The following is a 121345-nucleotide window of genomic DNA, read 5'->3' as shown; positions in this document are numbered from 1 at the left end:
GCTGTAATTTCTATATGGTTAAACAAAAATGTATAGAAAATTACCTTTATTATAATCTGACTCTGCACTTTAATCACATGTGATTTTTTTCTATTACAGATCTCAAATTGTGGAGTACAGAGGCAAATAAATAAATGACGGGTCTCTGACCCAAACATTATGGAGGGCACTATACCTCCTCTGGCAGATCGATCCATATAACCACCCACCCTCTGAGTGGAAAAAGTTGCCCCTCGCATTTCTTTTAAATCTTGGCCTGCTGAACTTAAACTTATGTCCTCTAGTTTTTGATTCCCCTACCCTGGGTAAAAGTCTCTGCAATCACCCTTTCCATTCCCCTCGTGGTTTTATGCACCTATAAAATCACCCCTCTAAAATCAGCCTCCTGCGCTCCAAGGAATAAATCCTAGCTTGCCAGACATAGTTATTGTTAACCTCAGAATTATCTGAAACATCTCTGAAAGCAGCAAATTTACTATTTGTTGGCAAGACTATTGCATTTTGAATAGTGGTTTGCAGAAACAGGTCAACATTTTATGGAGAGCTGGCTTCAGCCTACTGGCCAATTTTCTGAAGTAAATGGCTTCAAGCCTTCGTGTGGCACTGAAACATACAGGTTAGTAAAGTTTTAGAAATATTAGAATAATTTACATCTCACCATTCAATGTTTGGAATAATGGCACAATGAGCTGCCCTGAGTATAACATATTTTTCAAAAACAAAAGCATTTAATGTTCCAATGTGTAATGTTAAAAGCACAAAACAAAACTGAATTCCATTTCTGAGAAGTGGCATGAATAGGTTTTAAAAGACCAATGAAATATGGGAAATACAATAGAAGTGAACTTGAGCATGAAGCGCAGGCACGGGGTGGGACTTGATAATAATTAATAATAATAATTTTATTTATAGAGCACTTTAAAAACAATCATAGTTGCAACAAAGTGCTGTACATCACTAATCATTGACAAAAAAGTGAATACACACCAATAATAACAATTAAAAGATGGAGTAAGTAAAGATATTCAAAATAAAGAAATATTAAAAACACTAAAAACAGGAGCAAAGTCTCATGCATGGTCAAAAGCCAGGGAGTATAAATGTGTTTTAACACTGGCTTTGAAGATGGACAGTGAGGGGGCCTGTCTGACGTGCAACGGCAGAGCGTTCCAGAGTGCCGGAGCAGCAACAGAGAAGGCTCTATCCCCTCTGAGCTTCCGCTTAGACCTCGGTACCTCCAGTAGCAGCTGATCAGCTGACCTGAGGGACCGGGCAGGAGCGTATGGGTGGAGCAGCTCAGAGAGGTAAGGCGGGGCGAGCCCATTCAGAGATTTAAAAACAAATAACAGAATTTTAAAATGAACTCGAGAGTGCACCGGGAGCCAGTGGAGGGAGGCCAGAATTGGTGTTATGTGCTCCCTCTTTCGATTTCCAGTTAAAAGGCGAGCAGCAGCATTCTGAACCAACTGGAGACGAGCCAGTGAAGATCGTGCAACTCCAAAATAGAGTGCGTTACAGTAATCCAGCCTAGATGTAATAAAGGCATGGATTACTGTCTCAAAATGCTGCCGCTCGAGAATGGGCTTCACCTTTGCCAGCTTCCTTAAGTGATAGCAGAGTTTTAAGTTAACCATGCCTCTTCCAATAATCTCTTGGTCAGGAAATAATTTTAATGGGCCAAACTGGGGGCAATCCGGGCATTGACAAAGATTTCAACAGCAGGTAGGTTGAGTTCAGAGTGGAAATGCATTTTACAGAAATCTTTGTGATGGAGAGTATGTGGGCACAGGCGCAATATGAACTGAAATGTGATACAAATAACTTTTAACTTATCTTCCCTGGAGATTACAGAATTCTGATGAAGTCTGTTTTTCATTTGATATTTCCTGAATACAAATTGCCCATTGCTGTATTACTGTTCTTTAAACAGCTTGTGTTGTGGACTTGCCCATTCGTTCTTCCAGGCTCAGCTACTAAAGCCAGCTTCTCAGAAGTTTGGGTGGTATTATTGTTTTGTATACCTGAACCACTTTTATGGTTGCTTTATTTCATTAACCTTTTGTTTTCAGAACTGGAGAACCTTGAGTGTATCATTTTTCTCTGTTTTTCTAAGTTGTTCTTGTCTTTTTGTTTTGCACATAACCTCCTGTTCCACAAGTATTTTAGCCAATTCTTTGTACTCAGCTGCCTCCTCAAATCAATTGCTCCTGACCACCCACCGTAAAATATCTTTGCAAATTGCTGATTTATGCACCGGTTTGATACAAGGAATAGTTGGTTCTCTAATTTTGGTTCCTAGCACTGACCATTTTACAGAAAAGAAATTCTAAAATCAATCTATTTTTAGCAAAAATGATGAGTAAGTGGGGTGTAATGAGTAAGTGGCCAGACGATCTAGGGTGACGGAGGAACTGAAGGAAATTCACAGTAGGCAGGAAATGGTGTTGGGTAGACTGATGGGACTGAAGGCTGATAAATCCCATGGGCCTGATGGTCTGCATCCTAGGGTATTTAAGGAAGTGGCTCTAGAAATCGTGGACGCATTGGTGATCATGATCATATTCCAAGTTCTATATATTCAGGATCAGTCCCTGTGGATTGGAGGGTAGCTAATGTTTCCCCACTTTTTAAGAAAGGCAGTAGAGAGAAAAAGGGATTATAAACCAGTTAGCCTGACATCGGTGGTGGGGAAGATGCTGGAGTCAATTATAAAAGATGAAATAGCGGCACATTTGGAAAGCGGTAACAGGTCCGAGTCAGCATGGATTTACGATGGGGAAATCATGCTTGACTAATCCTGAATTCTTTGAGGATGTAACTAGGAAAATGGACAAGGGAGAGCCAGTGGATGTAGTGTACCTGGACTTTCAGAAAGCATTTGATAAGGTCCCACATAGGAGATTAGTGGGCAAATTTAGAGCACATGGTATTAGGGGTAGGGTAATGATATGGATAGAAAATTGGTTGGCAGACAGGAAACAAAGAGTAGGGATTAACGGGTACCTTTCAGAATGGCAGGCAGTGACTAGTGGGGTACCTTGGGGCTCTGTGCTGGGACCGCAGCTATTTACAATGTACATTAATGATTTAGATGAGGGATACAAAGTAACATTTGCAATTTTGCAGATGACACAGAGTTGAGTGGTAGTATGAACTGCAAAGTTGGGTGGCAGTATGAACTGAGGAGGATGCTATAAGGATGCAGGGTGACTTGGACAGGTTGTGAGTGGGCGGATGCATGGCAGATGCAGTTTAATGTGGATAAATGTGAGGTTATCCACTTTGGTGGCAAAAGCAGGAAGGCAGATTATTATCTGGATAGTGTCAAGTTGGGAAAAGGGGAAGTACAAAGAGATCTGTGGGTCCTTGTTCATCACTCACTGATGTCATCGGGTGGCAATAGTATGGTAATTCAAATCTCACTGCACCAATTGATGCATGTGATAATAAATGTAACTTGAAAGTAAGCATGCAGGTACAACAGGCAGTGAAGAAAGCTATTGGCATGTTGGCCTTCATAACAAGAGGAGGAGTATAAGAGCAAAGAGGTCCTTCTGCAGTTGTACAGGGCCCTAGTGAGACCATACCTGGAGTATCATGTGCAGTTTTGGTCTCCAAATTTGAGGAAGGACATTCTTGCTATTGAGGGAGTGCAGCATAGGTTCACGAGGTTAATTCCCGGGATGGCAGGACTGTCATATGTTGATAGAATGGAGTGGCTGGGCTTGTATACTCTGGAATTTAGAAGGATGAAAGGGAATTTTATTGAAACATAAGATTATTAAGGGGTTGGACATGCTAGAGGCAGGAAACATGTTCCCGATGTAGTGGAGTCCAGAACCAGGGGTCACAGTTTAAGGATAAGGGGTAGGCCATTTAGAATGGAGATGAGGAAAAACATTTTCACCCAAAGAATTGTGAATCTGTGGAATTCTCTGCCTCAGATGGCAGTGGAGGCCAATTCTCTGGATGCTTTCAAGAGAGATAGATAGAGCTTTTAAAGATAGCGGAGTCGGGGGATATGCTGAGAAGGCAGGAACGGGGTACTGAATGTGGATGATCAGCCATGATCACAGTGAATAGTGGTGCTGGCTCGTAGGGCCGAATGGCCTACTCCTGCACCTATTTTGTGTTTCTTCAAGATTGTTGATTACTGATCATCACAAATCGTGACACCTGTTCCATGTAATACACCAGTGTGTCAACTTGGTAATGGATGCTGTATTGCATTTAGTATGACAGCATATCTTTCACAAAATGCATGTTGACCATGTGTATGGGATTTCTGTAAAACCATCCTTATCGACAGTGAAGACACGAAGGACTGCAAATGCTGGTTTACCAAAAATACAGTGCTGGAGCAACTCGGGTCAGGCAGCATCGAAGGCAGGTGATGTTTCAGGTTGGGGCCCTTCAGATAGCTCCTGCTCCTAACTTGCGTACTGACGTTCAATATTGTGCAATGTGACTTGTTGTCCGTACTCCTGCATGATTCACTGATTCTGGCCCCACACCTGGACACTGAAATGCATTTTAGTCCCAATATTAATCTGCTAGCAAGCGTCGTGTGCAAAGTGATGATTTTACCGTTTTATATCCCGCCGTACACACAACTCTATAATCCTTTCAAAGTCGAATACACTTCCTGATTGCTGCTTTTCAGCAAGAAATTAAAATTTGTGTTAAACAGTCTGTGAAGAGTACAATGGTGACCTTCTTCATGGATGGCAGACTATGATGTGTAAATATGTCCAGCCTATAATGACTGAATAACCAAGTGCAATGGTTTCTTGAATACCTCTGACAGTATGGTTCTTGACCTGCATGAGGTTGCAGTTGCGGCTTGTGGCATATTTCAAAGGGGATATCTGTACTGAAATGCATGTTTCTGAACTCAGTATCTTGCCATTGTTAACTGTGTGCGCACCCTCGGTATTTCTTTAAAGGTTTTTAGTGTATATAACAGTCCTCGTCAATATGGATCTGGCATGACAAACAGTACCAGTGGTGTCCAAAATGTTTGTGGGTAATAGAAATATTATTGGAAAAAGACCCAATGACCAATTTCTTCAAGTTTTAGTTTGTAATGTTCCCATTGAATCCTTGGACTTTTACGTTACATGTCTGAGACAATGGATCAGCGGTAGAGTTGCTGTCTTACAATGCCAGAAGCCAGGGTTTGATTCTAATTATGGATGCTGTCTATATGGAGTTTGTAAGTACTCTCTGTGCTTTATCTCTTGTTTTTTTCTACACGTACAGGATTGTAGGTTAATTGGCTCCTGTTGATTGTAAATTGACCCGAGAGTGCAGGATAATGTTAGTGTCTGGGCCGAAGGGCCTGTTTGCACACTATCTCCAAACTAGACTGCCCAATTGTAAATTACTCCAGTAACCTGTGATTGTAACCCATTTGCGCAGTATTACAGTATTAAACTAGAATCAGGCCAACAATTATTTTTAGGTACACAAAAATGCTGGAGAAACTCAGCGGGTGCAGCAGCATCAATGGAGCGAAGGAAATAGGCAACGTTTCGGGCCGAAACCCTTCTTCAGACAATTATTTTTATTTTTATTACTATTAAGGATAAAGTTCAGGTTATATGCCAGGTTGTTTATAAAACCATTTCATGCTATGGACCAAATATATAGTTTACACCCATTTTTTCATTATTGCATGTACAGGAAGCCAAGTGCACCGACAGGTCTTAAGGTTAGTACTCTGAATTGTTCATCATTAAGGCAAGAGTGCTAAAGATATCTTTTTGATTATGCAGAACACAAAATCCATATTAAAAAAGGCTGCAAATTGTCAACCTTTAGTTAATTGTTGCGTGTACCACAAAAAGCACTTTTGTTGTGTGCTGTCAAGTCAGCAGAGAAACTATGCATGATTACAAGTGTGTAAGAAGGAACTACAGTTGCTGGATAGACACAAAGCTGGAGTAACTCAGCGGGACAGGCAACATCTCTGGAGAGAAGGAATGGGTGACATTTCGGGTCAAGACCTTTCTTCAGGCTGGTTAGGGAAAAGGGAAACGAGATATAGGTGTTGATGTGAAGAGATAATGAACAATGAATGAAAGATATGCAAAAAAGTAAAGATGATAAAGGAAACAGGCCATTGTAAGCTACTTGTAGGGTGAAAACGAGAAGTTAGTGCGACTTGGATGGGGGAGTGATAGAGAGGGAATGCCAGGGCTACCTGAAGTGAGAGAAATCAATATTCATACTACTGGGCTGTAAGCTGCCCAAGCGAAATATGAGATGCTGTTCCTCCAATTTACATTTAGCCTCACTCTGACAATGGAGGAGACCAACGACGGAAAGGTCTGTGTAGGAATGGGAAGGAGAATTAAAGTGTTCAGCAACCGGGAGATCAGGAAGGTTCACACGGGCTGAGCAAAGGTGTTCCGCGAAATGATCGCCCAAACTCGGGTCTCGCCGATGTATAAGAGTCCATATCTTGAACAATGGATACAGTAGATGAGGTTGCAGGAGGTGCAAGTGAACCTCTGCCTAACCTGAAAGGAAGGTTGGGGTCCCTGGACAGAGTCGAGGGAGGATGTAGAGCGACAGGTGTTGCATCTTCTGCGGTTGCAGGGGAAGGTACCTAGGGAGGCGGTGGTTTGTGTGGGAAGGGATGAGTTGAGCATCTTCAGTCAGAGACTGATTGCACCAATGTGCAAAACTGAGAGACATAGGAAGTCTTGTATACCAGCTGCTATAAGGTTATATAATGCGCATAAATAACTGCACTTTTTTTCATTCATTGTATTTTAACTTGTATTTTAACTTGTTAAGTATGGAAGCTATTTGAGGAAATGTGTGGTGTTATGTCTGTCTTGAAGCTGTCGTGGCACTGTAATTTCCTGTAAAGGATTATTAAAGGTATAATCAATCAATCAATCAATCAATAATCAATCAATCAATCAAACCATATAACCATATAACAGTTACAGCACGGAAACAGGCCATCTCGGCCCTACAAGTCCGTGCCGAACAACTTTTTTCCCTTAGTGGTTCGGCAAGGATTTGCGGAGGGAACAGTCTCTGCGGAAGGCGGAAAGGGGTGGAGATGGGAAAATGTGGGTAGTGGTGGGGTCCCGTTGGAGGTGGTGGAAATTTTGGAGGATTATGTGTTGTATGTATGTGACAGCTGATGGAGTGGAAGGTAAGGACTAAGGGGACTCTGTCCTTTACAATCAAGTTGTCCACAATGTACAAATGCAAGATAAAGAGAATAATGTTTATTGCAAGATAAATTCAGTGATGTCTGATTACAGATAGTCTGAAGGTCTCCAATAAGGTAGATATGTCAGGACTGCTCTAGTTGGTGATAGGATGGTTCAGTTGCCTGATAATAGCTGGGAAGAAACTGTCCCTGAATCCAGAGATATGTGTTTTCAAACTTCTGTACCTCTTGCCCAATGGGGGAGGGGAGAAGAGAGTGTCCGGGGTGAGACACATCCTTGATTACGCTGGTAGCCTTGTTGACGCAACGTGAAGTGTAGATGGAGTCAATGGAAGGGAGGTTGGTTTGCGTGATGGTCTGGGCTGTATCCAAGATTCTCTGCAATTTCTTGTGGTCTTGATTGGAGCTGTTCCCAAATCATGCTGTGATGCAACATGATAAGATGCTTTCGACGGTGCATCTGTTGAAGTCGGTAAGAGTTGGGAACGTGCCGAACTGCCTAAGCCTTTTAAGGGGTACATTGACAACGCCAAAGTAGAGATGGTTGCAAGCTTCAAGTTCTTGGGAGTAAATATTACCAGCAACTTGTCCTGGACCAGCCACATCGAAGCAATGTGCCGAAAGCACACCAATGCCTCTTCTTCCTTAGAAGTGCTATGAAGTTCGACATGTCCCCAACAACTCTACCAACTTCCACAGATGTGTCATAGAACTGGTATTAGGCTTATTCGTGGATTAAAGTTGGATCCCAGCCTCTTGAGATTCGTGAAGTTATAAAATTTAAATCAATATACTAATTTATCATTATCTCTAATGCTACGTGGGTAATATTGGTGAGAAAGCCCATAAACTTAAAGAATCTGTCAAAATGGTTTGTTTTCTAAAGCTGGAATCTATGCCCCAAAAAATTAGAAGTGCTTGTTCATCAACCCATTAAATGTGAATTCGACTAGATTCCCATATTGCATGCTGATTTAATCTAAAGGGCAGATCTCATCACAATCACACTTTATTAGCCAAGTATGTTTAGCAACATATGAGGAATTTCATTTGCCAAGTCAGTCATACAATAAAAAGCAACGGAACACACAAAATACATTTTAGCATAAACATCCACCACAATGACTCCTCCACATTCCTCACTGTGATGGAAGGTGATGGAAATCACCTGTGTTCATTTATGATAGAATACAGCATTTGAAAAGCAATGACTCTTATATAAGTTTAATGTTTTTTGTCCCAGATTCCCACAGAATTCATAGTGGATTCTGTGAAATCACCCACATCTTCTTAAAGTACATGACTTAACATTCAACCTAATTGGGAAAAGCTGGTGAAGTGATGAATATCATTTTTATTAAGATTTAACATTGGGTGTGTAATTCTTTCACAATACCCAAGCTGTTTACAGAAATCAAGAGAAAGAGGAACCAATTCTTTGTATTTATGGGAAGAAAAATTACCACTTAATTTTAGCATGGTTGAAACAAAAAAGATGATCTTTGACTCATAAACAACAAAGCTTCTGATTTCTATGGTTTGTAGTATCTTGTAGACTGACAGATTGCTATGAAATGTCAATAGTTCCATCAGTAATTATGCCACTACTACAATGGCAAAAGGTGAATTAGATATATTTATGCCCATTCCTGTCTTGGGTATTATGGAACCATCTTTGAGAGCCACTTTGGAAACACTTTCCTCACCATTCCATCCATATTTCTTGTACACGATACTAAAATTCCTTGCCTGCATTTGTCTCGGAACACCATCATCAGACTGCAGTGATTCAAGGAGGAAGCTTGCTTGGTATTTATAAATAAATGCAGCTCTTGCCAAATATCAAGCAAACTCAACTTTTCTTTACTCTAAATACACACCAAGAATTAATTTTAACTTCTTCACCCGATATTGTGGAATTACTCATAAGTTATAAGCTGGTTCTACAAGAAGAACTAAATGCATTCTGTTGTTGCTGTTGGTTTTAGTTTTTTAATTTGTTGAAGAACTCAAATGAAATCAAGTGAAATATTATTCTACAGCCATTTCAAACCAAACTCAAGTGCAATAGATAGAGCTAAGAGGAAAATACAGAATGCAGAATAATGTTTTTCGGCATTGTGGCGCATCAGTTCCAGAGACAGAGTCCAATGTTTGCAATGGTGTAGAGGTGAATTGAACTGTACCCTAGCCTATGGAAGGACTGTTCGGAAGCCTGATAACAGAGGGGATGAAGCTATTCCTGAGTCTAATGGTGTGCACTTTGAACCTCCTGTGTCTTCAGCCCGATGGAAGGAATGACTGGATTGGAAAATGTCTTTGATTATGTTGGATACATCACGACTTGGTTTGGGAATTGGGTGAAGCATTGGACATGACCAATCACTGAAATAAACTAAGCTTCTCCATCATGTGATGTGTTACTTCCAGAAGAACTTTGAGGTAAAGCTGTTCCACTTTGATTGAAAGATACAGCATGGCAACAGTCCCTTCGGTCCACTGAGTCCATGCCGACCATTGATCTGTTCGCACTGGTTCATCCGCTCCCTGCACGCTACAAATCCACACGTCTTTAGGACGTGGGAGGAAACCGCAGCATCTGGAGGAAACCCACGCGGTCACAGAGAATGTGCAAACTCCACAAAGACTGCACCTGGGTCTCACTGAGGCAGCAGCCCTACCAGTTGTGCCACTTGGCTGCCGTTTAGAAGCATTAGTAATTTTAAAATAAAAGATAAAATAGGGATGATATACTTACACGTTTCCTTTGCAGGCATCTTGCAACTTACAATATTAGCTGGGAAAATCAAAATATTGAGCTGGGAGAGTAGTCGGAAGCACAAGAGTCATAAGTTCCAGAATAAAAATGAATAAGAGCTTATTGATATAGTGAAGCACAATGAAAGGAGTTGACTTTTTCCTCAAGATTATTTGCCACCTGTTTGTAGTTTGTGTTAAACACAAAGCGCTGGAGGAACTTAGTGGTTCAGGTAGCATGTGTGGATGGAATGGACAGGCAACATTTTGGGTTGAGACCTTTCCTTCAGACTGATGGAGTAAGGGGGTGAATGCTAAAAAAAGAGAGGGACAAAGCCCGGCAAGTGACAGGTGCATACAGATGAGGGGGGTTGGGTGACAGATGGATGTATGTATTAAGTGACAATGCCTAGAGAGAAAAAGGAGATGAAAGTGTCAGATAAGGAGAGGAGGGTATTTTAACTTTGTTTTCTTGTTTGATATCTCATTGCAACCATGGAAGAAATATAGTTTAGAAGCTCTCCCAAGTGTGGAGTTTTTTGAACTGGGTAGTGTTCACATACATTTAAAGAGGGGATCATTATTTTTTTCATTTCAGAATATAATTTGTTAATATAGTATCATGCTGATATTTGAGTGGAGTGAAAGATGTATTATGGAAATAAATGAATACTTTTCAAGCTAAATTTATGTGCCCACATGAATTACTTTTGATAGGACTGATTTGTAGTATCTCACCCCTTACCAAAACTTTACCACCTGGCTATTTCAAGGAAAAGGCAATAATACTGTAGCTCTCTGGTAACTTGTTACACCCTGGTCTTTCCTCCTCCTCCTCCTCCCCATTGGGTTGAATATATAAAAGCTTAAAAGTGTGCACCGCCTGACTCATGAACAGTTTATTCCCCTTTGTTATCATGCTTCTGAACGGTTCTTCCATAACGGACATTGGAATTTGTTAATGGAACTGATGACTTCAATTGAAGTAAGATTATAACCATGTATATCCTTTCCGCTGCTTGCATAACACGCAGGGGGAAGAAAAGCGTTTTACTCTACCTTGGTACATGTGACAATAAAAATGCTGAGCACTATGTACTACCTTATATCTTCCCCTTTGCTCTACCTATTGTAGCTTAATTTAGAGACACAGCATAGAAACGGACACTTCAGCCCACCAAGTTCACGCTGCCCATCAATCACACGTTGACACTGATTCTATGTTACCCCACTCTCTGCACGCTAGGATAATTAATGGAGGCCAATTAACCTACAAACCCCCACGTCTTTGGGATTTGGGCGGAAATGGGCATGCAGGGGAAACAACTGTGGTTACTGAGAGAATGTGCAAACTCCACACAGACAGCAACTAAGGTCGGGATTGAATCCAGGTCTGTTGGGCTGTGACTTTCAGTGGCTCTTTCAGCAGTGTCACCGTGTCATCCTATGCTTGAATTTTGCTCAATTGTATCCCTGTATAGTAGCTGATTTGATCGGATACAATCTAAAACAAACGTTTTTCATTGTATCATGGTACACGTGGCAAGCATAAACCTAAATCCTCATTCCTCAGATGTGACCCTGATAGAATTAGTAGTTTATTAAATCTTGGGAACCATACAGCCATAACCAAGTCTAAAACCATCTGTCTGAAGAAGAGCCCTGACCCGAAATGTCACTTACCATGTTCTCCAGAGATGCTCCCTGACCGGCTGAGTTACTCCAACACTTTGCATCCGTTTGTGTAAAGCAGCATCTGCAGTTCTTTGTTTCGACAGCCATAACCAAGAGAGTTTCCAGGTTTCATTAATTCATTTTACCCAAAGGAGTAAAGGCATGTTCATGTTGCTTGACTTTGTGTCTTCTGATATAACAGACCTTTGAAGTTATAATTTTTTTTTTTTTAATTCCTTTGAATGCTTTATCTTGGGTGTTTATTTAAGAGTGTGCTTATATGCCTATTTCTATCAACTCTGGAATTAATTACCAAAAACTCAGTTATCGCACTACTCCTGCTGGTATCATGTTCCAATGAAACGGAAGCTGACAACACATGAAAAGCATTGCAGCCAGACCTATTTCATTAACACAAGTGGTGACTCATGCTGATGATTTCAAAGCATAAACCTAGTGTGAAAGAAAAACTGCATTTTGATTCATCTAGATTGGGTTTTTTTCCACAATGGAAGCATTTCTGTAACAAATTTTCCACAGAAACATAGTGTTTCTGTAGATTATCTCATATGGAATAACACTCATAATGAAGTTGATTCGGGGTAAATACATACAGACTCAAAACAAAACACAGCAGGTCAGGAAGCATCTGGGGAAGGAATGGACAGGTGATGTTTTGGGTTGGGACTCATCTTCAGCATAGGTCCAACACAATCATCTGTCTATTCCCTCTGTGGATGCTACCTGACCCGCTAACTTCCTCCACCACTTTGTTTCTGTTCAAAATTCTAGCATCTGCAATCTCTTGAGTCTGAATTTATAGACTATCCTTCCATGGGCGCAGGAGATTGCAAAGCACTCCACCACATGGAGAGTTGGGTATTGCTGGCTTATGGCAGCTGTTTGAATTGGAATCACGGGCATTTCGCTGTTTAAATAACAGTGGGCCGGGGACATTTACATACTTGCTGTCAAACACACAAGTCCCAGATTTGAGGATCATTCATAACATCCGATCTGTCACTGCTCTACTGCAGGATTCCACACAGTAACTGCTCGTGGGGCTGTCTAGCTGAGATTCCTCACCTTTTACACTCTAATGTAAATTAAACACGTTCACTCTTTAATTTATTTAGCCAATTTAATTGTACTTTTTTTTTTAAATGCTCTTGAACGTTAGATACATTAAAAAAAATCTGTAATATCCTTATAGTTTTGACAGCTGACAAAGCTGGGATGGGGTTTTGAAAATAGTCAAATCTTTTGTGGAATTTCTTGGGTGGGGCTTCCTCAGTGCACGGTTTACGTTTATTATTGTCACATGTTCTGTGTTAAGGGAAAAGCTTTGTTGCTATCCTATCACTTCATTTATACCATACATGAATATAATCAAACCAAACTCAAGTGCAATAGATAGAGCAAAGAGGAAAGTACAGAATGCAGAATAATGCTTTTCGGCATTGTGGCGCATCAGTTCCAGAGACAGAGTCCAATGTTTGCAATGGTGTAGAGGTGAATTGAACTGTACCCTAGCCTATGGAAGGACTGTTCGGAAGCCTGATAACAGAGGGGATGAAGCTATTCCTGAGTCTAATGGTGTGCACTTTGAACCTCCTGTATCTTCAGCCCGATGGAAGGAATGACTGGATTGGAAAATGTCTTTGATTATGTTGGATACATCACGACTTGGTTTGGGAATTGCTCTGCCCAGGACAAGAAGGCAGAGAGTAGTGCGTTCGGCTGAACGCACTATGGGAACTACACTCGCCCCCTCCCCCCCCCCCCTGCAGAAACTATACATTAGAAGGTGCAACTCCAGAGCCAACAAGATCATGGGAGACCCCTTCCACCCCAGCAATGGACTGTTCTAGCAGCTATGGTCAGGCAAACGCCTCCGTTGCCATGGTGTGAGAACGGAGAGGGTGAGAAGGAGTTTCTTCCCAGAGGCCATTAGGACTGTAAACTTCTATCTCATCAGGGACTAACATTACTGTACCAATTTACTGTTGTGTGGCGTCTTTTTTAAATAGCTGTTTTTTCCTTTTCCTTCCCTCCCACAAATATGTAACATGTGGATATGTGATTCTGTTCCATTCTGTTTGTAGTTTGTTTGTTTTTTGCACAATTGGCAAGCATTGCCACTTTTAATTTCACTGCACATCTCGTATGTGTATGTGACGAATAAACTTGACTTGACTTGTATTAGACTGCATAATTATCATGTTAATTACTTTTAAAGTTGAGAAGAATCCAGTCCCTCATGTATGTGGTCTTGAATTGGTGAATTAATCACAGTGTTGATGTTGGGCAATTCTGTAGGATTGTGGGGTTACCTGATGTTTGAGTTACAGATTCATCGTCATGATACAATGCTGGGTGATTTTGCACTCTTGCTGCTGATTCCTCTTGGGACCAGTGGTTTAATTGCGTTTTCCCCAACATCTTGCATTGTGATCTCCCGTCTGCTGAATTCGCAGGTTATCGTCTGCACATGGAACCGTACAGCACAGGAACAGACCCTTCAGCCCACAATGTCTGTGCTGAACCAGATGCACATTAGTTCTGTGTTAATCCACTTTCTCATCCACTCCCTACACAAGAAGGGCATTTAAAAAGCTTATTAACCTACACACCTGCACATCTTTGGTATGTGGGAGGAAACCATGCGGTCACAGGCAGAATGTACAACCTCCACACAGAGGTCAGGATCAAATCCGGGTCTCTGGTGTTGTGAGACAGCATCTCTACCGCTGCGACACTGTGCTGCCCTAAAGGTGTATGAGTCATAATTATCATTTTGGAAAGCTTTACATGAATCAATGATATGCATGTAAATGCTAATTCATAATGTTGCAAATTATAATAGATGTGTAGAAATAAAAGTTTCAAAGCAATCTTTAGTTTCTACGCTGATTATGTGCGTAAGTTTCGATCTTTAAAATAATGAAAGCACAAACGTGAACGAGTGTTTTTCCTTTGCTGTTTTGATGTTTGAGAATGATTTAGCTTCTCTGCCTGTTTGATGAAGTCCACACCCGTCAAAGCAGCAGGCGTCCAGTTGAAGCATAGATGACAGCGACCAACATCAGGAAGGAAAGTTCTTACTGCATATCAACATGGAGCTTAGCGTGCTGTCTGTGTGGAGTTTGCATGGTCTCCCTGTGGTGGCATGGGTTTCCTGCCACATCCCAAATGCCTGTGAGGGGCACAGATCAAAGAACAATGCAGAAGCAGGCCGTTCGACCTGCAATGTCTGTGCCGAACATGCCAACCAACCTAAACAAATATCTCCTGTCTGTACATGATCCATATCCTGGCATTCCCTGCCTATCCATGTCATTGCATAACCAAGTGAATCCCTCTCCATAATCGCTGGCTTTTTAAAAGTGAACATCTGACTGCAAACTCCAGTTCTATGTTTGTGTGTTTAAAAATAGCAACTTGCGGTTTTTTTTGTGAGATATTTGGTTTGTAGCTATGGCAACGAGATCTGTTGTTAGTGGTGAATGACATTTTTCTGCCTCTGTAAAAGCATAGATATTGTGTACATCATTGAAACAAAATCTTTGCAGAAATATTAATAATGATACTAATAATATTAGGATATAACCAATCTTTATGATATAATCAGACTTTAATGGGATTATTTGCTTATTCAAATTAATTTGTAATTTGCTATAGTCATAAGGAATGGGAGTAGAATTAGGCCATTCGGCTTATCATGCCTACTCCACCATTCAATCATGGCTGATCTATCTCTCCCTCCTAACTCCATTCTTCTGCTCCCCATAACCCCTGACACCTGTACTAATCAAGAATCTATCTATCTCTGCCTTGAAAATATTAACTGACTTGGCCTCTACAGTTTTCTGTGGCAAAGAATTCCACAGATTCACCACACTCTGACTCTGTTATAGAACATTCCCTGCAAATCCATATGCCTATCTAAAGGTCTCTTAAGCACCACTATTGTATTTGCCTCCATCACTGCCTCTGGTATCATGTTCCAGGCACCCACCTTTATGTGTTAAAAAAACTTGCCTTGCTCATCTCCTTTAAATGCCCACCCTTTGCCCATAAAGCTCTGCCCAGCTAGTCTTTGACATTTCAATCCTGGGAGAAAGGTTTTGACTGTCTACCCTATCTATGCCTCCCATAAAGACTGCCCTTCCTGATATAAAATGCTGTATCGTATAGTACAGGAACAGACATAGTAGAGACAGACATTCGGCCCCATTGTCTGCGATGAACATGATGCCGAGTTAAACTAATCTTCCCTGCCTACACCTAGAGTCAAAGAGTCATAAAACGTGGAAACAGGTCCTTCGGTCCAACTTGCCTCACCGGCCAACAAGCCCCATCTACACTAGTCCCACCTGCCTGCGTTTGGCTCATATCCCTCCAAACCTCTCCTATCCATGTACCTGTCCAACTGTCTCTTAAACGTTGTGATAGTCTCTGCCTCAGGCACCTCATCTGGCAGCTCATTCCATGCACACACCACCCTTTGTGTGATAAAGGACCGATGATGCTGGTGATCGCACCCAAGCCATGTGACTGGAACACACTCAAAGGACTTGAATAAACAGCAGGGGTGATCACCTAACAATTTGTGGTAGAACCTTTGTCAAGCCCTTGAGAATCCACAAAACCAGAGTGAGAGTAAGTCAACCTCAATCCCAAAGATTGATTTAAAAGATGTCCATTGGGGTTCTGGTCAGCAAAAACACTCGATAGAATTCAATCAAAAACTCTGAATCAAGAGTGAGAAGAAGTTGTTGACTGCAACCAATAATCTTCTGGTAGAAAACAAAATTGCCTTGGAGGTGCACGTCCAAAGTTCAGATGTTATATTTAAGTTCAATCAAAATGCATGTGAGATATTCCATATGAGGAATATATCTATATTCTCTATAATCTCTATATACATCTCTATAATTTTTATAATTCTCAATAATGCTGAGCTGTGTTCTGCACTAAATCTTTAATGATTTGGACGAGGGAATTGAATGCAACATCTCCAAGTTTGCGGGTGACACGAAGCTGGGGGGCAGTGTGAGCTGTGAGGAGGATGCTAGGAGGCTGCAAGGTGACTTGGATAGGCTGGGTGAGTGGGCAAATGTATGGCAGATGCAGTATAATGTGGATAAATGTGAGGTTATCCACTTTGGTGGCAAAAACAGGAAAGTAGACTATTATCCAGCCCTGATGCCGACCACACTCATTCTATGTCATCCCACTTTCTAATTCGCTCCTTACACATTAGGGGCAATTTACGTAGACAAATTAACCTACAAGTATATAGAAGAAGCAACCGCTTTTGTGTGTGGAGACACGAGAAACTGCAGATGCTGAAAATCTTTAGTGAAACGTAAAGTGCTGGACGAACTCAGCGGGACAGGCAGCATCAGTGAAGGGAGTGAACAGGTGACTTATTGGGTCATAACCCTTCTTCAGACTGATTGTAGCAGGGGGGAGAAAGCTGGAAAAGATTGGTGGGGGTGAGACAAACCCTGGCAAGTGATCAACCTGGTGGATACAGGTGAGGGGTCATGTGATCTGGATTAACACATGGACCGCAATAGTATGGATTCCAACAAAATCATGAGAACGTATCATCCATGTTTATTTGAGGCCCATGTTCGTGTGTGTGCAGTTTGCACATTTCCACTGTGAGCACATGGGTTTCCTCCAAGTTCTTTGGTTTTCTTGCACATGCCAAAGATGTATGGGGGTTGTAGGTTAATTGACCTCATAAAAATGTCCCGTGTGCAGGGAGTGGGAGAGAAAGTGGGTTAAGATAGAACCAAGATTCCAAATCCACGATGACACCGGATCGTGGCGACTCTTCACGTACTGCTATCATCCATTACAATCGTTGCACTCTGAATATTCCTCTCATTAGCTAGAGTGTGTTCCTGATGGGCTTTATCGGTCTTCAATGTTATGTCTTTGCACTAAATGTTGCACCATTTATCCTCTGTCTGTATACTGTGTACTGTGGATGGCTTTATTGTATTCTTGTATAATCTTTACTTTGACTGGATAGCACGCAAACAAAAGATTTTCACTGTACCTCGCTCAGTACATGTGACAATAATAAACTAAACTAGAGTGAACGGGTGATCAATAGTCAGCATAGACTCGGTGGGCTGAAGGGTCTCGACATGAAACGTCACCCATTTCCTTCGCTCCATAGATGCTGCCTCACCCGCTGAGTTTCTCCAGCATTTTTGTCTACCTTCGATTTCTCCAGCATCTGCGATTCTTTCTTAAACAACCTGTTACCAGTAAACATTTCTTCAGCTGTTTCATGAGTTCTACCTGGAAACCAGACCTCTCTCCCCTACAAATAATTTATTTATGACATTGATTTTCCTTAAGGCATCAGGGACTAATTATATCGGCCGGCCAAAAAACCCACGGTGGATCATTGATTATATTCCCTCCATTCTACATTAGATTTCTGGAGAGATTTGCAGTGAAATAATTCATGAAAATCTCGGACACATTTCCTTATATTGCATTCGCCGCAGATTATCATCACAGAATTGAAAGTAACTGAGAAAAAATATTTTAATCATTTATACTTCCTGCTCTGTTGGCAATCAAAAACGTTATAAACATGTTAAAATAGAATTATATAAATTGCTCACGTCCAAAGTTATGATAATCAAGCTGCATTTGTTAATAATGTATAGTTGAATTCTGATGGATTCATCAATAGTTCATTGCAACATCATATGTATGGTTTCAAATTTCCATGGGGATCAGATAAAGAAATAAAATCTAAATTGTGCTCATTCAATACAACCAAATTTAAATTAAAAGATTACAAAACTCAGAAGCAATGTGCATTTCATCAAACAGCATCTACTTTCATTTTTTTTTTAATGAATAAATTTTATTATCTATAATGGGACATCATAAATTGAACATTACTGGCCAAACCACCCCTGTTCCTGTGCAGAAAGTGGAGATACAAGAAACTGCAGATGCTGGAATCATTAAGGCTTGCTGGATCTCTCAGTTGCTAACCACTCTCCTCCCCCTTCGCATACTGACCTTTCTGTTCATTCTCCATTGCCAGAATGAAGCCACGTGCTAACATTAAAACATATGAAGGAACGTATCCATGGACCTCATATTCTGCTTGGGTAGCTTGCAATCCATCGGTATGACCAGTGATTCTCCAATTTGAAGGAACACCCCACCTACCCCCCTCGCTTTCCTATGTCTTCCACCCATCTCAGTCCGCACCCATTTCTCCCACCACCTCCCATCCCCACCAATCACCCTGCTCCTTTCTCCTCCCTTGTACACTCATCTCCCATCCTCGAGTACCTCATTTCTCCTCCCCCTATCCCCTTCCACACATATTCCTCCCTCTGGCTTTACATTTCACTCCTCCTCTTCTTATCTAACTCCCTTTCGTCACCTTTTCAACTTTAGCCTTTGTTACTTACTCGACCTATTTACCTCCCACAATCAACCCCCTCTCACTCCTCCCTCACCTGTATCCACCTATCATTTGCCAGGCTCTGTCGCGCCCCCACTAGTCTCCTTTCTCTCTTTCACCCCCCTATTACAATCCGTCTGGAGAAGTGTCCCAATCCAAAATGTCACCTGTCCATTCCCTCCACTGCCTGACCCACTGAGTTCCTTCCGCTTTTTGTTTTTTTTCCTCAGCTGAAGATAATGGTGAGCTATTTTTTGAACCATTGCAGTCATGTTGTGAAGGAATACGTGCCATTCTCACATAAATTCATGTGATAGGAGCAGAATTGGGCCATTTGGCCCATCAAGTCTACTCTGCCATTCAATCATGGCTGATCTATCTCTCCCTCCTAACCCTATTCTCCTGCCTTCTCCATATAACCCCTGACACCAATACTAATCAAGAATGTACAGGTATCTATCTCTGCCTTAAAAATATCAATTGACGGCCTCCACAGCTTTCTGTGACAATGAGATTTTGAGTGAAGCTTCAGGTTCGACAACCTCATTTCAGTTGGCAGAGGTTGTACTTTTGAGAAGTACAAACAGACAAAAGTAGGTACTGAAAAGCAACTTCCTATAGTTCGAAGGTACACAAAAATGCTGGAGAAACTCAGCGGGTGCAGCAGCATCTATGGAGCGAAGGAAATAGGCGACGTTTCGGGCCGAAACCCTTCTTCAGACCCTTCTTCCTATAGTTGGACATTTGGGCAGGTACATGGATAGGAGAGGTTGAGGGATATGACTCAAACACAGGCAAGTGGGACTAGTGTGGATGGGGCATCTTTGATGGCATAGGCAAGTTAGGCTGAAGGGCCTGTTTCCATTCTGTATGACTGTATAGCAGTTGGAAGAAGCCTTGATGAGTTGTAGAAGTGGAAAACATAGAACTAGTGTGAATGGGTGATCAATGGTCAGCATGGACTTGGTAGGCTGAAGGGCCTGTTACTGTGGTGTACCTTGCAATCCAATTCAATTCAGTTGCCATAGTAGTCCACCTCCTACTGTATTTCATCATGCTGCAGGAGCAGTGGGTGGAGTGGCTGTGGAAGGTGCTGGATGAGGTGCCATTTAAACTGGCTGCTTTGTCTTAAGAGGTGTCAAACCTCTTGTGTCTTGTTGGGACTTCCCTTGAATTTAGCTTTTGCTGTTTAATAAGCATATCCCAGTGGCCTTGTGGATGATGTTCACTTGTGTCTTTGTTCATGAGGCAGTTCTTTGGAAAGGAAGTAATGGAACATTTGAGGAAGTCATAGTTATCGAGACATACAGTTTAGCATGGAAACAGGCTCTTCAACCCAACTCATCAATGCCCCATCTAAGCTTATGCCATTTGCCTGTCTTTGACCCATATCCCTCTAAACCTTTCCTATCCTTGTACCTGTCCTAGTGTATTTTAGAGATTGCTCTTGCACCCACCTCAACAACTCCCACTTCTGGCAGCTTGTTCCATATACCCACCATTCCTAGAGTGAAGAAGTTGGCCCTCAGGCTCATATCAAATCTTGTCCCTCTCATCTTAAACCAATGTCATCTTAAACCCTGAGTAAAGGACTCCGTGCATTCATCCCGACCTATTCGCTCATGATTTTGTACACCTCTACAAGATCACCACTTAGCCTCCTGCGCTCCAAAGAATAAAGTCCTCGCCTGCCCAACCTCTCCCTGCAGCTCAGACCCCCCGAGTCACTCTGAGATAGGTGGGAGTTGTCATGATATAATGTTTCTTCACATAATGTGATATTGAGAGTATTATATGCTTTGTGACTGAGAGAGAAACAGCATGGAACTGTCTGTTTTTGTAAACCAGCATTTGTAGTTCCTTGTTTCTACATTCTATACTGTTCTGTATAAGTATAGATATGGACAGAGTCGTAGTGATACAGTGTGGAAACAGGCCCTTCGGCCCAACTTGCCCACACCGGCCAACAATGTCCCAGCTACATTAGTCCCACCAGCCTGCATTTGGCCCATATTCCACCAAACCTGTCCTATCATGTACCTGTCTAACTGTTTCTTAAATGTTGGGATAGTCCCAGCCTCAACTACCTCCTCTGGCTGCTTGTTCCATACACCCACCATCCTTTGTGTGAAAAAGTTACCCCTCAGATTCCTATTTAATCTTTCCCCATTCACTTTAAACCTATGGTACACAAAAATGCTGGAGAAACTCAACGGGTGCAACAGCATCTATGGAGCGAAGGAAATAGGCAAAGTTTCGGCCCGAAACGTGTACTATCGATTTTCCAGCATCTGCAGTTCCTTCTTAAACACTTTAAACTTATGTTCTCTGGACCTCGATTGACCTACTCTGGGCAAGAGGCTCTGTGCATCCTGGCAAAAGAGTCTGTGCATTTAAAATGGCTGATTCCTGATTCATCAAATACACAATTTCTGTCCAAATGGAATACAATGGTCCACTGATTCTCATTATGGGCAGGAGCATTAAATTAACAGGGTAAATCCAGTTCCCCAAACCAATTCTTCCATAATGACTCATCAACTCTGCCATTCTATTTGAATCAGTACGACTGTGTTTATCAAATAACCGTAAGTCAAAGCATATCATTCTAAGGCATCTAAATTTGGCAGAGTTGTGGCACTAATAGAATCTGTCTGTACCGTAACTATGTAATACATTTTAAAATAGCACTAGAATGGTAACAAGAATTTTTGGAACAAGTTTTCTAAACATAAATCCATGTTAGGGAGGCAATAACATATGGCAAAATGTAAATAGAAGATATTAGAGAATGTGGAATAAAACTGATCTTGGCATTGTCTGGGATGACAGAAGTAAGATTAAGCTGACCGCAGCAAACGCTGAAGTGGCTTTTTTAAAATGTTTTCAATAATCAGGCATTGCACAATGCATTTTGACCTTGCTGTAGAAGTGAGTTAACAGGACTGCTCCAAAAGTTTTCAACAACTTACCTCGCTGTCTCGAATAGGCATGAGTTCTAGAATGAACAGAAAACTGGTGTATCAATTTACATTTTATCTACTTTCATTTGAAGGGGATATCTCAATGATTATTCGTGTGTTCATTAACATGGTGTTAACATTTCTACCATTCACGTTTGAAACTTTTGAATAATTACAGATAGAATCATAGCGTGTACAATGCAGAAACAGGCCCTTCAGCCCAACTCATCCTTGCCAACCATATTTTTGTAGCTTAGCTAGTCCCATTTGTCAGCGTATGGCCCATATCCCTCTTAACCCTTCCTATCATTGTGGAATTCATTGCCTCAGAAGGCTGTGGAGGTCAAGTCAATGGATAATTTTAAGGCGGAGATTGATAAAATTCTCAATTAGTATCGGTGTCAGGGGTTATGGGGAGAAGGCAGGATAATGGGGTTGAGAGGGAAAGATAGATCCGCCAGGATTGAATGGCAGAGTAGACTTGATGGGCCGAATGGCCTAATTCTGCTTCTTGTACATATGAACTATACATGTACCCATTTAAATGTCTTTTAAATGTCACCATTGGAGTTTCTTGTAGCAGCTTATTCCATATATTCACCATCCTCTACATGAAGAAATAACTCCTCCATGTCTCTTTGAAATCTTTGCCCTCTCACCTTAAACCTATGCCTTCTAGTTGTGTTGCTGAACCATGGGATAAAGATGTATTGGTATTAGTGTTGATTTATTATTGACACGTGTACCAATATATAGTGAAAAGCTTTTGTTTGTGTGCTATCCAGTCAAATCATACTGTACATGAGCACAATTAACCATGCACAAGTACAACATGTAGTGCAAAGATTAAAATAACAGAGTGCAGAATGTAGTGTTACAGCGTTAGCCTGTTACAGTTACAAAGAAAAAGTCCAAGGTCTACAGTGAGGTAGGTTGGAAGATCGGGATTACACTCTAGTTTATGGAAAGACCTGATAACAGCAGAGAAGAAGCTGTTCTTGAATCCGGTGGTTTGTGCTTTCAAGGTTTTCTTTAAATCTTCTGCTTGATGGGAGAGAAGCGAAAGAGGAATAACCAAGGTCCTTGATTTTGTTGGTTGCTTTCCCAAGGAGTGGGAATGAAGTGTTGATGGAGTCAATGGTGGGTTGTGTGATGGACTGGGCTACTGTACATCCACAACTCTGCAATTTCTTGCAGTCTTGGGCAGAGCTGTTGCCGAACCAAGCTGTGGTAGAACCTGATAGGATGCTTCCTACCTTCTCTGTCATGCATACATTGGGAAGAGTCATTGGAGACAGGCTGAACTTTCTTAGTCTTCTGAGGAACTAAAGGCCTTGTTGGCCATAACTTCATTGTGCTTGGTGCAGGATAGATTTTTAGTGATATTTATGCCAAGAAACTTGAAGCTCTTGACCATCTTGACTTCAACACCATTGAAGCTGATCAATGCTCTGCTAGCAAGACACAATGAATAATAGTAATAATAATAATAATAATAATAATAATAATAATAATAATAATAATAATATCTTTTATTGTCATTGCACAGAGGTACAATGAGATTTGGTATGCAACTTCCATCTGATGAAATATCTTAATTGGCTAAAAATGTAGACACCCATAGAAACAAGATTTTATATAAAAGTTAAAATAGTATAAAGTGCAAATAGGTCTGTGCCGGGTGAACTGCAAATGTTGGCATCTTGAGCAAAATACAAAGTGCTGGAGGGACTCAGCGGGTCAAGCAGCATCTGTGGAGGGAATGGACAGATGATGTTTAAGGTTGGGGCCCGTCTTCAGACTGATATTGTAGTTTAGATCAGTTTAGTTTAGAGATACAGCATGGAAACAGACCCTTAGGCCCACCGAGTCCGCACTGACCAGCGATCCCCGCACATTAATAATAATTTGTTTATAGGGACAGTGCATATTAATGAACATTTGCATGTAAATATGCGAGATTGTAGCCAATCAGTAGCTAATTTCCGTCTCTAGTCCCAGGCAAAGGTAGGTGAAGTGTCTTGCCCAAGGACACAACGACAGTACACACTCCAAGCAGGATTCGAACCGGCCACCTTCAGGTTGCCAGCCGAACACTTAGCCCATTGTGCCATCTGTCGCCTACACACACGAGGAACAATTTACACTTATACCAAGTATACAAACCCAAGCTAATTAGCCTACAAACCTGTACGTCTTTGGAGTGTGGGAGGAAACCGAGGATCTTGGAGACAACCAAAGCAGTCACGGGGAGAACGTATAAACTCCGTACAGACAGCACCCCTAGTCAGGATCAAACCCGGGTCTCTGGTGCTGCAAGCGCTGTAAGGCAGCAACTCTACTACTGCGCCACTGTGTTGCCTACGGGGAGAAAGCTGGAAAAAAGAGGTGAGAGCAGGACAAAGCTTGGAAAGTGATAGGTGGATGCAGCTGGGGGGCAATTTGATGGGTAGATGGGTGGAGTAATTGATAAAGGCAAGAGATGAAAAGGAGACAAAGGGATGTCAGAGGGAGAGGAGAGGAGGAATAAAATATTAAGCTGCATGGGGTATCTGGGTGGAAATGGGGAATGAAGGGGGTAAAAAGGGAACGAAGGGGGTAAAAAGGGAGATGTGGGACTCGGGAATGGGAGACAAGAGTTTGAAGAAGGGGAAAGGAGTGTCTTGGGAGAGAGAGGTTAGGAGATGGTGGGAGGAAATAGTGCGCATCAGATATTCTTCTAGTGATGCCAAAACACCGGGCCTTAAAGTAAGAATATAAGAAATTGCAGATACCCTCAGGCCAATATCGAACTTTGCAGAGACTTGTAAGTTGCAAGAAGGTGCCGGAACGTGACGACTCTCTATGTGCTGTTCCAGACAAGGACCTACTTTCAATGTCTTCACTCTTTTACTTGTGTATAATTGTACTCGTGTGTGGTATGGATTTGACTGGATGACAGAGTGCTATCACAGTGGATGTACGGTGGTGCAGTGGTAGAGTTGTTGCCTTACAGTGCCAGAGACCCAGGATCGACTCTGACTAAGGCTGCTGTCTGTATGGAGTTTGTACGTTCTCCTTGTGACCACCTGGGATTCCTCCAGGTGCTTCAGTTTCCTCCCACATTCCAAAGGCGTGCAAGGTTTTTTAGGTCAATTGGCTTCTGTAAATTGACCCTCGCGTGTAAGATGCGAAACTGGGAAAACATAGAATTAGTGTATGGGTGACGTTTGTTTGCATGGACTCTGTGGGCTGAAGGGTCTGTTTTTCCATGCTGTATCTCTTAACGAAACTAATCTAACCTAAGCGCACAGAGCAAGCTTTTCACTCTATCTTGATGTACGATGCAATAATAATTATAATTAACTAAACTAAAATTAAAAATCTCAAGGTCCTGTTATAAAAAAAAGCAAGCAATTGCTCTAGGTTGATACAGCTGATATGTGTTTGTTACTGAACAATATACAAGGATATTCGATCATTACATTTGGTTTGTGCAAGCAGGCTGGATATAACCTGGAGAGTGTATTCCCCACATTACCCCTGTACTCTTGACTGCATTTTTATTTAAAACTCTCAGGGCAATCTTTTTGTTATCCATCCTAGATATAATCATGTGTAGGAAAGAACTGCAGATGCTGGTTTAAATCAAAGGTAGGCACAAAATGCTGGGGCTACTCAGCGGGACAGGCGACATCTCTGGGGAGAAGGAATGGGTGGCGTTTTGGGTCGAGACCCTTCTCTCCAGAGATGCTGCCTGTCCCCTCGGCTGCCTATTGACTAATTCCCCCTCAATGAGTCTATGGTGCTTTATTGTCACCTGTAGCTAAGTACAGTTAAATTATTTTTTTCTTACAGATCAGTGTCAAACCTACTATACCCTAGACTCAAAGGTAGAGAAAAGTGCTGGAGAAACTCAGTGGGTGCAGCAGCATCTATGGAGCGAAGGAAATAGGCAACGTTTCGGGCCGAAACGTTGCCTATTTCCTTCGCTCCATAGATGCTGCTGCACCCGCTGAGTTTCTCCAGCACTTTTCTCTACCTTCGATTTTCCAGCATCTGCAGTTCCTTCTTAAATACCCTAGACACAATCATACTAAATATAAGAATGTAAGATAGTCGAGCACACTGAGTCGGTCCACAAGTGTCGCTAAGTTTTAGGTGCCATCTTGTACCCTTCAAGTCTGAAATTTATGAAAAACATTAAGAGTTCTTAACTTGGCCACAAAGGCCTTTTGTGGCCAAGGTCGTGGCGGTGACATTGGGTCAGAGTTGCAGGGATTGACCTTCAGTGGTGTGCCCAAGATTGCTTTCTTGTGTAAATCCTGCTTGACCTTTGCAAGTTGTTGCAAGGGAGCAGATTGTTTCCACGCTGAAATTCTCCTTCTACAGTTGTCACCCCTTGAACCCAATCCCACCCCCATTCACCTCTCTGGTGGTTCGACGGATTCGAATTAATTCCCATCCAAAGTCAAAAATATCCCTCGACAAAAACGTCCGTTCACCTTCCTGAGTGGTTGGGCCCATGTCCGGTCTTGTCAGCAGATACGGATAATAGGGAGCAGATCAGGAGATATTGCGCACATCAAATTTTACCACTTTATCTTTGTGTCTCATATCTAGAGAGACCCTGAGTTCAATTGAAATTCAGAGCCTCTGTAGTAAACGCAACATCCCTGAATATAGATTAATGTATTCATAAATTACAAGAAATATATTCTACAATATGTCCTGAGTTTGTAATCTGAGCCATTTATACTCCTGCTGTGATCACACAACTATCTTTGTCTTACTTTACAATGCAGCAGAAGTATTTTATTGGCAGTAATCTAATTTTTGATACTCTTAGGACTTTAAACATGCAGGAACGTAGAACAGAACACTACAGCATGGGAACAGGTTTCTCGGCCCAGATTGTATGCGTCAAACATGATGCCAAGATAAATTAATCTAATCTTCCTGCACATCATCCATATCGCTCCATCCCCAATAAAAGGACATACCTTTAGAATGGAGATGAGGACCAATTTCTTTAGCCAGAGGGTGGTGAATCTGTGGAATTCATTGCCACAGACGGCTGTGGAGGGCGTCATTGGGTATTTTTAAAGTGAACATTGATAGGATCTCGATTAGTAAGAGCGTCAAAGGTTACAGGGAGAAGGGAGGAAAATGGGGTTGAAAGGGAAATATAGATCAGTCATGATTGAATGGCAGAGCAGACTCGATGGGCCGAATGGCTAATTCTGCTCCTATGAGTTGTGAACTATTCCCTACAGAGTGCTGGAGGAACTTAGCGGGTTGTGGGTACAGATGCAGCCTGACCCGCTGAGTTGACCCAGCACATTGTATTTTACCCATGGAGAATACCCTGCCAAGATTTATCACACTTATCAACATTAAATCCATCTGTCATGTTTCAACCCACTCTTCCAAATGACCTAAATCTCTCTGTACACTTTTAAAATCTACTTCATTATTCACAACACCACCTATCTTAGTATCATCTACATACTTCTTAATCTATCTTACCACACCAACATCCATTTTATTGATTCACATGACAAACAACAGTGGACCCAGCACACATCCCCGAGGTACCCCTCTAGTCATTGACCTCCAACCTGACAAACATCCATCCACCATTACTCTCCCTCATTTCCCATACAGCCACTTTTTAATCCATCTTGCTATTCCTTACTAACCTCTTCTTAACCAACCTTATTTCCTTATTGAACCTTGTCAAAGGCCTTACTGAAGTTCACCACTTTAACCTCATCAATTTCCCTAATAACCTCTTTTTTTTAAAGTAAAAAAAATCAAGATTTGACATCATTACATGAGCTGTTATGAACACCTCTGAATCCTAAACAAACCAGTCCGCAAATCCTCTCTCACTGAGGAGAAGCTGATGAGGTAGTTAAAAATGTTTAATGGAGATGTGCGGGGTTTTACACTGAGGGTGGTGCGTTCCTGGAACATGCTGCCACAGGTGGTGGTGGTGGACACAGGTACAATAGTGGTATTTATGAGATTTTTGGGTAGGCACATAGATATAGAGGAAATGGAGGGATATGGATTACGTGCAGGCAGATAAGAAATGGTCCAGGCATCATGTTCTTCGCAAACATTGTGGGCTGAAGGGCCTGTTCTTGTGCTGTACTGTTCCATGTTCTATGTTTGCATAGGGTGGTACAGTGGCGCAGCGGTAGAGTTGTTGCCTTACAGAGCGAAAGACCCGGGTTCGATCCTGACTATGGGTGCTGTCTGTAGGATCAAAGGGCTGAATGGCCTACTCCTGCAACTATTCTCTATGTGGATTTTTTCTGGGTGCTCCGGTTTCCATCCACATTCCAAAGACGTACTGGTTTGTTGGTTAATTGACCTCAGTAAAATTGTCCCCATTGTGTAGGATAGTGTTAGTGTACAGGGTGATCACTGGTTGGCGTAGACTGGATGGGCCAAAGGGCCTGTATCAGCGACATATCTCTAAAGTAAAGTCTAAAGGTGTTTATTCTGAGGAACAGCAGTGGTGATCACCACTATCCATTGTTATCTGCTGACCCCCAATATTGGTCGAGTTTTTCTGCTGGTCATTTCACTCAACTCCCATTCCTGACGCTCAACTCAACCGGTGAGAATGATCCAAAGTACTCTGGTTATCTGCCCTCCCTCGCCTTTCCTTGGTCCCTCTATAACGGTTGAAAAGCCCAGCGGTATATTTGTTACAGGGTTTTTCACCCGTCAAACACCTTCTACCCGGACCGGGGTTGACTGGTCTAGGTGGGACCAGTTGGAAGGAGGGGCTAACAGTTCAAGTGTCCCACCTCAGAGAGTGGGAGCAGGTGTAGAATATTAAGTGCTGACTGAGCGGCGTTTGAAGGCAAAATTAAAATCATTCTTGGGGGAGGTTGCGTGTTCATGAGGTGCTCGGTTTGGATGCAGCTGAGTTTCTTGGCACCGGTAACATGTCTGTGGCTGAACTTTACATTAAGGTATGCGTGCCACAACCAATGTGCTTCAACTCGACAGCAAAGGCTTACTTTAGCCACAATGCTGATATCGATGTTTTCGTACTGTATGGGTGCGAGGAGATTTAAAACCCCCCCAATTACTTCGAACTTGTATTACAGCGGCATTTAATGTCAATAGCTCTAGAATTTCCATAACATAGTTTGAGACAAGTTTATAAAAAATATTTGGCGTTATCTCAGATTTTATTGTCACGTGTATGCAATTACATTTAAATGTGGTTTAATTTAGTATAACGTAATTTTAAACGAGAATGAAAAAGTTCTTCACAGTATTACTGTGTAAAATCGCAGTAGTGCTAACCTACCAATTATTTTCTCGCATATTTTAAAACCAGTTTGTCAAATCTAATTGCTCTTTAAAGTTTTAATGTTTTATTTGTTTACGAATCTCTTTGTTTTTGTGTTAAAAAAAAACGAAACTACAGAGTGAAGTGTTAATTATTTTTCCAAATGTATTTCGTTGTCAAATAGTATGACCTGTCCACTGTAGTTCACTCAAAATGGTTTTCCTGTTTTAATTTTAAAAAATTCAAAGGAGGCACAAGAGACTGCAAATGCTGGGATCTTGAGTGAAAAGGCAAGCCACTAGGGGAACCTGGCACGTCAGTCAGCGTCTGTGGAGGCAAATGGGCAGAAGACATTTTTTTGGGTTGGGACCCTTCAGACTGGGGTAGAGAGAGAGAGATGCATTTTCTACCATTTTGCATTTGCAGTATGTATTGTCTAAAAATCCGAGCTCATTGAGAGATTTTCTGCATTGGAGCATTCCTTATTAAGATGTTGTATGATTTAAAGTGTTTTATTTCTGATCATGATAGATAGTTGGGTGTAAATATGTAGACATAAGATGCCGAATGATACATAGTCTGAAGTTATTGCCTTGCCCCTATACGAGCAGTCTATTTAGGAATGTTACAAAATGTTGAGATGTTAAAAATCAAGCCTGTAATTTATCCCATCAGCATAAAAAACCTTTAATATTTGCCTAATTCACTTTCATATCTTCAGTATTAAAACAGTTATGGTAATTTTCATACTAGGAAATTAGCATCTTGTTCCCTATTGTTTTTCTATTGTCAACACAAAAGCTGTGATCGAGGAAAGATCGATGCCATGTTCAACAATCCGATCTATATGTACTGTGGAAGTTTTTAGTCAGATATTTAATATGAAAATAGTGATCATGGATAGACAATTACACAATACGAATAATGATCATGTTGCCGATATCTGGGCCTAATTAACTTATTTCGCATCATCAGATTAAAAATAAATTACACCAAAAACTAGATAAGATGTTAAATAAATGTCCTACGTACTTTTTGTGTTGTCCTGAACTTGCGATCTGTGATTTTGAAGGCCTTGAAGTTGAGCCCGACTCAATAGACCAGCAATGTGTTGAAAAAAGAACACGAACGGATGACAGAACGGGATTTCCTCTGTCATAAGCTTGTCGTACGAGGAAATCCCTCCCTGACAACCAATGGAAAAGCCTGCAGTTTACTCCCCCACCCCCCCCCCCCCCCCCCCCCCCCCCACAGCCTCTCGAGTCCCGCGCACAACAGTCAGCAGATCTGGAGCGCCACTGATGGCAGGGATTGTAACAATGCTAGTCTATTGCTGTATTTACGTGTGTGGGTGATCAGGCCAGGGGTTCACGGAGAGAGACCCTGCTATATTAACAAGGCTTTCGTAATGGGACAATGCTATGAATTGTTTACCAGAATAAGTCTAAAGTTTTTCCTTCTTCAAGGCAGGAAGAGACTATTTGTTACAGTTAGAACCAAGCCCAGTGGCATTGGAATCTACAGATGCTGGAATCCAAAGCAAAACACCAAGATTTGGAGGACCTCAGTGGGTCAGGCAACATCTGTGGAGGGGCATGTCCAACACTATGTGATTGGAGCAAATACCATGGTGGGGGGAGGGGGGGGGGGGGGGGGTTAGTCATGTTGTTTGTGTGTGAGATGTGAATTTGCTAATCATTATAAACTCTGCTGTTTGCTTGAAACATCTCTTTTGTGATGTTTTATTTTTGTGTAGTTGAACGTTGCTACTTTCTGGATGAATAAGCCATTTGGGCTTATTACCCACATGTTTCTGTTTCAAAAGCAAAAAGTTGTATGTAGTGTTCAAGTTGCATTGTATGGGAAATCCTGGGTCATTGGTTGTGGCCAAGTAGAGCATAGCTGCAATGGTATTACAAGGAAACTGAGGGCATTGACATATCATAAGTTTGAAAAATAGAATTGTAATCAATACTTGGATAAGACAGAGAACATTATTTTTTAAAGTACAGCACGGGAACAGGTGCTTTGTCCCACAGTCTGTGCTCAACATGATGCCATGACAAATTGATCTCCTCTGCCTGCACATGATCCACATCCATCCATTCCTTGCATATCCATGTGCTTATCCAATCGCCTCATAAATACTCCTTTTGTATCTGCCTCCACCACCACCACTCGAGTGTTCCACTCTGTAGTTTAAAAAAAACAAACTTGCCCCGCACATCTCCTTTAATCTTTGCCCCTTTCACCTTGAAGCTATGCCCTCTCGTCTTTTACTTCTCAATTAATCTTTTTTTTTTTTAATGTTTATTTTATTAGAAGCAATTGTACAAGGAGAAAGTGATGGACATAATTATACAATTTCCGTACAACTTTATAGTTTTAACATTTTATAAACTGATAAGTGAATTGGTAAAAAGGAAAGAATGAAAAGGAAGAAGAAAGATACAAAAAAGAAAGAAGATAAAACACCATAACTAACGAAGAAGTGAAAAAAAGAAAAAGCGGAGATGTATCCCACTACCCTTCCCTACGCCCGCTCACCCGACCCTAGCGTCTGTTTTGAATTTGTGTTCAACCATTCTGTTGTTGAAGAAATTCAATGAAAGGAGACCATATTTTGGAAATTTGGTCTGATTTATCAGACAAAACAAACCTTATTTTTAATTTCTAAATGTAGTGTCTCGGTCATTTCTGTGATCCACATCTTCACTCAATGAATCTTTAAAGACTTTTAAGCTGTTTAACTGCAACCCAGAAAGTTTGACTTGAAAGTTGGGGAATGGTGCACAACATTAGCTTCCATGAGTTACTTGACAAGGTATCAATGCATTTGAGAGTGACGTGGTTCTCTTTGGAGAAACGGCATCATTTGACATTCTTCAATGGTAAGGTCAAATGAATGCTTTGGGACTGAAGTAGAACAGTGAATTGGAAGCAACGTTGCATGTCTGCACTAATGCGTTATGAGGAAACTTGGAAGTAGCTTTCACACAAAGCCGTGCTATCCAGATACATGCCTCTCACGTGAAGGTAAAATTGTGGTGCTTGTGCATGAATGCACGATAAATGAGAGGCAAACACATATATTTTTAGATATATAGATAACATTCACAGTTGATGCTGAACAACCTGTCACTGAAAAGCCAAATTGTGCATGCTTCTTCCTTCAGTTCAAACATTTGCTATTTTTATACTTTAGTCACTTAATCTGATCACTTCCTTCCTGCACAACCTTCAACGTTCTGTCTTGGATCTGATGCTTGATTAAATATTCTCATGCGTACTTCCAAGTCTGGGTTCCACCTAGCTCTAAGGAGCCTTCAATCTAGTTGAAGAATGGTGCTTTGCTTGGCTTGTTCAGGCTGATCCCAAATCATTTTTGTATTCTGAATCCCTTAAAACCTGATGCAAAAGCTCGTAAAGTCTAAGTTGTGCAACACCCTCTGCAGTCACAAGGAACCACAGATGCTGGAATCTTGAGCAAAACACAAAGTGTTGGGCAGCATCTATGGAGAGAATGAATGTGATATTTCTGTCCACGATCGTTCTTCAGATTCCACAGAGAGGGAGCAGTAAAAGATAGGGAATCACATTGGAGAGAAGAGAACTTCTTCCTGGTACACTGAAGTCCCACAGGCTGAAATGTCATCTATCCATTCCCTCCACAGATGCTGCCTGACCTGTTGACTTGCTCCAGCACATTTGTGCTTAACTCAGTGGACACTGTTTACTGTGTCCAAAGCCTGGGCACAGTGTCTTTGGGGGATAAAAATGAAGTGCAAGTAATAACTTTTAACTAGTATTTGACACTTTTCCAAGTATGCTTAATGGAAGAGTTGATATTCATAAACACAGAGGAGCAAAAGATCCCATCACTCTGAAGTGTCAAAGGACACATCATTCTGTGATTTCTCCAGCAAATATTGATTTGAAATGGAATGAAATATTAATGGAGCTTTGAAGTGTAGCTTTTGGCTGCAATGTGTTATCTTGTCTGTAATTGATGTAATGCCAGACATGAATATTTACATCTTAACACTATCTGTGTCTCTGCTTTCCAGCTTTTCAATAAAATGAATTTCATAGAACATTAATTATTGATTCCACATGATGAGCTAACCGGTTGATTGTGAATGTTTGGCAAGAATTGCATCTGGATATAACCAGTCGGGCACCTTAATCAGTCTGCAATTAAATCTGCCTTGCCCTTTTTTTTTTACTCTTCCACCGATGTTCTCCAGTGAGCCAAGACTGACACCTAATTTATTTCTGTAAAATACTTGTCATTCTGCTTGTAGACAACATGGAAGAGTTCAGAGCCCAAAGCCAAGTCTTTGAATATTTTTTTAATAAATTCTGGGAGATGGTCCAAGATTCACTTTGGGGGGTAGACTGGAGACTTCCTCTAGAGAGGAATGAGGAGAAAGCTGTCCATCATTCCCCAATTGCTCCATGTTTTGTCTTTGGTGGATGAGATTGAGAGATTTCGTTCCCATTGCTCCAAGGTTACTGCAGCAATACTTTGCAACACTGGGGCTGTCTGCTAATGGGTGGTAAAGCTGCTGCCTTGTGGATCCAGAGACACATCTTGTGGTTCGATCCTGACATTGGGTGCTGTCTGAATGTAGAGTATTCATGTTCTCCTTGTGACCATGTGGGTTTCCTCAAGGTGCTCTAGTCTCTTCCCACATCCCAAAGATGTGAGGGTTTGTTGGTTAATTAGCCTCTGTAACTTGCCCCTAGTGTGTAGAGTCAAGTCAAGTTTATTCGTCACATACACATACGAGATGTGCAGTGAAATGAAAAGTGGCAATGCTCGCGGACTTTTGTGCAAAAAGACAAACAAACAACCAAACAACCAAACAAACTATAAACACAATCACATATTCTTTTACATATTAAATATTATGGCCGGAAGGAAAAACGTTCAGTAAAGTTAGTCCCTGGTGAGTTTACAGTCCGAATAGCCTCTGGGAAGAAACTCCTTCTCAACCTCTCCGTTCTCACAGCATGGCAACGGAGGCGTTTGCCTGACCGTAGCAGCTGGAACAGTCCGTTGCAGGGGTGGAAGGGGTCTCCCATGATTTTATTGGCTCTGGAGTTGCACCTCCTGATGTATTGTTCCTGCAGGGGGGCGAGTGAAGTTCCCATAGTGCGTTCAGCCGAACGCACTGCTTTCTGCAGAGCCTTCTTGTCCTGGGCAGAGCTACTCCCAAACCAGATGGTAATATTTCCGGACAAGATGCTTTCCACAGCCAGAGTGGATGGGAACTGGTGGAAATGATATAAATGTGTGATAATCAGCATGGATTTGTTGGATTGAAGGGCCTGTTTCCATGCTGTATCTCTTGATTATTGTATACTTGGCTTAATTATTCAGGGCATTGAGCATAAGAGTCAGGAAGGCGTGATGCAATTGTACAGGGCTTTGGTTTGGCCACATATGGAGTGTAGTTTGTAGTTCTGGTTTCCCAATTACAGGAAGGCTGTGGAAAGGGTGCAGAAGAGGTTTATCAGCTTGATGCCTGGATTAAAGTGTATTTGCTACCGGAAGAGGTTGGACAGACTTGGAATATTTTCTTTGGAATGCCAAAGATTGCGGGGAGACCTGTTAGAAGTATATAAAACGAGGCATAGATATGGTAGACAGTCAAAACCTTTTCCCCAGGATGGAAATATCAAATAATAGAGGGCATGGCTTTAAGGTGAGAGGGTCAAAATTTAATGGGGACATTTGGGGAACATTTTTAGACGGTGGTGGGTGCCTGGAATACGCTGTCAGAGGTGATGGTGGGGGCAGATACGATAGTGGCATTTAAGAGCCTTTTGGATAGGCACATGGGTATGCAGCGATATGGATTATGTGCAGGCAGATAAGATTTGACATTGGCATAGTATTCAGCACAGACTTAGTGGGCTGAAGGGCCTGGTTCTATTCTATTTTATCACACTGATTCTATTTTATCACACTTTTGCATCTCATGGGTGGTCCTCAGTAGGAGTATTTTACAGAGGGCAATGTTTGGGATGAGGGAGGAAATCTGAGCACCTAGTGTTAACCCACAGGGTCATTGGGAGAATGTGTATACTCCACACAGACTGCACCCGAGATTGGGATTGAACCCCGGTCTCTGGTGCTGGATGGCAACAGCACTACTAGAATCTAAGTCACTAGCAGGGATGTGGTCACTCTTTGACAAGAGAACTATCCAATCATTTCCACTCTGGTTATAGTATTGTCATTGTATATAATAATGTAAAATAATTGCATATTGCCAGCTGTTGCTAAAGATGCTCTGCTGCCTCTTAATTGCCTTATTAAAATCTTTTGTGCTAAATAGCTAATGAATGATCACCAGGTTGTTTGAAGCTCCCTGTTCACTTTGGAATGGTGCATGACATATTTTATAGCAATGGCACAAAATACTGGAGTAACTCAGCAGGTCGGGAAAAACATGGAATAGATCATCTTTCGGGTCAGGATTGAGTCTCACTGCGTGGCAACAGCCCCTTTGGCCCAACCGGCCGACACTGGCCGACATGTCCCATCTACACTAGTCCCACCTGCCTGCGTTTGGCCCATATCCCTCCAAGCCTGTCCGATCCATATATTCTTCAGAATTTTTTTTTTTTGTGCTCACTCTGGGATGGAGGTATTAGATGTGGGTGGCACAGCTGTCTGAAGAAGTGTCCCAACCTCAAATGTCGCGTTTCTGTTCCTTCTCCAGATGCTGCCAGACCCACTGTGTTCCTCCTGCACTTTGTTTTGGGAACTTTCTTATATTTTTGTACATGCACAGATGATACAAAGGGGTAATTTTGGAATGTTTGAATATATTGAACAGATGCAGCGGAGATGATGTTCACTTGGAAAACCTCTGCCATCCCTCCCTATTCTTGATCTCTGTCTCCATCACAGATCAAACATAGAAAATAGGTGCAGGAGGAGGCCATTCGGCCCTTCGAGCCAGCACCGCCATTCATTGCCCTATCCCTCCTCTCTTCCAGCTAGCTTTCTTTCTCTTCCTTCTTCCCCCCCCCCCACCATGTCTGAAAAAAGGTCCCAACCTGAAACATCACAAATCCATGTTCTCCAGAGATGCTTCTTGACCTGTTGAGTTACTCCAGCACTTTATCTTTCGTGACCCTTGTGCTGCATCCTTAGCCACCAGTCCCGTGATGCTTCAGGTAACTATCGGTATCATTGATCAAGATGATGCTTGGGTTTAACAGCCTTTCACCAAAATCCCAGGTATCCTGCGATCAACGCCCTTCCAGCAATTAATCCAATGGGCTTTTTTTCGAACCAGCAATGAAGGGTAGAAAACTAACAATCGTGGCCCATGATATGATACATAATTTTATTAGCGTGGTTTGTGTGTGACTTGTATTTCCAGATTTTTCTGCAAAAAAACCTCAAGATTATAAGGTTATATGGACTCCTGTTCTGCAAAATGTCTTGCAACCTTTTTTCATTCAGACCGGAAACGTCACCTGTCCATGTTCTCCAGCAATGATGTCTGATCCGCTGAGTTACTCCAGCACTTTGTGCCCTTTTAGCAAGTTAAATGACTCGCTAGAAAGTTTAAATTGGATTGAGATTTTAAATTTGCAACTGGGTGCTGTGGCCAAACTATAGGTGAAAGATTGGAAACTTTTTTAATTTGAGTTCCTGCATCTTTATTTTTCCCATTGCTGGATTGAAAATGATTTCATTTGCACTTGGCCTTGGGCACAGTCCCGGTTTGAAATAATGAGCTTCATGCATTCCCACTGATTGCAGACATTTGACAAAGGTCTTGAAATGTAAAGCTTTCAAAATGACTTTGCATATTAACATTCATTATCTGACTAATGCACACCCTTGTGCCATTAAAACTGGTAAATGTTTTATTCAGTTGTGGAGGACTAACTTCTCTTCTTTTTGTGATAAGCCCCTTTTTTTGGCTGTTAAACCGAAACTGGTTTACTACACATTGAAATGCATTGACAATAATATACAACCAGAGAGCCATGTCTGTTACTTTCATATTTTCAGCAAGTCAATTAGAATCAGTCATAGTCATACAGTGGAAACAGGCCCTTCGGCCCAACTTGCCCACACTGGTCAACAATGTCCCACTTGCCTGCGCTTGGTCCATATCCCTCCAAACCTGCCCTTTCCATGTACATGTTTAGCTGTTTCTTAAATGATGGGATAGTCCCAGCCTCAGCTACCTCCTCTGGCAGTTTGTTACATACACCCACCACCCTTTGTGTGGAAAAAGCTATCCCTTGGATTCCTATTAAATCTTTCCCCCCCCCCCCTCACTTTGACCCTATGTCCTTGATTCCCCTACTCTGGGCAAGAAACTCTGTGCATCTACCCGATCTATTCTTCATTATTTTGTACTTATTTTGTACTTTAATAAGAAATTATGTGTATTCGCTTATTCCACCCCACATAGGTATTGGCGTATGCCATATCAATGCTACCCTCTTATTTTGGGTGCATGCCTGTTGACCTAAAGTAATTCATTTGAGCTTGCTGAGAGTGGTAAGGGATTAATACAATGTGCTGGAGGAACTTGGCAGGACGGGCAGCATCTGCCAGATGGTAGAACCGTGACCCGTGTCGGAGACCAGAAACCTCCCGGAAGGCCTGGCTCACCCACTGGCGACTCTCCCGCCACAGACTGAGGACAAGCAGACCCAAACCCTGCCTGGCTCACCTGCCTCTGATCGAGGACCTTCGCAATTAAAGGACGTTCTTTTAGGAAGGAGTTGAGGAGCAATTTCTTTAGTCAGACGGTGGTAAATTTGTGGAATTCCTTGCCACGGAAGGCTGTGGAGGCCGTCAGGGGTATTTTAAAGGCAGAGATAGATAGATTCTTGATTAGTGCAGGTGTCGGAGGTTATGGGGAGAAGACAGGAGAATGGGGTTAGAAGGGAGAGAATGATCAGACATGATTGAATGGCGGAGTAGACTTGATGGGCAGAATGACCTAATTCTACTCTTATTCCTTATGACCCATGGGAATCCACCTGGAAGGCCGGTAAGCAGACCGGCTGTGGGAGAGAGTGCACGGCCTCGACAGCTGGAGGCCCTGCAGCAGCCTGGGGGTCGGCTGGTCCAGGTGCCGCTCCCAGAGGCCCAGCACGTGGACTGGACGCAGCCTGCAATGGAGGAGAACGCCTATTGCTATGCTTGGCCTGGCCAACCCTGCAACGCCGCCAGGTCAACAGACCTTCATGGTCAGATCAAGATCCCTGCACTTGCAAAAACTGGGACTTAAATGGTGCCAAACTGGCGAAGCTGTATACTGTATTAGTGCACTGCTGCTGTACATTTAAACTGTATCTGAGATGTTTATGTATAGTGATACTTGTACTGTGCTGTATACAAAAATGAATTTCACTGTGCCTCTGTACATGTGACAAATAACATACCATACCATCTGCGGAAGGAATGACAGGTGACATTTTGGATCGGAACCCTTTGAAACGTCATCTGCCCATTCCCTCCGCAGTTGTTGCCTGACCTGCTGAGTTCCTCCAAGTTTCCGGCTTCTTGTGTCTCCAGGTAATTACGAAGGTTCAGAAGGGAAATGGTGGTTGTATATTTAGCATGGTTTTATAAAGGAATTGCAAGTGGGCGGGAATGGAAATTTATCCGAAAGTAGTACAAAAATAGCATTGCCCTTTTAGCCTGTGCTCTGATGCTGTAATTGGGATCCTGTTGTTATGGTAACAGCTAGGCTTTTGGTGATGAATGCCAAATTATACTTGCATCCCACCGGTGCTATTGATATTCTTGTGGTGCGGTAATTTGTGTGTATTTTGAAGATGTGAAATATTGCATTTGAGCGTTCGATTGCGAAGACCAATTCTGATCCAAATCTAATGTACAGTCACCATACTGAAGATTCATTGCTTCACCTTTGGTATGGGCCAATCTTTGCCATTAGAGGCCTGTCACTTGGTTTTAGTTTAGAGATACAGAATGGGAATGGATCTTTCAGCACACCTAGTCCACGCCGACCATTTATCACTTGTTCACACTTGGGACCATATCTGAGGAAGAATGTGCTGGCTCTGGAGAAGGTCCAGAGGAGGTTTACAAGAATGATCCCAGGAATTAGATTAAACTATGATGAACGTTTGTCAGCACTCGCTGGCGTTTTGAAGAATGAGGTTGGACCTCATTTGAAACATACAGAATAGTGAAAGGCTTGGAAAGAGTGGATGTGGAGAGGATGTTTCCACTAGTGGGAGAGACTAGGACTAGTGGTAATTATGATGCCTTAGAATTAAAGGATGCCTTTAAGATGCCTTAGAATTAAAGGATGTTCTTTTAGGAAGGAGAGGAGGAGCAATTTCTTTAGTCAGAGGGTGGTGAATCTGTGGAATTATTTGCCACAAAAGGCTGTGGAATCTGTCGGTGGATATTTTGAAGGCAGAGATAGATAGATTCTTAATTAGTACAGGTGTCGGAGGTTATTGGGAGAAGGCAGGAGAATGGGGTTAGGAGGGAGAAGTGGATCAGCCATGATTGAATGGCAGAGTAGACTTGATGGGCTGATACTTGATGGGTCGAATGGCCTAATTCTACTCCTATTCCTTATGATGTGGGAGGAAACCGGAGCACCCGAAGGAAACCCATGTGGTCGCAGGGAGAAAGTGCGAACTCCACACATGGCTCCTGAGGTCTGTATCGAACCTGGATCTCCAGTGCTGTGAGACGGAAGGTCTACCAGTTGTGCCAATGTGCCACCCTAGATTTGTTGATTCAAAGAGTGGAGGAAAGGGACTAGATTAATTTCGCAGGATAAGTGGGCACATTTGTTTTGGAAAATGCTCTGAATTGAGGATGGCTGGACATGATTTGTATGGACAATCTTATTCTGGGCGCCCAAGATTAGAATCAAACCTGGGTCTCCGCGGCTATGAGGCAGCAGCTCTACCAGCTATGCCAGTGTGATGCCCTTGTGTTGATGTGAACAGCTGATGCACAGTAACATTGTTCTGAGGTAGGCACCAATTATTTTGACGACCATTGAGATTTATCTCCACTCTGTATTTGGTTACAGTTTACCTTTGATAGTTCGCCATTAATCCAAATGTTGAGGTAGCAGCCCATTTAAACGTAGACCAGCATCATATTTTGCTTTCATTTTGTGCTCTGTCTCCTTTGGACACAACCAAAAGTAACTTCATAAAATGGTGTCCAACAAATAAAAAAAACAAAATTATGATTGCAAAAAAAAAAATTGTTCCAAATGTAGAAGTGGTAATAATGGTGGATTGACAATGTGCCTGCCTCTTTAACGTCAAAACTATTAGCTACATCTGATCCTGAAACTGTGGCTGTTTAGCTGGTTGAGGCTCGCCAATGGGTGCTGTATTTTTTTTAAACCTTGGTCGTCAATTAAGTTATGTGATGTCTTGTTTTAGTCGACCAAAGTATGGATTCCTGACCCTGAAGATGTGTGGAAATCTGCTGAGTTACTGACAGACTACCAGGAAGAGGACTGCAAACTCCACCTTGGACTGGAAGATGGAACTGTAAGTTTAAACCGTGCATAATATCTAGTACCTTTGGGTTTTAAGGATGCAGAATAAATCTTGGAGATTAATGTTCTGGATTCCTGTTTTCCATTGATGTTTAAGCATTGAATGTACATTTACATATGTAGGATATTTTAATTAAATCTTAAATATTTGACGGGTTTAAGATGAGAGGGGCAACTTTTTCACAAGGTGTTTGGTGGTTATATGGAAGGAGCTGCTGGAGGAGGTGGTTGAGGCCATGCAATGATATTTGAAAGACATTTGGACAGGTGCACGGAGTGAAAGGTTTAGAGGGATAGGCCAAACACTGGCAAACGGGATGAGCATAGATGAGTTGGGCGGTTTCCATATTGTATGACCCTATGACACTAAAATAATTGCACAGCAATTTTTGAATGAATGAACCGGCATTATTCATTCACTCCTCAATCACACTCGGTGGTGGTGAGCTACTTCTGTAGCCACAGCTACCCTGGGGCAGACTGACGGAAGCGTGGCTGCTAATCTGCGCCTACGGCCCCTCCGACCACCACCAATCATTCACACACAGGCAAAGGTGGGTGAAGTGTCTTGCCCAAGGACACAACGACAGTATGCACTCCAAGCGGGATTCGAACCGGCTACCTTCCGGTCGCCAGCCGAACACTTAGCCCATTGTGCCATCTGTCGTCCTACCCTCTAGCTTTATTTCACGTTTCCTATCTTTATCAGACACCCTTTTTTAATCTTGGCCTTCATTACTATCTCCACCCATTGGTCAATCACCCTCTTTCCCCCCCCCCCCCCTCTGTATCCACCTATCTCTTGTCAGACTTCACCCCACCCCCACCCCTCCCCTCCAACTTTCTCTCCCCCACCATCCGTCTGAAGAAGGGTCCCAACCTGAAACATTGCCTTGTCCATTGCCTCCACAGTTACTGCCTGACTTGCTGAGTTTTGTTAGTTAGGATTGTAGGGTGTGATTGCAAGTTGTATTATGCATGAACTAATGTGCGTCAGCCAAATGTTGCAACCCAATGTTGGCTTGCTTTAAGATTGTATTTAGTAAACATTTCCAGTTTCCATTATAGCATGAGTTTCCACTATTTGTATGGCAACTGAAGTAGAATCTATTGGCAACATGGGTACATGCCATTGTAGATGAAGGAAGTGGTTTATTTTTAGGTTCGACTCCAGAACATAATTAAATTCAGTTGTGACTCTTCCTGAACTCTGTGCTTTCTGAATGTTGGAGGCACGAAAGATCTTGGATAGAGCAGTTAGATTTGTGACTTCCCTGTTTAAAAAGGACAAAAGATAAATGATGCACCATCCTAACGCTCAGTGTTAGCTTGGAGACATAAAGCGTGGCACACTACCCCTTAGTGGAGGGTTTTTGAATTTGTTACTGCACTTTGATAGAATGGAAAATGTTCAGCAGAGAGCATTGTTTTGTGTTTGCTAGATAGTGCTATAGTTATGATAAAACTCAAAATAAATAGAATCTGTTTGATGTACAGTTGAATAATGACCTAATTAAATGGTTAAACCCTAGACTGAGTATTCTCCCCTTCCCCCACCTGGCCTTGCGTTTCCTTAAAACACTTTATTTTCTTCTGAAATCAGTCCCAAAGAATAATTGTTCAGAGTAGACTTGCAAACTTTGAAGGATCATTATTTACAGATGTTTTTGTTTGCAAATTATGCACCTCACTTGCAACAGAACCATCGTACGATTAGTCCTGAGCTACGAACTCCTTGGCGATCCTCGGACAATCTTTGATCCGACTTTACTGGACTTGCACTTCCCTTATCACATATCTGTACACTGTGAACGGCCCGGTTGTAATCATGTATTGTCTTTCCGTTGACTGGTTGGCATGCAACAAAAGCTTTTCATTGTACCTCGGTACGCGTGGCAATAAACTAAACTCAAACTGCATGTTCTTAAGGAATAATCCAACAGGAAAAAAAAAACCTGGGCCTTTTTTATCTTGATCATCAAAGCTGGTGCTCTATGATTTTTAACTGCCAATAAAGTGGTCACTTGCGATGTGAATGTCCAACCTTAGCAGTGGCTAAAATGAGCAATACTCTGAGCAGAGGTTGGGATGTGGGAGGAGGCAACTGGAGTAGCCAGAGGAAACTCGCGTGGTCACAGGGAGTATTTGCAAACTTCATACACAGGCAGCACCCGAGGTCAGGATTGAACCTGGATCTCTGGCATTATGAGGCTGCGGCTCTTTCAGCTGTGCCGCTGTGATTTACTTTTGTACAAGGGTGAACTTGCTGCAACCTCATGGGATAGTTGTGGGTTAAACTGAGATCTGGGTTGTAAGGGTGAGAATGTAATGTAAATATGGGTATGGAGTGCTGTGAAATGTGTACATTGAATGATCATGGGGCAGAACTAATGGGAATGTTATCATCTCAACTAAGCCAAAGATTGTTATTTTGCTGGAAAAGCAGTCTATTATATGTTCAGCTATTTCTTTTTGCCTCATTGGTCGGCTTTTAAAATAAATAAATAAATAAAAATAATTTTAAAAAGCTTCTAATAATGTAAAGGAATAACTGGGGTTTCTTCTGTCCAATATTTCAGATTCAGATTCAGATTCAGATTCAATTTTAATTGTCATTGTCAGTGTACAGTACAGAGACAACGAAATGCATTTAGCATCTCCCTGGAAGAGCGACATAGCAAATGATTTAAATAAATAATAATAAGTGATAATAAGTGTCCGGGGGGTGGGGGGGTGATTGGCAGTCACCGAGGTACGTTGTTGAGTAGAGTGACAGCCGCCGGGAAGAAGCTGTTCCTGGACCTGCTGGTTCGGCAACGGAGAGACCTGTAGCGCCTCCCGGATGGTAGGAGGGTAAACAGTCCATGGTTGGGGTGAGAGCAGTCCTTGGCGATGCTGAGCGCCCTCCGCAGACAACGCTTGCTTTGGACAGACTCAATGGAGGGGAGCGAGGAACCGGTGATGCGTTGGGCAATTTTCACCACCCTCTGCAATGCCTTCCGGTCGGAGACAGAGCAGTTGCCATACCATACTGTGATGCAGTTGGTAAGGATGCTCTCGATGGTGCAGCGGTAGAAGTTAACCAGGATCTGAGGAGACAGATGGACCTTCTTCAGTCTCCTCAGGAAGAAGAGACGCTGGTGAGCCTTCTTGATCAGAGTTGAGGTATTGTGGGTCCAAGAGAGGTCATCGGAGATGTTGACTCCCAGGAACCTGAAGCTAGAGTTATTTCTCTCTCAGCCAACAATTGCAGATGGGTCATTCGCGAAGTGGACAAATTGGCACACTTTGTGTGCTACAACCAGAAACCTTGCACTGGGCTGTAAAGCAATTTGTGTGTTCTGAGGTTCTGGCATCTGCTGACAATTATAGACTTTTTCTTTGGCTGGCGGTTGTGAATATTATAAATTCCCTTGGATAAGTTGCAATTGGCAGTCTTGTAGAACATCAGTTGTTGCAAAGTCTTGTATCATGGAGCCACAGATCCCAGAACTGGAATCCGTCCAAAGAAGGGTCCTGTCCCGAAATGTCACCTGTCCATTCCTTCCACAGATGCTGCCCGACCCACTGAGTTACTCCAGCACTTTGCCTATACCAGCAGTGTTTTTCCGGATGGGTTGCAGGAAAGAGATGTGGAGATGATGCAAGTTCATGCTGGAGACTGTTCTGTGTTTTGTTTCAGGAAATGGAGTATCCAATTAACCAAAACACTCGTGAGTTGCCGTATCTACGCAACCCGGACATCTTAATGGGTGAGAATGACTTGACCACACTCAGTTATCTGCATGAGCCTGCCGTGCTGCACAATTTGAAAGTGAGATTTGTGGAGTCTAACAGCATCTATACGTACTGTGGTAAGTAAATGAAAGGGCATTTGCTTTTCTAGCATGCACTATCAGTATAGTAGAATTCCTATTACTGAGAGAATAGACCTAGGGTGGCTGGAATCTTTGTTCTTAGTCGTACAGTATGGAAACTGGTCCATCAGCCCAACATGCCCACACTGACCAACATGTCCTGTCTATACTAGTCCCACCCGCCTGCATCTGGCCCATATCCCTCTAAACCTGACCTATCAATTTAACTGTATAATTGCTGCTTAAACATTGCAACAGTCCCTCCCTCAATTACATGCTCCGGCAGCTTGTCCCATACACCCACCACCCTTTGCATGAAAAAGTTACCCCTCGGATTCCTTTAAAATCTTTCCCTCTTCACCTTAAACCAGAGAGCCTTCTGGTTCTCTATTTCCCCCACTCTGGGCAAGAGAGACTTGTGAGTCCCCTGTTCTATTTCTGTTCTCTTTGTGGATGGGTGTGTGATTAAGTCCCGGCTGATTCTGTGCTGATGACTTGAATATGATCTTGGCTTGGGTGTTTTTATTTTTGAACTGGTAACATTTCCTTGATAGTCGATTTAAAAACTCATTAGACTTTCTAATGAAATGTTTCTTAATAATATACATTATAAAATGAACCCATTGCATTTGCGTAAACTTTGCATTTAGATTTGCATAAAACTAGTTGGTTCTGACCATCTACCCTATCTATACTTCTCATAATTTTGTATACCTATCAAGTCTCCCCTCACCTCTGTTTCAGGGAAAACAATCCATCCAATCTCTTCTTGTAGCTTAAACCCTCTAATCTAACCTCTGCGCCCTTTCCAAGGCCTCCACATCTTTCCTATAATGGGGCGACCAGAACTGCACACAGTACCAAATGTCATCTAACTAGATAAATATGCTGGAGAAACTCAGTGGGTGCAGCAGCATCTATGGAGCGAAGGAAATGGGCAACGTTTCGGGCCAAAACCCTTCTTCGTCTAACTAAAGTCCTATAGAGCTGCACCATGATTTTCTGGCTCTTGTATTCAATTCAAAAGGGAAGCATACCATATGCCACCTTTATCACCCCAACTATTTGTGCTGTCACCGAACGTGGACTCCAACATCCCTCTGCAATGCTGTTAAGGGTCTTGCCATTAACGATACCTCCTCCTTGCTTTCAACCTCCCAAAGTGCAACCACCCATTTTTGCAGCTGAACTATAATCCCACTGTACCTTCTGACAGCAGTTCTCACTGTCTGAACGTTCTCATAGCTAACCTAATCTCCAGTTCATCTACATTTACATCTGTAACTTATATATGTCACAAACAGCAGAGGTCCCAGCACAGCTTCCTGCGGAACTCCACTGGTCACAGACCCCCAGCCAGACTATCCACCTTCCTTCACAATCCTGTCCTTGAATAAACCGGTTGTGAATCCATACGACCAAGTCAGCATGAATCCCGACGTCTTGATCTTTGTGTTAATGTTAGACAAGACATTGCAGTGAAAAATCACAGGGTTTCTTTGCAAGTTATTGGCACTTGGTATCGATCAAGCTGGGATTGCTCTTGGAGCGAAAGTTGAGAAAAACTTTAACTAGTTTTGTGAAAGTAAATGTGAAACTAACATTACTGATGAAAACTGAGACCTGTTTGGGTAAATGGCAAAAGTAACAATGGGGAACTAAGCAATTGTTTTAGTATCAGTTAAGATTTGGAATGGACTGACTGAGTGATACAAGCTAATTCAATAGGAACTTTCAAAAGGAAACTGAATATGTATCTATCAATTTGCAGAGCTCTGGGAACCAACAATGCTGGACTCATTGGGTAGTCCTTCAAGGAGCTGGGTATGAGTGTGATTTGAATGGTAAATTATCCAATTCAATTAAAATTATGAATGCATTCACTGCCAGGGGTATTGCATCAAATTTGCTTTTCTGTCAGTACATAAGTACAGTACATTTGAACCTTTTGGAAACATTTGCAATAGTAAGTGCCCTGATGTTTTGTAAAGGAAACATTATACTTTTTGGCGGAGAAATTGGCAAGTGGAGGGGAAAAGTAACATGTCTGTTCTAACATGTCATGCCAGTAGAGAGCATGCATCTGTAGTGTTGTCCAACTAGGGACTCGGGGACTAGAGATACAGCGTGGAAAAAGGCCCTTTTGCCTTGTGCAGAGTCCACACCGCCCAACAATGCACTACTTCTATCCTACACACTAGGGGCAATTTCAAGAAGTCAATTGACCTACAAATGTGCACATCTTTGCAATGTGGGACCATCTGGAGAAAAGCAACAGTCACGGGGAGAACGTACAAATTCCCTACAGCCAACACCTGTAGTCAGGATTGAACCCAGGTCTCTGGTGCTGCAAGGTAGCAACTCTAACACTGCACCACCCCAGGGATTGTAAACAGCAGGAATTGTAGGAGCATTGATTTACAGAGACCTTGGGTGCAAGGTCATAGCTCCCTGAAAGAGGTGGCGCAGGTGGATAGGATAGCAATGAAAGCATTTGGTATCTCTCAGTATTTTGCCTTCATAGGTTGAGGCATTGAGTACAAAAGAGTTGGGACTTTGCATCTTCACAAAACCCTGATTAGACTGCACCTGGAGTGTTGTGTATAATTCTGGTCACCACATTGTAAGAAGGATAGGGAGAGTGCAGAGGAGATTTACCAGGATATTGCCTGGGATAGAGAATTGTAGTTACGTAGACAGACTGGATAAACTGGACGCAACAGAGAAAACGTGTGTTAATTGGCAACCTGCGATTAATGCTTCGGCGAACCTCTTTGGAAACTTTCCTCAATTACACTGCTTATTCTAAATGTTCTCTTTAAAGGTATTGTTCTCGTGGCCATCAATCCATATGAGCAGCTCCCTCTTTATGGCGATGATGTAATTTACGCTTACAGTGGGCAGGATGTGAGCGACATGGATCCCCATATTTATACAGTGGCCGGGGAAGCGTACAGGCAGATGGCAAGGTTGGTGCAGCGGGAGGCTCTGACGCGGTGCCCTGGGTCGACTGGGGGGGGGGGGGGGGGGGGGGGAAGGCAGATCTATTGTTAAAATGTAAAACGTCTTAGTTGAATAGTGATGCGATAGTGCGAGTTGGCATGGCAACCTCTTCCAAGGTGCAGCACAATGATGTAGCTGATAAAACGTAGCCCCCGTGGTTCCAGTGTCCTGATGGCGTTGAGAGGAGAAAAATAGATCAGCCGTGATTGAATGGCGTAGACATGATGGGCCGAATGTCCTAATTCTGCACCTATATCTGTTGATGTTATGACCTTTGGTGCTATTTGGTTGAATTGTCTTAGGTTGCACTAAGGACTTCTGGCTTATTTGTACTAGTATTAGGGTTATTAATGAATTATAGTTTATTATATGTAATCCATGTGTAATAGCTCAATTTGCCCATGCCAACCAAGATGTCTCGCCTACACTAGTCCCACCTGCCCACATTTGGCACATGTGCCTCTAAACCTTCCCTATCCATGTACCTGTCCAAATGTCATAAATGTGGCTGTAGTATCTGCCTTAACGTCCTCCTCTGGCAGCTCGTTCTTTATATCCACCCCCATCAGTGTAGAACAAGTTACTCCTTGGGCTCCTATTAAATCTTTCCCCTCTCGCCTTTAAACATATCCTCATTTTTGATTCTCCTACCCTGGGTAAAAGACTGATGGGTTGAATGCACACAATTTCTCTAAAGCTTTTGTACACCTTCATCAGCCTCCTGCACTTAAAGGAATAAAGTCCTAGTCTGCCCGACCTCTTTGCTATAGCTCAGCCCCTCTAGTCTTGGCAATGTCCTCGTGAATCTTCTCTGCTCTCTTTCTAGCTTAATGTTCAGGGAATTGAATCTTCCTGACCGTTCAACCACTTCTGTTTGTAGTTGCACTTGTTTTAAAGAGAGATTTTGCCCTACCTGACAGGCCCAGTAATAAATCAATGAGCCCAATTCTGTTCAGTAGCTAGTATGTTACAGAGTGGAATGAGGAATGAATGATCTAATTTCAACAGGCATGACAAGAACCAATCGGTTATAATAAGTGGTGAATCTGGAGCGGGAAAGACCATGTCTGCCAAGTGCATGATGCGTTATTTTGCAACCATTGGTGGATCTGCGAGTGAAACTAATGTGGAGGAAAAATTTCTTGCATCCAATCCCATCATGGAGGTATGTTTAAAAAAAGGACTGCAGATGCTGAAAAAATAGAAGGTAGACAAAATGCTGGAGAAACTCGGCGGGGGAGGCAGCTTCCATGGAGAGAAGGTATTGGTGACGTTTCGGGACGACACCCTTCTTCAGACTGATGTCGGGGGTGGGGGGAGGGAATGTGCCTGACCCAATCTTGTGGTCTTGGATGGAGATGTTCCCAAACCAAGCTACGATGCACCTGATAAAATACTTTCTCCGGCAAGAGTTGCAGGGGACATGCCGAAGTTCCTAAGCCTTCGAAGGAAATAGAGGCGACCAGCTGGTCTCACTGACTGTGGGTGAACAAGTGAGTCTGCTCCTCTTGACCCAGCCACCCAATGTTTGAAAGGGGGGAGAAATAGGAAGAGAAGATGAGGGGAAGTGACTTGGTAGAAGATGCCTGCAGAAGCTGGCAAATCCATCGTGCCAATTACCAAAAAGTTGGGTTAATGGACGATGGGACCTTCATTGGGTGTTTGTAACGTGGGGAGCACTGGTTATGATACAGTAAATGGAGGAGGGGTGCGGGGGATGCGGGGGGGGGGGGGAAGGGGAGGGGAAGGGTTGACAAAACACAATATTGGAGTAACTCAGTGGGTCAGGCATCATCTGTGGTGGGAATGGACAGGTGATATATCGGGTCAGGACCCTACTTCAGAGTGATTGGAGAAGGGGTGGGTGGGGGGAGCTGAAAAATAGATAAGTTTGGGGACAAAGCATGGCAAGTGATAGATCATAAGTGATAAGAGCAGAATTAGGCCATTTGGCCCATCAGGTGAAGAGATGGTGAAAGGTGCAGGTGGGTTTGATTGGCAGATGGGTGGAGTAGGGTAAATGATGAATAGTGAATGATTCTGACCTATAGCGCGGTACAGCACAGGAATGGGCCCTTCGGCCCGCAATGTTTGTGCCGAACATGCTGCCAAGTTAAACGGATCTCATTTTCCAGTACATGGCCCGTATGCCTCTGTCCCCTGCACTTCCATGTGCCTATCTAAAAGCTGTTCCAAACGCTGTAATTGTAACTGCCTCCACCACAACCCCTGGCAACGTGTTTCCAAACACTCTAGTTTAGAAATGAAACTTGCCCCATGCATCTCCTTTAAACGCTGCCCCTCACCTTATTGTTGGATAATTCCACCCTGGGGGCAAATAGTTTTGGCTGTCTTCCCTATCTATGCCTTCATAAAGAAAGTACTCCAGTGAGCTACGTTCAGTGTAATGAGAGCACATTGAAATGTTCACTAGCGCACACGCGCATTGATCCATACCACAATTTGCGCCTCTTAAACTCGAGTAGTCTGTTCATGCCTTCCCTTTCTTAAAAGGCTTGTCAAAATTGTCTGGAAAATATCTTTGAAAAAAAAATTAAGCCAATTAGATCTGTCTTTTAGTAGCCATGATCGGTTTTTTGAAACTAAAGCTTTTAAATTTCTAAGACTTGAGGCTTAAAGTTCAAATAATTCATTTTTCAGAATGAATTACCCATTTAAACTGTTGTCAACTTTTCACATTTGGTATCAAAGAGTTGGCTCTCAGTCTGATCTTCCCTTTAATGTTTTCACTCTGCATGGAGCACATTTCCAATAGTAAAATGTAAAACTTTGGCTTTATTATATTTATTTATTTTTCTCTCCCCAGGCAATTGGAAATGCCAAAACTACAAGAAATGACAACAGTAGTCGTTTTGGGAAATACATAGAGATTGATTTCAATAGTCGGTACCACATAATGGGAGCCAACATGAGGACATACCTGCTGGAGAAATCAAGAGTTGTGTTCCGGGTAAGGGATTTATTCCACACCACCAGTTCAAATGAGGCTAATGACTTGCTGACCTTGCTTTTGATCTTGCTATGAATTGAAAATGTGCTGGTGACTTCATATTCCTTGAAGAATGCCGAAGAACTGGTGGAGCTGCTGACTTGCAGCACCAGAGACCCAGGTTTGATTCTGAACTCGGGTGCTGTCTGTGTGGAGTTTGCGCGTTCTCCATGTGACCGCTCGGGTTTCCTCCAACATTCCAAAGACGTGCAGGTTTGTGCTGAGGTATTGGCCTCTGTGAATTGCCCCAAGTGTGTAGGGAGTGGATGAGAAAGTGGGATAGCACAGAACTAGTGTGAAGGGGTAACTAATGGTCAGCGTGAGCCGAAGGGTCGGTTTCCATGCTATATATCTTTGTGTGAATCAAAAACCCAATGTTAAATTTATGGATATTAAAACTGGTCTGCAGATTAAAAGCTGTATTTGTTAATAGATTTACATTTACATGGAGTTCCTGAACAAAAGTTTGCTTAATTATAATTTTATCTTTGTCCATTAATCAATTTTGTTCATGATTGCAGTGTGAACCTTGTGACATGAGAAAATGCTAATCTGAGCCTAGACCTTTCATTTGCAGTAGAGTTATTGTCGTGTTGAAAGATTTGCTCTTTTCCAAATCTGCTAAAGCCAGCTCTTTGGCAAGGTTTTCAAAAACGTCTCTGCCAGAGCTTTTTCCATGTAATTCTCTAATTAATGCATCGTCATAGTTGTAACAAATCTGATTTTGTCTGTTTTGGGGTAGTGATCAGATCATCATAGTCTCTTTAGTCATTCAGTTCTGAAACAGACCCTTCACCTCCAACTTATCCAAGTTGACCAAGATGCCCCATCTCAGCTTGTCCTAGTTTGGCCCATATCTCACTAGATCTGTCCTATCCATATATACCTGGCTGCAATATTTCCTCTGGCAGCTCGTTCAATATGCTCAATCCTCTGGAAAAATGTTGCCCTCTGATTCCTGTTAAATCTTTATCTGCTTGGCTTAAACCTTAACCCTCTAGTTCTTGATTTCCCCCTTCAGTTTCTCCTATACCTGGGGGGAAAAAAGACTCCATGAATTTGCCCTATCTATTCCCTCATGATTTTATGCACCTCTATAGGATCATCCCTTAGCCTCTTGCACTCTAAGAAATAGTCCTAGCCTGTCCAACCCCTTCTTGTACCTCAGTCCCTCGAGTCCTGGCAACATCTTCGTAAATCTTCCTTGCACCATTTCCAGCTTAATGGCGTTTGACATTTTTGCGTAGTATTCATCTTGCCTTGTGCTTAAACATTTTTGTCAACTGTCCAAAACTTTTTTTGGCTTCTGATTTGTCAACCAACTGTGTAGAATGAATAATTTCCCAGTTTACCTTTTTTTTTGTTTTTGTTTTTTGGAATAGCTTTTATTAGACTTCTGCAGTCTCTCCATGTAGTTAATTGTTTCTCTCTAATATCATGCTGGGAAATATCTGCTACTGGAACTCCATGAACTTAATCCTAAAGCTTATGTTTGTTTACACTGATTTGTAAAGATGTAATTTTACTTTTTCAGAATGGAAACAGGCCCTCTGGCCTAACTTGTCCACACAGACCAATATGCCATATCCAAGCTAGTTCCATGTTTGGCCCATATCCCTCTAAACTTTGTATATCCATGAAGTCGTACTGCATGGAAACAGGCCCTTCAACCCATCTAGTCCATGCCAACCAAGATGCTCCATATTAACATTCCCATTTGGCCCATATCCCCCTAAGCCTTTCCTATCCACATACCTGTCCAAGTGTTTAAATGTTATTATGCCTGCATGAGGTACTACCTCTGGCAGCTCATTCCATATATCCACCACCTGAGTGAAAAATGTGACCCCCTCTGATTCCTATTAAATCTTTCCCCTCTCACCTTAACCATATGAACTTTTGGTTTTCATTCTCTTACACTGGGTAAAAGACTCTGTTCATTCACCGTATCAATTCCCCTCTTGATCTTGTACATCTCTATCAGTTCACCCCTCAGCCTCCTGTGCCCCAAGCAACAAGCACTGGAGCCCTGACAATTACCATGCAAATCTTCTCTGCACTCTTTCCAGGTTAATGTTTTGTATTTATTGCCTTTATTTAACAAATCCAAATATCCCTATTGCCTCACCAACTCGATTATCTTCAAACTCTTGTACACAAGCATCTAAAATCTGTCTGCTCCTGTGCCCCTCTCCACTCACCAACAGTTGTTGTAATTTCTCTCCACTCACCACACGTTGCTGTAATTTCTTGCCTCCATTAGAAATATAGGAAATAGGTGCAGAGTAGGCCATTCAGCCCTTTGAGCCAGCACCGCCATTCAATATGATTATGGCTGATCATCCAGAATCAGTACCCCGATCCTGCCTTCTCCCCATATACTTTGCTTCCGTTTGCCCCAAGAGCTATATCTAACTCTCTCTTGAAAACATCCAGTGAATTGGCCTCCACAGCCTTCTGTGGCAGAGAATTCCACAGATTCACAACTCTCTGGGTGAAAAGGCTTTTCCTCATCTCCATCCTAAATGGCCTACCACTTATTCTTAAACTGATCCCTGATTCTGTACTCTCCAAACATCGGGAACATTTTTCCTACATCTAACCTGTCCAATCCCTTATGAATTTTTTAGGTTTCTATAAGATTCCTGCACTTGGCCCAGGGTTCATAAGTGATGGGGGCCAATTTAGGCCATTCGGCCCATCAACACTACTCTCCATTCAATCATGGCTGATCTCCCTCTCGCTCTTAACCCCATTCTCATGCCTTCTCCCCATAACCCCTGACACCTGGACTAATCAAGTTATGGGCACTCTCCGTGTGCTTAATGAGCCTTGAACCTTCACTGCTCCAAGAGTAACAGGATTCAATGATGTTTTAATTTTTCATTTCTCAGGCGGCAGAGGAGAGGAATTATCACATTTTCTACCAACTCTGTGCTTCATCTCACCGGACTGAGTTTTCTGAATTGGATCTTGGTTAGTATTGATGGCGCACAAGCAAGCGTGTAAATTGATTTTGGGTGTATTAAGTGGTCGTCTGCTATATTGATTGTAATTCTGCTGTTTCCCAGTGTGAAGAAGGGACCTGACCCAAAATATTGTCTGTCCATTTGCTCCACAGATACTGCCTGGCCCGCTGAGTTCCTCCAGCACTTTGTGTTTTACTTGATTACAATCCTTGTGCCTATGTATGTTTAAAGGCAAATTTCAATAGCTGATGTGTGTAGGAAAAAACTGCAGATGCTGGTTTAAACCGAAGATGGATGCAAAAAGCTGGAGTAACTCACCAGGTCAGACAGCATCTCTGGAGAAAAGGAATAGGTGATGATTTGGGTTGAGACCCTTCTTGAATGGATTTACTATCTAATTGCTGCCTAACCTCTGTGAAGATGATACAAAACGAAATCATAAGAATTGCAGCAATAAAGAACGTCAAAGATTTGACTGGACAGTGCATTGAAGATTGATCCCACTCACATTGACCATGCATAGAGTGATACAGTGTGGAAACGGGCCCTTTGGCCTAACTTGTCCACACTGGCCAACATGTCCCAGCTGCATTAGTCCCACCTGCTTGCACTTGGTCCATACCACTCCAAACCTGTCCTATCCATGCACCTATTTAACTGTTTCATAAGCATTGGGATGGTCCCAGTCTCAACTACCTCATCTGGCAGCTTGTTCCATGCATCCACCACCCTTTGTGTGGAAAAAGTTACCCTTCAAATTCCTATTAAATCTTTTCCCCTTCACCTTGAACCTATGTCCTCGGGTCTTTGATTCCCCAACTCCGGGCAAAAGACTCTATGCATCTACCCGATCTATTCCTCTCATGATTTTGTATTTTCAGGTAGTGCTGAGAAATACTTCTACGTTAATCAAGGAGGTGACATTCCGGTTAATGGAGCTGATGACACTGCAGACTTTGAGAGAACTCTGACTGCCTTCACTACCTTGGGTGTGTATGATCTAACGCCTCTAAAGAATGAGAATATGCAGAGTGTCAATATAGTTCTCATTGGCTGGTTACAATGCAAATTTGCAATGTTTTTATTTTGCATGAAAACTGTCTTGTTCTGTGTGATGTTTCATCTGAAAGTTGTGAGTTAATGATCTCTTCCAGAGATTTTAGTACAAACCTCAGGGCAGACACAATGTAATTGGGGTGCTGTAAGGGATCACAACTTGAGTCCCATGCACCCGCAGAAGGGATCTCACGGCAGTATTTTAAATAAGAGTGAGTTGTTTGTTTTATATTAATATTTTTAAGTCAAACTTAAAAAAAAAATTTAAATTTGTTTTGCAACTGGTGGTGAATCTGTGGAATTCATTACCACAATAGCCGTGGAAGCCAAGTCAATGGATATTTTTAAGGCGGAGATTGACTGATTCTAAGGGTGTCGGGGGTTATGAAGAGTAGTCAGGAGAATAGGATTGTGGGGGGATGATAGATCAGCCATGATTGAATGTTGCAGTGGACTTGATGGACCGAATGGCCTAATTCTGCTCCTTATGAACAGTTTCCAAGTGAACAGTTGTCAAAAGTCCATGGGTGGATCCTTCATTTTGACTGTGTGTGAGTTTTAATTGATGGATCAAAAAATATGCAGCATGGAAACCAACCCTTTGGCACACAGAGTCCATGCTAACCATCAATCGCCTGTTCACATTAGTTCTACTTTATTCCACGTCCACTTCCTGCATACCAGGGGCAATTCAGAGGCCAATTAACTCTTCTTTGGGTGTGTGGGGGAGGGAGAAACCAGCCCACCTAGAGGAAGCCCACATGGTCACGGGAAACGTGCAAACTCCACAAAGACAGCACCGGAGGTCAGGATTGAACCAGCATCTCTTGTGCTGTGCTGCTGAAGGTGTTCTGGAGGTGCAAGTCCAACAGGATGCTGAGAGCTGCCCAGACATAACCATTGGCTCCATTGAGAGCACAAGGCATGATCTAGGTGCAGTGGATAACTGGCCCATCATCTGGTCATTATTGCCCTGCTTATCTGTTCTTTCCCAACGTTCATTTAATGCCATGGCAACTAGCATACTCTTCAACATGTGCACTATTGGCTCTTAAACTAACTGGAATGTTCTGAAATGTGAAAAAGGCAAATCATTTGTTGTCTATCGTGCATGTTCAACTCCATCAGATTTTTTAATAAGATTGGATTATTTTACAGTTCAGAATTTGTGTATATACAAATTCAGTATGAAAATAATGATGAAATTGGATACATCCAATATGATATGCATTTTGTAAAACAGTGGTTTGATATCCCTTCAATACAAGGCTACAGTCAGGATGCATTTCAGGAAAAATGAGACTAAGGTTGCTAGGTACACAAAATTGCTGGAGGAACTCAGCGGGTGCAGCAGCATCTATGGAGCGAAGGAAATAGGCGACGTTTCGGGCCGAAACCCTTCTCCTAAGGTTGCTGATAGTTTAGGGATAGTCGGGAGATATAGTTCTCATTTGCTGTTTACAATGCAAATTTGCATTGCTTTTATTTTGCATGAAAACTGTCTTGTTCTGTGTGATGTTCCATCAGAAAATTTGTGAGAATTATCTCTTCCAGAGATTTTAGTACAAACCTCAGGGCATACACAATGTAATTGTGGTCTTGGTGAGACCACACCTGGAGTATTGCGTACAGTTTTGGTCTCCAAATCTGAGGAAGGACATTATTGCCATAGAGGGAGTGCAGAGAAGGTTCACCAGACTGATTCCTGGGATGTCAGGACTTTCATATGAAGAAAGACTGGATAGACTCGGCTTGTACTCGCTAGAATTTAGGGGGGGATCTTATAGAAACTCTCAAAATTCTTAAGGGGTTGGACTGGCTAGATGCAGGAAGATTGTTCCCGATGTTGGGGAAGTCCAGGTCACAGCTTAAGGATAGAGGGGAAATCCTTTAGGACCGAGATGAGAAAAACATTTTTCACACAGTGGTGAATCTCTGGAACGCTCTGCCACAGAAGGTAGTTAAGGCCAGTTCATTGTCTATATTTAAGAGGGAGTTAGATGTGGCCCTTGTGGCTAAAGGGATCAGGGGGTATGGAGAGAAGGCAGGTACGGGATACTGAGTTGGATGATCAGCCATGATCATATTGAATGGCGGTGCAGGCTCGAAGGGCCGAATGGCCTATTCCTGCACCTATTTTCTATGTTTCTATAATATTGCTGCACTTTTGACAGATGCTGAATTAATTTAGTATGATTTCTATTTTTCCCTGTAAATAACCAAGTTGAAGCGAAGCTGCATGTTACTGTAAGTGTGCTTGTGTTCTTATTTATGCTGCTCAACAGTATAAATGGACTTTTCCTCTTCAGTTATCTCAACTTTACAGAAATGTTTTGTCGTTTATCCATGATGATTGTGTTGATACCGGCTTTGGATGAGTTGGAATGGCCTGGCAGGTGATAATGTTTTGTCACCATTGTAGTATGATGTATATGACATATAGTAATAGCAAGGAACTGCAGATGCTGGTTGCAGCTGCAGATGACTGAAGAAGAGACCAACCTGAAACATCACCTATCCATGTTTTCCGGAGATGCTGCCTGACCCACTGAGTTACTCCAGCACTTTGTCTTTCTTTTGTACAACAAATAGGATGTTTTTGTGGGTGTGAGGCATTAATTCTAAGCCTGCTTTGAATGCTCCCAGTTGCTGTGTTAATCAAAAGGCTTTATGATCTCCATCTCCAAACATCTAAAGGTTCCATTACAAAATAGTTTGCATGTATTTCGTTGGCCACTTGCTAATGTAACAAATTTAAGGTTGTCCTAATAATTGCGATTATACTACTTGGAACTTTGAATTACTACACTCTATTTTCAAGTTTCCATTTTGTGAATTTATTCTACTCTTTTGAAGATTGATGCTGAATTATAACTGGCTGACTATTATATTAATGCTAACTGGAGCTAATTTTTCAGTTGATATTTTTTCTTTATGTTAATGTTTGTATATTAAAATGGTGAGCGCTGCGGGAATAACATGTTTATTTGTGCACTTTTTCAGGTTTCTCTGAATTTTTTCAAATGGAAATGTTTCGAATTATAGCTTCCATCCTTCATCTGGGAAATATAAACTTTAAATCAAATGATCGTGATGGTGAACGCACCTATGTTAATGTGAGTTTACACTTGCTGTTCCATTGTGAAATGAAGGCAATTAAGTTTGTCTTCAAATTCTTATTGTTTGAACAGTCACAACATTTCTAACAGGTTTTATCGAAATGTTTCCTTTGATTTTTTGTGTCTTTGTGTAGCCTATAACGTTTGCTCCATATCACGCAAGTCCTAAACTTCATTTTGAAAAAACTAATTGTGAAGCAATTTGTGTATTAAGTTGAAAAATAATCTTTAATGCTAGTCTCTTTTGATTTTTTGTTGTTGTAATAACTGTTACAACATTAAAAGAATAATTTGGATCAGTGTAGAACAAAGATGCTGGTATACCTATCAATTAGGAATTATTCTACATTGGGGACAAGCTTAGATGGGGCATCTTGTGAAGCATGGATGAATTGGGTTGAAGGGCCTATTTTCATACTGTAGGACTCTACATATATCAATTTTTTCCATTAATATACCTAACTTGGGGACACTTTAACGTTATATAATAACTAAACTCTAGTCTAACAAAGTTTTAACTATCACTTGTGTTATGCATTAGCTAAACACAATTAATAAACATACATATCGCGTTGGCGGTGCTGGTATGACATTATGGCATATTTCATTGCAAAGCTGCTTCTGATCTAAAATCCTTGCAAAGTGATCAAATCCGCCCTTTATAGTTTCATGGCAATCCTATTTACTGTTGTTTCAATTCCAAATTGTGGGTGTAGGTCAACTTGATATGTGCTGTCCCTTCACATTTGTTTCTAAGACCAATCATTTCATCAATCTTGGTTGCAACTAATACTAACAGCTGGTTCTTGGTCTCCATTTTGATGAGCTTGAGTAGAAACAAGGAACTGCAAATGCTGGTTTACCGAAAAAAACACTCAATGTGCTAGAGTAAGTCAGGCAGCATCTCTGGAGAACGTGAGCAGGTGATGACACATAGGTGGTGCCTTCTATGGAAATAGCAATGTTCAAGAGATGGTAAAGTAACTGGTTGTTGTATATTGCAGAATTGATAACGGATGTCAGAGGTTATGGGGAGAAGGCAGGAGAATGGGGTTAGGACGGAGAGATAGATCAGCCATGATTGAATGGCGGAGTAGATGATGGGCTGAATGGCCTAATTCTGCTCCTATCACTTATAAACATATAAAGCTTACATTTGTCCTCTTGTTTACATGGAAATGCTGAACACTTTTTATTTTAAATGCCTGCAGTCCAATGATGAGCATCTCCATCGGTTCTGTGAGTTACTGGGACTGGAGCAAAACCAGTTGGCATTTTGGCTTTGCCACCGCAAGCTTGTAACACTGAATGAGACGTACATCAAATCCATGACCATGAGGCAGGCCAGCTGCTCCAGAGATGCTCTTGCCAAGCACATTTACGGGCAACTTTTCAACTGGATTGTGAATCAAATTAACAAAGCTCTGAGGTCCTCCTCGAAGTTACATGCCTTCATCGGTCTGCTGGATATCTACGGGTAAGACTGCCAAATCATGTCCTTTGGACCAATATCAAATTAAAAAAAACCCCAACTTGTTTGTAGTTGAAATTCTTCATTAATTCCTCTTAGGTTTGAAACCTTTGAACGGAACAGTTTTGAGCAATTTTGCATTAATTATGCAAATGAAAAACTACAGCAGCAATTTAACTTGGTAAGATTTCAACGAGCTGAGCTCTTTAAAATGTAATTCTTCAAACTTACTTTTCGTATAACTCATTTATTTGTTCACATTTTTTTTTGTTTTGACCTTTGGTGCTGGGAATAGTGGTTGTTGCCCATGGGCACTACAGTGTTTTTAGCACCTGGTTTTGTTCGGGTGTGACGTGCACGCATCTTAAATGGGAATTTAGAATTCAACACCGCACTATAGGAAGGACATGGTCTTGCTGAACATAGTTCAGAGGAGCTTTGCCAGGATGTTGCCTGTATTGGAGGACTTTAATTGTGGGGAGAGTTTAGATAATAATAATAATAATACATTTTATTTATGGGCGCCTTTCAAGAGTCTCAAGGACACCTTACAAAAATTGAGCATGTATAGGAAAAACATGTAAGGGGAATGAAATAAATAGTAGAGACATGACTAGTACACAAAGTAAAGACAGAATTCAATACAAAACACAGCATGAGGCAGTTAATGCACAGATGAAAAGGGACGGGGACGTGGGGCTAAGGATAGGCAGAGATGAAGAGATGGGTCTTGAGGCGGGACTGGAAGATGGGGAGGGACACAGAATTGCGGATCAGTTGGGGGAGGGAGTTCCAGAGCCTGGGAGCTGCCCTGGAGAAGGCTCTGTCCCCAAAACTGCGGAGGTTGGACTTGTGGATGGAGAGGAGACCGGCTGATGTGGATCTGAGGGACCGTGAGGGTTGGTAGGGGGAGAGGAGGTCAATGAGATATGTGGGGGCCAGATGGTGGAGGGCTTTGTAGGTGAGGACCAGGATTTTGTAGGTGATCCGGTGGGAGATGGGAAGCCAGTGAAGTTTTTTGAGGACTGGAGTGATGTGATGCCAGGATTTGGTGTGGGTGATGAGTCGGGCGGCTGCGTTCTGGACCAGTTGGAGTCGGTTGATGTAGGTGGAGCTGATGCCAAGGAGAAGTGAGTTGCAATAGTCCAGTCGGGAGGAGATGAAGGCATGGATGAGTCTTTCAGCAGCAGGCGGAGTGAGAGAGGGTCTGAGTTTGGCGATGTTGCGGAGATGAAAGAAGGAGGTTTTAATGACATGGCGGATGTGAGGCTCAAGGGAGAGGGTGGAATCAAAGATCACGCCAAGGTTGCGGGCCTGGGGAGATGGGGAGACAGTGGTGCCGTCGATGGTGAGAGTGGGGTTATTGATTTTGCTGAGTGTGGCTTTGGAGCCTATGAGGAGGAATTCTGTCTTATCGCTGTTGAGTTTGAGGAAATTATGTTGCATCCAGGTTTTTATAGCTGACAAACAGGAGTTGATATGGGAGAGGGGGGGGTTGTGGGGGGATTTGGTGCCAAGGTAAATCTGGGTGTCATCAGCGTAACAGTGGAAGTCCAGATTGAAGTGGCGGAGTATCTGACCAAGGGGGAGGATGTAGATGATGAAGAGGAGGGGGCCGAGTACGGAGCCTTGGGGAACGCCTTGAGTGACTGCGGCTGTAGCAGAGGTGTGGTTGTGGAGAGAGATGAAGTGGGATCTGTTGGAAAGGTAGGAACGGAGCCAGCTGAGTGCAGAGCCTTCAATGCCGAGGTCCTTGAGTCTGGTGAGCAGGATGTTATGGTTCACTGTATCGAAGGCTGCGCTCGGGTCGAGGAGGATGAGGATGTTGAGGGAACCAGTGTCAGCAGAGGTGAGGAGGTCGTTGAGGACTTTGAGGAGAGCAGTTTCTGTGCTATGGAGGGGGCGAAAGCCAGATTGGAGGGGTTCAAGTAGGTTATACGCAAGGAGGTGGGAATGAAGTTGCGACGCAACGATACGCTCCAGGGTTTTTGAAAGGAAGGGGAGGTTTGAGATTGGGCGGTAGTTAATGAGAGAGGAGGGATCAAGACCAGGTTTCTTTAGGATTGGTGTAACGGCAGCAGTTTTGAAAGCGGAGGGGACAATTCCTTGGGACAATGAGGAGTTGAAGAGATTAGTGAGGTAGGGGCAGAGTACGGGGAGGCAGGACTTCAACAGGGGAGTGGGGAGAGGGTCGAGGGAGCAGGTGGTGGGTTTGGAAGAGCTGATGAGTTTGGAGATTTCAATAGGGGTGACCAGGTCAAACTGGGAGAGGAAGCAGTGTGGAGGAGGGGTAAGGAGGTCAGTGGAGATGTTGAAAGGAGGGGCCGTGGTAGGTGGTGGAGTAGATGCTGGGGAGTCGGGTACAGGGGATAAAGATTGATAGATGGTGCTGATTTTATCAGCGAAAAAGTGGAGGAATGAGTTGCAGAGATCCGGAGTAGAGGTAGGGAGAGTGTTGGCTCGAGGCTTGAGGAGGTTGCCCACTGTGGAGAAGAGGGTTCTGTGGTTTAGGCAGGGATCGGTGAATATGGAGGAGAGGTAGGCAGATTTTGCAGCAATGAGGGCATCTTTGTAGTCAGTGAGGTGGAGTTTGTAAGCTTCAAGGTGGGCTGTGAGAGATGATTTCTTTATTAGTCGTTCGAGTTGGCGACCAGTCTGTTTCAGTTTACGAAGTGCAGGTGTGTACCAGGGTGAGGATGTGTTGAAAGTTACGGTTCTTGTTTTGAGGGGGGCCAGAGTGTTGAGGGAGGTAGACAAGGTGGAGTTGAGATGGTTTGTGAGATCATCAGGTGAGATGGGGGTTGAGTCCAGTGGGAGAGTGGTGGAGAGTGGTGAGAGATAGGCCGGGCTTATCTTCCCCTGAGGAAAGGAAGCTGAGGGGTAACTTTGAGGAGGCATAGATAGGATGTTTGAACATGCCCTTATCCCATAGAAAGGGTATCCAAAACAAGAGGGCATTAGTTCAAGGTGAGAGATTAGTGAATTACTTTGTTAAAATTGGGATCAAAGATGTTTATGCTTGGTTATTTTTGTTTTAAAGATGAGATGGGCTTGCTTCAGTGAAGTAACTAGTTTGTGAGCATCCTATACAAGATCATTCTTTTGAAGACCACTAGGTGGCCGGTGTGAAATATAGAAAGCCTTGTAGTTTGTGGATTCCTCAAACTCAATAAACAAGAATCTTTGCCCCATTGTCTATGCCAGGAATCTTTAACTGGAGTTATTTGCTACCTGTTCTGAGCTCTTTTCACAAAAAAATCTTTTCAAATAATCAGCTTTCATACTTTATTATCCACTGCTCTCATTGCTTCACTTTACTGTTGTAATATTTTTTTTCTAATGTCCGGTTTATTCGGCTCAATCACTCTACACGCACAAAATTGTGATTTTCTTAGATCCATTTACCTTTTTATTAAGAGATTGAAATTGTAGAGTTTGGGAATTGTAACTTTTGCAGCTGACTAGTGTTAGACCTCGCTGAGTCAGTTGTAAAGCCTTTGGCCCACCACTTCCATTCAGACTACTTGGCCAAGGTGTAAACTGTTTAGGTGGTGGAGGGAAACTTGGGATGGAAATGGTGTCCAATGTAAAGAAAGTTACAAAGTGTTAGGCTGGTTAGCCCGTCATCTTTTTATTAAAATTGGCTAAAGCAAACAAGATAAATAGACTAGCAGATAAGATGCGTGATAGTCTGAAGAAGGGTCTCGACCCGAAACGTCACCCATTCCTTCTCTCCAGAAATGGTGCCTGTTCTGCTGTTACTCCAGCATTTTGTGTCTATCTCCATGGCACACATCCCAGTAAAAAGCATTCCAATGAGGAGGGGGTTGGGGGGGAAGAGAGGAAATAAACCAACTGTGACTAATCAAGGCCATTAAAGAGGGTGTAAAGTTAAATTAAATGTGTAAGGTGGCGTATGTTAGTGAGAGATGTGAAGACTCAATCTAAGAGACGTGAAGGAGAACAAAAATCAAACTAGTAAAAAACTGACAAATGTGAAAACCCACTCTAATTCTTGACATGGCACAATTGTTTTGAAGAAAGATTGGACAATAGGATGCTAATGTGCTTGCTTATAAATGGAATTTTATTTAAAACGTAAGTTTTGTTTTGGGTGGTTTTGTTGGACATGTGGGTGCTGGGAGGATGATTTCTCTTCAGGGAGAGTTTGATGCAGGGGTCATGGCCTGAGTAAGGGGACACTCATTTTGTTTCTCTGCTAAATTTGGTTGGTCTAATTGTGGCAACCCACTTTATTTTCTAGCATGTGTTCAAGCTAGAACAGGAAGAATACTTGACTGAAGGATTATCATGGACACTAATTGATTACCACGACAATCAACCTTGCATTGATGTTATTGAAGCAAAGCTTGGCATCTTGGATCTACTAGATGAAGAATGTAAGGTAAGAACTAACACTTTGTTGGTGACAGACCAATTAAAGTCGATGAACCAACCATACAAGTGTACATAGTTTGGGGGAAAGCAAAATGCTGTCAGTGGTCTGTTCAGAGACGAGAACGATAGGTTGGACCAAACAAACTTGAATCAACGAGTGTGAAATAGTAATATTATGGGTATTTATTTTCTCAAAGTATTCATAACTGTAGAGATGTGCTTTCTATTGCCCCCCCCCCCCCCCCCTCCCTACAATCAGTCTGAAGCTTCCTAACTAAGTCACCTATCCATGTTCTCCAGTGTTGCCGTCTGACCTGGGTTTCTCTAGCACTTTGTGTATTTTTGTGGAAACCAGCACTTGATGCTCCTTTCTATTTTTCTAGAATGTTGATTGCTATCGAGGAGATCTTCAGAAATAATCTCCTTTGTCATCCACTGATGGGACTATATTTGTGTAACTACATTATGTACACATGCATGCAAATATTCCCTTTTTGGGGTTGGAGAAAAAAAGGTCCTGTATTCATTTGGGGTATTTGCTCTGCCCTTGTTTGCAATCTGACCTGGAGTTGCTCGATTCCAGAGAGCGTTGTGACTTAACAATCTCAGGGTAGTTTAATCTTGTTGAATCTCTGGCATGGGTGATTATGTGTGTGATACAATTAGAATATTAAATAACATTTGTAGTTTCCTTTTGTGGCACTGAATTTCTAAACATTCTGAACCAGAAGTCTGAGATGGAAGTGGTAATTATGCGCAGTGCAATCTGCAATTCATACAATTGGACCAGGTAATTGGAATAAAACTGGCAGCAAGTTGAAGTAACAATGTATTTCTTGATAGAAAATAAAAAAATCAGCTACAGACACTGGCAATCTGAAATAAAACCAGAAAATGCTGGAAACTAGAAGTGCTCAGCATAACACAGTGGCGCAGTGGGTAGCACAGTGGTTGAGTTGCTGCCTTAAGGGCCTGTCCCCCCTTGGGCGTCATTTGTGCTTCATGCAGATGGTGTGCGAAGATTTTGTATATCCAAAATTCCTGGGGCGCCGCATGTCACTGCCTACGTCGCCACGCACCATGCGCGCGTAATGTGCACATAGAAACATAGAAATTAGGTGCAGGAGTAGGTCATTCGGCCCTTCGAGCCTGCACCGCCCTTCAATATGATCATGGCTGATCATCCAACTCAGTATCCCATGTGCGCATCACATGCGCGGCACAATGCGTGCGTCGTGACGCGTAAATGATGTTGCGTAAATTACGCGCAAATGACGCGCAAGTGGGACGGGCCCTTTTACAATGCTAGAGACCTGGGTTTGATCCTGACTACGGGGACTTGTCTGTATGGAGTTTGTACATTCTTCCTGTGACTGTCGGTTTTCTCCAGGTGCTCTAGTTTCTTCCCACATTCCAAAGACATGTAGGTTCATTGACCTCTGTATATTGTGTATGGGGTGATCGCTGGTTGGCACGATCTCAGTGGGCTGAAGGCTCTGTTTCCTCACTGTATCTCTAGAGTAAACAGCCAAAGACTGGGGGTGGGGGAGAATAAACCTTTAATATTTAGGATACAAGTTCTTATGCCAGAACTTTCTGATGGCGTATCTTAAACCTAACGTTTTGCTGGGGATGTGTAGTGGTATTGTGGTGTTTAAGATGCTTTTAGATTGGCGTATGGATATGGAGGGATGTGGATCATGTGGAGGCAGATGAGTTTAGTTTAACTTGGCATCATGTTCAGCCGATTGTGGGTCACATGACTTGTTCCTGTACTGTTCCACACAGAGGATGGTGGATGTATGGAACAAGCTGCCAGAGGAGGTAGTTGAGGCTGGGACTATCCCATCGTTTAAGAAACAGTTGGACAGGTACATGGATAGGATGGGTTTGGAGGGTTATGGACCAAGCGCAGGCAAGTGGGACTAGGGTAGCTGCGACATTGTTGGCCGGTGTGGGGTCAAGTTGGGCTGAAGGGCCTGTTGCCACACTGTATTAATCTATGACTCTATTCTCAAATGAGGAGAAACTGGACATGATCAGCCAACATCTGTGGAAAAAGAAACCAATGTTTCGGATCCAAAATTCTTTGTCAGAGCTTTCTGTTATAGGGCTTTAAACGGAAAGCATGAACACCCTGCAGCATTAAACATGTTTCCTCCCTTGCCAAGTTTGAATAAAAGATCTGACCCAAAACATTAATTCTGTTCCTCTTTCTGCAGATGCTGCCCGATCTGCTGAGTGTTTCCAGCATGTTCTGTTTTGTTACTTATTGATAAAGCGACACAGTTTGACCCCTTGAGTTACAGGTAGCTCCACTGCAAATAATGACTAGTCTAACATGGTTTCTCTTTTGTTTAATTGAAGATGCCTAAAGGAACAGATGAGAAATGGGCACAAAAACTCTATCACCAGCATCAGCACACAAGTTACTACTTTCAGAAACCCAGGATGTCGAATTCTGCTTTCATTATTCATCATTTTGCAGACGATGTATGTATTGTTTTGATTTTAATTTCTAGATCTGAACTTGATTAGTTGTGACGAGAATTTAAATGAATGCAATCATGACAAATAAGGAGATTTTAATTTCTCCAGGGATTCCGGGAAAATTTTAATTTTAAGACAATTGAACTGCTTTGACATGAAGCGTAGGAGGCCGAGGGGTGATCTTTTAGCAGTGTATCAAATCATGAGGGGGTATAGATAGGGTATTTTACCCAAGGTAGGAGAATCGAGAACCAGAAGGCATAAGTTTAAGGTGAGAAGGGAAGCTGGGGGGGGGGGGGCAATTTTTATTCATACAGAGGGTAGTGGGTATATGGAATGAGCTGCCAGAGGAAGTAATTGAGGCAAGTACAATAACATATAATGGACACTTGAACAGGTAAATGGACTGAAAAGGTTTAGAGGAAAATGTGCCAAAAGTGAGACTATCTTAAATGGAGCATATTGGTCAGCATGAGCAAGTTGGGCTGAAGGGCCTGTTTCAATACTATAGACTGATTCCATTTTTTGTAATGAACTTATGATGCTTAACATTACAAATTAAAAGGTGATATTTCCGATCTATTCTAGGGTACAGCATATCATAAGTTATTTTAGCGTCAAGTTCAGATTTGGATACTGCTTGGAATGCATTGTTTTGAGTTTTGAGGAGTTGTTATTTTTGAAAATTCTTCATGTTGCCACTCAAAGTAGAAGGTGCTGTCAGGTGTTTATTTTATCCATCTTCAGTTTGACAAAGTGTGACAGCAAGATACCTTTTGACTGACAAAGCCCCCTTTAACTTTCAATCATGAAAATAACAGCTTTTTTTTTAAATTTGGGAACCATTCAAATTTGAAATAATTGATTAGCAGATTAATCTTGTCGTTGTCTCCCTCTAAAATGTTGTGTTGGTTTTAGGTATTGTATCAGTGTGAAGGATTTGTAGAGAAAAATAGAGACACAGTTTACGAAGAACCGATGAACATTTTGAAAGCAAGCAAGGTAAGCTCTCTTGTTTAACAAACTGGTTTAAGTACTTAGACCAAAAATGCTGGGGAAACTCAGCGGGTGAGGCAGCATCTATGGAGAGGAGTAGGCTATTTGACCCTTCGATCCAGCATCGCTATTCAATGTGATTATGGCTGATCATCCAAAATCAATAACCTGTTCCTGTAGCCTCCGAATTAAAGGACGTTCTTTTAGGAAGGAGATGAGGAGGAATTTCTTTAGTCCGAGGGTGGTGAATCTGTGGAATTCTTCGCCACAAAAGGCTGTGGTGGCCGTCTGTGGATATATTTAAGGCAGAGATAGATAGATTCCTGATTAGTACAGGTGTCGGAGCTTATTGGGAGAAGGCAGGAGAATAAGGTTAGGAGAGATCAGCCATGATTGAATGGCGGAGTAGACTTGATGGGCCAAATGGCCTAATTCTACTCCTATCTCATGATCTTATGGTCTATTAAGATTTCTTGTGGCTTAATAAAAAATCTTCCATGTTTTATTAACAAATAAATCTCTGCTGTATAACTCTCTAATTTGTAAATGCTGTTTGTGATATTCCTAACCTGATTCTTCAAATATAAAATATTTCCAAAATAAACTTGTGAATGAGGTGGATAAATCAGTAGATTTGGATGAAATTATTCAAGCCTGAAACTTTTTCTTTCCTCCCCACACCAATCCCAATGAAATTGTATTGAAGGTAATTTGTCTTTTTTTCCGATTTGCATGGCCAATTTTCTCATTTCACCTTGACAGTTACTAACTGGATCTAGTTACAAGCAGCGACTGAATCCAAACTACAATTGCTTGTAATTTTGGTTGCATTGTAAATGGAATGTAATTCATTCTTTCACTGTCAAAGCTTCAGGTTCTGTGAAGGATGAGCAATTTCCTTTTAGCATCTGTAGTTTGGATCATTTCGTCTCAGTTAATTACTAGGTGGATGGGATGTCTTGAATAACTGCAATGGGGGGGGGGGGAAATTACTCGTGGTTTTAAGATGGAATTGGTTAAATGTTCTTATTGTGGTTACGCTTTGTGAGACTCAGTCATTGGGTCAGTGTGGAAACTGTCCCTTCGGCCCAAATTGCCAGTGTACCTGATGTTGATCCCATTGGGAGTTTGTCCAGAGATGAGAATATTTAGGTTGCTCTGCATGCTATCAAGGCAGGTTTTTAACGCATTCGCTCAAACACAAGGTGTGACAAGCTGTGACTGGTGACATCTTGCCCTGCACACTGAGCGGCTTATTCTTTCACCATAACAATCTGAATGCACTTTAACTTTTCTGCATGGAAGAATGTGTTGAATTTGGATTTAATTGGGAAATAATTTGTTGCATTTGTGTTGTCCTGTCTACGTATGACCTCCGATGGCTTTAGAGAAATGAGATACAAATGGAGACTCAAGGAACTCCAGTTTCTGGAACCTCCAGTCTGGGGAAGGGTCCCGATTCAAAGCATTGCTTGTCCATTCCATCTGCGGATGCTGCCTGACCTACTGTCATGGGACAATGTGCACATTCTATGCAGGCAACATTAGTAAAGCCTTATTAATCTTGAAGATAGACACCAAGCTGGAGTAACTCAGCGGGCCAGGCAGCATTTCTGGAGAGAAGGAATGGGTGACGTTTCGGGTCAAGACCTTTCTTAATCTTGAGTTGAGTGGAAATGAGACTCTAACAATATCATGGTGGCGAGCGGAAGTAATTCCTGCCACAGCTCTGAGATCGGAGAATATGCGACTTTGGATGAATCTTTGCTGTTGCACAGATGGAAAATAGATGTACAGCGGTGCAGCTGAATATGCTGCTGCCTCGCAGTGCCAGAGACCAGGTTTCGATTCTAACCTTGGGTACAGTCTAACCTTGGAGTTTGCACATTCTCTCTGTGACCGTGTGTGTTTCTTTCGGATGCTCTGGTTTCCTCCCATATCCTAAAAGTAATTTGGCCTCTAAGTTGTCCCTAGTGCGTAGGGTGTGGATGATAAAGTGGGATAACATGGAGCTAGTGAGAATGGCTGATCGATGGTCAACATGGGCTTAGTGGGCCGCAGGGCCTGTTTCCATGCTGTAAACTATGCAATCTGTTATGAAATAATATCTGAGCGCCTGATTTTCTTCATCTTATGACTTGAAGTCAGTGCTGGTTGTGGAGCTGTTCCACAAGGACACTGTTCCTGTCGGTGGTGGTCGGGTCTCCAATATCACTTTAAGGTCTTTAAGGAAAACGTTACCTGCAACAAGTGACCACAAGAAGACCGTGAGCTATCAGGTAACTTTACTTATTCTATGACTTGCAAACTAATGATTTTGTGTTAGAACTGCTCCTTCACTACTACTGTAAAAAAAGTTATTGTATTTTTTCCTTAACAAAAATCACCTGAAATTGGGTTCAGATTTATTATTGTCACATGTGCTGAGGTATGGTGAAAAGCTTTGTTTTGCATGCTGTGGAAACGGATTACCTGTGTTGCACATCTATTTGCACAAGCCAACTTGAGTGCAATAAGTAGAACGAAGGAAAACATAGAGTGCAGAGTGTAGTTCTCAGCAGTGTAGTGCACCAGTTCTATAGACAAAGCCCATTGTCTGCAATAGTGGAGAATCGGTCTCTACGGTAGGTTCAAAAGCCTGATAATGGTGCAGAAGAAGCTGTTTGAGTCTGGTAGTGTGTGCTTTACAGCTTCTGTACCTTATGCTGACTATTCTGCCTGCCTGTTCTGTCAACTCCTGGATCTCTTAGTTTGCTCAATAGCTCTGTTGTTCTTGGGACGTTTGACAGGCGACAATTGAACAAGGATCCTTGTAGGTGAAGCACTTTAGCACTGTTTCTTGCACAGTAAAAACTGTTAAATTAAGAGTAAGTCTGTCATGTTTAGTACCAATTTTTGATTTAAATTTTTTGTCATCAACAATGCTGCATCTTTCTGCAGTTTAGAGCATCACTCCAACAACTAATGGACACTTTGAATTCTACAACTCCTCATTATGTTCGCTGTTTGAAGCCGAATGATACAAAGCAGCCCTTTTTGTAAGTAAAATTGTTTCTGCTGCTTTAATGCCACTAAATATAATTGTTCTGTAATATTTTATAAAATGGTGCATGATAACTATTAGAAAGCTGAGTAAAATATTCAATTCCTTAGTTTAAAACAAAATTTAGACAAATTCTATTTTTTAAAGTTTTGAATGTCAGGAGACGTGCATGGAGAAATATTTCAAAATCCTTTCATCTCCTTTTCACTTCTATCCTTTTTCATTTATTCCACCCAACTGCCAATTAAACCCCTCTCGTCTCTATCCACCTATCACTTGCCAGGCTGTGCTGCTCCCATCCCTTTTCCAGCTTTTTCCTCTCACTCCTATCAGTCGGAAGAATAGTCCCGGCCTGAAACGTTGCCTGTCCATTCCTATCACAGATACTGCCTGTCCTGTTGAATTCCTCCAACACTGTTTTGCTCAGAAGTTCAGCATCTGCAGTTCCATGTTTCTCCAAGTGATATGTTTCATCTTTGTCTTTCAAATCATTATAGATCCATTAATTTTGAGTAAATGCTTGACTCTATATTTGTACAAATAATGGCAAATGTGAATTGGTTTTTAAATGTTGGTGGCTTCTGTGACGTCCAAGAACCTTCGCAAGATCTCTTTGAATACTCAAACATAAGAAACCTTCTCTCAGTGAACTCCAACTATTTGAGTATTCAAGTTGTCTCTCACCCCACTCTGCATTAAAGGACATTTAAAGGACATTTACACAATCCACACCTCCACTTGATCAGCCCAATGTAGCCACACAGTATAAGTAAAGAAATGTGGAGTGGTCTTGTTAGGTTGGATCAAGCATGATCCACCCCATGCTATGTAAATACAAAATGGCACGGATCACGGCTGCATTTACATAGCATCTTGAAGATTTTTGGTACACTGAGGCAGCAGTATCTACTTAACAAAAGTGCAAGTATTGGGAACATTCGGGCAACATCTGTCATGAGAAGCCAGGTTAATATTTTGGGTTTTTGAGTGAAGCATGGAAATGGGCCCTTCAGCCCACCATTGACCACCGATCATCCATTACATTAGTTCTATGTTATCCCACTTTTGCATCCACTCTCTACACTCTGGGGACAATTTACAGAAGGCCTGTTCCTGTGGTGTTCAATGTTCTAGTGGTAGGTGTGACCATCAGAGGATGTGAAGACTTGCCTAAGCACCAGAGATGACCTGTGGACATGGTGATCTCAAGTGGTTGTTGAGGTTACAATGGTAACAGATGAGTTGGGAGCAGATCCTGTAGTACGTTTCAAATGAAGGATGACGGAATATTAGGACCTGAACTATTTTATTCTCCCTCCATGAAGAGCGAGCAGAGGAGCAAAATCAACTGAATAACTGTCCCAGAGAACGGCACTGTCAAATCAAAGCTAGTTTGGTTTAGAGATAGTGCGGAAACAGGCCCTTCAGCCCACCGAGTCCATACCGACCATCGGTCCCCCGCTCACTAACACTATCCTGCGCCCACTAGGGACAATTTTACACTTGTACCAAGCCAATTAACCTACAAACTGTCTTTGGAGTGTGGGAGGAAACCGAAGATCTCGGAGTAAACCCCATGCGGTCATGGGGAGAAGGTACAAACTCCATAGTCGGGATCGAACCCGGGTCTCCTGCGCTGCAAGCGCTGTATGGTAGCAACTCTACCGCCGCGCTACCGTGCTGCCCTGTTTGCAAGGTTCCATTGTAAGCAGATAAGGAACTTCTGCCACTGTCTCCATGGTGGGAGACAAATGAGTATGTCATGTTCCAAATTGAGTCTTGAGGTTTGAAAATGGCTGCAAAATAAAACTTTAAAAGCTGTACAACAAATGCCTTTCGCATTTTAATGATGCCCAAATCCTGGTCTCTATGTGTAATTAATGGCTATTCATCTCTGTTGCAAAATGCTCCAGGTTTAATCCGAGGAGAATGGTGCAACAATTGAGGGCCTGTGGTGTCCTTGAGACAGTTCGCCTCAGTGCCGCTGGATACCCCTCAAGGTCTGTATTCTCCTCCAAGGTTAGAGTGTCTGACCTTTCAAAATGCTCTGGAAAGTTGTTTCAAATATTTGATTCACTGAGTGCATGAACGCTTTTATTTCCTCTGTTTTATCATGTACCCTCAAGCATGTACCCTGCAACCTGTCTCGGATAGCAATATCTCATTGTCCTTTGACTCCATAACAGCATTTTAAAGACACATGGTCGGGTAAATATATAGGATAAGTACAGAGGGATATGGGCCAATGCGGCAACTGAGACTAGTTTAGATGGGGCATCTTGGTCGGCATGGACAGGTTGGGCTGAAGGGCCTATTTCCCTGCCATAAGGACTCTGATTTGCATCTTGAAACATTTATTTCTACAAAAGAATAGTAAAACCACATGTAATTTCTAATAGGGTGGTACACACAATTGCTGGGGAAACTCAGCGGGTGCAGCAGCATCTATGGAGCGAAGGAAATAGGCGACGTTTCGGGCCGAAACCCTTCTTCAAGTTCTAATAGTTAATTTACATCTGTTAGAGAAACCATACAGAATATGCTGTCTAAGTAATGAGGCCCTTGCACGTACTATGGTAGAGATGGTTTGAAAATAGAAATCTAAAAGTTGTTCCCATTAATCAAAATAAATTGAACAAAGTGAAATTGTTGCCTGCATGGAAATTACAAACCATAATTGTCAGAGTTCTGTCCACTTATTTGTTTTAGTAAAGTAACTTGGTTTAGTTTAGGGCTAGTTTACAGATATAACATGGAGACTGGCTCTTTGGGTCACAGAGTCGACACTGATCTTTGATAGCCCCATCACACTAGTTCTGTTGGGATGGGAGATTTCAACCTTCACATGGTCTTCCTTGTTTCGACAAATGCAATCAACCCGGTGTGCACAATCAAAAAAGATCAAATAGAACAAGTTTTCCTACAGCTTTAGAAGACTAGTTCTGTTATCCCACCTTTTCATTCACTGCCCACGCTCTTGAGGCAATTTAGAGGCCAATTAACCAAAATACCCACAGGCCTTTGGGATTTGGGAGTACGTGCAAACTCTACACAGATAGCACCCAAGGTCAGGATGGAACCCGGTCTCTGCTGTGACACTAGCTCTGCCATGGCAAGAATTTACTGCACAGCCTTCTATTTAACTTTATAAATTGCAAGTTGACAAATGATAGATTGGCTTCCTCTGCACAATATGGATCCAGTGCTGTAACCTCCTCTGTCTAATTGTGAATGTTCTTTATAAGTAGGTATTTCTAATACTGCATATACAGATGTGGCAGAGCTATTTCTTGGTGCTGAGGACATGTTTCTACACGAATAACTTCAGTTGGAGGCGGAGAGAAGACTAAATCCAATAAAAATGTTAGAACAGAATGTTATCTTGCAAACAAATGTTGGTGAGGCTGCACTTGGGGTAGAACGTTTAGTTTGTCGCCCTGCGAGAGGAATGTTGCCACCAAGCAGGAAATAGCAGAGAAGATTCATGAGGATGTTGCCAGGACTTGAGGGCCTGAGCTATAGGGAGAGGTTGGGCAAGCTAGGACTTTATTTCTTGGAGCACACGAAGCTGAAGGGTGATATTGTACAGCTGCATAACATCACGAGGGGCATAGTTCGACTAAATACACGTCTTTCTCCCAGGGGAGTGCTTCAAGAATTTGATGGCATGGGTTTAAGGTGAGAGGGCTATGATTTAATAGGATCCCGAAGGACTTTTATTTTCAGAGGGTGATGGGAGTATGGAATGAATTGCCAGAGGAAGTAGTAGTTCAAGATGGGTACAACAAGGGCACTTAAAAGACCTTTGAACAAGTACATGGATAGGAAAGATTTGAAGGGAGTTGTGTCAAGGTAGGGCAAATAAGATGAGCTTAGATGGTTGGCATAGACGAGCTTGACTGAAAGGCCTGTTTCTGTGCTGAATGGAAGTAGGAGGTGATATTGGGTCATGTGGTGGTTTACTTGCAGGAACCGTTCCACTAAATTCCTTTGCAGCTGAGCTACTGTGCTGTTCCTATGAGGTTCGCTAATGCTGCATTTTATTTATTTGTATTTTTCACCAGATGGACCTACACAGACTTTTTTAATCGCTACAGAGTTTTGACAAGAAAAAGTGACGTGCATGATGACAAGATACAGACCTGTAAGAATGTGCTAGGAAATCTAATCAAGGTAATCGAATAAATAACGTTCTGTCACGTGGCAGGTTACAAAATGGACGACTGACTAGGTAGTTTGGAACTTGGGCTGCATTTGGGTGGTCTCATAGAAATTGTAAGTTGGGCCTGTGCTCTTCAGTACTGGGGTAAATCAAGCTGCCTCCCCTGAGGCAGTACAAACTAAAGGCCACTGAACTTAAACTGAGTCAAATCGCGAGCCTGCTGCCTTTCATAGGGTGACCTAGTCTCATCTGTCCATAGTATGGTTAGACCAATCCCTTATATTTTATTGTACACCCATTCATACATTCCTTGGGGGGGGGGGGGGGGGGGGGGCGCAACATCACAAAAGCACTAATGCTTTTTAGTTCCTGGGGGCTCTGGTTTCAATAATAATTGCTTCTTTCTTCTACACTCCAATGAGTTCAGATGCAACCAGTTCAATGTTTAGGTAATCCACAAAGTGAATCACCTTAAAACTGCAAGTATGTAATGTTGCACTGCAACCTAATTACAGGTCCCAATAATATCCCAATAAACATGTGGACCACTTCTCTCTTGTATGTAGAGAGGCAAGGGTACTGTTATTATTTATTGATACCATTTGTGTTGGAGTTGAGTGTGCAAAAATAAACGGAAATGGGAAACTTTGTGACGTTATCCAAACACAAAATGTTCTGATAATGGCTTCTCAAGAGAACTTTGTCATCTGCAGGATGTAAATAAGTACCAATTTGGAAAGAGTAAGATCTTCTTTGGTGCCGGACAAGTGGCCTACCTGGAGAGGCTACGAGTAAGCCAGTTGCGAGCTGCCTGCATAACGGTGCAGAAGATCATGAGAGGCTGGTTTCAAAGAAAAAGATATCTGCAGACGTACAAAGCCATTATAGTCATGCAGAAGTACACAAGGCGGTTTCTCGCTAAACAGTGAGTGTGATTCTGTGTTAACCCGTGGTAATGTTTATTGTGCAGGACAAGAAATCTTCCATTCCAATAAAGCTGGAGTAACTCAGTGGGACAGGCAGCTTCTCCGGAGAGAAGGAATGGGTGACGTTTCATGTCGAGACCCTTCAGACTGGGTTGGGATATGGGAAACGAGAGATGTAGATAGATGATGATGTAGTGAGATAAAGAACAATGAATAAAAGATATGCAAAAAAAGTTACGATGATAAAGGAAACAAGCCATTGTTCGCGGTTTGTTGGGTGAAAACGAGAAGCTGGTGTGACTTGGGTGGGGGAGGGTTTGAGAGAGGGAATGTCGGGGTTACTTGAAGGTAGAGAAATCGATACACATACCACTGGGGCTGTAAGCTGCCCAAACTAAATATGAGATGCTGTTCCTCCAATTTGTGTTTAGCCTCACTCTGACAATGGAGGAGACCTAGGAGAGAAAGGTCTGTGTAGGAATGGGAAAGAGAATTAAAGTGCTTAGCAACCAGGAAATCGGATAGGTTCAGGAGGCCTGAGCAAAGGAGTTCAGCGAAACGATCGCCCAGTCTATGTTTGGTCTCGCGATGCATTCCATATTAATGGTTCAATGGATTAGAGCTCCAATATCTGGCCCACTTGGAGCTTTAGTGCCTGATCAGCAGGTTTTCCAGACTATACGATATTGATTAATATTCCCAACAAATTAAAAAAAAAAATCAGATATTACATGGGAAAATATTATTTCGATGAATTTAAAGGGAATGTGTGGGTAAATGGTTCTGGTTTGTTGGATGAGGGGCTCCAGTGAGCAGAAGGATTGGGGAATGAGTATAGGGACCAGGGCCCAGGGGAGGGGAGGTCTGGGAACCAGGGGGGTGGGGTGGGGAGGAGAGAGGATGTTGGCAGAAGTACTGAACCCAGTGAGCTGTGGGGATGGTGTATAGGGACTAGGGTCATGGTGAGGTGTGGGGGGAGAAAGCAGTGCATGGGGAGCTAGTGGGTGGGAGCATGAGGGGGTGGTAGTTTGAGACCAGATGAGGGGGCGTGTATGAGAGTATGGGAGCCAAAATCCTAGTGACTGGGAAGGGGAGAAGGGGCGGCATGCCAATGTATGGGGAAACTTGTGCCTGGGAAGGTGGTTACGCACCATATACTCATGATGAAAAGCACACATCATTTTACTTTTGTTTAGATTTGTGGAGCGTTCCAGGCAAACGAGGGCTGCTGTGACCATCCAGAAGCACTACCGGATGTTGCCAGTGCGGAGACTCTATGTACTCACTCGTAACTCAGCCATTACAATTCAAGCTTGGGCTAAAGGCATGGCTGCAAGGCGAATGTATCGCAAGGCAGGTTTTCAGTGGTATATCTTCAATGCACTTCAATTAAAAATGTTTTGGTGTAACTCAGCAGATTGGGTCCCATCCCTGCAGAACATGGATGGGTAACGCTTTGGGGCGGGACTCTTCTTGGGAGAGACTTGTGATGTTTACCCTGGAATGTGCTGCCAGGGGTGGTGGTGGAGACCGATAAGATAATGGCATTCAAGCGGCTTTTAGATAGGCACATGGATATGCAGGAAATGGAGGGATATGGATCACGTGCAGACAGAGGAGATGAGTTTAACTTGGCTTCATGATCGACATGAACGTTGTGGGCCAAAGGGCCTGTTCCTGGGCTGTACTGTTCTATGACAGCCTGGGGGAATGACTGGTGCTATATAAATGCAAAGCTGTTTGTTGATGTCTTAAACTTGTTTGGTATTGCCTTGCGTATCAAATCAATGACCATAATACCAGCATGTTGATGAGGGATGGGAAGGTGTACAAGTATGTGTTTGGGATGGATCATAACCCGCTTTGCAATTAAAGGTGAACATATTTTCAATTAGATGGTCCAGGAGCAGAAGGCTATTGTCTTGCAGAAATACGTACGAGGATGGCTGGCTGCCCTGAGGTATGGGAGAACTCTGCACGCTGTTGTCTACATACAGTGTTGTTACCGCCGCATGATGGCACATCGTCTACTGAAGAAGCTGAAGGTGGAAGCTCGGTCAGTCGAACACTACAGGAAGCTGAACAAAGGGATGGAGAACAAGATCTTGCAGCTGCAATGTAGAGTGAATGATCAGGTGAGGGGGAGAAACATGCAAGTAAGTGTCTCACACAGGAGTCAACCCATTCATACATTTATTGAGTGGGGTAGGGGGCAAGGTATGTGGATGGCTCTTGGTTCAGAACTTTTTTTTTAGCCAGCCTGTTTGAAATCTGCTTTAAGCCTGTGTTGGCAGCTTTATAGGTGTCTGGTTCGGCCATGTTTGGAGTGTTGCATGCAGTTCTGGTCATCCTATTACAGGAAGAACACAGAGGCTTTGGAGAGGGTGCAGAAGAGGTTTACCAGTATTCTGCCTGGATTAGATGGCATTAGCGAAAGGAGAGGTTAGACAAACTTGGAGACACAAGGAATTGCAGATGCGATTGCTCTCTCAGGAGCTTCTGAGGCTGAGGGGAGTCCTGATAGAGGCATAGATGAGGTCTTTCCCAGAGTGAAAAAGTCAAAATGTTGCCTCTTTCATTTTAAAGCTACAGCTTAGCTTTGAGTATTAGAAAGGCGCTATATAAATCCCATCCATTATTATTATTATTATAAGGTGAAAGGGACAAAGTTTGAAGGAGACAAGCTGTGCAAGTTTTTAGAGGATTTTGGATGCTTGAAATGCGCAGTGGTGGAGATATGATAGTGGTGGAGAGATGTTTCAGTGACTTTTAGATGGGCTCATTGATATGCAGGGATGTGGATTATGGGCAGGCAGATAAGATTAATTTAGCTTGACATGTTCAGCACAGTGGGTCAATGGGGCTGTTCCTGTGCTGTAATTTTCTATGTTTTATGAAATGCCAATAAGGGTTAGTGAATGGAATGATTGATTATAGAAATAGCAATAATAATATGGGGAACATTTGTCAGACGTGTCGGACAGCCGTACACACACACAACATAACGTTGCGTTTATCTTTTATGCAATATGCAGATAACAAAGATTAATGTCGTCATATTAATTGAGAAAATAAGCTAGACCGCAATCTCAAATTTGCTCCATATTCTATCACCTGCCACAAACCGTTTGTCCTGTGTTGCAGTGGCTTCCAACACAAAGTCAGTCCATATCAATGCAAACACTGGACTCTGGCACTGTATGGAACCTTACAGTGATGGTTTTACACAACTTGCCTTTGATTCTAAATTGGTTGTTGACTTGTCTTTGCAGTTTATTCATTTTACTTTACTTTCTACAGTGTAAACATCAAATGGCAAGTAATTTCCATTGAATCACCAATGAAATGATCAAAGTGACAGATGTGCATGACAGTTTTGATGCCCCACACGTGAAGTCTGCGAATGTAACGACAACTTGTTTGTGCAATTTCTCACTTTAGACTAAGGAGAACAAAACGCTGGTGGAGCAGATGACAGCTCTCGCCACTTCTCACAAAAATGAGGTGCGGTGTCTTAAGAATGAAATGGAACACATTCACCGCAGAGAGGAAGAGACCAAAGTCCTGATAATGCAGGAGATAACAGCAAAACTGCAGGAGGAACTCCAACAAGCTCTCCAGGGCAGGAGGGACACAGAAATTAAAGCCTCTCACGAACTGAATCTATTGAGACGGGTAAGCCTGCGTTGATGGTTCTTATAGATTGGAGGGTGCTTTGTAATCCTTTAAAGATGGGAAAGCAAATTGGGAGCAATGAACCAGTTTAACACCAGAAAATGCAGGTATCAATTATATAGGATGTGGTTAGGGGGCACTTAGAAAATATTAACAAGTTTAGGTAAATTCAACAAGGATACAGTGGCTTGCAAAAGTATTCATATCCCTTGAACTTTTCCACATTTTGTCACGTTACAACCACAAACGTAAATGTATTTTATTGGGATTTTATGTGATAGACCAACACAAAGTGGTGCATAATTGTGAAGTGGAAGGAAAATGATACATGGTTTTCAAATTTTTTTACAAATAAAAAACTGAAAAGTGTGGCGTGCAAAAGTATTCAGCCCCCTTGAGTCAATACTTTGTAGAACCACCTTTCGCTGCAATTACAGCTGCAAGTCTTTTGGGGTATGTCTCTACCAGCTTTGCACATCTAGAGACTGACATTTTTGCCCATTCTTCTTTGCAAAATAGCTCAAGCTCAGTCAGATTGGATGGAGAGCGCCTGTGAACAGCAATTTTCAAGTCTTGCCAGAGATTCTCAATTGGATTTAGGTCTGGACTTTGACTGGGCCATTCTAACACATGAATATGCTTTGTTCTAGACCATTCCATTGTAGCTCTGGCTGTATGTTTAGGGTCGTTGTCCTGCTGGAAGGTGAACCTCCGCCCCAGTCTCAAGTCTTTTGCAGACTCTAACAGGTTTTCTTCCAAGATTGCCCTGTATTTGGCTCCATCCATCTTCCCATCAACTCTGACCATCTTCCCTGTCCCTGCTGAAGAAAAGCATTCCCACAGCATGATGCTGCCACCACCATGTTTCACAGTAGGGATGGTGTGTTCAGGGTGATGTGCAGTGTTAGTTTTCCGCCACACATAGCGTTTTGCATTTAGGCCAAAAACTTCAATTTTGGTCTCATCTGACCAGAGCACCTTCCTCCACATGTTTGCTGTGTCCCCCACATGGCTTGTGGCAAACTGCAAACGGAACTTCTTATGGCTTTTTTTCAACAATGGCTTTCTTCTTGCCACTCTTCCATAAAGGCCCGATTTGTGCACGACTAATAGTTGTCCTGTGGACAGATTCTCCCACCTGAGCTGTGGATCTCTGCAGCTCTTTCAGAGTTACCATGGGCGTCTTGGCTGCTTCTCTGATCAATGCTCTCCTTGCCCGGCCTGTCAGCTTAGGTGGACGGCCACGTCTTGGTAGGTTTGCAGTTGTGCCATACTCTTTCCATTTTTGGATGATGGATTGAACAGTGCTCCGTGAGATGTTCAAAGCTTGGGATATTTTTTTATAACCTAACCCTGCTTTAAACTTCTCCACAACTTTATCCCTGACCTGTCTGGTGTGTTCCTTGGGCTTCATGATGCTGTTTGTTCACTAATGTTCTCTAACAAACCTCTGAGGCCTTCACAGAACAGCTGTATTTATACTGAGATTAGATTACACACAAGTGGACTCTAATTACTAATTAGGTGACTTCTGAAGGCAATTGGTTGCACTGGATTTTATTTAGGGGTATCAGAGTTAAGGGGGCTGAGTACTTTTGCATGCCACACTTTTCAATTTTTTATTTGTAAAAAAATTTGAAAACCATGTATCATTTTCCTTCCACTTCACAATTATGCGCCACTTTGTGTTGGTCTATCACATAAAATCCCAATAAAATACATTTATGTTTGTGGTTGCAACGTGACAAAATGTGGAAAAGTTCAAGGGGTATGAATACTTTTGCAAGCCACTGTATATGACAGGGAAATCCTGTTTTGATTAAGCATAATAGTTTTTGAGGGTGTAACTGGCAGAATAGATGGCACAAAGTGGTGAATTTGGATTTGGTAATCCCACAAGTGATTAGTGTGTAAAATGTAAAGCTTGTAGGACTGGGTATTGGGCATGAATTGAAAGTCTGACATGGATCAAAGTAGGAATAACTGGGACATTTTGGGGTGCAGATAGTTTTAGTGGGGCACGGGAGGGATTTGTGATTGGGACCTATCTGTTAAAATACACTAATGATTTCAATGAGGAAACAATGTAATATTTAAATTAAATTAAAATGCTGGGAACCATTCGGTAGGTCAGGCAGCACCTGTGGATGGGGAAACTGATAACTTTTCAGGTTAGAGATCTTTTTTATGGTTATGCCAAAATTTGGTCAAAGCTGCCATCAATATTGCATGATTATAAGTTCAAGAAATATTGTGATCAAGTCAAGATTTACAATGGAATGAGGTTTGCTTTAATGCTATTCTGGGCACTGTGGTAATGACTGTCTGTGGATTAATTTGGCCATTTTTAAAAGTAGCAACACAATAGGAACGAGTGGTAAAGAGGGCATGTGGTAAGCTTGCCTTCATCAGTCAGGACATTGAGTGTAAGAGTTAGGAAGTCGTATTGTAGCTTTATAGGATTCTCGTTAGGTTGTATCTGAAGTATTGTGTGCAATTTCACCTGTTTAAAAGCACAAGCTACCAGGGTTAAAAAAGAAAAGTTAAAAAAAAAAAATTTGAATATTGCAAAAAATATATATTTGAATATCACAAAAATCTACTGAGTGCTACAACATCCATTGTAAATGGTAGTGATCACCTTTTATCTGTTCTACATGTGACTCCATTTCCACACCATCATTCACTGTTCGGAAATAGTTTAGCAAGACTAAGGCACAACTGAGCATACGAAGAAATACCCTGGATGAATCGAGCTCCGACATTTCAGGCAGAAGCGAATAGCTTGGACATTTTATCCATTACCATCCATGTTCACTGTCGGTGACTAATAAAATTAGTCTATTATAAAATAGTTTAGTTTATTGTCACATGCACAGAGGTGCAGCAAAAAGCTTTTGTGCTAACCAGTCAGCAGAAAGACGATACATGATTGCAATTCCGCCGTCCACAGTGTACAGACACAAGATAAAGCCAGTGATGTCCGATCAAAGATAGTCCGAGTCGTTGAATCACTTTATCATAATTGTGTGACTAGCAGCAGACGAGCAGAGTTAGTTTGAAAGCGTCATTGTCCTTCCCAGGTGATAGATCAGTGGACACCTGGAACCGTCACCGTACCTTCCATGTTACACACCTGCTGACTTCGAAACGTATCACTATTTTTATCCTTGCTGGGTCAATATCTTGGAATTTGCTATAACCTCCATTGTAGGGTTATGTCAATCCAAATTATTCTGGAATTATTATTTATCAAATTTTATTTTATGTTTTATGTTTCCTTCAGTTGTGGTATGACATTTTTTTTTTTCCAGCACCTTGCTGTTCTTGAAAAGGAAAATGGTCAGTTAAATGATGAAAAAGAAACTTTTAATAAACTAGTTCTGGAGCAGACAAAGATCATTGAAGGTATTTTTGTCAAAGCAAGTTTTTTTTTGTTTTTTTCCTTCATACTTCATTGTGATCTGTTTGTAAAAGTTATGTATTCTGATGCTAACTTTGCATAATCATCAAATAGTACTACAGTCATCACCAAACAGTGGCTTATTAAGTGTAAAACTGGAAATTGTCAGTTAGTTGAAGTTTAATCTTTGTGTACAATAATGTACATTTTAACCAGCATTTAGTCTGCACCTTTATTTAGTTTAGAGATACAGTGTGGAAGCAGGCCCTTCGGGGCCCAGTCTGCGCTGACCAGCGATCCCCGCACACTAACACTATCTTACTCGCACTAAGGACAATTTGCCAAAGCCAATTGGCCTACAAACCTGTATGTCTTTTGAGTGCGAGGAAACTGGAGCACCCAGAGAAAACAGTGTCAAAGGGAGAATGTACAAACTGCATATAGACAGCACCCATAATCAGGATCGAGCCCTGGTGTCTGTTGTGAGGGCAGCAAGTTTACAGCTGCATCACTGTGCCACTCTTAATGTCTGTATGGCCCTAGTAGTGGAATAGTCAATCAAAAGATAAACTCAGATCCCTTTACAAAACACAAATGACTGCAGATGTGGGAAAACTAAACTAAAAATGCTGGAAACTATCAGCAGGTCGGGCAGTATCTGTGTTTAAGATAAATTGCCAGTTCTTTCATCAGAATTCTATGCACGTGCCTGATGACTGCTACTGGTCTCTCCTCGCCTGCCAGAATACTGGTTTAGGTTCATTTTTGTCACGTGTACCGAGGTACAGTGACGAGCTTTGTTTTGCCTGGTATCCAAACAGATCAGATATACGATGCGTAGATACAATCAAGTCAAACTCGAGTACAATAGGTTGAGCAAGGAGGAAGATACAGTGCAGAATATATTTCTTAGCTTTGTCGTGCATCAGTTCCATAGACCAAGGCCAATGTCCACAATGGGGTGAAAGTAAATATGATGGTACCCTACTTTATGGAATAATCATTCAGAAGCCTGATAACGGGAGAAGCTGTTCCTGAGTCTGGTGGTGGTTGCATTCAAGGTTGGGTGAACTTCTGTTGAACGCATCCCCTCCATACTAAATATAAACATAGAACACAGAGCCCTACAGCACAGGAGATTGTTTTGACTTTGCATCATGTTCCGCATGGACATTGTGGGCTGAAGGGCCTATTCCATGTGCTGTACTTTTCTGAGAATGAACACTTTTTTTGTTTTGTGCATCAAAGAACAAGTTGCCCTCAAGGTGGCGTCAAAGAGTCGCCAATTGCAGGCTGAGGCTGAGCAGGAGCGCTTTCACTACCAGAGTCTGATGAAAGAATTCTCCCGTCTCGAGCAGAGATACGACAACCTGAAGGATGAGATGTCCTTTATGAAGGTAATTTTACTTCAGTTTTTGTCTGCGGACTGGAAATATTCTGAAGCCATTTCTGTGCATTGCGTTAGTCCTGGCAAAGGATGTAAAATTCCGTTGGTTTAATTAATCAAGAGTTTAATTGTCAATGGACTGATGATGGACCAAAACTCTTATCTGCAGCAACATAACTGGCCTGTAAAAACAATACACATAAGTAATGTTGAGTAAGTAAATCAATGACCCCAATACTAGTGCAAAATGAACTCAAGTCCTTGGTGCATCAAAGATAGTTTATAGTTGAGTTAGTATTTTGTAGTGTTTAAGGGCCTGGTGGTTGTTGGGGAGCTGTTCTTGAAGCTGGTGGTCACTATTTTCAAGCTTGTGTATCACCTTCTGAATGGTAGGAGTGATATGAGAGTGTGGCCAGGGTGTTGTGGGTCGCTGTCTTTTTGACGCAGCGCCTCCTATTGATCATTTTGATGGTGGGGATGTCACTACATGTGATGGACTGGGCAGTGTCCAACACTGCTTCATGTGAGGGACTGTAAAGTGACTCCCTTCACGGAAAGGAGGCAAATTTGGTCAACCTAAACAGTTGTTCAGGAAAGTTACATTTTTTGGGGTGGTAAATCGGAATGTTTAATTGCATTTTGACTTGCAACGGTGTGGGATTTTCTATCTGTTTAGCTGATTTTATGTTCTAATTTAAAAGTTTGCAAATCGTTCACGTGTTTCTGAATGCTAGATATTTATAGATATTTAGAAGACTGGCTGCTTTGACAGCCAGCAAAGCAATGGGAAGTCCTTTGCTATCTGTTGAACATTGAGGACTGTCTCCGCTGCCATCTCAAAAGCCCACCAGTCATCAAAGTTCACCACCATAGTGCTAGATGTTTGTCCCCCGATCTCTGGGATGTGATTAGCAAGTGGCGTGTCCTAGCAGGAATAAAAATAGAAGATGTTGGAAACACTCGGTAGGTCAGACAGCATCTGCGGAAAGAGAAGAAGCATTGACATTTCTGGTCCAAGACCTTTGACAGAACTGGGCAAGGGTCTGAAGAGGGGTCCCAAATGGAAATATCGTCTGTCCATCGCCTCCGCAGATGCTGCCTGACCCATTGGATTCCTCCAGCACTTTGTATTTTATTGATGAATGAAAACAAGATTAGTATTGCTGAGAGATTGTTGGGGGGTTTTATGGATAGGTGCTGGAGTACCTCAACAGGTCAGGCATAATCTCTGGAGAACATGGATAGGTGATGTTTTGGTTCTGGACCTTTCTTGAGACTGAGCACTTAACAGTCTGAAGAAAGGTCCTGACCCAAACTATCACCCACCATGTTCTCCAGAGATGCTGCCTGACCCGCTGAGTTACTCCAGCACTTTGTGTCCTTTTTTTTTGTAAACCAGCACCTGCAATTCAATGTGTCGACAGTATTTTGTTTTTGCATGTTATCCAATTAAGTTAGACAGTACTACACATGGATACAATCAATCCGAACTTGGTCGACAGAACAAAGGTGTGCAGAATATAGTTCTTTGTGGTGCACCAATGTCTGTTGGGCAGTGTTTGCGTCCACAGAAATTGATCTTGTCTTCCAGTGCTAACATCAGTGGATTGTCTGTCCTCTGGTTCCATGTGTTCTGAATCCAGTGCCTCAAAGCGGTCTCAGCATTTTGACATCTGGAAGTGGGGTTATGTTCATCTAAGAAACATCTGGCACAGCAGCACGTTCCCAGTGACCATGAGTTTATTTTTAGTCCTGCCATTTCGAGAGAAGAGCAGAAAACTTGGCCACTCTCATTCAGCCTCTCTTTGTACAGGGACTGTAATTCTCTTTGCACCATAATTTCTGTATTTTATTGCTGAAATTTTGCATTCTGTACTAATGTGCTTTTTTAAAAACTCGTGAATCAAATTAATTCAAGGCAAGAATAATAAATGTTGGGTAGACAAAAATGCTGGAGAAACTCAGCGGGGGAGGCAGCATCTATGGAGCGAAGGAAATAGGCAACGTTTTGGGTCGAAACCCTTTTTTGACCTAAACAAAAATAAATGTTATTTCCCATAGCGTGCTTTGATTAATAGAAATTATTTAGTTTGGAGATAGTGTGGAAACTGGCCCTTTGGCCCACCTGGAATATGCTGCCAGTGGTGGTGGAAGAAGCAGATAAGGTTGTGATGTTTGAGGCTTTTAGATAAGCACATGTGCAGGTAATGGAGGGATATGAATCTTGTGCAGCAAAGATTAGTTTAATGTAGCATCATGTTCAGAACAGACATTGTGGGCTGAAGGGCCTGTTCCTGTGCTGTTCTGGTGTATTTGAATCTTTAGTCCATGGCACAATCCTCGACCATTACTGCATGCCCTAGGCTTGTGCACCACTTTCAAATGCCTTCTGGAGGGGATGAATCAATGTATATAACCTGCCACTGTTTTAAAATGTACCTCCGCTTACCAATGAAGGCCTAAGTAGAATCCCCTTGACAACTGACAATTTGTTGAAATAAACTAACAAACCTTCTGGTTTTAAATCTTTAGTGTAGAGTAAATATCCTCTAACCCTGATGTCTTATTATTTTTGCTAGTATCAAGAGCCTGAAAATGGGAACAAGATACTAAAGGAAGAGCTCAACCAGCAAAGAAATGTCAGCAATTCTGCAAATGGCTCCAGTGAACAAAACAGTGCCAGCTGTCATTTACTGAACCAGCTTGAAGCAGCCACTGAAGAAGTGGAAATTCTTAAAGAGCAACAGATTTGGTTTAAATCTCAACTCCTTACAGCAGAGAAGAAGATCGAGGCAATGAAAAATAAGGTAAAGGGCTCTACCCAATTAGTAATTCATCTTTTGAGGATGCCTTGTGATTTACTTTATCTTCTGCAGTTGCGTTTGTATATTAAGAATGGCATACTTCAGAAGGAAGTCAATGGGGCAGGAGGTGGCTCTGGGAGATAATATTACAGAAAATCCAGATTTTATAAATGCATTAAGGAAAAGAGGGTAACTAGAGAGAATAGCCATCGCTCAGAAACAAATGTGGTCATTGTGTAGAGTTACAGGAGATGGGCAAGGTCCTCAATGCATATTTCTCCTGTTGTTACTGCGGATAAAGACTGGGTAAACTTGGGATAGTCTCTTGGAAGTGTCTTGAGGGCGGTCAGTATTCTGGTCGAGGAAGTGCTGAATGCCCTAGGGCGCATGAAGGTAGACAAATCTCCCGGGCCTTATCAGATATATCCAAGCACACTGTAGAAAGGTGGAGAATAAATTGCTGGTGCCCTGGCTGAAATATATGAATCATCATTAGATATGGGGGAGGTGTTGGAAGGCTGGAGGGTGACCAATGTTGTGCCTCTATTTAAGGCTGCAAGGAAGAGCCTGGAAACTATTGACCAGCGAGCCTAACATCTGTGGTGGGCAAGGCACTGTAGAGTATTTGGAGGGATAAGATTGCATTTCAATAGGCAGGAGCAGATTAGGGATTGTCAGCAAGGTTTTGTAAATGGGAGATCATGTCTCACGAGTCTGAATTCTTTGAAAATTTAATCAAAAGGCTGACAAAGGCAGAGCTGTACACATTGTCCCTATGGATTTGATAATGTTCCACATGGTAGGCTGCTCTGGAAGGTTAGATCGCATGGGACCAAGAGAGGTCCAGCTGACTGGATTGGAAATTGGTTTCAAGGAAGTAGAGGGTGATGGTAGAAGGTTCTCATAATTTAGTAGAGGTGGAGGGATGATCTTGTAGCGGTCAATCAAATTCTAGAGGGCATGGCTTTAAGGAAAGAGGGGCAAAGTTTAAAGGAGATGTGTGGGGCAACATTTTGGGTGGTGAGTGCCTGGAATGGTGCCTGGGGATGGTGATTGAAGTCGACACGATAGTGGCATTTGTGTGACTTTGGATTGATATATCGATGTGTAGGGAATGGGGGAATGTAAAATATGTGCAGCCAGATACGGAATAAAGTCCTAGCTTGTCCACTCGCTCCCTTTTAGTCCCTCAAGTCCTGGCACCATCCTTGTAAATCTTCTCTGCACTCTTTCCATTTTAGATTCCTTTATTGTCATTCAGACCTTTCGGTCTGAACGAAATTATGTTGCCTGCAGTCATACACAGAACCAATAAAAACAAAACATACAATAAACACAAATTAAACATCCACCACAGTGAGTTCACCAAGCACATCCTCACTGTGATGGAGGCAAATTCTTAGGCAACGGCATCCTTCCTCCAGCAGGTGATTAAACTGAACACAATCCTCTAAATGTGGCCACTTGTATATTAATTAATTTATGTACATCTGTAACATAACTTCTGTACTCATTTACCCAGACTGATGAAGGCCAATGTACCAACAGCCTTTTTTAACCACCCTGTCTACTTGAGACCTATACTTCTAGATCCCCCTAGTCTACAACACTCCCCAGAGCCCTGCATTCGCTGTGAAGGTGTTGCCCTGGTTTGACTTCCCAATACCTCACACTTGACTCCATTAGCCAATCCTCACCTTATTTGCCCAACCGATCAAGATCCTGTTGTAATTTTTGATAGTTCTCTTCAGTCTATGGTAAAACCTATTTTAGTGTCATCTGCAAACTTGTTACTCATGCCTCTGACATTCTAGTCTAAGGGCCTGCGTGGGTGGTAGTGAATGCTGACCTTGCCAGCAAAGTTTAGATTCTATACAAAGTAACTTTCTCTGCAACTAAACTTCAAATCCAGCTTTGCCATCGGGAAGAATTTCATTATTTACCCTACAGAGAATATTTGAGAGTCTGACTCATCCCTTTTTTTTTTGAGGAAGAGGCTCTGACAATTCCTGAATACTGATGAGATGAACAACATTGGAACTGGGCATTGAGGTGAGAGAGGAAACATTTAATAGGATCCTGACGGACAACTTTTTCCACCACAGAGTGGTGCATATATGGAACCAGAGGAGGTAGTTAAGATGGGTACAACAATATTTAATAGGCATTTGATGGGTACATGGAGAGGAAAGGTTCAGAAGGATATGGGCCAAATGTGGGCAAAGGGACTAGCTTGGATGGGGGCAGCTTGTTGGGCATGGATGAGTTGAGCTGAAGAGCCTATTTGTGCTGTATGACTCTGAGGATTGTGGCGTATTTATGCTACCTTGGGCAAACTTCTGAGTTAATTGTGCTTTGTTTGTAACCTATAAACCTTGGAAATTGTCAAGGTTTCCTGACGGTATGCTTGAATAGGGATTAATACAACATGCAAACTGCAAACATTGACAGCTTGTAAAATCACAAAGGGAAAGACTATTTATATGGATGTTAACCTGTTCACCACTGGCCTTATTGCATTAGTTGCTCTGCTAACATAAGCCTGCTAGCTAGCAGTGGTACAAAGATGATAACAGTGATAAGTGTAGAAACAGTGGGTCCAGAGCATGACACCTTTGTATCCATTGGAGTGTTAGAATCTTAGCTGAGGAGATTCAACATGCCTCCAATGACTCTTTGCAATTTCTACAGAAGCATTGTCGAGAGCATCCTACTGAGATGCATCACGGCTATGCATGGCAACTCCTCTGCCCAACGCTGGGAAGAGGGGAAAATGCAGGGAGTTGTGAACACGGCCCAGTCCATTACACAAACCGCCCTACATCATTACCCCGACCCCGTAGGTTAACGATGATGAGCGTTTGTCAGCACTGGGCCTGTACTCGCTGTAGTTTAGAAGAATGACGGGGGAACCTCATTGAAACATACAAAATAGTGAAAGGCTTGGATAGAGTGGATGTGGAGAGGATGATTCCACTAATGGGAGGGTCTAGGACTAGAGGTCATAGCCTAATTTCTTTAGTCAGAGGGTGGTGAAACTGTGAAATTCTTTGCCACAGAAGACTGCGGACTGCATATTTGAAAGCACTATCCTTGTCCACCCAGCTGGATTCTAGACTGATACTTTGGGGTTGTGGTCTGAGAACATGGGAGAGCCTAAGATAGTCCAGAAGAATGTTGGCATAATGTGTTCATTCTGTGTTTAACAACTACAGAAAACGTAATTTCCTTGTGTTTGGGGAAATCAGCTGGAACTGTTGTCGAATGAGAATGAGTAGTTGTCTACAAGTTGTGTAATTGATGGGCTATTTCCCACTTGCAGGCTTCTATGGTGGACATGTCTGCATTACCTAAAGATGGAAATAAAATGTCGGCCGATGATTTGCGATGTGCGTATGATGCTGTCCGTGTGGCCAACAAGTAAGTAAACAACAACTTGGTGAGCTGCATTCATACTTTTGTATGGTCGGGTTGTTCTATAGTTGGATATTGTTTTTCTTTGTTTTTTGTTGTTGTTTTTTTTGCTGAGTTTGCTGTTGGTGTTTGGAGATCGTAGACTGAGTGGGAAGGGCAATTACACGGAGCCTGAAACTGGTGAACCAGCAAAATTGAAGGGAGCAGCTCGGCGTGGTTTTTCTATTTGCTAAACGTCCTACCATAAGCTAGGGTCCTGTCCAATTTACCCCATTGTGGACATTGGACTTGGTCTTTGGAACTGATATGCTACAATGCTGAGAGTGGGTATTCTGTACTCGATCTTCCTCTTTGCTCTGTGTACTACAATTGAGTTTGGTTTGATTATATTTGTATATAGTATTATCTGATCGGATTGGATAACATCAAAACAAAGCCTTTCAATGTACCTCTGTGCAAGTGATAGTAATAAACCTAAACCAAATTTGCAATGCTCTTCGAAGCAAAGCTCTCCACAACAGTTGAGGTGGTTGGTACAAATTTACACCTAGATGGGGCAACAAGGAAACTGTGGCAGGTTACGCTTGCACCAGAGGAGTTGATTGATCAAAGTAAAATGCATTTGAAAGGCAAAACCAACTGGAAATTCATAACATGTGAAGGTGCTTTCAGTGCTGAAGATACACAAGTTCTGCCGCTGTGTCCCTTTAGTTGAAAGACACGGCGTGGAAGCAGGCCCTTCGTCCCGCGATCACCTGTTCGCACGAGTTCTGTTATCCCATTTTCTCCTCCACTTCTATGCACTAGGGACAATTTTATAGAAACCAATTAACCTAGAAACTCACACGCCTTTGGAATGTGGGAGGAAACCTGAGCAGCTGGAGAAAACCCATGGTGTCACAGGGCGAACATGCAAACTCCTCACCAACAGCACCCGAGGTTGGGATCAATCTCTGGTGCTGAGGTGGCAGCTCTACATGTAGTGCCACCCTTAATATCCCCAGTCAACCGCTGGCCAAATCACTGCAGACCTTGATGTTTATTGATAATGTATTTCCCTATTTTTGTCCTATTCTTAATTCGATCTGCATTTCCCAGTTTCCGTCTGTGATTTGACATTGATTTAAACGTACACTAATTTACAATTTTTAAGATCCATTCTGATTGTTTAGTGAATTTGGATTTTATTTATCCCTAGACCCAGAATAAACTGCCTTTCTCTCTACATAAATATTTCTAGACCATCTCTGCTCGGTAGTCATATTTATGAGGAACTGGGGAAGCAGAGCTTGCTTTCCTGCCTGCTAATTTTCACATGCTGATGGTGTGAATGCATCACCCACTCAGCCACCCACACTCTCTGGTTTTCTGGCAGTTGACTAAATAGAATACATTAACTGGGGGAAAGAGATTGTGTACAAGAGATCTGTAATAGGAAAAAGTACAACTTTTGGGGAATTGCAATTGATTTTCTTTCTAAAATTGTAGAATTTATACTTTAGAGATACAGTGCGGAAATTGACCCATTGAACTACAGAGTCTGTGCTGACCAGAGACTACCCTGTACACTAACGCTCTCCTATGGAGCAGGGATTATTTGCAATTTACAGAACCCAATTAACCTACTAACTTCCATGTTTTTTTGGAACTTGGGAGGAAACCCACATGGTCACGGGGAGAACTTGTAAACTCCGTACAGACATCACCTATAGTCGGGATTGAACCCGGGTCTCTGCTGTAAGGCAGCAACTCTACCACTGAGCCACTGTCCCACCCCAGTGCATTTAAAAATAAATATGTGCAAACTTCAGAATGTTCCTTAAGCAGAGCAGGGAAGGAAAAAAGTGCAATGTAGTGTTAAGAACATGGCATAAGATAATGAGGGGAGGATGTTGTCACCTTTAAAACTGCCTTTCTCCAACACAATTGTGGCTGATCCAACCCAGGACTCATCTCTTCAATATCCATGTGTTCAAACCCCCTGTTTTGGGCATTGACCACTATTTTGATCCATTCTACCCAACTCTGTGACAAAGAACTCCAAAGATTTACCACCTGATATAAGATTTTTATAAAAACTTTTCCTAACTATGACCCCCCTGGTTTGACATTCCACCAGTAAAATCTTCTACCCTGTCAAACCACCTTCACATCCCAATGTTTTGGAAAGGAGAGCAATGGGTGACACCCATCCAGTACCGTGAGAGTGCTGTACCGACCTTCCGATGAGGTTGTATAGGACTTTTCTTCCCCCCCCCCCCCCCCCCCCGCAGTTCAAAGGGGCATTTGAAGGTCAACTCCGGGCTACTGATGCAGGAAAAATGTTCCCAATGTTGGGGGAGTCCAGAACCAGGGGTCACAGTTTAAGAATAAGGGGTAGGCCATTTAGGACTGAGATGAGGAAAATCTTTTTCACCCAGAGAGATGTGAATCTGTGGAATTCTCTGCCACAGAAGGCAGTGGAGACCAATTCACTGGATGTTTTTGAGAGAGTTAGATATAGCACTCGGGGCTAACAGAATCAAGGAATAAGGGGAGAAAGCACAGGAACAGGCCCACAATTTCCGTGCTGAAGATGATGCCCAGATAAACTAATCTCTGCCTGTGCCTATCTTCACCACCTCCAGTTTAAATTCCATTTGGAATATTTTGGAGGACCAAGAAACCAAGAACCTAACAATCTCTCGCATGTCACTGTTTTATCTGCCTCCACCATTACCTCCAGCAGCACATTCCAGGCACCCACCACTGTTTAAAAAAAAACAACTTCCCCTGCACATTTGGTTTAAACTTTTCCCCTCTTGCCTTAATCATGGCCTCTTGGTTTATTTGATATTTTCATCCTGTGAAAAAAAGGTTCAGACTGTCTACCCTATCTAAGCCCTTCATAATTTTACTTTTCTATCGGATCTCCCCTCGGCCTCCAATGCTCTGGAGAAATTAATCATGGTTTGTCCAGCCTCTGCTTGTAGCTAATACCACGTAAACCAGGCAGCATGCTGCTAAACCTCTTCTGCACCCTCTCCAAAGCCTGCACATCTTTCACTTTGAGCATCTTCAAGCTGGAATGTGCTTGAAGCATTCTGGATCATTGCCAGGGACATTGTGTTTTGCTTTTTGCGGCTTCTGTTTGGTTAGAAGGATACAACTCTCCCTCTGGTTTGGATTCTGCAGATATTTTATCTGTTGTATAGAGGAATTCTGATTATAATCATAGAATTTAATTTGTACGTGGCTAACAACAGCAGGGTCTGCACAATGCATGCTGCACGAACAACTCGTGTACACCTTTCCCATGCGTGGGGTTCATCCTTGAGACAACGTGGGTTTCTTCTGGATACTCTTTCCTCCCACATCCCAAAGCCGTGCGGGTTTGCAGGTTAACTGGCCTCAGTACATTGCCCCTAGTGGATGAGAAAGTGGGGTAATGTAGAACTAGTGTGAATGGGTGATTGATGGTCAGCCTGGACTTGGTGGGCCGATGGTGTAGGGAAACTGCATATGCTGGTTTAAACCGAAGACTGACACAAAAGGCCGGATAAAACAGTGGGACAGGCAGCATCTCCAGAGATGCTGCTTGACCCGCTGAGTTACTCCAGCCTCTTGTGTTCTTCCCCAGTGGGCCGAGGGGCCCATTTCCATGCTGTATCTTTCAAGCGATCGGCTATTTTGAAACGCAAGGTTGGTTGAAAAAGTTTGCATAAAGTGACACACACAGTTTCATTAAGCTCGCAAGTATTTGGCTATCGTTGCATTAAGGTATTGTTTGTTCTTTTAGTGTGACTTGTGCATCCAATTTCCTTTTTTGACGTGCTGCTTCTGCAGTTTGTTAATGTGCTGCAGTGCGATTTGTATTATGCCAGGCTTCTTGTAGATGCTTTACGATGCAACTGCCAGGACCATCTGTTCCAATTGCCATAAATATGCCTTGTTCGTCACAAGAAAGCTCTGGCCCCTGGTGTGTTTTGCACGAATGTCGTACTCTGTGTACGCCTGAGAACTCAGCGCTTTTATTTCCAGGAATGTTCTTGTTCGTATTTTTAAAGGCACTTGTTCCTGATGAAGGAAGCCTCTGTATGGTCCCCACAACTCGCCCTTTGCTATATGGGAAGGAGTTACTTTCTGACAGGAAGCACAGCTGTCTAGTGCTTGTAAAGGGGGAGTGGAATAGAGGGCAAGGGACATTAGACTGATCAGGCTGCAATTAGATGCTTCCTGATCTGCCTTGTCACCAGTTTGGAGCCTAAAGGGCCTGTCCCACTTGGGCGACCTAATCCGCAAGTTCTGGCGAGTTTGCCCTCGACTCGTACTCGCAGCATGGTCAACACGAGGTCGTAGGAGGTCTTTGTAACTCTCCTTCATGCTCGAGAGTGGTCTCCGTGTACTCGAGGCCTCAGCTAGGTCGCGGCATTTTTTTCAATATGTTAAAAAATGCCCGCGTGTAAAAAAGGTCGCCATGGAAAAAATCGATACTTTTTTTACTCGTAGGTTTAGTCGTAGTAGGTCGGCATGTTAGTCGTAGGTAATCAAGGGTAGTCGAAGGTGGTCGTAGATAGTCTTCATCATAGTCGAAGGGAGGTCAAAGGAGATCGAAGGAGGCTGTTTTCACTCTCCAATATTCGGTGTCCAATTTTCCGGTAGCTAGTCGAAGCTGGTCTTCTACAGTCGAAGGAGGTCTTCAACATGTCTTTTTTTTTTTTTTTTCAAACTCTTCTAAACTCTCCAATTAGGTCGCCCAAGTGGGACAGGCTCTTAAATTTCCGTTCTGATCAAATTCGAGGCATTGGTTTCCTTTTTCTTTGCAGTTAACAGTCCAAGTACAAAATGTGTTTCACAGTCTTAACCAGTGATCAGTCTTAACCAGTAACACAATATGCAATCCTGTGTAAATGCTAAACTACAATTGTACATTGCATAGTGGGCACAGCTGGTCGAGCCACAGCCTTGCAGTGCCAGCAACCCAGGTTCAATGCCGACTTCCAGTACTGTCTGTGTGGAGTTTGCATTTTCTTCCTGTGACTGCTCCAGTTTCCTCCCACATCCCAAAGATGTGCAGCTTTTTTTTTGATGATCGGTCTCTGTAAATTGCTGCTAGTGTGCAAGGAGTGGATGTAAAAGTAGGATTATGTAGAACTATTATGAACGGGTGATCGATGGTTGGAGTGGGCTGAAGGACCTGTTCCATGCTTTATTCCTCAAATTAAAACTAAAATAGATATGAATCATGACATGTTCGGCACAGATACTGTGGGCCAAGGAGCCTGTTCCTGTGGTGCACTGTTCTATGTTCTAAGGAAGTAAATAGGAAGGGTTGTTCTTCTCAGACGTGAAGCTTCTTGATTTTAAAAATAACTTTTCTCCCGCTTTTGCTGTCCACTGTTATGAAACCTAACTGTGTGCCCAAATGGTGCCATTAGCTTGTACCCTGTCCTCATACAGCTGGCATCCCATCTACTGGATAGCTTTGTTTTTCCACTAGTATCTGTCACCTTCTGTCCCTTCCTTCAAAACCCTTGGAGTAAGTCAGGTGGTCTTGATCAGTAGGCAGCTGTGTGGCACATCAATAGAGTTGCTGCCTTACAGCACCAGAGACATGGGTTTGATCCTGACTACGGGTGTCTGTATGGAGTTCGTACCTTCTACCTGTGACCACATGGGTTTTGGAGAGTCATAGTGTGGAAACAGTCCCTTCGGCCCAACTCTCCCACACTGACCAACATGCCCCATCTACACTAGCTCCACCTGCCTGCATTTGTCCCATATCCCTCTAAACCTGTCCTATCCATGAGCTTGTCTTAAACGTTGCGATAGTCTGTTACTCAACTATATCCTCCGGTTTCCTCTCACACTCAAGACACGCAGATTCGTTGGTTAAATGGCTTCTGTAAATTGTCCCTAGTGTGTAGTGCTACATTGGTATGGGTTGATCGTTGGTCGGTGTGGACTCGGTGGGCCGAAGGGCCTGTTTCCATGCTGTATCTCTAAAGTTGACAACTCTATGGCTAAAGTTGTGTTTCCATTCTCTCTACCTGCTCAGACTTCTCCTGGACCAGTTACAGGAAGAGAAGGATCGACGTTTGAAGGAAATTGAGGTTTTCCAACGTGAAGCCAGAGAGTCTGGCGAGAAGTTTGAGAAGCGGCGCCACTGGTTTGCTCGGTCACGGGAAGCTGCGCTTGTGGACGGTTTGGACGGTGGTTTACGGCAGGAAATTGTGAGACTTGCCAGTGAAAATTTGGTAATGCAACAATTTCCCCTTCTATTCACGTTTTGTTCCTCTGGAGGTGGTTGCATGTTGGACAATATCAGAACCAGATATCTCTTTGCCCCATCACCAAATGAGATGTATGTGAAAGTGATGCACCAGTCCCTAGGGTTGAGCAGGGATCGTAAAACAGTACAGCACAGAAACAGGCCCTTTGGCCACAACTTCTGTGTTGAACATGATGCCATGGCCAACTAATCTCATCTACCTGCATATGACCCATTCCCCGCATGTCCATGTGCCTGTCCAGAATGTGGCGGTTGCTTCGAAGGCAAGCCTTTCTTATCCATTGCAATAAATAGTGGACATACAAGATGTTTTCTGATGGCATATCAAAATTGATGGTATTGGTAGGAGCTTGGATTGTCCAATTTGTTGTGCCTGTGAAGGGAAGAGTTTTTTAAATAACCCTACATGACTCTTGAGATCAGGTTCCCAGTGTAGTTTGAAATCTGAATTGAATTTTGTTTCTGGTAAACATGAGCTGGGCTTCAGAATTTAAATTGAATTTGCCCTCCTTGTGGATGAAGAACAGTGTGTTCCCACACGATTACTTCCAGTCATCCATCTCTTCTGTATTCTTCCCCATCGTCCCAATCAACCCTTGTTTTTTGACCAGGACCTACAGATGCTATAGTCCATTGAGCAAAATACCAGTGTCTAGTTTGTAGAGCGTAGATACAGGGTCTACACCGACTAACATTCCCTGTACACTAGTTCTATCCTACACACTAGGGACAATTTGCAGTAGCCTTCTTCTTGCGAATCAAACATAAACCAAAGGAATAGTTAGATATCAAGCCGGGTGTTGAGCAGCTAGGTTGTCTCTGCGTCAATGTCTGCCAGGCCCTGATCTCCATTTGGTGGGTGGTAGAGCGGGCACCCAGAGATGGCAAGGTTGGCCGCCTGTTGTTCTGCTCCGCATTCACAGGCTGGGCTCTGGCGGAGCCCCCATCTCCACACGCTGGCATTGAAACGCCCAACTCCAGTACCAAGTCTGTTGAGCTTCACCCATGCTCCTCTGGACAGCTTTTATCTGGTGAAGAGATGTAGCTGTGTAATGGAGACGAGGTTGCCTTCCACTCCTGTGACCACTTGGTGGCTATCCAGTGTGCAGTAGCCAATTAACTACAAACCTGCACGACTTTGAAATGGGGGAGGAAACCGGAGCGGCCAGAGAAAACCCACATGGTCACGGCAGCCCCCGTAGTCGGGATCAAACCCAGGTCTCTGGCGCTGTAAGGCAGCAACTCCAGCACTGTGCAACTGTGCCACCCTGTCAGTGCTGGAGTAACTCTGTGTCAGGCAGCTGCTGAGGAGGGAATTGACCAGTTTATTTTATTTTCCCCATGATAGCCTTCCTTCCTTCCTCCTTGGAGGAAGGTGATGCATGGACTAAAGACACTGCATTTGCTGGGCAGGAGATGGTACATTGGCCTTTGTACCACTCCTTCCTCTACCAGCCCCAGGACTAAATGTCAGACTCAATGTTGCAAATGTAATCTTCAGACCAGAGTGTTGGTCCTCCAGCACTTATAAATGTCCAGCATTCCAGTTACTCCGACACTTTTCTTTATTCATAAAGGTCATTTTCTTGAATGGGTTTGACTTCTTCCTTGGTAACCCAAGACTGTTTCTTCCACTTGTTGCTTACTTTGATCGCCATCAAACTGTACTTGAACCTGAGTCTACCCCCTTCTCGTAGACAAGGTGGTTATGGAGCAGGTCTATGTTTAATGAGTCACGATAAACAGTAAACTGCAGTGCACGCTAATGATAAAGCCTTCATCTTATCCTTGGGTCAATATCTTGAAACTGCTCTTCAAAGTTTGATACAATTGTGGGGAGAAATTTGAGTGGGATATAGAACATAGTAATACAGCACAGGGACATAACCTTTGCCCCACAATATCGATGCTGAACATGATGCTAAGTTAAATTGATCTTGTCTGCCTGCACATGATCCATATCCCTTCATTCCCTGCATATCCATGTGCCTATCTACAAGCCTCAATTACATCAGCCTCTGCCACCAGCCCAGGCAGCTCATTCCAGGTACTCTCGTAGTTGCCTCAAAGCTGGGTCCACTAGCCTTTTGACATTTCCACCCTCGGAGAAAGATTCTGACTGTCTACTCTATCTATCCCCCTCATAATTTTATGCACTTCTATCAGGCCTCCTCTCAGCCTCTATAGTTCCAGACTAAAACATCCAAGATTGTACGACCTCTCCTTGTGGCTAATGCCATCTAATCCCAGCTGCATCAGTGTTCTGCTCTTCAGTTACAACAAATACAAAGGGAAAATACGTTTCTGGAAGAAACTGCTGCTTATTGTTTTAATAATTAGGACAGTCGGCAGCTTTTGACTTTGTGCTGTTCTAACACCTGATTCCAAGTCGGTGGGCTTCTGAATGACGACGTCACTTGAAGTCTTGCTTCCAGCAGCCATGGTGCAAACACTCTTCCAACCACGGTGCAGTGATCTAACAAGGCACTTCTGTTTGCTGCATTCGATAGGAACAGAGTAAGTTTTGGAAATGAATCAGCAAGTTTGTTTTTCACAGAATTTAGTAATTTCAGCGACTGTCTTAACGACTCGTGTAACTCGGATTTATTTCTTTGCCTGTGGTTTGTCCTGAGTCAGAATCATGGATTTTTGAGGAGGAGGAGGGGATTCATCCCATCGATCCTGTGCCTGGGAGAAAATTATTTCCACGTTTCCACTCTATCCCCTGACTACGGGGAGCTGTGTGCTTGCACAACTAAGATCCCTTTATATATCAATGCAACTTGGGGTTCTGCCAAGTGCTGTGTTCCCCTTGCCTGCACCCGTCCAATGTGCAACACCTCATTTGTAGTTGAGAGAGATTTAGAGGGATATATGTGGGTACATGGGACTAGCTTGGAAGGGGCATCTTCATCAGCACGGATGTGTTGGGTTGAAGGGCCTGTTTCTGTGCTGCATGACATGACTATCTTAGAGACGCAGCATAGAAACAGGCCCTTAGGCCCACCGAGTCCGCACCGCCCAGCAATCCCAGCACACCAACATTATCCAACGCACTATAGGGACAATTTACAGTTATACCATGCCAATTAACCATCAAACCTGTACGTCTTTGAATTGTGGGTGGAAACCAGAGATCCTGGAGAACACCCACATGGGTCACGGGGAGAACGTACAAACTCCATACAGACAAGCACCCGTAGTCGGGATCGAACCCGGCTCTCTGACATTGTAAGGCAGCAATTCTCCTGCTGTGCTGCCCTATCAATGGACAAATCAAATATTGTAGCAAATTGGTACATTCCTTCCACTCCAAGTCCCTGCCAAAGCGAGTAGATGTTTAAATACTTGTTTTCATTCCCACAATCCAGATTATTCATGCAGAGTAGGACTGATTGCAACCCTGTCTAACTTTGAAGGGCATGTCTGTGTACGTTGTCCCAGTTGGATGTCGATCATCAACCCTGTTCCAGCTGTTCTCTATACATTAACCAATGTCTTGTGCACCCACAAGGAAATCCGTGTCTAACTAGATGTCTAACTTGTCTACCACCCTCTTGGATGCGATTTGATTGAAGGCTTTTTGGTAATCTGGGCATGTCAACAGAAAAGGTGGTAGTTAGTTGGGCTGAATCTGTCTGTCATAAACTGCTTGAAACAGTTGTTCTTTCTCCATAGTGTTTCATTTGCTAAAACTGACCAGGACTCTTTGTGTGTTTCATCTTTCTGAGACGCTATCGGTCCACTATCCATTGAATGAGCACTCTGTATTCAACGTCCTCTTGTAACTAATTAGTTTGCTGTGATGGTGACTAGTAAAAGCCCTGTCCCACGTTACAAGTTCATTCCAAGAGCTCTCCCGAGTTTAAAAAAAAAATCAAACTCTTGGTAAGCACGGAGAATGAACGTAGCGGGTACGTCGGAGCTCGGGGACGTCTCTTAGCGCTAACGGCAGGTACTCGGGAAGACTCGCTAATGGCAGGTAAGCACAGGAAGACTCGTGAAGATTTTTCAACATGATGAAAAATGTCCACGAGAGCCCCGAGTACTGACGAGTGGCCATTACCGCAAATCTCCGAGTTCGAATCAGGGCAAACTCGGGAGAACTCTTGGAATGAACTCGTACCGTGGGACGGGGGTTTAATGCAGTAACTTGGCATGCATCTTGACCACAGTTCATCCTATTGCAATATTTACAATATTTTCATTTATCTTTGCTTGTTAAAATTCCTTGTTGAATTAATGCAACAAATCAATTGTGGTTAGAGGTTTGATGGTTGGTCTCCTGATAATTTGAGCTATTATTTTCTTTAGGACTTACTGGAGCAGATGGACAAACTGAATAGAACTGTACAGAAGCTGAACAAACAGCTGAAATCCATGGAGGAGTCAAGTATGGTTCATCTTGTGATTTGATTTGAAGATAAGATCTTTGCAGTAGAGTCTATTTTAAACCAATATTGTCAGGGAGTTTTAATATATGAATGTTTTTTTCAATGGGTCCTGATTTATTAGTTTAGAGATAATGCATGAAATCTGGCCATTCTGCCCCCGAGTCTGTGCCGACCAACTACCTCCCGTACACTAGTTCCATCCTCATTTACATCCTACACACCAGAGGCAATTGCCAGAAGCCAATTAACCAGAAAACCCATGTGTCCATGGGGAGAACGTACAAACACTGTTCAAATGGCACCCATAGTGGCGATCAGACCCAGATCTCTGGCGCTGTAAGGCAGCGACTCTACCACTGCGCCACCCTAAATCCAGCGTATTAAGAGTTACTTTCCCTGAACTGATTTAGTAACTGGATTTAATCTGACACTTTTACAAGATAGTATCGCAACAGCAGATTCTTGGAACAAGGAACTGCAGATGCTGGTTTTGCAGAAAAAGACGCAAATGCTGGAGTAACTCAGCGTTTCAGGCAGCTGCTCTGGAGAATGTGTAGCGGCGATGTTTCTGTCGGGATTCTTCTTCAGACTCTAGATTCTAGGGCAATACCAAGCAGGCTTTTTGAACAAAAATTGTAATGTAGAACTAAGTATTTGTAGATATGTTAACCTGTTTCCAAATTTATTTGCTATATACCAACCTGCTATTTTTGTAGCTTAGCTATTATTAAACACTGGTTTTGGGAGCTAAACAGGTTTAACCTAATTTTCAAAACTTTACAAACAATTCACCTGAACTTTCTGCATTTTCAGCAGCCTCATTCTGTCTCCAAAATAGCTGCTGGATCTTGATTTAAGCCACAATTAACAACAGTTCCACTGATGAGACCTGCTGCATGTTGACACCATTTCATTTTTTCAGAATTAACAGCTAGGGTTGCTACGTGCAGTGTATATATAGATGGCATGGCTAGTAATGCTGCTGCCGCCTAGGTGTCGGCGATCTGGGTTTGATCCTGATCTTGAGTACTGTCTGTGTCGAGTTTGCACGTTCTCCCCGTGACCGCGCATGTTTTCTCCGGTTTCCTCCCGCATCCCAAAGGCGTGCAAGATTGTAGGTTAATTGGCCTCTGTAAAATTGCCCCTAGTGTGTAGGGAGTGGATGTGACAGCGGGCTAACATGGAGCTAGTGTGAATGGGTGATGGATGGTCTGCGTGGACCCGGTGGACCAAATGACTTGTTTCCATGCTGTATTTCTGAACTAATTCTTTAGTACATTCTATAGTATTTCTCTCCACATTTATTTTGCCGTTGGAAGTTCCATGGAAGTTGGTGTGTTGAAGTACTTGTGGGCTTGATCTTCCATTAACCAGGGAGCAGTCTGCCTGCTCATCCTTGGTCACTGCTGTTACTCCCAACAGGGCCCTCCGCCCAGATGGGTCCCAGCTGATTGAGGACATCTAAGAACTTGATGAACACTGTTAATTACAAACTGGAGGAACAGCACCTTGTATTCCACTTGCTTAGCTTTCAACTCGCCTATAAGCACATTCAATTCTCCAATTTTAGGTCGCTAAGCTACAAACACCTTCCTCCTTTCTCCCTGTGCCCCACTTGGGGTTGCACCCATTTTTCCCTTTCCCCTTTCACTCGAATTCCTTCCTGTGGCTTTGCTTTTTGTGCCTATTCTATCCTCATCTCCTTAACTCGCCTCTTTTCTGCTCCAGGTTCTGGAGGCCAGTTCTCTGGATACTTTCAAAAGAGAGCTAGATAGGGCTCTTAAAGATAGGGATATGGGGAGAAGGCAGGAACGGGGTACTGATTGTGGATGATCACATTGAATGGCAGTGCTGGGTGGAATGGCCTCCTCCTGCACCTATTGTCTATTGTCCAGCCTTTCTCCAACCATCTGGCAATCAAAACTCCCCTTGCATGTGTCCACCTATCACTTGCCATATTTTTCCCCCACCTCTTCCAGTTTTCTCCCCTGTACGATAATCTGTCTGAAGAAGAGTCATGACCAGAAATGTCACCTATCCATGTTCTCCAGACATGCCACGTGACCCAATGAGTTACTCCAGCACTTTGTCTTTTTAATGTGAACCAGCATCTGCAGTTCCTTGTCTAAATGTCAATCATTGGCTCTATGAAGGTCTGTTCTGAACAGTCTCTGCTGGACACTATGTCCTTAGTTTAGTGTCCTCACAATTATTCTCTTCTGCAAAGCAGGAAAAATGAAATATCTCCCTGAATCCAGAGTCGGAGTACTGCCTGAAATGGCTTCCATCCAAAGGAAAGTTAAAGGTTTCCAAGGAATGTTGGAATGCAGAAAAGAAGATGAAGCTCAATTAATCAAGAATCTTATCACGGGTAAAATAGCCATTTTATGGCCAACTTTATTGTGTTTGTGTGTAAGGACTTGATACGTTTTGATACCTCGAGTGCTTAATTATTATATGTAGAGACAGTTAAATACTTACTTAGTGCAGCTTTACAGCCCCATTAACACAATATATAGACATAAATGTGTACAATCATAATATAACAATTTAATCATCAGTAATACTTGAACACCAGACTGTGATAGTGTAAAACTGAAGGTCATAGTGCAACCAAAACAAAGTCCATTGGGGGTTGTAGTCCCTGAGGTAGGGTTGTGGTTAATATTGGGTTGTGTTCAACAGCCTGATAGTTGCTGGGAAGAAGCTGTTCTTGAAGCTGGAAATCAGTTTTCCAGCTCCTGCACCTTCATCCTGATGTTGTGGTGATTTGGGTGAGGCCATGGTGTTGTGGGTCTTTGATGCCGGCTGCCTTCTTGAGGCAGCATCTGCTGTAGATCCCTTCGATGGTGGAGAGGTCAGTACCTCTGATGGAATGTCTACCACCTTCTGCGGATCTTTCCTGTAAATGTTTTGAGGTGGGCTTGGCTGGTTCACTAAACCAAGATTTTTTTTTTTTTTTTAATGAACTTTTCTGCTGGTGTGATTCTTTTTAGAGGTGTGATCAAATGAAAATACTTGGCTATTCTGAGAGCAATGGAATCATGGGTTTCAGCATTTGGATCTTACGGAAGATTCAATTCTTTGCAAGATCCAAATGTTTCTGAGTAGCCAAGTAGCATAACTGGGCTGGAAGCCTGCAAGCAAGACAAATTAAAATTTGATAAAGATTAGGATACGTGGGAGAACCATGTATAGTCTCTCTGGTTAAGTGCTGTGGATGAAATCATTGCTGGAGGATGGGTGAGATGGTACATCCTTGGAAACAAACTCTCATTCAGCCCCTCTGGGAAACTCTCCTCTACTTATATTTAGTCATGTACTGTAGATCTTATTTTGTTTCTATTCTTACCAGTCTTGGCTAGTGGGGTGGGAAACCATTGCTTCTCCTGCCCAGGGCTCTGGGTCCACACATGCAAACCAGACTCCCTTTTAATTCAACCAGAGAGGATTGAACAAGTTAGGGCTTTATTCTTTGGAGCGCAGAAGGTTAAGGGGGGACTTGATAGAGGTTTTTAAAATGATGAGAGGGATAGACAGAGTTGACGTGGAAAAGCTTTTCCCACTGAGAGTAGGGAAGATTCAAACAAGGGGACATGACTTGAGAATTAAGGGACTGAAGTTTAGGGGTAACATGAGGGGGAACTTCTTTACTCAGAGAGTGGTAGCTGTGTGGAATGAGCTTCCAGTGAAGGTGGTGGAGGCAGGTTTGTTTTTATCATTTAAAAATAAATTGGATAGTTATATGGATGGGAAAGGAATGGAGGGTTATGGTCTGAGCGCAGGTATATGGGACTAGGGGAGATTATGTGTTCGGCACGGACTAGAAGGGTCGAGATGGCCTGTTTCCATGCTGTAATTGTTATATGGTTATATGGTTATATGATTTGATGTGACCGAGCGAGGGCATTAACTGAGTGGTTGGAGTCTGGGACTTGTTGCCGGCAAGGTTAGCGGCTGCAGGATTGTTTAGGGTCGGTAAAGGATGAATTGTATTTAACATAGAAATCGAGACGAGGCTATGAAATTATAATTAAGGGCTCTGATTGAGATTAGAATGTAATTAAGGGCTATGGTGGAAGGATGAATAATCTTTGAAGATATTAGCTGTAGAGAAAACTTGAGTTTTGTAATCTCATAAATGAAGTAACCTTAAAGTGTGAAGCCAAGTCTATAAATGCTGAAGATTGATTTTAATTCTACACCCATTTGGATTAGGAGATATGTAATCAATATAATTTATTTTTTGAATTGACACTTATTGCTAGAATTGGCAACTAAATGTGTTAGTGCGCAGAGTTGATTTAAGGGTTGTCATATGTAGAATCTCTTTCGGTTTCAACTTCCTTGTCCCTGCTATCAAAATGTATTTTAATTTAAAATATCACGTCTGTAATGGTTTGGCTTTATTATTGATATGTGTACTGAGGTACAGTGAAAATCTTTCTTTTGCATGCCATCCAATCCGATAATATTCTACATAATACAATCAAGTCAGACTTGCGTACAATGAGTAAAGATGTGGAGTGCAGAAGTTCTATTAATATAAAGTGTTTCATCTCCGGAATACTGGTGACAATTGTAATTACAGTGAAACTGCCTGATTGTGCTTAATTGATTTGAATTGAGGTTTGAATGTGACATGTTTTAAGTGTAAAGGTGTTAATCGTTTACAGATCGGCTAAATAACTTCCACATCTCTTCCACTTGAATAGTATTTTAGATTCTGCTTCCTGCCCTTTGATACTTGGAAAACATCATGCACTGCTTTCTAGAAGAGAAGTTATTTGCATTAGTTGTCTGAGCTAACCTCGCCTTTGCATGTTAATGGATTGTGTCTGAATGTTATTTTTGTGTCTGGACATTATTTCTGTCACTTTAATTTCTCTTCAAAATAGCTGTTTTCGAAGTTCCACTATTGATGTGTTTAGAGTAATGAAAGGGTCTCTGATTCTCAATCGGTCTGACTCTGGACTTGCGTGAAAACTTTAAGCAAAGGTTTGGATATAGCCATATGAATTGAATTTAATTTCCTTTAATTCTGTATAGGTTAGAAATGGTAGAGGCAATTATCTTGTGCATAGCAGTACTGTGTTTGCAGGTCTAAAAGATGTGCGCGTGCACAAGGAACTGCAGATGCTGGTTCACAAACAAAGACATGAAAAGTGCTGGTGTAACTCGGTGGGCCAGGCAGTATCTCTGGAGAACATGGATTATTGATATTTTGCATCTGAGCCTTTCTTCAGATTGATTGTGGTAGGGGGAGGAAGCTGGAAAAGATATGTACAATGCAATATCATATCACTAAGAGAATGTCCTTGGGTAGATGCTAATCTTTGATCCACCTTTAATCTTTCTCAAATAGCTAATACTCAAGTAGAAATTATCTGCATTCAAATGAGTTGAATGGCTCTTGGACAAATTACATTGTCCATGGTCAGTCAGTGAACAGTGCCAGCCATTTGGTAAACTTAAGATCGACACAATACTGGAGTAACTCGGTGGGTCAGGCAGCATCTGTGGAAGGAACAGACTGGAGACGTTTCGGGTCGGGACCCTTCTTGAGACCCAGTGACGTCGTGAACTAGTTTATCTACAACTGGTCACGTGGAAGGCTTGTAAACTAGTGAAGGGGAAGAGAAGCAAATAAACTTTGATGCACTCGGAGGCAGAGTAATGGAGACTAGAATGTCACACTGACAATAACAGTATTTAAAAGACACTTGGTCAGGTATGTGGATGGGAAAGGATTAGAGGGATATATAGGTCAAACGTGACAATTGCAACTGGCATAGATGGGGTGTCTTGGACAGCATGAACAAGTTGGGCTGAATGACCTGTCTCTTTGCTGTATGACATAATGACCACTGTATGACATGGATAGAGAAAGATTTTAATTTTCGATGTTGGGAACTTCAAACATTTAAAACATGACACGTGAGTCTCCCTGGACTTGTAACGGGTGCATCATTGCAGCGGCTTGGACTCGATGATTCATCCCTCTGTGTAGTTCATCCAGCACCCGCATGCACCAACGTCCCAGTTCATTCATGTTGGGAGATGCTTTCTCCACAGCGTAGAGGGTGCAATGAGGTCCGACTGACTGCTTGGTTTCCCTGTCTAATCATGTCTGTTCTTGTCCAAACTCAGTGTAACATTCAACCAACAACATGGACTATTGGCAATTAGGCTGAGTCGCACAGCATGGAAACAGGCCCTTCTGCCCAACTTATCCATGCTAGCCAAGATGCCCCACCTAAGCTAGTCCCATTTGCCTGTGTTGTCCCTTATCCCTCTAAACCTTTTCTATCCATGTATCTGTCCAATGCTGGTATTGCAAGTGTGCTATTCATATCTCTGTTCTGCCACTTCTCCATGCCGACAAAGATACCCCATCTACACTAGTCCCACCTGCCTGCATTTGGCCCATATCCCTCAAACTGTCCTTTCCAAGCACCTGTCTACAATGTCTGAACTGAACACTATTCTAAATTAATCTAATCTCCTCTGCCTGCTCGTGATCCATATGCCTATACCAAAGCCTCTTGGACACCACTGGCAAATTTGTGTTGGTTCACTCTTGTTGTGGAAATCTAAATGGTCCTTTTCTGCTTTCCTTTTTGTAGATCTCAAACCACACTCTGATGCCATGGTTCCACTGCCCACCCTACCAGCTTTCATTCTCTTCATGTGTATCAGACATGCCGATCACACACGTGATGAGCAGAGGGCTCACTCCATATTCACAGCCGCCATAGAGGGGATCAAGAAAGTCTTAAAAGTAAGTGAACACTTGACTAAACGCAGTATACAGTTCATGGGTTTTAAAGCTTCAGAATTTGTGAATATTTAATGTGCATTTATAATTTCACACTTTCTCTTTTCTTTGTCTTTTCTCTCCTTTTTATAAGTGATAGGAGCAGAATTAGGCCATTCGGCCCATCAAGTCTACACCGCCATTCAATCATGGCTGATCTATCTTTCCCTCTCTACTGCCTTCTCCCCGAAACCCCACACACCCGCACTGATCAAGAATCTATCCATCTCTGCCTTGTATCAATATTCATTGACTTGGCCTCCACAGATTCACCATCACCAGGAATGAGGAACTTGGCGATGGGAGATAAACGTACATAGAAGCAGGATGCCTGTGGTGGGAGGAATGTGCACGCACTGAGGTGGTGGTGGTGGGGGGGGGGGGGGGGGGGGGGAGCGCAAGTGTTCGGTGAAATGGTCGCCAAGTCTATGCTCGGGTGAGGCAGGAGTTTAGTGGTGGGTGTTGAACGCCCTGCGGGGGTGGTGGTGGTGGAGGCAGATATTCCAGTGGTATTTAAGAGGCTTTAATACAGGCACATGGATATGGATCACGAGCAGGCAGAGTAGATTAGTTTACTTTAGAATAGAGTTCAGAACAGACATTGTGGGCTGAAGGGCCTGTTGCCATGCAATATTTTCACTGCTGCTTGACATGCTGAATTAATTCATAGATTCGAAGCTACTGCATAGAAAAGGTCCCTTTGGCTCATCAAGTCCGCACCGCCCATCGATCACCCATTCACACTAGTTCTGTTATTCCTACATTCTCATTCACTCCCTACACACTTTAGGGGCAATTTAATCTACAAACCCGTACGTCTTTGGGATGTGGGAGGAAACCGGAGCACCTGGAGGAAATCCACATGGTCACAGAGAAAGTGTGCAAACTCCACACAGTACTCCAGGTCAGGATCGAACCTGGGTCTCTGGCACTGAGGCAATGACTCTACCAGCAGCACCACTATGCCAGCCCTGCCCTTAGCAGTTTACTTTTGCAGAAACACATGTTGTATGTAAAAAGAAAATATATCAGTGAAAGCTGGTAATGTTAAATGAGCCTATCCTTGAAAAGATTGCAAAAAGTCTGAGGGTTTTATTAAAAAACAACTTTTCAGTGTTTTATCCCTCTGTTTCTTTTCTACATCTTATTTCCCAAAATAGAGCAGACCATTTTTGGCTTCTGCTGATAATGATTGGTGCTTTTAACAACGTCATCAATCTTCCCAGTGTCATGGTTTTGCTTTCCCCGGCCCAAAGTCTGAATGTTAATATGGCAAATGACCCCATTCTGATCACAACATAACCTTTGTAATGTTTAGTTTAGAGATACAGCACGGAATCGGGCCCTTCGGCCCACCGGGTCCATGCCTACCAGCGATCCCCGCACATTAACACTATCCTACACCCACTAGAGACACATTTTTTTACATTTACCAAGCCAATTAACCTACAAACCTGTACGTCTTTGGAGTGTGGGAGGAAACCGAAGATCTCGGAGAAAATCCACCCAGGTCACGGGAAGAACGTACAAACTCTGTACAGTCGGCACCCATAGTCAGGATCGAACCCGGGTCTCCATTGCTGCGTTCGCTGTAAGGCAGCAACTCTACCGCTGCGCCACCGTGCCGCCCATTAATTATCAATCTGACGGGTGCAAAAGTTGTTTATTGGTGGGGTAAGGTCTCCACTTGTGCAGCATTTGTGTGGCAAATGTACATTATTGCTCTGTGGATCTCGATTAAAATCATGAAGGAATAGATAGGGCGAATGCAGTCTTTAATCCTGAGTAGGGGAATCACGATCCAGCGGGCATGGGTTTAAGGTGAGGGGAAAGATTTAATAGGAAACTGAGGGGCATTTTTACTCTGGGTGGTGGGTATATGGAATGAGCTGCCAGAGGAGATAAGGCAGGTACAATAATAGCATTTAAAAGAGACTTGGACAGGTGTGTGGAGATGAAAGGTTTAGAGGGGTATGGGCCAAATGCAAGTAAACGAGACGAGCGTGGATGGGGCATCTTGGTTGTCATGGGCAAGTTAGGCAAGTTGGGCAAGTTAGGCCAGAGGCCGTCTCCATGCTGTATAATTTAAACACTGTGAATAGCACAGTGAAGCTGCAGCACTTTAACCTGTTCAGTTCCACCCCCAAGAATACTCTGGTCACGGCCAATAGTGGAAAATAAAACCTGGCAGTGAGCTGGTTAACCAAGGTGAAGTGCTCACAATGAGCCGAGGTGGTGAAAGGAAAATCTGCCATCCGAGTGGCTTCATCTTGTTTTTAAATTTTGCAGAGGAACAATGACTTTGAGGTGTTGGCGTTCTGGCTGTCGAATACTTACCGACTACTCGTCTGCTTACGCCAGTATAGTGGAGATGAGGTGAGTGGTCACAGTTAGTGTGGGGGCAAGTCCTAATGACAAATCGGTGGGGTGCCACCAAGTTGAAAAAGGAAGTGGTGGGTGTGGGTAGGGGGTGTGGGGATGCCATGTCAAACACAGGGTTTTAAAGATCTTTCATACATAATCTAATAATACCAAGGCTCTTCTACATTCTCATTAACTTGCATTGATGCCTTTGATGTTTCAAAATATTATCATTTGTTGCAATTCCCACAATAGGTTAATTTGCTCTACGATGGGATTGTGGATTAGTGGGTGGATTACAGGACCAAGGCACCCCATCATGATAATTTTACATTTATAAATCAGCCTTTAAATCTACAGATTGGCATGGATTATGGAGGCTGTAATCACAGCAAGACTTGTTTAATTTACTAGATTTACAATGACACTTGGACAGGTAGATACTGTACATGAATAGATAAGGTTTAGAGGGGTACGAGTCAAAGACTGGAAAATGGGACTGGCTTAGATGGGACATTTTAGAAACATAGAAACATGGATAATAGGTGCAGGAGGAGGAGGCCATTTGGCCCTTCAAGCCAGCACCACCATTGGTTTTGATCATGGCTGATCGTCCCCAATTAGTAACCCGTGCCTGCCTTCTCCCCATATCCCTTGATTCCGCTAGCCCCAAGAGCTCTATCTAACTCTTTTAAATTCATCCAATGAATTAATTGGCCTCCACTGCCTTCTGTGGCAGAGAATTCCACAATTTCGCAACTCTCTGGGTGAAAAAGTTTTTTTTCTCATCTCAGTTTTAAATGGCCTTCCCTTTATTCTTAGACTGTGGACCCTGGTTCTGTACTCTGCAAGATTGGGAACATTTTTCCTGCATCTAGCTTGTCCAATCCTTTTATAATTTTATGTTTTTTTATAAGATCCCCTCTCATCTCTAACTGAGCCTCAAACTCATCCACTTTACTTATACTTTGTGCATTCATATATACTTTATCCATTATTATTCGCCTCACCTTTCACATCGATTCCTATTTCACTTGGCCATGCACTCCTATCCTTTCGTGAGCTTTCTGTCCTGTTAATTCTGGTGTCTTTCTCATACTCTTTCCCTTTAACTCCATCCTTGTATTTCCAATTTGTCTCCCCTCCCCCCACACTATTTAGTTTAAACCCACCCGTGTACAAGTGGCAAACCTGCCTGCCAGAACGCTGGTGTCCCGCCTGTTAAGGTGCAACCTGTCCCTTTTGTACAGGGGCTGAATGAAGGGGTATGTCGCTGTGCTATAGGACTCTGACTCTACATTGCAAAATGGATAGCAAATTTTGGAATGTACAGTCTGTTAATTCACTGGTCCTCTACAAAGTAGATCAGATTTGCATCTTAATCCAGCGTAATGGTAAATTTGCTATTTGATGAGAACAGTCTTGATAGATTATTATGGAAAAACTCATTGGGTACTTGATAGTGGTCATGGACTTGGTTGGCCGATTGCCCTGTTTGTGCTGCAGGAGTTATATCAAGATGCCGAGAACAATGTGGTCACTACATTAACAGCTTTATAACTTATCAGAATGCACACAGTCCAATAATAGTAGAAGATGGAATTGGATAAGTTAATCAAACCTTAGCATTAATAACCATTAAATAATTGTTATTAAAGGTACATGGATAGGACAAGTTTAGAGGGATATGGACCAAAGGCAGGCAAGTGGGACTAGTATAGCTGGGACATGTTGGCTGGTGTGGGCAAGTTGGGCCAAAGGGCCTGTTTCCACACTGTATCACTCCATGACTCTAATTGATTTTCTTTTTGGTCTTGTGAACAGAATTCTGTTGAAATGAACACGCCTGAACAAAGAAAGCATGCCTTGAGGAATTCTAATCTGTCCCAATATTGCCTGGTTTTAACTGACCTCATCATACAACTCTATCACCAACTGATCACAACTGCAGAGGGAAGACTCCGACTGATGATCGGCAAGTGATCCTGTGCACCACAACACACTCTGACATTAAAGATAGACACCAAGTGCTGGAGTAACTCGGGCAGCATATCTGAAGAACATGGATGGATGATGTTTTGGGTTGGGACCCTTCAGACTGATTGTAGGGGAGGGTGAAAATGCTGGAAGAGGCGAGGCAGGACAAAGAACAAATAGAATTGGAGCACTCCATTGCACCAAACATCAGGGAATTTCTGCATTGACTTTTCTGTAACGTGATGCTTGTGAAATGGTTTTGTGACGTGCCATGATTTTTAAACTTAAACGATTTGATTCTCTTTGATCTGTGCCTTTAGTGTCTGGGATGCTTGAGAACGATACAATTCAGAGCGTGACTGTGCGTCCAGCCCGTTATAGAAAGAAAGCGGCAGATGTCCCTGGCAACCCTGGCTTATACACACTGAAGTCCATCCTCCAGCAACTCAACGCATTCCACCACACCATCTCCAAACAGGGTCTCCACTCCGAGATCATCAAACAGGTTTTCCGGCAGGTTTACTACATAATTGCAGCCGTCACACTGAACAACCTGCTTCTCCGGAGGGATGTGTGCTCATTTAATAACGGGGTCCAAATCAGGTAATGACTTCCACGATGAATGTAACTAACTGACTGTTTTTTACTTTGCAGTTAGTTTTAACTTTGCAACGGGAGTCAGTCAGCTAAAACAGTGCAAGGTGAACAGTGGGGCCTACTGGGTTACTCCAGCTCTTGGTTTAGTTTGGTTTATTATTATTGGCACCAAGGTACAGTGTAAGTATTTGTTTGCATGCTATCCAGTCAAAAAAATGACTATACATGATTGCAATCAAGCTGTCCACAGTGCACGGATAACGAGTTTAGCATTCAGTTCAAGGTAAAGTCTGATTAAAGATAGTTCAAAGGTCTCCAATTAGGTAGATGGGAGGTCAGGACCACACTCTAGCTGGTGAGAAGATGGTTCAGTTGCCTGGCATCTGCTAGTGCTTTGGGTGAATAGTAACCTGGTTACTGTTGTGATTGCAAGCAGTGTGGAAGGCCTATACACACTTGGAACAGAGGATGCGTTCAATTAGCTGACCTTTTTAAGCTGTTAGCTGCTATTTTATGTAATGGTATAACTGTCAATAATGACATGGCATGACTAAAGCTGCGTTTTTCTGGTATAGCACATTTGGAGAGTTGGCAGACTTGTATTTTGTGATGTGCAGCATATTTTTACATATTTGTTCATGATATTGGAGACCATTTGGCACACTGAATCTATACAATCCCATTTCCAGCATTAGTTTTCTTCAGCCTATTCTCTCTATATTCTTATCCCCCCCCCCCCCCCCCACCCCCCATAATAAAATCATGAGAGGAATAGATTGGGTAGATCCCCAGTCTTTTGTCCAGAGTAGGTGAATTGAGGACCAGAGGACATGGGTTTAAAGTGAATGGGAAAAGATTTAATAGGAATCTGTGGGGTAATTTTTTTATTTATTTTTTCTCAAAGGTGTATGTAACCAGCTGCCAGAGGAGGTAGTTGAGGCAGGGACTATCCCAACATTTAAGAAAGTTAGACAGGTACATGGATAGGACAGGTTTGGAGGGATATGGATCAAACGCGGGCAGGTGGAACTAGTGTAGCCTGTTTCCACACTATCATTGGATAAGTCTCTATAATAAAATGTAATCTATAATCCCATCAATTAATTTAGTCAGACTTTGCACTTTTAAAGTATAATCTTGGAAATGGAGCCATAAATTAGAACTTCCATGAGTTATCAACATGGCCCTTTGTAATTTCAAATAAAGACAGTGCTGGAGTAACTCAGCAGATCAGGCAGCATCTCTGGAGAACATGGATAAATAACGTTTCGAGTCTGGATCCATCTTTGGATTTCAAATCATTTCAAAAAGGATTCTTATTTGTTTCTACCTCTGCAATTGCAGTCAGATTGCTTTAGTTCTCAGAATAAAAGGATGTACCTTTAGAAAGGCGATGATGTTTTTTTTAGTCAGAGGGTGGTGAATCTGTGGAATTTATTACCAGAGACGACTGTGGAGGTCAAGTCACTGGGCATTTTTAAGTCTGAAATTGACAAATTCTTGATTAGTAATGGTGTTGAGGGATATGGGGAGAAGGCAAGAGAATGGGTAAGATAAGTCAACCCTGATTGAATGGCGGAGTAGACACTGGGCCAACTGGCCAACTTCTGCTCCGATGACTTATGAACCTATGAAGTACAAATGTACTAATCTTTTGCATATTTATTTGTTATTCCTGCACATTAACTGTTACTGTACTCAAGGCCACCCTGAATCCTTTGACTACAAAAGCATTTCAATTTTATCTAGATTTGTAAAGAAAATCTGCTTTAATTTTCTAACCAATGCTGACATTATCTTTCTGCCTACATATTTCATCTGCCATCACATTTGTGTCCCGTTATCCTTCTGTCATTTTAAAGTGTCTTTTCCTCCATTTTCTTAATTTCGCTTCTATTAATTGGGAATATTGTTCTGTCTCCTTTACTGAACCGTTGACATAGATCTTAAAAGAAATCTGGCTGAAGTACTAATCCTTGCAGAACCAGTTGAAACTTGCTTAGACAGATTTTGGTGCGTTTATCTTTCCTTTGAGCTGCTCATCAAACCATTTAATTCCAACCTTATGCACCCTTGTGTTGTAATGTGCTCATCATACTGAACGTTTATGGAAAAACGTTCATCAAAGCTGCTAATTGCAACTTAATGTTTGTCAAATAAAAGAGCTTTATTTTTCTTCCTTAATCTAACTTTGTCCAGTCTTGTGATTCTCTAAGTGCCTTGTTTCCACATCCGTTTGTATGTTTTGGCAATCTTGCCATAGCTGACATTTGATTTGATTTTCTCTTCCCATCTGCTCTTGAATAACTGAGTTACATTTGGTACCGACATGCAACAAATTCTGTAATATCAAAGCCAGTGCTGCTTACTATTCCTGGAGCAATCTTTTATGACTGAAGGTTATGAAAAGCAGAATTAGGCCATTTGGCCCATCCAATGGGTGGCGCAGCTGTAGAGTTGCTGCCTTACAGCAAATGCAGCACCAGAGACCCGGGTTCTCCCCGTGACCTGCGTGGGTTTTCTCTGAGATCTTCAGTTTCCTCCCACACTCGAGACGTCCAGGTATGTAGATATTGGCTTGTAAATGTAAAGATTGTCCCTAGTGTGTAGGATGGTGTTAATGTGTGGGGATTGCTGGTCGGCGCAGACCCGGTGGGCCGAAGGGCCTGTTTCCGTGCTATGTCTCTAAACTAGTCTACTCCACTATTCAATCATGGCTGAACTATTTTTCCTTCAACCCTGTTCTCCTGTCTTCTCCCCATATACTTTGATGCCTTTCAAATCAAGAACCTATAAATCTCTGCTTTAAAAATACCTTAAGACTTGACCTGCATAGCAATGAATTCCACAGCTTCACCATTAATTTTGAATATCCTTTAGGGGTTTGTTCACGATCAGTTCCAACAAGATTTGTCGGCTTTTAGTTGTATTGAGTTAGAAAAAACGTAATTTTGAAACTAAATTTGTGCTGTTGTGTTGATTATAGTACATAAATAGTAATCCTGCCTGTTTTCTTTTGTGTATCTTAAGTTCACTGGCTTCAGCAGTGTAGCATTCTGTTTTACTGATGTTGCTCTGTGTCTTGATTTATTTTGGAAAATAGGTTAAATCTCAAGTCCTCTGTAGATATTATATGACACCAATGTGTATAAATCTAAATTTTGACTGCTGCTGTTGACTCAATAATTTAAAACGAAACCGTAAAATTAATTGCAGGGAGTAGCTGTTGATCAGTAGTTTTAAGGGGTTTCTTAATTCTTATTCTTTAATTTAATTTCTTAAGGAGTTCTAAAGAATTTAAATTCTTCAGGGGTTGAACAGGCTAGATGCAGGAAGATTATTCCCGATGTTGGGGAAGTCCAGAACAAGGGGTCACAGTTTAAGAATAAGGGGGAAATCTTTTAGGACCGAGATGAGAAAAACATTTTTCACACAGAGTGGTGAATCTGTGGAATTCTACGCCACAGAAGGTAGTTGAGACCAGTTCATTGGCTATATTTAAGAGTGAGTTAGATGTGGCCCTTGTGGCTAAAGGGACCAGGGGGTATGGAGAGAAGGCAGGTACAGGATACTGAGTTGGATGATCAGCCATGATCATATTGAATGGCGGTGCAGGCTCGAAGGGCCGAATGGCCTACTCCTGCACCTATTTTCTATGTTTCTATGTTTGTGGCGTCTCGCGTGTATAACGTTAACATTCCAGCATTTGACTGCACGTTTCTGTTATTGTAAAGCTTGGCAGACTATTGGAGTTCACATTCTTGACGCCATGTTCATCTTAATTGTTTCAAATTCCAGAGTTGCTCATCGTTCTCTCCCTCCTGATTCAGGAACAATCTCAGCCAACTAATTGAATGGTTAAGAGGCAAGAGTTTGCACCAGAGTGGTGCAGCGGAGTTACTGGAGCCGCTGATACAAGCAACACTGCTCTTGCAATTGAACAAGGTGACTGATGCCGATGCTGAGGCTATCTGCTCAATGTGCACAGCACTCTCTCAGCCACAGGTAAACGTTGACTGGTGCCATAGACCCAGAATGTCGTTTCATCTTGTATTAGTTTGAAAAATAATGGCAATGTGTCGAACTGGAATCTCTTTTAAAATAGTGACTGGTTACATGTGAGAAGATGAAGTCATTAGGTTTAGATTTCAATTATTCAGATATTGCAACTGTTGAATAGACAATGGGTGCAAGGAGTAGGCCATTCATCCCTTCTAGCCAGCACCGCCATTCAATGTGATCATGGCTGATCATCCCCAATCAGTACCCCATTCCCGCCTTCTCCCCATATCCGCTAACTCTCCCCAGTACCCCGTTCCTCCCCTTCTACCCATATCCCCTATCTTTAAGAGCCAAAAACACCCAAATGACTTGGCCTCCACAGCCTTCTGTGGCAATGAATTCCACAGGTTCATCACCTTCTGGCTAAAGTCCTGGCAACATCCTCATCAAAATTCTCTGCACTCTTTCCAGCGTTATGATCAGACAAACTCAACTAGAGGAACTTTTATTTGAAGGCAGGCAGCTTAAGGTAGCACAGAAGCATTAAGAAAACTTGCCAAAATTAAAAACAAAAATTAGGACCAATCCTGCCTGTTACTCACTGATATTGAAGTTTGACTTGGTCGTTGTCTGGATGGCAATAGAGTCTTTCCAAATGTTCCTGTGCCTCATCTGGCACGGCTTGCCAGGCCCGAGTTATAATGTTTCTCAGCTGCCACTGATAAGGCAGCATTGTGTGGTGTCTTGGACAGTCATTTCCATAAGCACAAGTTCCCTGCAGCAATTCTTCACATGTTTCTATCCCGTCATCCTGATGCGTGTGATTCTGTAACAGGGTCAAGAGATCAAAGACCAAGTCAATGGATGCCTCCACGCTCTTGTCCTGGAAGATGCCAGTGTTTACATCTTTGTTGCCCTGTAGCAGGTCTGGGCACAGTGGGCTTTGATACAAGGTGCCGTGACCGGGTGGCCGGCGTTGTCCAAGCAGTGGGCGGAGGCAGCGTTATTCGGGGTGGAATGTGGGGGGGCTGTGGAAGTTGGCGGCGGTGGAGTTGACCGAGGAAGCGTCGGTGGGGAAGGAGTGGTCGACGGGGGCTCCGGGCTGGGGGACCCTCGAGAATAGAGATAAACCCTCGAGAATTATTCCGGGGTGAGGGGCGGGGGAAGGAGCCTTGGACCATTAACATGAGGTTATAATGAAGCCTTTAAATATAAACCATAGAGTAGCTTAACCTTGCAACATAGAACAGTATGGCATAGAAATGGACCTTCAGCCCACAATGTCTGTGCTGAGCATGATGCCAAGTTAAACTAGTCTCCTCAGCCTCCACCTGATCCATATCCATGTGCCAACGCAAAAGCCTCTTAAATGCCACTATGTTATCTACCTCCACCATTCCTGGCATCACTCTCTGGGCACCTGCCACTCTCCCAGGCCCAGCTTTGGTTTCCCCAATGGGTTCTCCTTGCCTCATTGCTTGGGAACGAATCGTGAGACCTGCAATAATGGTTAGAGTTGAACCAGTTAGAATGTGGGGCCATTTTTGTCCAATGCTTGTACAGTTAGAGTGTAACTGTTTTCATGGTTAGTTGGGCCATTGCAATGGGCAATTGGAAGTTTTCTTTGACGAAGGCAGTGAAGAGTGACCCTGCAAATGGGATTGACACTGACTGGTATCAAGGTCCGCATGGACCAAAGGGTCTGTTGCTGTGCTGAATGATTCTATGACTGGTTAATGTCATTCCTTCAGAGCTAATTCGAATGCTTTGGACTTTCAAAGTTTTAGCAAAGTAGTGATTTTCATTAACAATCTTTAACATTCTTGTATATGTGAAACAGTGCTGGAGGAATACAGATGGTCAGGCAGCATCTTAAACTAGGAGGGAATAAACAGGCAATGTTTTGGTTTGGAGTAGTCTTAGACTTCAGAATCTAGCTGAAGCGGGGTCCCAACCCGAAACGTCGCCTATTCATGTTCTCCAGAAAGTTACTCCAGCATTTTGTCAAATTTCCATCATTATTTGTCTGCCTAAGAGAAGATGCATATGTCAGAAATTAGATTCAACTCTTAAATATTTTTGTTTTTTGTGGATGTGTTTATGTTCTACATCCGTTTTTAGTAGTGAAGGGCACTCATTTACTCATCAGTCCCGTTAACTTGAAACCCTTCATTGAACGAGTGGGTATAAATCATCCACCCCTGCCACACCACTTGCAGGACTGTAGTTGTGTCATTGCAAATGTTTCCTTCGACGTGGTGAAGTAAAGTCTCGAACTTGTGACGTCCTAACTCTGAAAGCCTTGTGATGGAATGAGCTGTTAGAATCAGAATTTGCGGTATTTCCAAATGTGCGATGTATGCTTTGTGTATTTTCTTTAATATATTTTTCCTGATTGCTTTTACTTGTATGCTTGTCACAGATTGTGAAGATTTTGACCCTCTATACACCTATTAATGAATTTGAGGAGCGTGTGACTGTATCTTTTATAAAGAACATCCAGGTTAGTTTATGGACTAATTTTCAATGAGTAAACCTTACTTTCCTCAGTTTTTTTTTTCCAACGTATTATTTAGAAATTGTACTTGGGTCAGAGAAATGTTTAGATGGTAACCAATTTAGTTCATGAGTAAAACAGTGTTGGAGTAACTCAATGTGTCGGGTAGCATCTATGGAGGAAATAGTTGATCCTTCTGAGTCTGAGGTTGTCCTGACCTGAAACATCAGCTATTCATTCCATCCACAGATGCTGCCTGACCTGTGGTCCCCACTCCAGCACTTTGTGTTTAGCTCAAGATTCTAGCAACAATTAAAGATTCTTGTCTTTAATTTGTTCATGATCTCATTTAACTCCATTTCCCTTTGAATGAAGCAGATAAAACTAGCTTTGTTTTTTGGAGGCAAGTGTTGAAGTTTGGCTGATTTTGGGGTTTCCACTTGTGCCTTGCAATTCAACCCCCTCCTGTTTGGTGCTTTTTAAAGGCGGAGATGTGTTGCAAATGGGGAAATAAAATCCTAGTTCATGCCGACTTCTCAAAAGAAGCATTTTGAGTTTTTAATCTGCCTGCAATTATTCCAAGTAACTAGTATTTTATGGAACAAGTATTATAACTTGCATCTGTTTCAGGGGTGTATATCTTTAAAGCGCTGGTAGTGATTAAACTATTGCATTCCGTTTAATGAGTGACTAATGGAATGGAGTAATATCCATGAAGTAAGATGTTTGGAGAAGGTCAAAATTGTGAAGGACTTGCGATTGAATAGAGTTGTCTTTACAGGGAAGATGTACTTCATAATTAATTTTCTCTCCAAACTATTCCAGGAAAACATATCCTTCTGTGCACATAGATTCCTCTCCCCCCCCCCCCCCCCCCCCCCCCCCCCCTATAAAACAATTGTGGTTCTCGTGAAAGAATCCAGTTGGAGCTTTTATTCCAATGTGTCTTTAACAATCTGCTGAAGGGACTCGGCACGTAGAGCAGCATCTGTGGGGTGCGGTGGAGCAAGGTACTCAATGTTTCGGTTTGAAAACCTGCACTGAGACTGGTTAACCAACAACATATTCCTCCACCCCCACAGATGCTGCCTGGCCCACTCCACCCGCAAATTGTTCATCGCTCCAGCATCTGCAATCTCATGCTTGCAGAACTTCTGTTTTTCAGTACTTGTCTGGAACCAACTCTGGTTACAAATTGGCTAATTATTATTATTTTTTGCTTGATGTTTTGTCTTGTGCAGAGTCGATTAGCAGGCAGAAGTCCAAGTCGGCACTTACTGATGGAATTGAAGCACGTGTTTGCTGTGAATTTTCCTATCATTCCCTCGCCAGTGAACCTGGAGGAGATTCGAATCCCTGAAACCTTGGAGCTGGACTTTCTCAAGAGAATCTGAAGATTGTTTTTGGGAGATTACTTTCTACTTGCGCAGATTTGTAACTGACAAGGTTTTTGAAAAAAAATTTGCACGAGTCATGATTATTTAGAAATCGTGCATCAAACATTTAATTGAATAGTTCAGTCTGCCTTAACTCAAGCTGTTTTAAGTAAATTCAATTGACAATAACTTTTATCACTTATTTATTGTAGATATGAAAGTACATAATTTAGGTAATTGGTTGATGCTTCTGCAATTAAACTAAATTCGGCACTTTAGAAAACTAATGTGCATTCCTTTAACCTTTGCACAGGTGTTCAGTTTGGCTGCTATCAGTTTTTAAGCTAACATATTATTGCACTGTTAACAGAGTACCTTTATCTCAATATTATATTTGCACCTGAGCAACCAGGCACTAGACATGGTGTGTCACTGATCTAACAAGTAGAAATGTCGCATTCTGAATCAAACTCCCACTGATTTTACTCCTCCCCACTTCCCCACGTCCCAAACATCAAGTGGCTTCACTGTGGGAGAGATCACCTGGTTACAATAAGCATAATATATTGGGATATTCTGTCACGTTCAATGATATTTGTCGTTTGTAAATTCATAACTAACATTTTAATGCTAAGAGGTCATGTTTATAACATTTGTGGATTTTTATGTACAGACATGTAAATGTGTTAAACTTATTAATGTGAAAAATATGAAATGTGAAATTGTTTAATGCATATCTTCATTAAAGAGAATGACAATTGTAACTACATGGCTACAATTTAAAAAAAATGTGATTTTAAAGATTAAGTTGGTTGAAACGTGTAATCTACGAGTGTACAATTGGTCCTAGAGTTCATTGTGGATGTTCAGTTGATGTAGAACAGTACAGCACACGGGCAGGCCCTTCAGCCCACAATGTCTGTGCCAGTCATGATGCCTAGACCATTTACCTACCTGCACATAATCC

At 42.5% G+C, this 121345-nt stretch overlaps 1 protein-coding gene across 1 annotated transcript; it reads left to right on the top strand.

Annotated features, from left to right (window-relative positions):
• The first annotated feature begins 46369 nt into the window (after nt 1–46369).
• On the top strand, nt 46370–121137 carry LOC116989732 (unconventional myosin-Vb-like). The gene is made up of 34 exons (XM_033047327.1): nt 46370–46391; nt 47585–47729; nt 48772–48928; nt 50591–50734; nt 53668–53749; nt 54624–54731; nt 57802–57914; nt 59129–59394; nt 59488–59569; nt 63653–63793; nt 66154–66279; nt 67195–67278; nt 69417–69551; nt 70213–70310; nt 72229–72315; nt 74380–74488; nt 75191–75402; nt 76600–76756; nt 77299–77538; nt 78845–79078; nt 82393–82486; nt 83730–83878; nt 86448–86675; nt 89995–90092; nt 96124–96322; nt 100672–100750; nt 102982–103122; nt 107378–107532; nt 109858–109944; nt 111754–111904; nt 112227–112509; nt 116334–116508; nt 118928–119008; nt 120244–121137. Exons 1-34 carry the CDS (start codon nt 46370–46372, stop codon nt 120394–120396), a joined length of 4815 nt encoding a protein of 1604 aa, XP_032903218.1. The 3' UTR covers nt 120397–121137.
• The last annotated feature ends 208 nt before the right edge of the window (nt 121138–121345 follow it).

The sequence above is a fragment of the Amblyraja radiata genome, chromosome 29, assembly GCF_010909765.2.
Source record: "Amblyraja radiata isolate CabotCenter1 chromosome 29, sAmbRad1.1.pri, whole genome shotgun sequence".
Classification (NCBI taxonomy): Eukaryota; Metazoa; Chordata; class Chondrichthyes; order Rajiformes; family Rajidae; genus Amblyraja; species Amblyraja radiata.
This window is presented reverse-complemented; position numbering and strand designations above follow the sequence as displayed.

Bases quoted from the DNA above. Each gene is read 5' to 3' on its own strand.
- LOC116989732 (XM_033047327.1), top strand. From the start codon at position 46,370: ATGAAAACTGAGACCTGTTTGG. The intron at 46,392-47,584 runs GTAAATGGCAAA...TTCTCTTTAAAG, and splicing joins GAAAACTGAGACCTGTTTGG to GTATTGTTCTCGTGGCCATC. The intron at 48,929-50,590 runs GTATGTTTAAAA...TTCTCTCCCCAG, and splicing joins CATCCAATCCCATCATGGAG to GCAATTGGAAATGCCAAAAC.